This window comes from Glycine soja, chromosome 6 (assembly GCF_004193775.1).
Source record: "Glycine soja cultivar W05 chromosome 6, ASM419377v2, whole genome shotgun sequence".
Taxonomy (NCBI): domain Eukaryota; kingdom Viridiplantae; phylum Streptophyta; class Magnoliopsida; order Fabales; family Fabaceae; genus Glycine; species Glycine soja.
Genome location: NC_041007.1, coordinates 39,631,878 through 39,776,056, shown reverse-complemented (window position 1 = coordinate 39,776,056; position 144,179 = coordinate 39,631,878). Strand labels below are relative to the sequence as shown.

Below are 144,179 nucleotides of genomic sequence, written 5' to 3'. Positions count from 1 at the left end.
CAAAGCTAGCGTGACTCTCTTTTAACAAATTACCTACATTAATTTACAACATTTTGTAACAACTATAATTGCTAGATTAACAATAACACGCGTTATCAAACTTTTATTAATCTGAATTATACTTTTAAAGTTTTACTTATCATATGCCAAAATAAATAATTTAAAAAAAAATTAAGCAGCTTTTTGCTCTAAAACTATATTGTTTAATACAAAATCATCCTACCACTACACAACCAAACTTGTTTATCCTGTGCATTGCACAGATCAAAAACTAGTATATACTGACAGAACTTATTTGCTCTCTTGGAAATTCACTATTGCAACAACAAGGAGATGAAAAGTTTAACTAAGTCACAACGATATAAATGTCAAGTAATAGGTCAATTGTCATGACATTTACATGTCATCATCTAGTTGCAGGTCGGAAAAATATATTAAATTTTTATTATTGACTAGTGGAGGGAGAAAAATCATACAATTATGATACTAGACGACCTAATTCACACAATTAGAACCTGTGGTACCAAAATTGCATAGGTAAAATTAAGTGAAAACTATTATAACTTACCCTGTATTGGTATCAAAGTTTATCAATTTTCCTAATAATAAAGATAATAAAATTTAGACATAGTTCCTTAAGTGTTTTTGTATTGTTCTAGAATCAAAATTAAAGTTTTATCCCGATAATAATCTATGAAATAGTTTTTTTAATAAAAATTAATTAGAGTTTCATCTTGATAAAGATCATCATAAATTGTAATGATGTTAATAATTTGTTATTATGAGTGGTTTAGATATGCATAGTTCTAAAATACAGGTTGCATCTTAGAGGAGTCCAATCCTAAAAAATTACAATATATATATATATATATATATATATCAACATAGATTAACTTTCTCCTTCATCTCCTTTTTCGAACCCATTTCTTTCATATCTTTGTCTTGCCGCCTTATTATGGGAGAGACCGCACAACAAGCTCCAAAGACTATTTCAAGGAAAAAGGAGTATGGATGAGTATTACAAAGAGATAGAAATTTCCTTGATTAGGGATCAAATTGAGAAGTCTCAAGAGGCCACCATGGAAAGGTTTTTGCATGGTCTAAATAGATAGATCCAAGACATTGTAGAGTTGCACCACTATGCCTCTTTGGAGGATGTCATTCATCAAGCTATCAAGGTGGAACAACAAGTAAAGAGGAAACAAACATACAAGGAGAGAGGATCTCCATTTAAATCTCATGAAAAGGTGCTTCCCTTGGTAAAAATAATTATAACCCTACTCCCACTTCTTCAAAAGCGAGTTCCATTAAATGTTTTAAGTGTTTGTGAAAGGGTCATATTGTCTCCCAATGTCCTAACAAAAGGACAATGGCTGTGTTGGGTAATGGGGTTATTACTAGTGCAACTTTTTCTTGCTCTTCTAGTTCTTCTACTGAAAGTGAAAGTCAATGTGATGTACAACCCTTGAAAGGTGATCTTTTGATCGTTAGAAGGTTAATGGGGAGTGTGTGTAAGGATTGAGATGAAACACAAAGGGAGAACATTTTTCATACAAGGTGCATGGTCATGGGGAAAATATGGTCTTTCATTATTGATGGGGAAAATTGTAGCTAGCCAAAGATTGATAGAAAAGCTTGCTTTGAAAACTTCCCCTCACCCTAGGCCTTACAAACTACAATGGTTGAGTGAGAATGGGGAGCTAGTTGTAGATATACAAGTTTTGATATGCTTTTCCATTGGAAAATATGTTGATGAGATACTATTTGATGTAGTCCCTATGGAGGCTAGCAATCTCTTACGTGGAAGGCCTTGGCAGTATGATAAGGATGTTGTCCATAATGGTGTCACAAACAAATTTTCATTTGTTCATAAAAGGAAAAAGGTTACCCTCACACCTATGTCTCCAAGTGAGGTTTGTGAGGATCAAATAAAAAATGAGAGTGAAAAGAGAACAAGAGACTAAAGTGAAACTTTTTAAACATAAGAAACCAAACTAAAACATAGATAAAGTCTCTTATTACACAATTTTACTATTTGGATCCTATGCATTATATGTTGGCTACCTTATACCATTATATTAGATCAAGACCAAATCATTAATTTCTCTAAGTAACAAGGGAGAACACTGAAGTGGATGGAAACATTTTAATTTGTAATAATCGATGAATGTGACTCTTGAAGCATTTGAGAAGCTTGATTTCAAAGAAGGGGGTGGAAGCACTACTAGAAATATAAGTTTCTATGACACCTATTCTACGATGGTTCTAAGTGGACCGCCTTAGAAAATGAACCTGTGGCATTGTTATAATTATTGTAATGAAAAATGCCTTTTACAACACACATTCACTACTAGAAAAAGTGCTTATTACGACATCTCAACTACGACGGTTGGCAAAAAACTGTTTTTGAAAAGGATTCGGTGGCAATATTGTAATAAATTATGAGTTTAAGGAAGGTTATTTAGAAAGCCGTCGTAATTGATTGATGTACAAAGACGGGTTCCGAAGACCGTCTTTGTATTTTTACATTTTTTTCATTTTTCTCTCTCTTATCATAAACCTGTTACTTTCTTTTTCTTGATATTCTCGCTTTCTCTCCCTTATGGGTAGCGCACTCGACAAGCTTCTTCACCACAACTTAGCGCATGAGTCCTTCTATGGTCCTTGCCTCTGTTTAGTTTCATTCACTCCTCACTGTAAAACCTAGAAAGCCAAAATCACAACCATTCCAAGTGCATTTTAAATCTCAGGTAAAGTGAAACCACGCTACTCTCACTCTTTTCTTTCTTTTTAACACTCTTAATTCTTCCCTATTCTCCATTCACCCCCAAAACACCTTCCCTCCAACACCCACACTAAAAAAATCATATTTCACGTTTCAAAAATGCAGGTTAACTTCCATGAGCAAAAATCATTATCGTTCTCCTCAATATTTCTGGCCGTGTTTTTTTTAATGTTTCTCGCAGGTTTAAGGTTTCCGTTTCTCCTTAAATATTTTTTCGTTATTATAAATAGTTCCTACCATAATTTCTATATTTAAAACCCTAAAATATTTATTTAAAAAAATATTTGGTCCTTAAATTTTTTTTCGTTTGGACCTGAGAGAGAGAAGAGCGAGTGATGACGGTCTTTCATTTCTTCAACTGCGCCATTCTCACCTTCGGCCCCCATGCTGTCTTCTATTTTGCTACGCCCTTGTAAGTCTCTCTCTCTTTCCCTTTTTATTCACAACTCGCACATCAGATCTATATCTCTTTCTTACATTAATTTCAGCTTCAATTGCTTTAACAATTAGCCCTTCACTTATCGATTTTATGCTCTCGCAACTTCGCATGCTTCAATTGTTCTATAACAAATTACAGTTCTATACTTATAGCCGATAAATTGCTTGCTAAATGTATTTTGGAATCTTGTGGTTGTCATGAATTTTGGAATCCCCCCTTTTCTGCGTCCTTGAAAAGCTAGGTCTCATACGTGGTTTCGTGTGTTAGTAAAGTAATAGGTTTCAATATGCAGATCTGAGTATGATACACTCAGAACCTCTATCAAAGCCGCTGTTGTTTATCTTGCAACGACATTAGTGAAGGTTGGTGAATATACTGAATTCTAAACTATTGTTGTGTAGTTGTACAAAGATAGATAACAATGAAGAATGAACAATCTGATTCATTTTTTTTTGGTCTGATTCTCTGGCAGCTTATTTGTCTAGCTACTTTTCTCAAGGTTTCGGAGAATGATAGCTTTGATCCGTATCAGGTATGTCTCTGAATTGCTTATATGCATATACCATTCATGGAGGGATACTAGATAACAATTTAAGTTTTAAGTCTTGAAGGAAGACCCCCATATTTATAGCAATTTTTTTTTTAATTAGATTGTTGTAAGCTAATGAGCTGCGTTTTTACTAGTTGTACTATTCCACTACTTGACTTAGAATAGTTGTATATACTCATCTTATAACATCATATCCTCTCATATCTATAATTAACGGTGAATTACCTAAATAAACTTAATAGGAGAATGCTTGATTAGGTTGAGGAAGGATGAATAACCAAAACCCATAACAATGCTTTGTCAAAGATTGTGATAAAAAAATAGAAAATTCACTTTTTATTTTAATTTATATGTCAAGTTTTTATTTGTTGAACATAATGTGAGGCAAAATTGATGATTTAAATCTCATTTACTAATGATTTGACATATTATTTATTATTATTATTGCTGAATGCTTTTCTACTATATTTTAATTACTGCAAGATAAGAAACCTCTAGTGCATCAAAACTAGAAGCACATTAAAGTCTAAATAACAATGACAATAATAACAAAGATAAGAAAAAAATAAAATAAAAATTAAAAAGAAAAAGACTTTTCAAAAAGGAAATAAATTATACTTAAATATTTTATTCAAATAGAGAGGATCCAATTATCTACTATAAAAATAGTAATAAAGTATTTATTTTTTAAAAATTCAATAGTTTTACAAAAAATATTATAAATTCGATAGTCTTATGTAGTTGTTTTATAAGTTTAAATAAAGGTTGAGGTTTTGAATTTTTTTTTTTTTGAATTGTGATTCTGTGAATAAGTTGGTTAAGTAGCACTCTTTTTACCTTGAGTACGTGGTTTCAACTAGTTATTTTCTCTTGCAAGCAGGCAAATGAAGATGAAGTTGTTAAAGCAAATAACTTGTATTATTTAAATTTGTAACATGTTTTATAATATCAATTAGTATCTATCAATATAATTTTTTGATTTTTTTTCAAATTTACAATATTTATGCACACACACATATATAATTACTTTAAATTATTTTATCTTATATTTTAATAATTATTTTAGATTAAACCCACCTCTCTCACTGTAGTTTCTTCTCTTTTCTCTGTTACAAAATATCATACTTTTTTAGGTTTAATATATATTACTTTTAGGCATTTAGCAGATTCTACTTTGAAATTTTTATAGTTTTTCCTTTTTCAACTTTATATATGTTACTAAGAACAAGCTGTATGATATCATATTATTGTTGATTGTTTATTAATTTAGGAGATTCATTCAGGGGGGGGGGGGGGAATCCAGTTATTTATGGATCTGGTACAGAATGACCTTTAAGGTCATGTTCGCTGGCATGTTTATGGTCTCCTTTATCGGTGAGACAGAGAATACAGGGAGGCAATCAAGTGCTATCGAAATGCACTGAGAATTGATACCGACAACATTGAAATTCTTCTTCACCTATCACTCCTACAGGTAACATCTTTAATGCATTTGCCTTTAGTTGCTTCTCTATAATCAAAAAATTTAACTTGGATGTTAGTCTTTGATTATGCTGGCATGTACTTAAGTTTGAAAATCATAATGTTAGTCTGTTAAACAAGTGGAGGTGTTTTTTTTTCTGTCTTCTATTTTCTGTTTTACTGAAAATAATAACAGGATGTGCTTAAATTAGAATTATTTATCACATTAGAACTTGGGCTGGATTAAGGGGAAAGGTGAATGAAAATCTCCTTCTGGTCTCCTTCCGTTCTTAATTTTGAAGTGCACAAAGAAAGGCCATATCATGGGAGGAATTTCACCCTAGGACCTTAGAGGAAAACTCATTATCATCCTTATAAGTAAGAGTGGATAACATAATCTCGTAAAAAAAGTGCAGATAACATAATGTGAAAGGTTGAGTGCATAATGGAAATTAAATTAATTTTTTACACTCACAATTTATGTTCCGTAACATTAGCAAGTATAACTATTTTGATGTTATTTGTACAAGTTGAGTATCTACTGTATTATTTAATTAACTACTTTGATGAATGATAATTGGTACTATTGAGTTTTAACGCTTTTTAAATGTATAGGTAAAACAAACACTGCAGAAACTTGACATATTTAAGTTGTAACTTTACACAAGCAGCCTTAAACAGTGCATGCTAAACCCTGTCATGGCAGTAGAGATTATTTTTACGAGTTAAATTTATACATATATGGTCATATGTGAGTATATAGAGTTAATTGAAGGGACTCTTATTATGAGAAAGTGAGATAATCATGATTAATTAAGTATCAGATGAAATCATGCAATATTTAAGATTAAAGATAATGTGACATAACTTTTTAAGAGATTATATAAGCATAATTATCCACGTACATGATTATATAATCTAAATTTACTTCTCTTATCCTCTTATTACAAATAATATTCTCACTTTATATATCCCGTTGTGTGTAAAATATTTTTACACAAATATATATAAGAAATTTCAAATATATATATATATGGATGAATTTGTTTAAACTTTAAAAAAATAATTTTAAAATAAGTGTCTCTTATATGAGCGTTTTCATACAAAATAGATATAATTTATTTTTTAAAATATAAAGAGTTTAGACAAATATACTAAAAAATAAAAAAAATTACTTATTTTATTAAACTGAGTGTTTATTTCAAAAAATAATTTTAAAGAAACTACTCATATATTATATTTATAAATAAATAGATTTGTTACAAGAAAACGACAAAATCTTATTATTGGAGATTTATGCGGAAAAATATTTTACACCAACTATGTACATTTTATAAAGTAGAATGCTTTTTAAGTTACTATAAACATGTTTTAATATATACCACAATATTTATTTTCCATTCAATAAATAATTAATAATTTTCAGTATTTTTTAATGAAATGTTCATCATGGGTTCTCCTATACCGTATATTAAAATTATGTTATGCTTATTTTAAGGTTATATAATGGTTCTAAGGTCCTAAGATGGTTTCAGGGGGGACTCAGGGTGTGTGTGTGTGGTTCTCTGTCAAACCCAGTGGTTTGGATTTATGAATTTATATGTCCAACAGATATGGTATTCCCTGTCTAGTACAAGTCTTGGTATTGGTGACTTCTGTGAGGCATAATGGGACTGGAAAATGGCTTATTTGTGCACCGGTTATTTTATTCACATAACCTAAGAAGCAGGTGGAGTAAATGATAATACTCATTCTTAATTCTTAGGTTGACCTTTGAGTGGTATTCATGGTACTTTGAAGCTTCTACCAATTAGATGAGATAAGACCCTTAGTAGGGTTGGTGTAACTAAAATGTGTATTGGCTTTTTGTGATGCTCTTTAATAATTTATATGCTAATGATAGCTGGTATCCACTATGGCTTTATAAATCACTTTTATAGTTTGATATATGGTCAAATTACATTTGTTGAAGACAATTCTCTTTGCTGTCAATGCTACTCTTGTATGTTCAAGAATATGAAATGTTAATATGGTTTGACTGTAGTTACTATTTTTCCTTGTGGTGTTTCTCTTCACTTAATATTATTTCCCAGATCTCATTGTTAGAGGAATGTGAGTTTCTTTTGAGAGCACTGAAGGAGTTACACAAAAAAGAATCTAAAATTTGATAAATGTAACTAATACATGATATATAACTTGATTCCGAATATGCCTTCCTAGTTTGATAAACTTGTATACAAAGAACAAGAGGTTTCACTTTCAGTAAAGCAATATCACCTAGAAGAAGGTGAAGCTTTGTACCGGGCATTACTTTCCATGAATCTTGATAATTATAGGTGATCTATGTTGCCACTTATATTTTAGGTTTAAGTATCTGGATTGATTAGTCATTTTCAGGTGTTTTTTTTTCTCTAATGTTGTTATTTTTTTTTGGCACCTTTCTTGGTTCTCAATAAAATTGTTCTATTCATAAAAGTTCCATTTTAATTATTCATTGTGTTTCAAATGGTGAGATTGAGATGAAAGCATGTATTCTATGGTATATTATGATAACAAAATTACGGGATAGTTTTTGTTGATGTTTTAAAAATTGTACCTGTCATTAAACTTCCTATTCTGCTCTTTATATAAACTTATTAACCTTATATGACTGCCATGTTTTTGATATGTTATGCCTTCAAGGCAGCATGCATGTTCATGTATAAGTTGTCTTGAATGTTCAGTTGAAGACTTTCATTCTTTTCTTTACATATATTTAGGCTTATGGTTGTATAGACTATTTTTTACTTTTGATTTCGATTGTCTCACAGCAGATGATGATACCAGTAGTACACAATCATGGAAAACATCTCTCACATAACTTAATGCCTCTTTGAAGGTATAAGTAAAAAACTTATGGCAGTTTTGAACCTCACTTTTGTGTCAAAGTTTGAATGTCCATATGAATCACATGTCAGTTCTGCTTAAAGCCATATTCTAATATTTTTTCTATTAACTATTTCCTAGTGTTACTTATTATACATAATATCCTTATCTCCTCTTCATACAATTTACAAGTAGTCTTTTGTTAAGGATTTTGATGGTAATAACATTATATATATTCATAAAGAGGAGTTCTCTCAAGAAACACCAATTTCCAAGTAGTGTCTATTTTTACTTTCTCCTTTTAAAAGTATCTAATTTTTTAAGTTGAGAAATAGCAGAATGCTTTTTGTCTCTGTGTGTGTAAACCTTACACTGGGTTGGATTGAATGAATACTTTCAATATCTGCTAAGTAACTTTGGTTTGTGTCTTGTTCTTAAAATACAGGATATGATGTACCATGGAAGGCTTTTTTCCAAAATCCTGCTTACGTGTGGACATATATGCTGAATTCTTTGGTAGTTGGGGTCACTATAACTGTCTATCATATGGCTTCACACATTTTTTAGGTACTGTGTTAGCATTTAATGCTTTATTTTAATTACCACATGATAGTTAATTATGTCATCATCATACAGCTTGACTACTTGATTTTTATTTTATTTTAAATATCTTCAATGTCTAATATTTGGTTAATTTGTGAAAGAAAGTAATTACATATAAATAATTACTAATTTTGTTAATTTGTGTCAAATTTGTTAAAAAATAAACATGTTTAGTGTACTTTATTTGCTTTAAATTAGAAAATATTTGAAAATTTCATATTTATTGCATAAAATTTAATTAATTTCATATTGTCATGTGTTTACTATTTGAACCTTATATCAACTATGTAAATACAAAAAATAAAAAAATTAGCATTTCTACATCGGTTTGGTCATGACCGATGTATATTGCTAACCATTCTAAGACGGTCACATGTGAAAGACCGTCTTAGAATGCTCAACATTCTACGTCGATTCTTCAGTGACCGTCGTAGAATTATTATCATTCTACATTGGTTCTTTAGCTATGTTCATCATAGAATGCTCAACATTCTACTTCGGTCACAACTGAAGGACCGATGTAGAATACTCAGCATTCTAAGACGGTTAGCATTTTAAAATGGTCCTAGCCAACTGACGTAGAATAGGCAACCCCCTTTGACGACGTTCCCTATGACGATGGTCGTCAATCAATGTAGTTGGTCCCAAATAACCAATGTAGAATGTTGTTTCTCTAGTAGTGAAGGTGGAACAGAAACATCAAGGTTCATTGTGAAGATGAAGACAAAGGTCCACACTAGAAGACACCTCTGATAAAATATTACACACACCAGGCCAAATGAAAGACTTTGTAACGAGGAAACAAAATTTTCCCAAGGTTGAGTTCCTACATTGCATGAGTTGGAGGAAGGAGCACAAGCTACATCTTAAGAGCAAACCAAACACTAAGAACTACCATGATGCTTTGACCAACAAATCCTGGACATGTTATCCTTGGCCTTATCAAAAGTAAGGTGCACCCAAATCACAACTCAAGCTATATGATATTCAAGTTCATGGATGATTGATATTATCTTGTGAACTTTCAAGTTTAGTTTTCAGTTTTATATTTTTCCATGTAGTTAACAACATCGACGTACCTCGAACTCAAACTCAAGACCATTTGTAATTAACAAGTTTACACGAGAGGATCATCCACGCCCTCAGAGATATAGAGATAAATGACTGAATTGATTAATGGTATGATATGATAGAATGATAAAGAGAAATCAAGGGTGCTTGTACTATTTGAGTGTCTAAATAATGCGACTCTTGTATGTTAGCTTAGGGCCAACCCAAATTGTATATAGATTGATAAGGTGACTCACATTAGCTTATATGGCATATAGTAAACTTGAATAGTGTAAGAAGCCATATTCTAGTTGTGAGGTCACTCGAATATCAATTATAATTAATAATGGGAGAATATCCATTTTTTAGGATAACCTACAATAATGATAATGCGAGGCCAAACACTACTAAAAAAAATATGTTTTTACCATCGTCAATTTAACATTGGTTTTATGAAAATCGATGCTAACAAATGGACTTTGCTAACATCGGTTTTTTAAAAGCCGATCTTGTGTGTATCCCTTAACTTCATTTTTGACCAAAACTGATGTTGGTTGACGTGCGTTAACAATGGTTAGTAAAAAATCTAATGTTATCAAATTTTCTAAAACACATAGTCTCTTGCCCTCTAGCTGCCTCATTCTTCTCTCAATGTCATGAACCATAAAAGCTAGTTTGATAGTTGAAAATTGCCCCCTTATACCTCTAGTCTTGGTGTTATTTCCTACACAATGCTATAATTATTTTGCAGTGTTACATAAATTAATCATCCTAGACGACTAGAAACAGTTGTAGGCATAAGCGTCAATCCACCTCCAAAACACAGTTGTATAAAAAGATAATATAAAAAAGAAAACTTTAAGTTGAGTACCATGTCAAGCTCAATATTATTCAAAGAGAACTAGTTCTGATTTGATCAAATGAAAGACCAAGATGGTACCATCTAGAAGTTCCCCAAAGGAAACGGAAAAAAGTCACAGCTTTCTTAAACAGTAATAAAGAGGTCCAAAGTTTCTCTGCAACATGATATAGTTTTCATGTCTTCATGTAGGTGCCAAATGATTCAATTCAGAAATGGCCCTTTGCAGAGCCTAGTTAAGGTTTAGCATATAGCATAAGGTCTCTGCATTCTTGGCAATTGCAATCCTCAAAGCGGCACTTGATGCACCCTTCACAGTAAAAAGTTGAGCAGTCTTGGCAAGTTGAAGAATGAGAACAGCCCCTGCTTGCTTTCAAACTTGATCCCTCTTCATCATCATCGCATGTTATTCTGAAAAATGAAAATTTTCACATCATTAATTAGAATTGATATTTGAGCAGATCTCTCAACTAGAATATAGCTTCTTATAGTATTCAAGTTTACTGTATGCAATATAAGGTAGCGTGAGTCACTTTTCAATCTATATACGGTTTGGCTTGGCCCTAAGCTAACATACAAGAGTCCCAATATTTGGACGCTTAAATTGTACATACTCCTTGATTTCTCTTTATCATACATTCATATCATACCATTAATCACATCAGTCAGTTATCTCTGCATAGTTCTTCATAACAAGTGGTCTTGACTTTAAGTTATAGGTATGTTGATGTTGTTAATTACTTGGAAAAAGAACGTTGTTGCAATAATGAATTATCCTACCTTACTAAAGCTGGATTGCCTCTAGTTGAAGGTATTTGTGATTTTTAGTAAAATATCAATTATCACTCATCCTTTTTGTCTCTCTAGCTCTTATTGACACATCGTGAGTCCCCAGTATCTTTTTCCAACATATAATGTGTTTTGCAAGACTAAGTACCAACTACGTTCACAAGAAAATACTAATCATGCATGAACTTGAATATCATACAGCTTGAGTTGGGATTGAGCAACTTACTTTTGATAAGGCCAAAGAGAACAAGTCCAGCATTTGTTGTTTAAAGCATCATGGTAGTTCTTAATGTCTGGTGTGCTCTTGAGATGGAACCTGCGCTCCTTCCCGCATCTCTTGCAACGCAGGAACTCATCCCTGTGAATGTTTTGTTTCCTCATTGCAGAGTCTTTCCGGTTAGCCACATTTCCTTTTCCTTAAAGCATGTTTCTCTAATGCTTCTAGAGTGACATTCACTTATTTTTACAAACAAACATGTTTCTTCCAACTTCAGTGTTCTCCCTCATTTCCACCAACAAATAATGCATAGGATCCAAATTATATTTATAATAATAATAATTTATACTGCTAATAAAGTAAAATGAAAAGAAATAGTGATTATGTCTCATAGATATTCTTTTTAATAAACTTAAATCTATATATCTGCTATTTATTTGTTTTTTCCAAATTACAAAATAAAACTATTATTTAACCTATTTTAAATAACATAAATAAGGCTCTAAAAAAGATCAACAAACTCTACAGTTCCTGTCCCATTATTTTTTTTATTGTACAATTATAACAATACAAAATAAAAATACTTGCTTGAAACATTAGAGATCAATTATACTATTGCAAACAAAAAAAAACTTGAGAAATTGAAGTGGAAAACTTACCCAAGGGACACTTAGGGCAACACTCACAAGTGATGATATATTGACATTCGTTATTAATTTTTAGCCTCCCAACATAATCTCCATATTTTTTTGTTTGGAGCGCCACAAACAACCTCAATATAGTCCTCACATCTCTTAAAATCTAGGATCATTTTGAGCTCTTCTTCATCAAATAATATTTTACCGTCATCTCCAATCCTAAATTGCTTTCTTTGTTTTGATAGCCCTGTTTATTTGATCAGGAACATATTTCCAAGCCAAGAATTATGGACAAAAATGAAACTAGCTAAAATATGTTCACTCCCATAATGTTGTAAAATTGTGAACTAGTTATGTGACAATATTATTACACAACAAAGAATAGAAAATCGTCAAGTAGGCATAAAACCATGCATGCTGATATACACATTATAGTAGGGGTAGAATGGCTTAAATGTGAAATTAATTTAATCATTGTGGAGAAAAACTTTTGAAAACTACAAATTATGACATAAAAATCTTTGAATAAATAATGTAGTCACTAAATATTTTCAGAAAGTAACATGTGATAAAACATGTAACCTTAAGTGACTAAATTGAGGATTTTCTTTTTAAAATGTTTCTTTATTTATTTATACCAGATATGTAAGTTGGATTTATCTCCATTGTTCTCTTTGAGTTACCATATGAAAATATAAAACACTTAAGGAAAATAATTGATTTTGGAAAAATCACACTAACCTTGAGTAATATTGTCGTCTTCTGTCTTTTTCTCATTTCCTTGACTTATCTTCTATTGGGGTGGATCACCTATAGTCATATGGGGAAAGAAAATCCTTAATTTTATTTTTCAATCCTTCCAAAACTACTAAATATATAAAAAAAATTGGGGCCCTAAGTGCATGACTGCACAATGAGATGCATGCAAATTGACTATAGGTAGTCCAAATTCTTCTTCGGCGATTTGATTTAGGGATTTTGGTATAGACTGTTTACTTCTCAAATTAACCATGCTTTCTTTTAAGATCATCACAGCACATTTATTTTATTATATTTTAAACTATGAATAAATTAAGAGTGTATTTAATTATTACTTCTTTGGCTTTTTTGGGATTCAGATTTGAGAAGAAAACAGCCCATACAAAATGCCTAAATCAAATGGCGGAAGAAGAATCTGGACTACCTATAGTCAATTTGCATGCATCTCATTGTGTAGTCATGAACTTAGGGCCCTAATTTTACTTTTTTTTTTTATATTTAGTAGTTTCGGAAGGATTGAAAAATAAAATTAAGGATTTTCTTTCCCCATGTGACTACACGTGATCCACCCCCAATAGAAGACAAGTCAAGGAAATGACAAAAAGAAAGAAGATGAGAATATTACTCAAGGTTAGTGTGATTTTTCTGATATCAATTAATTTGCTTAAGTGTTTTATGTTTACATATGGTTTCAAAAGGTAGCAGAATTCTATGCATTCAAGCAATATCTCTCTCTTTTACAAACATAGTTATAATTTTATGTGTATTTAATTTTAGTGGATTTTAATGATTATCGAAGTAATTTTGAATGAAGTGAAAAATAAAATTAAGGGTTTCCTTTTTCTCGATCTTGTTACAGGCGATCCACCTCAGCAGAAGAGAAGTCTAATAATTGAGATAGAGGAAGAACTCAAGAATATTACAAAAGGTTAGTGTGATTTTGTTTGAAATCAATTCTTTTTGCTTAAGGGTCTCATGTTTTGATATGGTTTCAAAAGGCAATTTAATTCCATGTATTCAAGAGATATTTTGTTCTTTTAGAAACACATGTATAATTTGAGGTGTATTTAATTTTACTTTACTTTATTGATTATGTAAGCAATTTTGGAAGAGTTGAAATTTAAAATTAAGGGTTTCCTTTCCCTCTTTGACTACAGCGATCCACCTCAACAGGAGAGAAGTCAAAAAATCGGCATAAAGAAAAAATTCAAGATTATAGCATAAGGTTAGTGTGTTTTCTTTGAAATCAATTATTTTCCTTAAATGTTTTATGTTTTCATATGATTTCAAAAGGAAATTGAATTCTATGCATTCAAGTTATTTATATAAATTTTTTACAGACACAAATTGAAGAGTATTCATTTTTAGTTGACTTTATTGATTATCTAAGTAATTCTAGAAGGGATGGAAAATAAAATTAAAGGTTTTCTTTTTCTATCTGATTGTAGATGATGCACCTCAACGGGAGAGAAGTCAAAAAATACAGAAAAACAAAGAACTCGAGAATATTACGCAAGGTTAGTATGATTTTCTTGGAAATCAATTATTTTCCACAAGTGTTTTATGTGTTCGCGTGGTTACCAAAGGCAATTTAATTTTATGGATTTAAGTGATATTTTTTTTACCAACATTTATAATTTGAAGTGTATTTCTTTTGGTTAACTTTATTGATTATCTAAGATTATATTGATAGATTATTTTCTTGTGAAAGCTCTCTTTATATACTTTCTTTTAAAATCATCACATCACTTTTCTTTTATTACATTCTCAACTATGAAGAAATTAAGAGTGTTTTTAAATATTATTTCTTTGGCTATTTTGGAATTCAGATTTGATTTCTTTTAATGTGTCCCCTTTTATGTAAAAAAAATTGTTATAAATTATATTTTTGCAACATAGTTTATTAGGCACATTAGACAACATTGAATGTTTTTCTCATTGTGAAAACCCTGTTGGAGAAGAAAACAGTCCTTATCAAAATCCCTAAATCAAATGGCGGAAGAAGAATCTGGACTACCTACAGTCAATTTTCATACATCTCATTGTGCAATCATGAACTTAGGGCACCAATTTTTTTACATTTACTTAATTTAGGAAGGATTGAAAAATAAAATTAAGGGCTTTCTTTCCTCATATGATTATAGGTGATCCATCTAAACAAAAGAGAAGTCAAGGAAATAAGAAAAAGACAAAAGACGACAATATTACTCAAGGTTAGTGTGATTTTTCCAAAATCAATTATTGTCCTTAAGTGTTTTATGTTTTCATAGGGGTAACTCAAAGAGAACAATGGAGATAAATCCAACTTACGTATCTGGTATAAATAAATAAAGAAACATTTTGAAAAGAAAATCCTCAATTTAGTCTTGTAAGGTTACATGTTTTATCATATGTTACTTTCTGAAAATATTTAGTGACTAAATTATTTCTTAAAAGATTTTTTTGTCATAATTTGTAGTTTTCAAAAGTTTTTCTCCACAATGATTAAATTAATTTCACATTTAAGCCATTCTACCCCTACTATCATGTGTATATCAGCATGCATGGTTTTATGCCTACTTGAGGATTTTCTATTCTTTGTTGTGTAATAATATTGTCACATAACTAGTTCACAATTTTACACCATTATGGGAGTGAACATTTTTTAGCTAGTTTCATTTTTGTCCATAATTCTTGGCTTGGAAATATGTTCATGATCAAATAAACAGAGCCATCAAAACGAAGAAAGCAATTTAGGGTTGGAGATGTTGGTAAAATATTATTTGATGAAGAAGAGCTCAAAATGATCCTAGATTTTAAGATAGGTGAGGACTATATTGAGGTTCTTTGTGGCGCTACAAACAAAAAATATGGAGATTATGTTGGGAGGCTAAAAATTAATAACTTGTGAGTGTTGCCTTGAGTAAGTTTTCCACCTCAATTTCTCAAGGTTTTTTTTTGCTATAATATAATTGATCTCTAATGTTTCAAGAAAGTATTTTTATTTTATATTGTTATAATTGTACAATAAAAAAATAATGGGACAGGAATGGCAGAGTCAGTTGATATTTTTTAGAGCCTTATTTTTGTTATTTAAAACAGGTTAAATAATAGTTTTGTTTTGTAATTTGAGAAAGAATCACTATTTCTTTTCATTTTATTTTATTAGCAATATAAATTATTATTATTATAAATATAATTTGGATCCTATGCATTATTTGTTGGTGGAAACGAGGGAGAACACTAAAGTTGCTGGAAACATGTTTGTTGGTAATAATCCGTGAATGTCACTCCAGAAGCATTTGAGAAACATGCTTTAAGGGAAGGGAGTGGAAGGTGGAAGAGAAACATCTGGGTTCATTGCGAAGATCAAGACAAAGTTTCACTCTAGAAGACACCCCTGATAAAATATTACACACACCAGGAAAATGTGTCTAACCGGAAAGACTCTGCAATGAGGAAACAAAACTTTCACAGGGATGAGTTCCTGCGTTGCAGGAGATGCAGGAAGGAGCGCAGGTTCCATCTCAAGAGCACACCAGACATTAAGAACTACCATGATTCTTTAAACAACAAATGTTGGACTTGTTCTCTTTGGCCTTATCAAAAGTAAGTTGCTCAATCCCAACTCAAGCTATATGATATTCAAGTTCATGCATGATTAGTATTTTCTTGTGAATGTTGTTGGTACTTATTCTTGCAAAATACATTATATGTTCGAAAAAGATACTGGGGACTCACGATGTGTCAATAAGAGCTAGAGAGACAAAAAGGATGAGTGATAATTGATATTTTACTAAAAATCACAAATACCTTCAACTAGAGACAATCCAACGTTAGTAAGGTAGGATAATTAATTATTGCAACAATGTTCTTTTTCCAAGTAATTAACAACATCAACATACCTATAACTTAGAGTCAAGACCACATGTTATGAACAACTTTATGTTGGATGGTCATCCATGCACTCAGAGATGGAGAGATAAATGACTGATATGATTAATGGTATGATATGAAAGAATGATAAAGAGAAATCAAGGTGTATGTACAATTTGAGCATCCAAATATTGGGACTCTTGTATGTTAGCTTAGGGCCAAGCCAAACCGTATATAGATTGAAAAGTGACTCACGCTAACTTATATTGCATACAGTAAACTTGAATACTCTTAGAAGATATATTCCAGTTGAGAGATCTGCTCAAATATCAATTCTAATTAATGATGTGAAAATTTTCATTTGCATTTTTCAATTTTCATTCTAAGATGGTCTTTCACACATAACCGTCTTAGAATGGTTAGCATTCTACATGGGTCTTGTCCAAACCAATGTAGAAATGCTATCTTTTTTTATTTTTTGGATTTGAAGCTACTTTTTTTTTGTATTTGCAGAGTTGATATAAGGTTCAAATAGTAAACATGTGACAATATGAAATTAATTAAATTTTATGCAATGAATATGAAATTTTCAAATATTTTCTAGTTTAAAGCATATTAAGTACACTAAACATGTTTATTTTTTAACAAATTTGACACAAATTAACCAAATATTAGACATTGAAGATATTTTTAAAAAATCAAGTAGTCAAGCGGTACGATGATGACAGAATTAACTATCATGTGGTAATTAAAATAAAGCATTAAATGCTGACACAGTACCTAAAAAATGTGTAAAGCCATATGATAGACAGTGATAGTGACCCCAACTACCAAAGAATTCAGCATATATGCCCACAGGTAAGCAGGATTTTGGAAAAAGGCCTTCCATGGTACATTATATCCTGTATTTTAAGAACAAGACACAAAGCAAAGTTACTTGGCAGATATTGAAAGTATTCATTCAATCCAACCCAGTGTAAGGTTTACACACAGAGGCAAAAAGCATTCTGCTATTTCTCAAGTTAAAAACTTAGATACTTTTAAAAGGAGAAAGTAAAAATAGACACTACTAGGAAATTGGAGTTTCTTGAGAGAACTCCTCTTTATGAATATATATATTGTTATTACCATCAAAATCCTTAACAAAAGACTACTTGTAAATTGTTTGAAGACGAGATAAGGATATTATGTATAATAAGTAACAATAGGAAATAGTTATCAATAGAAAAAATATTAGAATATTGCTTTAAGCAGAACTGGCATGTGATTCCTAAGCACATTCAAACTTTGACACAAAAGTGAGGTTCAAAACTGACATAAGTTTTTTACTTATACCTTCAAAGAGGCATTAAGTTATGTGAGAGAAGTTTTCCATGATTGTGTACAACTGGTATCATCATCTACTGTGAGACAATCAAAATCAAAAGTAAAAAACAATCCATATAACCATAAGCCTCAAAATACGTAAGATAAAGAATGGAAGTCTTCAACCGGACATCCAAGACAACTTATACATGAACATGCATGCTGCCTTGAAGGCATAACATATCAAAAACATGGCAGTCATATAAGGTTAATAAGTTTGTATAAACAGCGGAATAGGAAGTTTAATGATAGGTCCGATTTTTAAAACATCAACAAAAACTATCCCGTAATTTTTTTTATGAAAATATACAATAGAATACATGCGTTCATCTCAATCTCACCATTTGAAACACAATGAATAATTAAAATGGAACTTTTATGAATAGAGCAATTTTATTGAGAACCCAGAAAGGTGCCAAAAAAATAACAACATCAAAGAAAAAAAACACCTGAAAATGACTAATCAATCGAGATACTTAAACCTAAAATATAAGTGGCAACAAAGTATTTTTCCGCATACATCCCTAATAATGAGATTTTGTCGTTTTCTCCTAACAAATCTATTTATTTATAAATATAATATATGAGTAGTTTCTTTAAAATTATTTGTTGAAATAAATGCTCATTTTAATAAAATAAGTAATTTTTTTATTTTTTAGTATATTTGTCTAAACTCTTTATATTTTAAAAAATAAATTCTATCTATTTTGTATGAAAATGCTCATATAAGAGACGCTTATTTTAAAATTATTTTTTAAAAGTTTAAACAAATTCATCCATATATATATATATATATATATATATATATATTTGTGTAAAAATATATCACACAAGGGGATACATAAAGTGAGAATAGTATTTGTAATAAGAAATAAGAGAAGTAAATTTAGATTATATAATCATGTACGTGGATAATTATGCTTATATAATCTCTTAAAAAGTTATGTCACATTATCTTTAACCTTAATATTGCATGATTTCATCCGATACTTAATTAATCATGATTATCTCACTTTCTCATAATAAAAGTCCCTTCAATTCACTCTATATACTCACATATGACCATATATGTATATATTTAACTCGTAAAAATAATCTCTACTACCATGACAGGGTTTAGCATGCATTGTTTAAGGCTGCTTGCGACAAGTCACAACTAAAATATGTCAAGTTTCTGCAGTGTTTGTTTTACCTATACATTTAAAAAGCGTTAAAACTCAATAGTACCAATTATCATTCATCAAAGTAGTTAATTAAATAATACAGTAGATACTCAACTTGTACAAATAATATCAAAATAGTTATACTTGCTAATGTTACGGAACATAAATTGTGAGTGTAAAAAATTAATTTAATTTCCATTATGCACTCAACCTTTCACATTATGTTATCTGCACTTTTTTTACGAGATTATGTTATCCCTCAAACTCCATGTAGACCAATTTGATCTTTATCTCTTCATTGTAGTTTTAGCAAGCAAAGACTTGCTCAACCTTCATCTCCCACTCAAGATACACTTTCGGATCACGAGTCCCTTCAATAGTAGGAATCTTCACCTTTACTGCCTCAATCCCTTCCTCTCTTTGCGTACCTCCATATCTTCTATGACTTCTTCTCTCCCTATACCTCACATTCCTCCATCCTCCCTCATCCTCTTCATACTCGTCATCTACTCCATGAGAATAATTAGATGATCTAACCTCTCTTCTTTGCTCTATATTTTCAATCTCAAAGTGTTCAAGTGTAATTTAATTTACCCCAAGTGATATGTAAAAAGCAAGACAAACATATGAAAAAAATGGGTTCGAAAAAGGAGATGAAGGTGAAAGTTAATCTATGTTGATATGTAATATTATATTACTATCAAATGCTCTTTAGAATTTTTTATTACTATTCAATTATCAATGAATTTATTTTCTTTAAAGAATATAGAGAAAAATAATTTATGATTGTTTAGTTACAAATAGAGTATAAATAAGTTAATTTCTCCTTATTTTCTTTTTATTAGTTAATATTATAAATAATTTAGCGTTAATAATTAATTTTGTAATTTAAATTTATATTTTGACATAATATCAACTCTAACGGAGGATTTAGTAATATTTTTTTAATTAATTATGTTTTAATCATAGAAAATATATTTTATATGACTTTTATAGTTTCAGTTTGGAAGGTCACATTTAAATGGCTAATAAAAATGCTAATGTTGAACATATTCCTTAAGCAATAAAAAATAATTTGACTTTAGAAACGACAATAAATATACCATAATATGATTAAAGAAATAAAAAATATATAATTAAATTCGTGATATACAATATACCTACAGATTCAAAAGATGCATAAAAGTAAAATTTTGTGTAATTTTTTCCTTCAAAAGATTATGCTACACTTACCATTGTATTTCAACGGGTGCAAAATGAATTGGGTGAAAAGAGTATAATCATGATTGGTTACATTAATTGCTTTTGTATTTATAATCACGATCGGTTTTTTCGGTCAATCAATTCTATTAATACAACCATATTGACTTTTTTCCATTCAATTCCTCATCAAAAGCTACAAAATATATTTCTGCAACTACCCACATATTCTTTCTTTTGTATATCTAAAGATAATGATAAAGATAAAGTAATTTCATATTCCATTTCATACTGAAAACTATAAATTTATAGGATTAAAGAAATGTGGTCTTATTAAATATAATTTTCTTTTTTAGTTCTATTTAATTTTGCACATTCAACTTTTCTATTAAATACAAAAACCCTCATGCAGTGTTGGTCAATCACACGACGCCTCCCTAATTTATTTTGTAAATTAATCAATGTGTGTTATAGATAGATGATTAAGGGATGCTTGGTCACTATAGAGATTTCAGGTAATATAACAATTGATTGACATACATTTTTAATATCAATTAATTTGATTATTAAAAAGAACTAAATTTATGCATGAAAATAAAAGTATTAACTAATGATGTAATTAAGAGATGCTTGAATATTACAAGAGTTATGTGACTCTTTGTGTTTTTTTTTTTGTTGAATTTAAGCATTTATATGATTAATGAGTATTATTAAATAATAAAAAAATTATTTTAATTATCTCTGAAAAGAAGACAGTTAGTCATGAAGAGACAAATCCTTTATCATAATGAACACATAACTTCTTGTTTTTTATTTTCAGCATCTAGTTTTAAGAGAAGTATTTGATCGTCACCTAATTATCTTTTACCAAAATACATTCTCAATTATTTTAATATTTATTATGATCAACATCTCATTGTATGTAGCTAGGATGACGTTCAAATAGTGTCTGATACACTTGGTCAATTGTGTTTTAAACATTTATTATTTTTTATAACACTTTAATATAAATTTATTATGAAAACATATTAATGTGATTTGTATTTTATGGAAAAATATTTATCACTTACTTCCAAATTTCATTTAATAAGTGACAATTAATATACTTTCTTTTATGATCATCACAACACATTTATTTTATTATTTTTTAAACTATGAAGAAACTAAGAGTGTATTTACTTATTATTTCTTTGGCTTTTTTGGGATTCAGATTTGAGAAGAAAACAATCCATACGAAAATCCCTAAATCAAATGGCCGAAGAAGAATCTGGACTACCTATAGTCAATTTGCATGCATCTCATTGTGCAGTCATGAACTTAGGGCTCCAATTTAATTTTTTTGTTTTATATTTAGTAGTTTTGGAAGGATTGAAAAATAAAATTAAGGATTTTCTTTCCCCATATGACAACAGGTGATTCAACCCAACAGAAGTCAAGTCAAGGAAATGAGAAAAAGAAAGAAGATGAAAATATAACTCACGGTTAGTGTGATTTTTCTAAAATCGATTAATTTGCTTAAGTGTTTTATGTTTACATATGGTTTCAAGTGGTAGCTGAATTCTATGCATTCAAGCGATATTTATCTCTTTTACAAACATAGTTATAATTTGATGTGTATTTAATTTTAGTGGATTTTATTGATTATCGAAGTAATTTTGTAAGAAGTGAAAAATAAAATTAAGGGTTTCCTTTCTCTCGATCTCGTTAGAGGCGTTCCACCTCAACAGGAGAGAAGTCTAAGAATCGAGATAGAGGAAGAACTCAAGAATATTACGAAAGGTTAGTGTGATTTTCTTTGAAATCAATTCTTTTGCTTAAGTGTCTCATGTTTTGATATGATTTCAAAAGGCAATTTAATTCCATGTATTCAAGAGATATTTTGTTCTTTTAGAAACACATGTATAATTTGAGGTGTATTTAATTTTACTAGACTTTATTGATTATGTAAGAAATTTTGGAAGAGTAGAAAATTAAAATTAAGGGTTTCCTTTCCCTCTTTGACTACAGGCGAAAAGAAGAAATTCAAGAATATAGCACAAGGTTAGTGTGTTTTTCTTTTTTTTAATCATCACATCACTTTTCTTTTATTAAATTCTGCAGTGTTTGTTTTACCTATACATTTAAAAAGCGTTAAAACTCAATAGTACCAATTATCATTCATCAAAGTAGTTAATTAAAGAATATAGTAGATACTCAACTTGTACAAATAATATCAAAATAGTTATAGTTGCTAATGTTACGGAAGATAAATTGTGAGTGTAAAAAATTAATTTAATTTACATTATGCACTCAACCTTTCACATTATGTTATCCACACTTTTTTATGACACTATGTTATCCACTCTTACTTATAAGGATTATAATTAGTTTTCCTCTAAGGTCCAAGGGTGAAATTCCTCCCATGATATAATTTGGATCCTGTGCATTATTTGTTGGTGGAAACAAGGGAGAACACTGAAGTTAGTGGAAACATGTTTGTTTGTAATAGTTATTGAATGTCACTCTAGAAGCATTTGAGAAACATGCTTAAAGGGAAGGGAGAGGAAGGTGGAAGAGAAACATCTAGGTTCATTGCAAAGACGAAGACAAAGTTCCACTCTGGAAGACACCTCATACAAAATATTACACACACCAGACAAATGTGGCTAACCGGAAAGACTCTGCAATGTGGAAACAAAACTTTCACAGGGATGAGTTCCTACGTTGCACGAGATGTGGGAAGGAGCGCAGGTTCCATCTCAAGAGCACACCAGACATTAAGAACTACCATGATGCTTTAAACAACAAATGTTGCACTTGTTCTCATTGGCCTTATCAAAAGTAAGTTGCTCAATCCCAACTCAAGCTACATGATATTCAAGTTCATGCATGATTAGTATTTTCTTGTGAATGTAGTTGGTACTTAGTCTTGCAAAACACATTATATGTTGGAAAAAGATACTGGGGACTCAGGATGTGTCAATAAGAGCAAGAGAGACAAAAAGGATGAGTGATAATTGATATTTTACTAAAAATCACTAATACCTTCAACTAGAGACAATCCAGCTTTAGTAAGGTAGGATAATTAATTATTGCAACAACATTCTTTTTCCAAGTAATTAACAACATCAGCTTATCTATAACTTAGAGTCAAGACCACTTGTTATGAACAACTTTATGTCGGATGGTCATCCATGCACTCAGAGATGGAGAGATAAATGACTGATGTGATTAATGGTATGACATGAAAGAATGATAAAGAGAAATCAAGGTGTATGTACAATTTGAACGTCCAAATATTGGGACTCTTGTATGTTAGCTTTGGGCCAAGCCAAACCGTATGTAGATTGAAAAGTGACTCACGCTAGCTTATATTGCATACAGTAAACTTGAATACTATAAGAAGCTATATTCTGGTTGAGAGATCTGCTCAAATATCAATTCTAATTAATGATCTATTCACGCAAGCAGGGGCTGTTCTCGTTCTTCAACATGCCTAGGCTGCTCAACTTGTTACTGTGAAGGGTGCATCAAGTGCCGCTTTGAGGATTGCATGCAGAGACTTTATGCTATATGCTAAACCTTAACTAGGCTCTGCGAAGTGCCATTTCTGAATTGACTCATTTGGCACCTACATGAAGACTTGAAATCTATATGATGTTGCGGAGAAAGTTTGGACCTCTTTATTACTGTTTAAGAAAGGGGAAATGAAGCACGTGTAGATGGAGGCGTTGGCTTTGTATGCGAGTTGCTGGTACAAGATGTTGTGGGTCAGGGTGAGGAAGGGACGGTGAGGCGTTAGGGTGGGAGGACCTATGGCGGTGACTATGAGGCTTTGGGTTCTGTGGCAGGATTATCGAAGGGAGCCTGATCATGAAATGTGTAGAGATTCTTACCTAATTAGGGTTCATGACATTGAGAGAAGAATGAGGCAGCTAGAGGGCAAGACACTATGTGTTTTAGAAAATTTGACAACATTAGATTTTTTATTAACCATTGTTAACGCACGTCAACCAACATCAATTTTGGTCAAAAATGAAGTTAAGAGATACACACAAGATCGGTTTTTAAAAAACCGATGTTAACAAAGTCCTTTTGTTAACATCAGTTTTCATAAAACCAACGTTAAAGTCCTTTTGTTAACAAAGTCCTTTTGTAAACAACCGCCTTAGAATATTGAAAAAAATTAAGTCAACAGTGGTTTTGACCTACGACCGTCGTAGATATGGTTATATAAATGCTGCTTGGTTCCTCAGGCATTCACTGTGTTTTGCTGAACCCTCGCGCCTCCTGAACCTCTTCCCCTAAACCTTTTTCGCTGAACCCTCGCACCTCCTGCACCGTCAAACGCACCCTGAACCTCTTTCCCTAAAGCTCGCGCACCCTGAACTCTCTTTCCCTAAAGCTCGCGCACGCTGAACCTCGAGGTCGCACACATTTTGTCTGTCAAAGTCAGGCACTACCGCAAACCCTAACACAGGTCGTCAAACAGGTAATGTCGAAAACCCTAACTCTATTTACAAAATTTTTATATATAGGAACATTCGCGCACCCTTGGTCGCACACATTGAGTTGCATTTAGAGACCATGCTAAGTTAGTTGAAGTTTAGAAGCCATCAAGGATCAGACCAAGTTTTGTGTTTTGTGTAATTTGTTATGACTTGTTCATTTTCAATCTCTGCATGAGTGAGAGTTAGGGATCTCTGTAGCTTCCTAGGAGAGAATGTGTGAACTTCTATGTGGCAGTCACAGGTCTATGATCGGACCTCTGCTCTTTTATGATCATCAATGTCTTGTGTCGCCCTCCTCCCTTCGTTTTCTTCATAAAAAAATCATAATCTGAAACTGTTGAAAGTCAAAACCCTAGAATCGTTCCCCAAGCTCTGCGGAAACTACATAACTAAATCACCTCAAATTGAGGAATTACTATTAATTACCGTGAGGTATTAAATCTGTATTCCTCTTTAATTCGCCGTTGATGTTGTTCATGTTATGTTTTTCAATTCAATCATTTGTGTGCCTTTTCCATCTCAATGTTATTTATTTCTTTTGCTGAATGAAGTTGGAGTCATTAACTGGGATATATTGTTTTCTCCGCCTCAGCTCTACACTTAGTAGGTTATTTATGTTGAGCGATACATTTTGACTTTCAGAGTAAGTATGGAAGATACCTGGCTTTCAGTTTCCATATAATTTCCTGAAAGACAAACTATATTTTGTGTGAACTCAAATTCCCTGTTTCTATTTTATCTGTTTTGTTTATGCATGCGTTGTTTGTTTTATTCATGAAAGAGTACTTTATATTTTGGTTTGATGTTTTTCTGTTGTCCATCTAATATGTAAGGAAGTTGAGATATTCTGAACTTGGAAGCACCATCCCTACCATTCTATTTTCCTCATTATGAACTTCCTAAGAACTTGGCAATAGTTGAAGATTCAAATAATTTCTTAAAAGATGGGAAAATGTCAAAATATTACTTAATTTCCCTTGGCTGCTTTGAGACCTCAGGATGTCTGCAGTAGGCATTGATATCTAATGGGAGGAGTGTAGAATAGTACATGCTCTGCTCTTTATAATTATTAGTAAATTTTAATTATTATATACTTTTAGGAAACCAATTAGACTAGATTGATAATGTAAAATAATGCTCTGCTCTTTGATTATAAATTATATTTGTGATAAATGCTTTAAAAGTAGTATTTAAGGTTGTCGTTAACAAATTCATTAGCCAAAATAATTCGATCTTCTCCTTCATCTAGTGTTATATGATCTCCGATTTCCTTTTTTAAAACACAGTGAAAGTACCTATCAAAAAACTTTAAATCAAATCAATTAAGTTAGAGATGTTTATGTGTATGAGAATGAATAAGATGTAAATTTTCTTTTCTTTATGTGAGTATATGAGTTAAGGGAGGAGGTTACAACTGAGTAACTGCTCCTCATCAGTTTGTGCTATACTCCTTTAGTGGGGATCATGCGTTTGGTCTTGCTCGAGTATATGACAAGTGTGTTGAGTACCTACTGAGTTTATGACCTGTAGGTACATAGGTGTTTCTTTTTAATTAGATAGTATTTGATTCAATTTTTTTAAAAAAGAAATGTTGAATCAAACAATTTTTATATAACAATTCTTAACTAAAAATAAATAGCTTATGTTTAGAAGAAATTATGAGAGTAATGAAGTTTTAGAAAAGTTAATTGGATAAACTATCTAAACTTTTGGAGAAAATAAGTATGAAAATATGTTGCTTTAATTTCTTTCCTTGCAATGAACACTTCGAATGTGAATCTACTTGTAGGCTCTTTGGCTTCAAAATAGTTGTTTGTGACCAAATGGTCTTCGAAAGTAGTATGAGTTGCCTGTTTCATACAATTGTGTATTGACTTTTTTCTTTTTTTGTCTTTTATCACTTCTGAAATCACCTTTGGTCCTTTTTCAAAATCCTTATCTATAAATTGTATTTGACTTTGAATTTTGACAAGCAGTTTTGACTTAGGTTTCCCAAGGCACATTCTTTGACAATTTTTGGAATTGATCAAGAATTTTTCTTCTAAAGCTTCATATTCATGATTCTCAAACTGCTTCTGAATAGCTGTAGTAGTGCTTCTACATCAGTCTTTTTGTCTTTTTTGTTTCGCTTTGTTTCAATCAGTACTTGAAATTCTAGGATAGATTCTTATTTCTGGAAGACATTTCACTTCAGTTTTAAGCATGCTGCTTCTGATATAGCAATTTATTGCTTCAAAACAATGTAGATACGTTCATATTAGTTCTTATTCAATTTACATATTCTGATGGAGCTTTTAATCATATGCAGATTCTAGGCTTGCTACCTTTTAGGTGAAATTCATCCCGATCATATTTATGATCATACACAGTTTTTGGTCTGATTGCATTTTGATCTTTTGAGGGTATGCTCAATTTGGTATGCTTCTAACAATTGTCCTTCTAACAGGCCTTGCTTGTAATGAGAAATCATCGTACCTTTTAAGCTTTTGGACACTTGCATACTTTAGTTTCATTGACCTCCAGCTTGATGTTCCATGGTATAAAATAAATTCATGTTCTTATAATCACATTCTCAAAACAAATCATTAGTAACTTAAGTTCGACAGACTTGAAATTGTCTTATCATTAAAAATTCATCTTATCAGGGGTTTAACCTCAACATACTGTTCTAGTGACATTAATTGTCTATCTTTAGTTTGTTGCATGAGTCTTTCTTAATAGGAATGTTTTAGTAGTTGATAGGGTACCAACAACCTTAGGTCATAAAAGTGGGATTTAATGGAAATTATCGAAATATAAACTCTAACAAATTTGAATTGAGCAAAGATTCTCTCTTTAAAAGTACATGTAATCTCTATAAGAAAAAAAACTAAACTAAACCACTCTTAATAATTTATTAATGCTGGTATCTATAATGCTATTGTACCTATTCCTTTTTTTTTCATTTGGGTTAATTTAATATTGCAACTCAAATTATTACAACCAATTAACTGTGCCATACATTAAGATGTAGTAGAAATTATTTCAATCAAAGTCTTCAAATCCCGTGCTGCTTGTCCTTCAGGCCTAGTTGCATCTTGCACAGTCTGCTTCACCTTAAGAGCATTGTCTCTAATCTTCTTTCCCTCTTCCTGCGCCAGAATCAGATTCAAGCTTTTAAGCAATCCATTTTCTGTGAACACCTTTCCTTCCATTACCACCCCAATCTCCCAAACATCTTCTATCAATCTTCCAGCCACCCCTTCATCACCAAAGAATGGCCTGCAGATCATAGGAACCCCACCACAAACACTCTCAGTCACTGAGTTAGCTCCACAGTTAGAAACAAAAACTCCTGACGAATCATGTGCCAAAACTTGGGATTGTGGAGCCCAAGACACAACTTTCCCTCGCATCTTGGTCCTCTCAAGAAACCCATTTGGCAAAAGATCCATCAGACCTTCCATGAGAGACCACAGAAATGGAAACCCACTTTCTTCCAATGCCTCCGCCACCGTCACAAGCTCGTGTGGAGGCGGTGCCACCAAAGTCCCAAAGCAAACATAAGCCACCGATTTAGAACTGTTGGTGTTTTACCATGAAAGGCATCCACTAGAATCTGTGTCAGATGGTGGCAACAAAGGAGAGGGAAGTGGAACAACATAAAGCAAAGACTGCAATTTGGATCTCATGTCTTGAACAAACAAAGGTGGGTCCAATTCCTCAAACAAATTCATAACTACAGCCTTGGCTTGAGGCAGCACCTTAGCCAAGGAAACCAGTGTCCTTGAAAACATTGTCTCTCTTTCTCCAACAATGAGCAGATCCTGCGGCATGTCTTTGACACCAAAGTTAGACAACCCAGGAAGGAAATCCAATCGCGTATTAAGTCAATGTAAAAGTATAGAGAGAGTGAGCATGACATGGGAGGCCAAAATGCAATCCAAGGAACATTGAGGCTCTGAGCCACAAGGAGAGAAGAGTCTACAAAAGCATCAGCAATGATGCAAGTGACTCTTTGTATCTGCCTCCGCCAATAGTATACCTTTTTGCAAGTTCTGAGGACCAGTTTTGAGAAAAAGGTTTACTTTTTCAATTGGGTGATTGGCTAGTTGTGCGTGACTCATTGGGATTCCATCACTTATGCTATAGGCCTTGATGTTTTTGGGGATGTGGGGTCTGTTGAAATGTGTTGCATTTGATTTCTGTGTGCAAATGAATGAGAATGAACAGTTTGGAGCGGTTTGAGCTAGTTTGAGGACAAGGTTTAAGAGAGCCATAAAGTGGGTGCCGAAGGGGAAAGCAAAGACAGCTACATGTTTGTTTTCCATTGAGTTTGGCATATAATTGGCAAGATGAAGGTGAGAGTGGAGAATGATCAATGGAGGCAAATATGGATTTGGATTGTGAGGTTTTAGAAATTTGTGGCATGGTTCATGATGCAGTGTAACCGTTATTCGGACGACTCGGATCTGGAATACTTGTTTTAAGTTTCATTTGATAAAAACATGACTCTTCAACAGTTCCCAAAAAACACCGAAACTTATGAATCTTTGGATTCGTTTAATGATGAAATAAAAGACAAAATGTAACTATGATAATGTTTTATATATGTGGTACTGGTAAAAAAATAAAAATAAAATACTCTTTAATAGATAAATGAGAAAGATGTGAGAAGTAAAATAATTTGTTTTCGGTAGTTAAAGGGGAAATATAAAAACATGTGAGAAATCAATTTTATATACAGTGTGTAGTTATCTTTCTTTCAGTCATAAGTAGACCAGTTGATAGGCACCATGTGTTGGGAATGGGTTGTTGACCTCACAATTATCCTAAGGAAAAGGAAAAACATTGACAAAAAATGAAGCCATCTAATAGAACTTCATTTCGGTAGTTGTAACTTGTAACAGTAGCCAGATGGTGAACTTTTCAATCTTGTTTTTAAATTAAATATTTTGCTTTTCATTTATTTTCTCCACTTCTACTTACTTTCTTTCTTAAGATCAAAGTAGTGATTCCTCATTTGCTTGATACCTCTTTTTGATTCAATGTCATTCCACTTCTTTAAATGTGTAGAAACCAAAGTTTCCTGAAACTAGATTAAAGTTTAGTGGTTATGTGCTAAAAATACACAAGGAGAGGAGCTATTCTCCACTGTACAATTAGTTCAATATATATTATGATATTTAATTATGACATTAAGATGAGTCTTCAATTTTGCATAGTAACTTTAGTTTGTATAAGATGACATAAAATCATATTATATATATATATATATATATATATATATATATATATATATATATATTCCATGACTATATTGATCACTTTTAGCTTCACTAAGTCATGAATGATGATAATGGTGGTCCAGAATTGAGTGGGCTTCTGATCAGCTTTGACTCAGATGCTCGTTCCTCACGTTTGTACATTGCAAAAAATTGCCTTCAAGTCAGAGAGACAGGCATGAGGTTGAATTCGGTGTTCCTGTTTTGCTACACAACTCATATTTAGAAAAGAAATGCTAGTGTAATTCATTAAATTTTATGAGCCTCATTAAATAACATATGCCTCTTTCTTAGTAGGAATTAGGGAAAAAAATCAATTACTAATGAGAATTTGATAAAACTCATCAAATTTATTTGACAATAAAAATATACTACCCAAGTAATACATTGTAATGCTTAATTTAATTGCTACATATATAACTCATATATATAGAAGACAAATGTTATAGCTTATAAGTTAAGTACATACATTGTTTTTAACATTTACTTTTTGTAATTGAGAAAAGTTTGTTAGCCACATTAAGCAGGCCTGTTTTTTCTATAGTAAAATAATATAAACTTTTTCCATAATAAACATTGTATTAGTAACATTGTATGTTAAGAAATATGCATTGTAGTAGGAATTGGCAGAATGACTTGCACCCTACTACCATATTTAAGGACCTTTGTTCTAGTACCATTCAAAACTTATGTTCTTCATTTAGGCTGCCATCCCCCCATTCTGCATGAATTGGCAGTTTTGCTTTGGTTTCTTTGAATGACACATTTGAACATTGAATGCAATGGTAACCAATACATTTTTGTCAATTTCTTCGAAAACATTCAGTTCAGGTCCCTTCCTTAATCCATCCATGGCTGTCATAATAGCTACTTCATCATCTAATTTAGGCAACTAACCTGCTAAACATAAACTACCAGCTGCAGTGGCTATATAGTTGAAGTACGCTATAGCCGATACATATACATATATGAAATTTTGTGTTACAAATCATACCATTGACAGAGAATAGAGGTGACACATGCCTGTAAACATGTTGTATACTAAACCCCACCACAATCAGCACTCCCTAATGTGGAATTACTATTAGACATTGCAAACAAAAACACAGTTTCTTTTATACACAATTGCTTCCTTAATGTGTTAATTTGAAAAGGCATATGCAGATGTTTTTGTGTCATATATTGAATTACCTTACAGCCATATGTTGTATGTGTGTTTCAAATTTTTTTATTATTTAATAAATATAATGTACATCTCGGTGTGTGACAAATTTTGTTGTTTTGGTCCCTTAAAATGATCATTATAAAGTTCCGTATGAAAGTTTCAAGTTGCTAACAATTTGATCCTTTGTACTTGTGAACTTCTAATAACTTCATCATTCAAGTTTGAAAGGTGTAATTCTAAAGTTATGGTTGCTTTGGTTAGTACATATCAGGGGTTTACCTTATAAATTAATTTTTTTACAAACTGTTGAGATCTCTTCTCTTAACTTACTGATTTGTAAGAAGCAATTGTTAATTGTCAGATAGAAGGAGCAGCAACTACAAACGGCAGAGGACCAAGTATATCGGACACCTACACTAAACAACAACCAGGTTAACACTCTGACTAAACAAAATAATTGGTTTGTTTTTTTTTTTCAAAATTGTTGATAAATATATATATGCTTAAATATATTTTTGTTATGTGTACTATATTTAATTTTGTTTTTACTATCTAAGAATCGCTTTGCTAATGAATGCAAATCTGACAAACCCTATCAGAAGTTGAACCCTATACAAAAATTTAATCGTAAAGCTTAATGTTGTATGTCATACCCCTAATATTTTTCTTTTTACAGTCAATTTCATGAATTGAAAATTTATTTTGTGGAATGCACCAAATTGATAAAATCTCCACCAAAATGCATAGAGTGTATTTAGAATATTTTTTATTTCTATTTATTACATTTAGGAAAGAAAATACAATATGCTCCTCATCAAGGAGTTACTTACAACCTACATTATTTTAAGATCAATCTGATTTGACTTAACCTATTCAGTAAAGAATTCATATTTTATTAATAAAAAATATTTATAGTAAAGTAGGCTAAACTATGGGCTTTTAGAAAAGTCCAAAGGGGTTAATAGACTAGCTTATTTAGAAATAATATAATTTATAATTGAAATATTAATAATAAATATATAATAAGGTTAATTATACTAAGTCTCTGGTAAATTAATAAATTTTATTGAGTCACTATTTTTTTTTTGCGTCCTTAATAAAAAAAATTTGTTTTTAGTTGTTTTTATTTTGTCTTAATTCTTTAAATATATTTATTTTTATAATTTTTGTTCATTTCTATGAGCTCCTTTGATAAATATTTGATATGGATTAATAAGAAATCATCGTCAAATTTTAGGGACAAAATTGCAAATATAAGAAGGATTAAAACAAAAAACAAAAATGAAAAATAATTTTTTATTTTATTAGAAACTTAACATAAAATAAAAAATATATTAGGAAACTAAAATAAAATTTATTAATTCATTAGAGAAGGTACTTCAGGTATTACTTTTGGTTCATCCTACATTTTCCAGCAAAGTAAAACAATAATGATATAGAGAAAAGGATCAGAACTAAAATGAAATTACACAGTAAACAATTGTGAGAGAATGTCCACATTTGAAACCTTTGATTAGATTTTATGCATGTGGTTGCACACATGGTTAGCATAGCTTAAGTTTACCTCTTCACTCAGTTGATCACACTATAACAAGTGACATTTATGATGACTGCATGATTTTCATCCCTGATGCATAAATTAGGTTATAGATTGATACACTTTCTCACTGGGCATTTGTACTTTGTAAAGGTCTGTTTGAAAATGGCCAACTGTATATACCAAATATAATCTTTTTACTGGAGGGGATTGTGATCTTCCTTTCCCTGATCTCAGTGTCTTTTCTTCAGTTAGTAGAGACATTTTTGGCATGGAGTCCTTATCTATAAATGCTGAGGGAAACCTTGACCTTCTTTGCTTACCAGAAAAGCAACTTCTAGAATGGAAGTAGAATTTCAAATGAAATTATAAAAAATATATATGAATTATGCATGACTATGGCACAATTTAGAAATCTATATTTACACATATTTCTTATAAGTAGGTATATCCTTTCTTAAAAACCTCAAAGTTTGTATCATTCATGAGTTGTTGGACATTTTAGTGTAATTGATCTCTTTATTATGTTAAAATAAGAGTGCACCACTACTACAAAAACGGATTCAACATTGGTGTGTTAACATCGGTTGTTAAAAAAACCGATGTTAACATATGCGCGGTGACATAATTGTAAATACCGTGTATACGTTAACATCGGTTTTGTGAAAACCGATGTTAACGAAGTTCATTAACATCGGTTATTGGAGAACCGATGTTAACATTTATTAGCAACATCGATTTTTAAATAACCGATGTTAACAGGAGTCAATTACAGAAAAAGTGACTCGAAAGATGATGGAATCCTTCAGCCAGATGCAGTCCCAGTTTCAGTCTCAGATGCAATCACAGGGACTTGCACTACCTCCAGAGCCAGAGGTTGGTCCCTCAGGTCCTCGTGTCAGCACAAAAGAGAGTTGTGTTGCTCCCTCAGGGAACAATCTAGGGACAGGTGATTTAAAAAAATGCGGGCTATATATTGAAGAAAATCCTTCCCGCCTGGTTGCCCTAAGAAGACTTTATGAGGGATTCACAACAGTTCACAACATCCCTTTGTTGCATGGTCAAGTCAAGGTTGATGTTGAGGAGGTTAAAGATGCAGAGGCTCTCGTTCCTGTACCCACTGACGAGGTTACCTTAGTGGGGTAGACACTTAACACCTTCCTTGCTTGACCAACACATCTTGTGAAGTGTTTATCAGAACAGGTATTTTACTCTGATTATATGTTTATTTTTTTTCAATTATTTTGTTCACTGTAATCAAAACTTGCTAATTAACTATGTTTTATCAACAGGCAGCTGTGTCTCCAGCAAAATCTCTAGAAAGCCCGGATGAAGAGGTCGACAATCCCCTGTACCTGATGACATTGACCATCCCACAACTGTTTTTGAAGCCGCTCCAGGTTATGTGGGATGCTACCATATTCAGGGTGTTTAATCAAAACTTCCCGTTGTATATAAAGCATGAAGATCTCTCTGAAATTGCACACGGTGGTCAATGTCTCAGCATATCTGTTATACAATTGTGAATTCTGTAAGTCATTTTAGATTACTATTAATTACCAAAGTAATTGTTTTAAATTCATACATAATTAACTTTGACTTAACAACACAGCCATCTGACCGAGACAAGTGTGCGAGCGGGGAATTCTGATGTGTATGGATTCCTCGAGCCACAGTCCATTCAGAGATCTGGGCAATCACAATTTGAATCTGAAAGTTACATCAAGAGTTGGATACAGAGTTCAAAACGAGATGTTTACCTTGGAGCCTATCTGAATGGGTAAGTCAAACACAATAATTGAATTTAAATAATCTATACTACTACAATAACCCATATTCGTCTCTACTGCAGCGGACACTGGCAAATGGTCGTCATTCTGCCTAAGGAAAACCTAGTTGTCTGGTTTTGTTCTTTACATAACAGGCCAGACAACTACCTTAAGGGAATAATTAACAGGTCAGTATTGTTTTCAATACATTTTCATTGGCATAACTCAACAACATCAATATTTTAATGTTCCTCATATTCAACACTAGTGCTTTGAAAGGACTTGATGATACTCCACAACCGAAATCCAAGGCTGCTGCTAGGTGGAATGTTGTTAAGGTACGTGATTTAAATAAAAGTTCTACTTATATATATTTTATGTGTGTGTACACTAATTGTAGTTAACGTTTAATTAATATCCAAATTTCATTATGTATTTAGTGTAATAGACAAAAAGGAATCACTGAATGTGGCTACTACGAGATGCACTGGATGTCCACGATAATCTTAGGATCTTTCAGGAATAATTGGGAGACGGTAATTGTTTATTACAAACAAATTTGGTTTTTTTATAATTGTTATTACATCATTAATTTATTTTTTTATTTGATCATGCAGTATTTTAATGAAGTTAGACCATTGGAAGCAAAGAGATTCAAGGCACTTCACATACAGTGAGCACAGTATTATCTAAAAGTTAGAAATCAAACATAGGATGTTAGACAACTATGTAACTTTAGCTTAATTGATTAGTTTACGTACTTTACATTACATTTTTTACAATTGTTGTTTCATCTTAACATTGAACAACCTTTGTTGATAGCTAATTTTTTGCTAAAATCTATTTGAAAACTGAATGCAAATGATATATGTTGTGTGCTGTGTGGTCTGATTTTAAATTTACAGGTTAAATTTTGGTTTTTTTTGTAAAAACATAGACATTATTTAAAAAAAATTCCTGAAAACAACATCGGTTTTTATAAAAACCGATGTTAACGTGGGTTAACATCGGTTTTTTTATAAAAATAACCGATGTTAACTGTCAATAACAATACATTCGTTAACATCGGTTTTATGTAAAAAACTGATGTTAACGTGGGTTAACATCAGTTTTTTTATCAAAAACGATGTTAACTGTCAATAGTAACACATTCGTTAACATCGGTTTTTTATAAAAACCGATGTTAACTATCAATAATAACACATCCGTTAACATCGGTTTTTTGAAAAACCTGATGTTAACTTTGTTAACATCGGTTTTTTATAACAACCGATGTTAACTGTCAATAGTAACACATTCGTTAACATCGGTTTTTTATAAAAACTGATGTTAACTGTCAATAATAACACATTCGTTAACATCGATTTTTTTATAAAAACCGATGTTAACTGTCAATAGTAACACATTCGTTAACATCAATTTTTTTATAAAAACCGTTGTCAACTATCAATAGTAACACATCCGTTAACATTGGTTTTTTGAAAAACTCGATCTTAACTTTGTTAACATCGATTTTTTTATAAAAACTGATGTTAACTGTCAATAATAACACATTCGTTAACATCGGTTTTTTTGAAAAAATCGATGTTAACTGTCAATAGTAACACATTCATTAACATCGGTTTTTTATGTCAATAATAATACATCTGTTAACATCGGTTTTTTGAAAAAACCGATGTTAACTTGGTTAACATCGGTTTTTTATAACAACCGATGTTAACTGTCAATAGTAACACATTCGTTAACATCGGTTTTTTGTAAAAACCGATGTTAACTTTCAACATTAATATACATTTTCTGGGTGTAATTCATATTAGCAACATCGGTTATATATCGGTTATTTATATAACCGATGTTGGTAATTTTACGTTAACAACGGTTTTTCAAAAACCGATGTTAACGATAATACTATCAACGTCGGTACTTTCAACATCGGTTCAAAAACCGATGTTGAAAGTCATAAATAACGATGTAGAAAGCATATTTTATAATAGTGTCTGTACACTAGTTGTTTAATTAATATCCAAATTTCATTATGTATTTAGTGTAATAGACAAAAAGGAACTACTGAGTGCGGCTACTATGTCATGCACTGGATGTCCACCATCATTTTAGGAAGTTTTAGAAATAATTGGGAAGCGGTAAGTTTATTTCAAAGAAAATCGGTTTATTTATAATTTGTATTACATTATTAACTTAATATGATTTATTTAATCATGCAGTATTTTAACGACCCTAGACCATTGGAGCCTGAGAGATTAAAAGCATTGCGGATTCAGTGGTCACAGTTTTATCTCCGAGTTAGAGATCAGGCCTAGGATTTAGGGACATTTTTAACATTTTTTACATTTTTTACATTTTCTATGTAACACGAACATTGAATTCATTTGTTGATTGTTCTTTATAATATATAAATCAATTATTTGATGTTTATTATCATTAAAACTGCTTGAAATCAGAATAAAATGTTTATTTGCTATGAATTGGGCCTCCTGAAATTGCATTTGACAGGTACAATTTTGGGTTTACTGTAAAAACAGAAAATATATATAAAAAAAAATTGAAAACAACATCGATTATTAACAAAAACCGATGTTAATTTCATAACCAACATCGGTTATAATAGAAAACCGATGTTAACGTTTGTATATTAACATCGGTGTTTTGTGTATAATCGATGTCAGCGTTTGTATTTTAACATCGGTTATCTGTGGATAACCGATGTCAACTATTGTACATTAACATCGGTTAAATTATAAATAACCGATGTGAATATTTGAATAGTGACATCGGTTATTTATAATTAACCGATGTTATACACAAAGAACTACACCAAATAAGTGTAAGCATCATCAACGTTGACATCGGTTTTCAAGTAAAACGGATGTTAAGGGCATACATTAACATCGGTTATTCTAAAAAACCGATGTTAAACTAACATATTAACATCGGTTTTACCGGAAAACCGATGTCAACATTCATCATGAGTACACTTTTTTTGCTGTTGTTCATTGTTTTTAACATCGGTTATTTAGGGAACCGATGTTGTCATATGTATGTTAACATCGGTTCTCCAAAACCGATGTTAACATTCATACATTCAACATCGTCACTTTTAACATCGGTTTTAGAACCGATGTAGAATGTTCTAAATAACCGATGTTGAAAGTGTATTTTCTAATAGTGCACGCTTGTTTTAATGTAATAACGAGATGTTCAGTTTAGGCAAATTTTGGAAGTTACATGTAAGTTAATAAAACTTCCATCAACGGTTGGAAGTTACATGGAAGTTACTAAAACTTCCATTAACGGCAGTTTTTAAAAAAGAAAAAACTTCCATCAACTGTCAAAAATCACTTGTTCTTTGATCATAAATAATCATTTTGGTTCAGAAAGCATAACGGGTGACAAAACATACAAGACCAAAACAAAACTCTTGAATTATAATTTTCCAATTTTATTCGATTGAACAATTTTGGTTGAACCCCGAAATTTGATTAAATCTGAAAGTGTTATACACGACTTCAGATTTATCCAGTATTATCTCGATTTTCAACTTTAACCAACAAAAGATTGAATCAAATTTTTTTTGAGATGACGAACGATAGTTCGAAGATGACAAGCAAGTTTGCGAAGTTGGACAAGTTTGAAGGGCAGGATTTCAGAAGATGGCAGAAGAAGATGCACTTTCTCTTGACAACATTGAATGTGGTGTATGTGCTGAGTACACCGATGTCGGTGTATATGGAAGACGAAACTCTGGATCAAACAAGGAAGTGTTCGAAATGGGAGAACGACGATTACATTTGTCGTGGACACATTCTGAACGGTATGTCTGACTCTCTCTTTGATATTTATCAAAATGTTGAATCTGCTAAGGAATTATGGGACTCTCTTGAATCCAAGTATATGGCAGAAGATGCTTCAAGTAACAAATTCTTAGTTAGTAATTTCTTTAATTACAAAATGATTGATTCGAGGCCTGTTATGGAACAATATAATGAACTGCTGCGGATTTTGGGTCAGTTTACTCAACATGATTTGAAAATGGATGAATCCATTGCAGTTTCATCTATAATTGATAAACTGCCTTCTTCTTGGAAAGACTTCAAGCATACCTTGAAACATAAGATGTAAAATGTTGTTTCTCTATTAGTGAAGGTGGAACAGAAGTATCAAGGTTCATTGCGAAGATGAAGACAAAGGTCCACTCTAGAAGACACCTCGAATAAAATATTACACACACTAGGCCAATGATAGACTTTGTAACGAGAAAACAAAATTTTCCCAGGGTTGAGTTCCTACATTGCATGAGTTGCAGGAAGGAGCACAAGTTACATCTTAAGAGCAAACCAAACACTAAGAACTACCATGATGCTTTGACCAACAAATCCTGGACATGTTATCCTTGGCCTTATCAAAAGTAAGGTATTATCTTGTGAACTTTCTAGTTTAGGTTTCAGTTTTATATTTTTCAAGGTAGTTAACAACATCTACATACCTGGAACTCAAACTCAAGACCATTTGTAATTAACAACTTTACGCGAGAGGATAATCTACGCACTCAAAGATGTAGAGATAAATGACTGAATTGATTAATGGTATGATATGATGGAATGATAAAGAGAAATCAAGGGTGTCTGTACTATTTGAGTGTCTAAACATTGCGACTCTTGTATGTTAGCTTAGGGCCAACCCAAATTGTATATAGATTGATAAGATGACTCACATTAGCTTATATGGCATATAGTAAACTTGGATAGTGTAAGAAGCCATGTTCTAGTTGTGAGGTCACTCGAATATCAATTCTAATTAATAGTGGGAGAATTTTCATTTTTCAAAATAACCTGCAATAATGATGATACGAGACCAAACACTACTAAAAAAATATGATTTTAACATCGTCAATTTAACATTGGTTTTTTGAAAACCGATGTTAGTAAAAGGACTTTATTAACATTGATTTTTTAAAAACCGATCTTGTGTGTATCCCTTAACATCATTTTTGACCAAAACTGATGTTGGTTGACATGCGTTAACAATGGTTAATAAAAAATCTAATGTTGTCAAATTTTCTAAAACACATAGTCTCTTGCCCTCTTGCTACCTCATTCTCCCCTCAATGTCATGAACCCTAATTAGGTATGAGTCTCTCCACATTTCATGATCAAGCTCCCTTCGATACTCCTCCCACCGAACCCAAAGCCTCATAGTCACCGCCACAGGTCCTCCCACCCCAAAGCCTCACTGTCCCTTCCTTACCCTAACCCACAATATCTTGTACCAGCAACTCGCATACAAAGCCAACGCCTCCATCTACACGTGCTTCATTGCTCTTTGCAGCGGCAAAAAATGACATCGTTCTTGAAATACTTGTCATCATAACTCCCCAACATCTTCAATAGATTGCAGTTTGGGGAAGAAGGCCAATTGCCTTTGCGATTTGGCCAGGAAGTACTAGAATAGGATACTCTTCTATTCTGTCATTTTGAACATGGATCGCAAGTCGCTCTTCACCATGCTTACATGCCTAATGTGCCCACTCTAGGGAGACTTCTTATTCTTCTTAAGTTCTTTCCACATGAAAAGAAGTTAAAAAAAAAATATGTACTCAAAGCAAACAACACAGTCATGACAAATACAGTTTGCGATCTTTCCACATTATTTCTTATTCATATCATGCTGTTTTTTTTATGATGTAATTCTGAGTTTGAACTCAATGGGAATGAAGAAAATCTCAAGATTCAACAACCTCGACGAAGATGCAGTCACAATCTATGGAATTTTGGTTTGGACTTAATTGTAAAAACTAACTCAAGGTAAGGATTGTCGTCACTTATATTTTCACCATACTACCTGTTAGTTGATGTCACCCCTGCAAGTCGGGTGATGAACGTCTCAGTTATGAACTTTTCAGGATTAGGCATCTTTGGGAGGTTTGATAACAGCCTGATAACATGTGACCCAATAGGCCAACAACAACCATTATTTTGAAGCCATATTATAATTCAGGTTTAGGTCTTACTCAACTCCTAAAAGTTAGTTTGAGAGGTGAAAATTGCCCCCCTATACCACTAGTCTATGTGTGATTTCCAACACAATGCTATAATTATTTTGCAGAGTTACATAAATTAATCATCCTAGACGATCAGAAACAGCTGTAGGCATAAGCGTCAATCCATCTCCAAAACACAGTAGTATAAAAAGATAATATAAAAAAGAAAACTTTAAGTTGAGTACCATGTCAAGCTCAATATTATTCAAAGAGAACTAGTTCTGATTTGATCAAATGAAAGACCAAGATGGTACCATCTAGAAGTTCCCCAAAGGAAAAGAAAAAAGTCACAGCTTTCTTAAATAGTAATAAAGAGGTCCAAAGTTTCTCCGCAACATCATATAGTTTTCATGTCTTCATGTAGGTGCCAAATGAGTCTATTCCGAAATGGCACTTTGCAGAGCCTAGTTAAGGTTCAGCATATAGCATAAAGTCTCTGCATTCTTGGCAATTGCAATCCTCAAAGCGGCATTTGATGCACCCTTCACAGTAACAAGTTGAGCAGCCTTGGTAAGTTGAAGAACTAGAACAGCCCCTGCTTGCTTTCCGACTTGATCTCTCTTCATCATCATCGCATGTAATTCTGAAAAATTAAAATTTTCACATCATTAATTAGAATTGAGATTTGAGCAGATCTCTCAACTAGAATATAGCTTCTTATAGTATTCAAGTGTACTGTATGCAATATAAGCTAGTGTGAGTCACTTTTCAATCTATATACGGTTTGGCTTGGCCCTAAGCTAACATACAAGAATCCCAATATTTGGACGCTCAAATTGTACATACACCTTGATTTCTCTTGATCATTCTTTCATATCATACCATTTATCTCTCCATCTCTGAGTGCATGGATGACCATCCGACATAAAGTTTTCATAACAAGTGGTCTTGAATCTAAGTTATAGGTATGTTGATGTTGTTAATTACTTGGACAAAGAACATTGTTGCAATAATTAATTACCCTACCTTACTAAAGCTGGATTGTCTCTAGTTGAAGGTATTTGTGATTTTTAGTAAAATATCACTTATCACTCATCCTTTTTGTCTCTCTAGCTCTTATTGACACATCGTGAGTCCCCAGTATCTTTTTCCGACATATAATGTGTTTTTCAAGACTAAGTACCAACTACGTTCACAAGAAAATACTAATCATGCATCAACTTGAATATCATATAGCTTGAGTTGGAATTGAGCAACTTACTTTTGATAAGGCCAAAGAGAACAAGTCCAAAATTTGTTGTTTAAAGCATCATGGTAGTTCTTAATGTCTGGTCTGCTCTTGAGATGGAACTTGCGCTCCTTCCCGCATCTCGTCCAATGCAGGAACTCATCCCGTGAAATTTTTGTTTCTTCATTGCAGAGTCTTTCCGGTTAGCCACATTTGCCTGGTGTGTGTAATATTTTATCAGAGGTGTCTTCCAGAGTGGAACTTTGTCTTCGTCTTCGCAATGAACCCATATGTTTCTCTTCCACCTTCCACTCCATTCCCTTAAAGCATATTTCTCAAATGCTTCTAGAGTGACATTCACTGATTATTACAAACAAACATGTTTCCACCAACTTCAGTGTTCTCCCTCGTTTCCACCAACAAATAATGCATAGGATCCAAATTATATTTATAATAATAATTTATATTGCTAATAAAATAAAATGAAAAGATATAGTGATTGTGTCTCAGATATTTTTATTAATAAAAATGAAACTAGCTAAAATATGTTCACTCCCATAATGGTGTAAAATTGTGAACTAGTTATGTGACAATATTATTACACAACAAAGAATAGAAAATCATCAAGTAGGCATAAAACCATGCATGCTGATATACACATGATAGTAGGGGTAGAATGGCTTAAATGTGAAATTAATTTAATCATTCTGGAGAAAAACTTTTGAAAACTACAAATTATGACAAAAAATCTTTGAAGAAATAATGTAGTCACTAACTATTTTCAGAAAGTAACATGTGATAAAACGTGTACCCTTAAAAGACTAAATTGAGGATTTTCATTTCAAGATGTTTCTTTATTTATTTATGCCAGATATGTAAGTTGGATTTTTCTCCATTGTTCTCTTTGAGTTAACATATGAAAACATAAAACACTTAAGGAAAATAATTAATCTAGTAAAAATCACACTAACCTTGAGTAATATTGTCGTCTTCTGTCTTTTTCTCATTTCCTTGACTTCTCTTCTGTTTAGGTGGATCACCTGTAATCATATGAGGAAAGAAAGCCCTTAATTTTATTTTTTCAATCCTTCCTAAATTTTAAGTAAATATAAAAAAATTGGTGCCCTAAGTTCATGACTGCACAATGAGATGCATGCAAATTGACTGTAGGTAGTCCAGATTCTTCTTCCGCCATTTAATTTAGGGATTTTGGTATAGACTGTTTTCTTCTCAAATAGGGTTTTCTAAATGAGAAAAACTTTCAATGTTGTCTAATGTGCCTAATAAACTATGTTGCAAAAATATAATTTATAACCATTTTTTTAAAATAAAAGCAGACACATTAAAAGAAATCAAATCGGAATCCCAAAATAGCCAAAGAAATAATAATTAAACACACTCTTAATTTCTTCATAGCTGAAAATATAATAAAAGAAAAGTGATGTGATGATTTTAAAAGAAAGTATATAAAGAGAGCTTTCACAAGAAAATAGTCTATCAATATAATCTTAGATAATCAATAAAGTTAACCAAAAGAAATACACTTCAAATTACAAATATTGGTAAAAAAGAAAAGAAATATCACTTGAATCCTTAAAATTATATTGCCTTGGGAAACCACGCAAAAACATAAAACACTTGTGGAAAATAATTGATTTCAAAGAAAATCATACTAACCTTTTGTAATATTCTTGAGTTCTTTGTTTTTCTGAATTTTTTGACTTCTCTCCCGTTGAGGTGTATCATCTACAATCAGATAGAAAAAGAAAATCTTTAATTTTATTTTCCAACCCTTCTAGAATTACTTAGATAATCAATAAAGTCAACTAAAAATGAATACTCTTCAATTTGTGTCTGAAAAAAATTTATATAAATAACTTGAATGCATAGAATTCAATTTCCTTTTGAAATCATATGAAAACATAAAACATTTAAGGAAAATAATTGATTTCAAAGAAAAACACACTAACCTTGTGCTATATTCTTGAATTTTTTCTTTATGCCGATTTTTCGACTTCTCTTCTGTTGAGTTGGATCGTCTGTAGTCAAAGAGGGAAAGGAAACCCTTAATTTTAATTTTCAACTCTTCCAAAATTTCTTACATAAATAATAAAGTCAAGTAAAATTAAATACACCTCAAATTATACATGTGTTTCTAAAAGAACAAAATATCTCTTGAATACATGGAATTAAATTGCCTTTTGAAACCATATCAAAACATGAGACACTTAAGCAAAAGAATTGATTTCAAAGAAAATCACACTAACCTTGAGTAATATTCTCATCTTCTTTCTTTTTCTCATTTCCTTGACTTGTCTTCTGTTGGGGTGGATCACCTGTAGTCATATGGGGAAAGAAAATCCTTAATTTTATTTTTCAGTCCTTCCAAAACTACTAAATATATATATAAAAAAATTGGAGCCCTAAGTTCATGACTGCACAATGAGATGCATGTAAATTTACTATAGGTAGTCCAGATTCTTCTTCCGTCATTTGATTTAGGGATTTTGGTATGGACTCTTTTCTTCTCAAATCTGAATCCCAAAAAGCCAAAGAAATAATAAGTAAATACACTCTTAATTTCCTCATAGTTTAAAATATAATAAAAGAAATGTGTTGTGATGATCATAAAAGAATGTATATTAATTGTCACTTATTAAATAAAATTTGGAAGTAAGTGATAAATATTTTTCCATAAAATAGAAATCACATTAATATTTATGTTTTCATAATAACTTTATATTAAAGTGTAATAAAAAATAATAAATTTTTAAAACACAATTGACCAAGTGTCACATAACTCTTGTAATATTCAAGCATGTCTTAATTGCATCATTAGTTAATACTTTTATTTTTATGCATAAATTTAGTTCCTTTTAATAATCAAATTAATTGATATTATAAATGTATGTCAATCAATTGATATATTACCTGAAATCTCTATAGTAACCAAGCATCCCTTACTTATCTATCTACAACGCACATTGATTGATTTACAAAATAAATTAGGGAGGGGTCGTGTGATTGACCAACACTGCATGAGGGTTTTTGTATTTAATAGGAAAAGTTGAATGCGCAAAATTAAATAGAACTAAAATAGAAAATTGTATTTAATAAGACCACATTTCTTTAATCCATAAAATGTAATTTGAAATTACTTTATCTTTATCATTATCTGTAGATATACAAAAGAAAGTATATGTGCGTAGTTGCGGAAATATATTTTGTAGCTTTTGATGAGGAATTGAATGGAAAAAAGTCAATATGGTTGTATTAATAGAAATTGATTGACCGAAAAAACCGATCGTGATTATAAATACAAAAGCAATTCATGTAACCAATCATGATTATACTTTTTTCACCCAATTCATTTTGCACCCGTTGAAATACAATGGTAAGTGTAGCATAATCTTTTGCAAGAAAAAATTACACAAGATTTTACTTTTATGCGTCTCTTGAATCTGTAGGTATATTGCATATCACGAATTTCATTATATATTTTTTATTTCTTTAATCATATTATGATATATTTATGTCTTTTCTAATGTCAAATTATTTTTTATTGCTAAAGGAATATGTTCAACATTATCATTTTTATTAGCCATTTAAACGTGACCTTCCAACCTACCAAACTGAAGCTATAAAAGTCATAAAATATGTTTTATATGATGAAAACATAATTAATTAAAAAATATTACTAAATCCTCCGTTAGATTTGATATTATGTCAAAATATGAATTTAAAGTACAGAATTAATTATTAATGTTCAATTGCTTATAATATTAACTAATAAAAAGAAAATAAGGAAAAATAAACTTATTTATACTCTATTAATAACTAAACAATCATAAATTATTTTTCTCTATATTCTTTTAAGAAAATAAATTCATTGATAATTGAATAGTAAGAAATAATTCTAAAGAGCATTTGATAGTAATATAATATTATATATTAATATTAACTAAAAATATAAAATAATTATAGTAATATTATATGTATAATATTTTAAAAAAAAATTGTAAGAGGGGGGAGGGGGTGGCCAACCCCCTTGGTTAATGTTGGTCCGTCTCTGATACTATATAATGTACAATTGTTGCATTTAAGATTGATCTTCCCAATATGCTATTCAGAAATATAGACTAATTTTCTGGATTGTGTAATAACACTAAACTAAATGCCACCCAATTGAGAAATTATGTTTTGGAATCAAATGTCTATCAAGTATAATATTTCAATATTTATTACCATTGTATTTCTATATTTCTTAAGTTATGTAACATTCAACATTAAGTTATAGTTTCAAATTGATAGAGAAATGCAACATGATATTGAAATTTAAACATCTTTGTTACCAAAAAACATATTGTAACAAAAGTTTTCATTTTGTTACAATTCAAAATATAGTTTATCAAATATTCTTGCATATAAAATCATATATTGTTGAATTATTTTTATCTTTATTTCATTTTATCAAGTGAGTGAGATGTATAAAGAATCATTGAAAAATGATATATTTCTTTTAACAAATTACGTACATTAATTTACAACATTTTGTAACAACAATAATTGCTATATTAACAATAACACGCGTTATCAAACTTTTATTAATTTGAATTATTCTTTTAAAGTTTTACTTATCATATGCCAAAATAAATAGTTCTACAAAAAAAAAAAAAAATTGAGCAGCTTTTTGCTCTAAAACTATATTATTTAATACAAAATCATCTTATCACTACACAACCAAACTTGTTTATTCTGTGCATTGCACGGATCAAAAACTAGTATATACTGACACAACTTATTTGCTCTTTTGGAAATTCACTATTGCAACAACAAAGAGATCAAAAGTTTAATTAAGTCACAACAATATAAATACCAAGTAATAGGTCAATTGTCATGACATTTAAATGTCATCATCTAGTAGTAGGTTGGAAAAATATATTAAATTTTTATTATTGACTGGTGGAGGGAGAAAAATCATACAATTATGATACTAGACGACCTAATTCACACAATTAGAACCTATGGTACCAAAATCGCATAGGTAAACTTAAGTTATAACTATTATAACTTACCCTGCATTCATATCAAACTTTATCAATTTGCCTAATAATAAAGATAATAAAATTTAGACATAGTTCCTTAAGTGTTTTTGTATTGTTCTTGAATTAAAATTAAAGTTTTATCCTGATAATAATCTATGAAATAGTTTTTTTTTATCAAAATTAATTAGAGTTTCATCTTGATAAAGATCATCATAAATTATCAACATAAGACTTTAGATTTCAAGAAATTAAAGAACAACGCCAAAAGAATTCACATAATTATCATTAATTTATAGTTTTGATATCATAATTTTCTCTTAAGAACAAAATATACTATTATCTCCACCAATATTATCACTCCAATAATTGTTGTTGTCATCAACATTACCATCATCATCACCACCGATGACAATGATGGTGATGATGTTGGTGATAAGATGACAAATTTTTATTTATAAAAAATATGATATGAAATTTTTTAATTAATTGTAATGATCTTAATAATGTGTTATTATGAGTAGTTTAGATATGTGTAGTTCTAAAGTACAAGTTGCACCTTAGAGGAGTCCAATCCTAAAATTACAATATATATATATATATATATATATATATATATATATATATATCAACAGAGATTAACTTTCTCCTTCATCTCCTTTTTCGAACCCATTTTTTTCATATGTTTGTCTTGCTTTTTACATATCACTTGGGGTAAATTAAATTACACTTGGACACTTTGAGATTGAAAATATAGAGCAAAGATGAGAGGGTAAGATCATCTAATTATTCTCATGGAGAAGATGACAAGTATGAAGAGGATGGGGGAGGATGGAGGAATGAGAGGTATAGGGAGAGAAGAAGTCATAGAAGATATGGAGGTAGGCAAAGAGAGGAAGGGAGTGATGGAGTAAAGGTGAAGATCCCTACTTTTAAAGGGACTCGTGATCCGAAAGTGTATCTTGAGTGGGAGATCAAGGTTGAGCAAGTCTTTGCTTGCTAGAACTACAATGAAGAGATAAAGATCAAATTGGTCTCCATGGAGTTTGAGGGATATGCCTCAGTATGGTGGAATCAAGTGAGGAGTGATGTTTAGAGGATAAGAAGGCATTTGATTAATACTTGGCAAGACATGAAGAGAGTTTTGAGAGAGAGATTTGTGCCGCCTTATTATGGGAGAGACTGCACAACAAGCTCCAAAGACTATTTCAAGGAAATAGGAGTGTGGATTAGTATTACAAAGAGATGGAAATTTCCTTGATTAGGGATCAAATTGAGAAGTCTCAAGAGGCCACCATGGCAAGGTATTTGCATGGTCTCAATAGGGAGATCAAGGACATTGTAGAGTTGCACCACTATGCCTCTTTGAAGGATCTCATTCATCAAGCTATCAAGGTGGAACAACAAGTAAAGAGGAAACAAACATACAAGAAGGAGAGAGGATCTTCATTGAAATCTCATGAAAATGTGCTTCCCTTGGTAAAAATAATTCTAACCCTACTCCCACTTCTTCAAAAGCGAGTTCCATTAAACGCTTTAAGTGTTTGGGAAAAGCTCATACTGTCTCCCGATGTCCGAACAAAAGGACAATGGCTGTGTTGGGTAATGGGGTTATTACTAGTGCATCTTTTTCTAGCTCTTCTAGTTCTTCTACTCAGAGTGAAAGTCAATGTGATGTACAACCCTTGAAAGGTTTTCTTTTGATGGTTAGGAGGTTAATGGGGAGTGTGTGTAAGGATTGAGATGAAACACAAACGGAGAACATTTTTTATACTAGGTACATGGTCATGGGGAAAATATGCTCTTAGATTATTGATGGTGGAAATTGCACTTATGTAGCTAGCCAAAGACTGATAGAAAAGCTTGCTTTGAAAACTTTCCCTCGGCCTAGGCCTTACAAACTACAATGGTTGAGTGAGAATAGGGAGCTAGTTGTAGATATACAAGTTTTTATATGCTTTTCCATTGGAAAATATGTTGATGAGATATTGTTTGATGTACTCCCTATGGAGGCTAGCAATCTCTTTCGTGGAAGGCCTTGGCAGTATGATAAGGATGTTGCCCATAATGTTGTCACAAACAAATTTTCATTTGCACATAAAGGGAAAAAGGTTACCCTCACACCTATGTCTCCAAGTGAGGTTTGTGAGGATCAAATAAAAAATGAGTGTGAAGAGAGAACAAGAGACTAAAGTGAAACTTTTTAATAATAAGAAACCAAACTAAAACATAGATAAAGTATCTTATTACACAATTTAACTATTATTACTATTTGGATCCTATGCATTATATGTTTGGTACCTTATACCATCATCTTAGATAAAGACCAAATCATTAATTTCTCTAAGTAACGAGGGAGAACACTGAAGTTGATGGAAGCATTTTAATTTGTAATAATCGATGAATGTGACTCTAGAAGCATTTGAGAAGCTTGATTTCAAAGAAGGGAGTGGAAGCACTACTAGAAATATAAGTTTGTATGACACCTATTCTACGATGGTTCTAAGTGGACCACCTTAAAAACGAGCCTATGGCATTGTTGTAATTATTGTAATGAAAAATGCCTTTTACAACACACATTCTAAGACGGTTATTGAAAACCGCCTTAGAATGTTATGTCTAATATAATTTAAGACGGTTTTAGTAAAAAACCATCTTAATTCTGCTGAAAAAAATTAAAACCCTAGCTAGCTTGCTGGAACTCTGTCATGTGCCTGCATACTCTACCTCAACATCAAGAGAGAGGAAGAAAGCTGAGAAGAAGAAGAAGAAAAGAAAACTCACTCACACACACTCTCTGCACTTGCACATGCACCATTCTCACTAATCACTAGGGTGTATTCATCCATCCATGGAGCTAACTATTTTCTCTCTCTCTCTTCTTCTTCTTCTTCTTGACATTCCACCTTCCCTCCTGCTTCTTAGGTACCTTGTTGAATTCATTCTTCAATTCACAATTTCTTCACAATTTTAACTGTTATTTTTATTTTATGTTTACTGCGGTCTAACTCTATTGTCTTTCCTTACATTTCATGGAGAGTGAAGGGTTGTTGGTTGAGTTAAGATGGATGAAGAATGAAATTGATAAGTGAAGTTTAGAGATGGAAGAAGAAAAAGCAGCGGCGTACTACGACGAGCTGACCTGTAAGGGCGAGAGAGCTGCGAGGTTCAAGCAATGTCTTGGCTTTTCCTCTTCAGCACCAAACGACGATGTTCCAAAACCCTCCTCCTCGTTCCTCTCCAAATTCTTCAAAGCCTCCTCCGAGTCAAAGAAGCAAGCACAGCTTCAATCCATCCACGACAAGCTCAACAAAAAGGACTTCTTTTGAGTCTAGGCTTTCGAGCAGGGATAGGGACAGCGATAGAAGTAGAAGACAAAGTAGGAGCAAAGAAAAACGTAGGAAAAGGAGCAGAAGTGCATATAGATACAGGGAAACATGAAGACGAAGCAGGAATAAAGAGAGACATAGGGATAGTGAAAGAGGGAGGCGGAAAATTTGTAATTTTCCTTAATTGTTATTTTCCTTCACTGTGCTCTTTGTTTTCTCATAGGAGCTACTTTCATTTAGTGCCGCAAATCTAGGACCAAAGGAAATTTAGGATATTCAGATATTTTCCTTAATTGTTATTTGTAAGTTCTTACATGGAGTATCGGGTTTTTAGGGAGGGGCATTTCAGAGTTTAAGTTTATTGGCTTTGGCTTCTCTCCTGCGGCCATAGGAAGCAAGGAGTTCGAACTGATATTAGAATGACAATGGATGTGGTTGTTTTTATCAAGGGGGGGGGGGGGATCCACTTATTTATGCAAGTGGAATAATCTTGTTTTTGGAGGTGGTGGGTAAATTTGATGTGGAGATTATGTGTCATTGTTGTTGTTTCTGCAGAAATCATATGAAACTAAACAATATAAAAAGGGTCTCAAAGCAGCTGATGTAATTTTGAAAAAATTTCCAGACCATAGAGGTATACTTTATTATTTTGGTGATTATTTTCTAAGTTTTTCCTTATGGCCAGGGGTCATCTTATTTCCCTGCTTAATTGTTTAAGTAAGTCATCCAAGAAATGCAATGTTAGCCCCTCCCCCCTTCCCCATTTTTTATCTATTATTTCTAATTTGCAGCATATTTTATTTCCTTGGTCATAATTTTTATTTATGTGTCTGTTCCTGTTTCTCGACGATAGAAACTTTATCGATGAAGGGTTTGACATTAAATTACATGGACCATAAGTCTAAAGCAAACGATCAAGTTTATCAATCTTACAATAGTTGTCCGTCAGATGATCCAGCTTTGATTTTTGTTCTGGTACAGAATGACCTTAAAAGTCATCTTTGCTGGCATGTTTGTGGTCTCCTTTATCGGTCAGACAAAGAATACAGGGAGGCGATCAAGTGCTATCGAAATGCACTGAGAATTGATCCCGACAATACTGAAATTCTTTGTGACCTATCACTCCTACAGGTAGCATCTTAAATGCATTTGCCTTAGTTTGAAAATCATAATGTTAGTCTGTTTAACCACTGGAGGTGTTTTTTTTTTTTTGTCTTCTATTTTCTATTTTACTGAAAATGATAACAGGATGTGCTTAAAATAGAATTATTTATCACATTAGAACTTGGGCTGGATTAAGGGGAAAGTTGAATGAAAATCTCCTTCGGGTCTCCTTCCATTCCGAATTTTGAAGTGCACAAAGAAAGGCCATATCATGGAAGGAATTTCACCTTAGGACCTTAGAGGAAAACTCATTATAATCCTTATAAGTAAGAGTGGATAACATAATCTCTCCAAAAAAGTGCGGATAACAAAATGTGAAAGGTTGGTGTATAATGGAAATTAAATTAAATTTTTACACTCACAATTTATGTTCCGTAACATTAGCAAGTATAACTATTTTGATATTATTTGTACAAGTTGAGTATCTATTGTATTATTTAATTAACTACTTTGATGAATGATAATTGGTACTATTGAGTTTTAAGGCTTTTTAAATGTATAGGTAATAAAAACACTGCAGAAACTTGACATATTTAAGTTGTGACTTGTCGCAAGCAGCCTTAAACAGTGCACGCTAAACCCTGTCATGGTAGTAGAGATTATTTTTACTGGTTAAATTTATACATATATGGTCATATGTGAGTATATAGAGTGAATTGAAGGGACTTTTATTATGAGAAAGTTAGATAATCATGATTAATTAAGTATCGGACAAAATCATGCAATATTAAGATTAAAGATAATGTGACATAACTTTTTAGGAGATTATATAAGCATAATTATCCACATACATGATTATATAATCTAAATTTACTTCTCTTATCTTCTTATTACAAATACTATTCTCACTTTATCTATCCCCTTGTGTGTAAACTATTTTTACACAAATATATATAAGAAATTTCAAAAATATATATACATATATATATATATGGATGAATTGGTTTAAACTTTAAAAAAATAATTTTAAAATAAGTGTCTCTTATATGAGTGCTTTCATACAAAATTGATAGAATTTATTTTTTAAAATATAAAGAGTTTAGAAAAATATAATAAAAAATAAAAAATTACTTATTTTATTAAAATGAGTGTTTATTTCAACAAATAATTTTAAAGAAACTACTCATATATTATATTTATAAATGAATAGATTTGTTATGAGAAAACGACAAAATCTTATTATTAGAGATGTATACGGAAAAATATTTTACACCAACTATGTACATTTTATACAGTATCCTATTCAATAAATAATTAATAATTTTCAGTATTTTTAAATGACATGTTCATCATGGGTTCTTCTAAGCGGTATATTAAAATTATGTTATTCTTATTTTAAGGTTATATAATGGCTCTAAGGTCCTAAGATGGTTTGGATTTATGAATTTATATGTCCAAAAGATTTGGTATTCCCTGTCTAGTACAAGTCTTTGTATTGGTGACTTCTGTGAGGCATAATGGGACTGGAAAATGGCTTATTTGTGCACCAGTTATTATATTCACATAACCTAAGCAGCAGGTGGAGTAAATGATAATACTCATTATTAATTCTCAGGTTGACCTCTAGGTGGTATTCATGGTACTTTGAAGCTCCTATCAATTAGATAAGATAAGACCCTTAGTAGGGTTGGTGTAACTGAAATATGTATTGGCTTTTTGTGATGCTCTTTAATATATGCTAATGATATAGCTGGTATCCACTATGGCTTTATAAATCAATTAGATTTTTTTTGTCACTTTTATAGTTTGATATATGGTCAAATTACATTTGTTGAATACCATTCTCTTTGCTGTCAATGCTACTGTTGAATGTTCAAGAATATGAAATCTTAATATGGTTTGACTGCTGTTATTATTTTTCCCTGCCCAGATCTCATTGTTAGAGGAATGTGAGTTTCTTGAGAGAGCTCTGGAGGAGTTGCACAAAAAAGAATCTAAAATTGTAAGTATGTTTTAGTTGTATTAACCTGGGGAATTTGATAAATGTAACTAATACATGATATATAACTTGATTCCGAATATGCCTTCCTAGGTTGATAAACTTGTATACAAAGAACAACAGGTTTCACATTTAGTAAAGCTCGGTCACCTAGAAGAAGGCAAAGCTTTGTACCGGACATTACTTTCAATGAATCCTAATAATTATAGGTGATCTCTGTTGCCACTTATATTTTAGGTTTAAGTATCTCGATTGATTAGTCATTTTCAGGTGTTTTTTTTTTCTCTGATGTTCTATTCATAAAAGTTCCATTTTAATTATTCATTGTGTTTCAAATGGTGAGATTGAGATGAACGCATGTATTCTATGGTATATTTTCATAAAAAAATTACGGGATAGTCTTTGTTGATGTTTTAAAAATCGGACTTGTCATTAAACTTCCTATTCTGCTGTTTATATAAACTTATTAACCTTATATGACTGCCATGTTTTTTATATGTGATGTTCGGTTGAAGACTTCCTTTCTTTTGTTTACATTTTTTGAGGCTTATGGTTAAATGGACTGTTTTTTACTTTTGATTTCGATTGTCTCACAGCAGATGATGATACCAGTAGTACACAATCATGGAAAACTTCTCTCACATAACTTAATGCCTGTTTAAAGGTATAAGTAAAAAACTTATGGCAGTTTTGAACCTCACTTTTGTGTCAAAGTGTGAATGTCCATAGGAATCACATGCCAGTTCTGCTTAAAGCCATATTCTAATATTTTTTCTATTGATAACTATTTCCTAGTGTTACTTATTATACGTAATATCCTTATCTCATCTTCATACAATTTACAAGTAGTCTTTTGTTAAGGATTTTGATGGTAATAACATTATATATATTCATAAAGAGGAGTTCTCTCAAGAAACTCCAATTTCCCAGTCATGTCTATTTTTACTTTCTCCTTTTAAAAGTATTTAATTTTTTAACTTGAGAAATAGCAGAATGCTGTTTTCTGTGTGTGTAAACCTTACACTGGGTTGGATTGAATGAATACTTGCAATATCTGCTAAGTAACTTTGCTTTGTGTCTTGTTCTTAAAATACAGGATATGATGTACCATGGAAAGCCTTTTTCCAAAATCCTGCTTACATGTGGGCATATATGCTGAATTCTTTGGTAGTTGGGGTCACTATAACTGTCTATCATTTGGCTTCATACATTTTTTAGGTACTGTATCAGCATTTAATGCTTTATTTTAATTACCACATGATAGTTAATTATGTCATCATCATACAGCTTGACTACTTGATTTTTTTTTAAATATCTTCAATGTCTAATATTTGGTTAATTTGGAAAAGAAAGTAATTACATATAAATAATTACTAACTTGGCTAATTTGTGTCAAATTTGTTAAAAAATAAACATGTTTTGTGTACTTAATTTGCTTTAAACTATAAAATATTTGAAAATTTCATATTCATTGCATAAAATTTAATTAATTTCATATTGTCACATGTTTACTATTTGAGCCTTATTTCAACTCTGTAAATACAAAAAAAAGGTAGCCCCAAATACAAAAAATAAAAAAAAATAGCATTTCTACATCGGTTCGAACAAGACCCATGTTGAATGCTAAGTATTTTAAAACGGTCACGTGTGAAAGACAGTCTTAGAATGTTCAGCATTCTATATCGGTCACAACTGAAGGACCAATATAGAATACTGAGCATTCTAAGATGGTCCTTGGCAACCGATGTATGCAGTCTATATACGGTTTGGCTTGGCCCAAAGCTAACATACAAGAGTCCCAATATTTGGACGCTCAAATTGTACATACACCTTGCTTTCTCTTTATCATTCTTTCATATGATACCATTACTCACATCAGTCATTTATCTCTCCATCTTTGAGTGCATGGATTACCATCCAACATAAAGTTGTTCATAACAAATGGTCTTGACTCTAAGTTATAGGTTGTACATCACATTGACTTTCACTCTCAGTAGAAGAACTAGAAGAGCCGAAAAAAGATACACTAGTAATAACCCCATACCCAACATAGCCATTGTCCTTTTGTTAGGACATTGGGAAACAATATGACCCTTTCCCAAACACTTAAAACATTTACTGGAACTCGCTTTTGAAGAAGTGGGAGTAGGGTTAGAATTATTTTTACCAAGGGAAGCACCTTTTCATGAGATTTAAATGAAGATCCTCTCTCCTTCTTGTATGTTTGTTTCCTCTTTCCTTGTTGTTCCACCTTGATAGCTTGATGAATGAGATCCTCCAAAGAGGCATAGTGGTTCAACTCTACAATGTCTTAGATCTCCCTATTGAGACCATGCAAAAACCTTGCCATGGTGGCCTCTTGAGACTTCTCAATTTGATCCCTAATCAAGAAAATTTCCATCTCTTTGTAATATTCATCCGAACTCCTATTTTAAAATAAGCGTCTCTTATATGTGAGCGTTTTCATACAAAATAGATAGAACTTATTTTTATAAATGAATAAATTTGTTACAAGAAAAAACAAAATCTTATTATTAGAGATATATGCGGAAAAATATTTTAAACCAGCTATGTACATTTTATACAGTAGAATGTTTTTTAAGATATTATAAACATGTTTTAATACATAACACAAAATATTTATATCCCATTCAATAAATAATTAATAATTTTTAGTATTTTTTAATGACATGTTCATCATGGGTTCTTCTATACGGTATATTAAAATTATGTTATGCTTATTTTAAGGTTATATAATAGGGGGGGGGGGATTCGGGGTGTGTGTGTGGTTCTCTGTCAAACCCAGTGGTTTGGATTTATGAATTTATATGTCTAACAGATATGGTATTCCCTGTCTTGTACAGGTCTTGGTATTGGTGACTTCTGTGAGGCATAATGGGACTGGAAAATGGCTTATTTGTGCACCAATTATTTTATTCACATAACCTAACATCAGGTGGAGTAAATGATAATACTCATTATTAATTCTCAGGTTGACCTCTAGGTTGTATTCATGGTACTTTGAAGCTTCTATCAATTAGATAGGATAAGACCCTTAGTAGGGTTGGTGTAACTGAAATGTGTGTTGGCTTTTTGCGATGCTTTTTAATAATTTATATGCTAATGATATAGCTGGTATCCACTATGGCTTTATAAATCAATTGGATTTCTTTTGTCACTTTTGTAGTTTGATATATGGTCAAATTACATTTGTTGAATACAATTCTCTTTGCTGTCAATGCTACTGTTGAATGTTCAAGAATATGAAATCTTAATATGGTTCAAGATTATCAAATTGTACATACACCTTGATTTGTCTGTATCATTCTTTCATATGATACCAATAATCACATCAGTCATTTATCTCTCCATCTCTGAGTGCATGGATAACCATCCTACATAAAGTTGTTCATAACAAATGGTCTTGACTCTAAGTTATAGGTATGTTGATGTTGTTAATTACTTGGAAAAAGAACGTTGTAGCAATAATTAATGATCCTACCTTACTAAAGCTGGATTGTCTCTAGGTGAAGGTATTTGTGATTTTTAGTAAGATATCACTTATTACTCATCCTAGCTCTTATTGACACATCATGACTCCCCAATATCTTTTTCCAATATATAATGTGTTTTGCAAGACTAAGTACCAACTACGTTCACAAGAAAATACTAATCATGCATCAACTTGAATATCATATAGCTTGAATTGGGATTGATCAACTTACTTTTGATAAGGCCGAAGAGAACAAGTCTAGAATTTGTTGTTTAAAGCATCATGGTAGTTCTTAATGTCTGGTCTGCTCTTGAGATGGAACCTGCGCTCCTTCCCGCATCTTGTGCAACGCAAGAACTCATCCCTGTGAAAGTTTTGTTTCCTCATTGCAGAGTCTTTCCAGTTAGCCACATTTGCCTGGTTTGTGTAATATTTTATCATAGGTGTCTCTAGAGTGGAACTTTGTCTTCATCTGTGCAATAAAGCCAGATGTTTCTCTTCCACCTTCCACTCCCTTCCCTTAAAGCATGTTTCTCAAATGCTTCTATAGTGACATTCACTGATTATTAAAAACAAACATGTTTCTACCAACTTCAGTGTTCTCCATCCTTTCCACCAACAAATAATGCATAGGATCCAAATTATATTTATAATAATAATTTATATTGCTAATAAAATAAAATGAAAAGAAATAGTGATTCTGTCTCATACATATTTTTTTTAATAAAATTAAATCTATATCTCTGCTATTTATTTTTTTTCCAAATAAAAAAATAAAACTATTATTTAACGTATTTTAAATAACAAAAATAAGGCTCTAGAAAAGATCAAAAGACTCTGCAGTTCTTGTCCCATTATTTTTTTATTGTACAATTATAACAATACAAAACAAAAATACTTGGTCGAAACATTAGACATCAATTATACTATCGCAAAAAACAAAAACTTGAGAAATTGAAGTGGAAAACTTACCCAAGGCACAATCAAGGCAACACTCACAAGTGATGAAATATTGACCTTCGTTATTAATTTTTAGCCTCCCAACATAATCTCCATATTTTTTGTTTGTAGCGCCACAAACAAACTCAATATAGTCTTCACCAATCTTAAAATCTAGGATCATTTTGAGCTCTTCTTCATCAAATAATATTTTACCATCATCTCCAACCCTAAATTGCTTTCTTCGTTTTGATGGCCCTGTTTATTTGATCATGAACATATTTCCAAGCCAAGAATTATGGACAAAAATGAAACTAGCTAAAATATGTTCACTCCCATAATGGTGTAAAATTGTGAGCTAGTTATGTGACAATATTATTACACAACAAAGAATAGAAAATCATCAAGTAGGCATAAAACCATGCATGCTGATATACACATGATAGTAGGGGTAGAATGGCTTAAATGTGAAATTAATTTAATCATTGTGGAAAAAAACTTTTGAAAACTACAAATTATGACAGAAAAATCTTTGAAGAAATAAAGTAGTCACTAGATATTTTCAGAAAGTAACATGTGATAAAGCATGTAACCTTAAAAGACTAAATTGAGGATTTTCTTTTCAAAATGTTTCTTTATTTATTTATACCAGATACGTAAGTTGGATTTATCTCCATTGTTCTCTTTGAGTTACCATATGAAAACATAAAACACTGAAAGAAAATAATTGATTTTGGAAAAATACACTAACCTTGAGTAATATTGTCGCCTTCTGTCTTTTTCTCATTTCCTTGACTTCTCTTCTATTTAGGTGGATCACCTGTAATCATATGAGGAAAAAAAGCCCTTCATTTTATTTTTCAATCCTTCCAAAGTTAAGTAAATGTAAAAAAATGGGTGCCCTAAGTTGGTGACTGCAAAATGAGATGCATGCAAATTGATTGTAGGTAGTCCAGATTCTTCTTCCACCATTTGATTTAGGAATTTTGGTATAGACTGTTTTCTTCAGAAACAGGGTTTTCACAATGAGAAAAACTTTCAATGTTGTCTAATGTGCCTAATAAACTGTGTTGCAAAAATATAATTTATAACCATTTTTTTAAATAAAAGCGGACACATTAAAAGAAATCGAATCTGAATCCCAAAATAGCCAAAGTAATAATATTTAGAAACACTCTAAATTTCTTCATAGTTGAAAATATAATAAAAGAAAAGTGATGTGATGATTTTAAAAGAAAGTATATAAAGAGAGCTTTCACAAGAAAATAATCTATCATATAATCGTAGATAATCAATAAAGTTAACCAAAAGAAATACACTTCAAATTATAAATATGTTTGTAAAAAAAAGAAATATCACTTGAATCCATAAATTAAACTGCCTTCGGAAACCACGCGAAAACATAAAACACTTGTGGAAAATAATTGATTTCAAAGAAAATCATACTAACCTTGCGTAATATTCTTGAGTTCTTTGTTTTTCTGAATTTTTCGACTTCTCTCCCGTTGAGGTGCATCATCTACAATCAGATAGAAAAAGAAAACCTTTAATTTTATTTTCCAACCCTTCTAGAATTACTTAGATAATCAATAAAGTCAACTAAAAATGAATACTCTTCAATTTGTGTCTCTAAAAAATTTATATAAATAACTTGAATGCATAGAATTCAATTTCCTTTTGAAATCATATGAAAACATAAAACATTTAAGGAAAATAATTGATTTCAAAGAAAACACACTAACCTTGTGCTATATTCTTGAATTTTTTCTTTATGCCAATTTTTCGACTTCTCTCCTGTTGAGGTGGATCGCCTGTAGTCAAAGAGGGAAAGGAAACCCTTAATTTTAATTTTCAACACTTCCAAAATTGCTTACATAATCAATAAAGTCAAGTAAAATTAAATACACCTCAAATTATACATGTGTTTCTAAAAGAACAAAATATCTCTTGAATACATGGAATTAAATTGCCTTTTGAAACCATATCAAAACATGAGACACTTAAGCAAAAGAATTGATTTCAAAGAAAATCACACTAACCTTTTGTAATATTCTTGAGTTATTCCTCTATCTCAATTCTTAGACTTCTCTCCTCTTGAGGTGGATCGCCTGTAACGAGATCGAGAGCAAGGAAACCCTTAATTTTATTTTTTACTTCTTTCAAAATTAGTTCGATAATCAATAAAATCCACTAAAATTAAATACACATCAAATTATAACTATGTTTGTAAAAGGGAGAGATATCGCTTGAATGCATAGAATTCTGCTACCTTTTGAAACCATACGTAAACGTAAAACACTTAAGCAAATTAATTGATATTAGAAAATCACACTAACCTTGAGTAATATACTCATCTTCTTTCTTTTTCTCATTTCCTTGACTTGTCTTCTGTTGGGGGTGGATCACCTGTAGTCACATGGGGAAAGAAAATACTTAATTTTATTTTTCAATCCTTCCAAAACTACTAAACATAAGATAAAAATAAAAATTGGTGCCCTAAGTTCATGACTGCACAATGAGATGCATGCAAATTGACTATAGGTAGTCCAGATTCTTCTTTCGCCATTTGATTTAGGGATTTTGGTATGGACTGTTTTCTTCTCAAATCTGAATCCCAAAAAAGCCAAAGAAGTAATAATTAAATACACTCTTAATTTATTCATAGTTTAAAATATAACAAAATAAATGTGATGTGATGATCTTAAAAGAAAGTATATTAATTGTCACTTATTAAATGAAATTTGGAAGTAAGTGATAAATATTTTTCCATAAAATACAAACCAAATTAATACGTTTTCATAATAAATTTATATTAAAGTGTTATAAAAAATAATAAATGTTTAAAACACAATTGACCAAGTGTATTGCACACTATTTGAACGCTATCCTAGCTACATACAATGAGATGTTGATCATAATAAAAATTAAAATAATTGAGAATGGATTTTGGAAAAAGATAATTAGGTGACGATCAAATACTTCTCTCAAAACTAGATGCTGAAAATAAAAAACTACTAGTTATGTGCTCATTATGATAAAGGATTTGTCTCTTCATGACTATCTGTCTTCTTTTAAGAGATAATTTAAATAATTTTTTTATTATTTAATAATACTCATTAATCATATAAATGCTTAACTTCAACAACAACAAAAAAAACAAAAAGTCACATAACGCTTGTAATATTCAAGCATCTCTTAATTACATCATTAATTAATACTTTTATTTTTATGCATAAATTTAGTTCCTTTTAATAACCAAATTAATTGATATTAAAAATGTATGTCAATCAATTGATATATTACCTGAAATCTCTATAGTGATCAAGCATCCCTTAATTATCTATCTATAATGCATGTTGATTGATTTACAAAATAAATTAGGGAGGGGTCATGTGATTGACGAACATTGCATGAGGGTTTTTGTACTTAAAAGGAAAAGTTGAATGCGCAAAATTAAATAGAACTAAAATAGAAAATTGTATTTAATAAGACCACATTTCTTTAATCCTATATATTTATAGTTTTCAGTATGAAATGTAATATGAAATTACTTTATCTTTATCATTATCTTTAGATATACAAAAGAAAGTATATGTGGGTAGTTGAGGAAATATATTTTGTAGCTTTAATTTTGATGAGGAATTGAATGGAAAAAAGTCAATATGGTTGTATTAATAGAAATTGATTGACCGAAAAAACCGAATAAAAAATACCAAAATGTGTGAATTATTGGGCATTAACTGAGTTAAATAAAAATTAAAATTCATAATATATTTTTTATATTGATATCATATTTTAAAATTGATGCCCAAATATAAAATTTATTTTCAAATGTTACATTTTATATTTAAATAATAGATGGTTAATGCTAATGGTATTGATTTTGTTTTCGTATACCTTACTCTCATTATAAATACAAAAGCAGTTCATGTAACCAATCATGATTATACTTTTTTCACCCAATTCATTTTGCACCCATTGAAATACAATTGTAAGTGTAGCATCATCTTTTGAAGGAAAAAATTGCACAAAATTTTACTTTTATGCGTCTTTTGAATCTGTAAGTATATTATATATCATGAATTTAATTATATATTTTTTTTATTTCTTTGATCATATTATGATATATTTCCTGTCTTTTCTAATGACAAATTATTTTTTATTGCTAAAGGAATATGTTCAACATTAGCATTTTTATTAGTCATTTAAATGTGACCTTCCAACCTACCAAACTGAAGCTATAAAAGTCATATAAAATACATTTTATATGATGAAAACATAATTAGTTAAAAAAATTGATAAGAATCTTACGGGGCGGATCGCTTGATACAGGCTACGGATATTTGGATGACGCCACTTCCAGTGAAGGAAGATAAGTCATGGTAGACGCCACTTCCAGTGAAGGAAGATAAGTCTGGGTAGACGCCACTTCCGGTTAAGGAAGATAAGTCTGGGTAGACGCCACTTCCAATGAAGGAAGATAAGTCTGGATAGACGCCACAAGGATTACCTTGATAAGTCTGATAATTGGTTCAACAAGGAACCCAGAGAGAAACTCTCACCAAATTTTATCAAAATGCCACAAAAGTTTTTTTTATTCAAAACAAAAACCAATACTTATAGTGTATCTGAACTAAAAGATAAAAATAGACATGGGCCTTCTAAATAGGTTGGGCCAAAACTACAATAAATAAAAATTATAACTAAAAACATATTTAACTTGGGCCTTCAAATTAGTTTGGGCCTTCAGCAACAATTAATTGTCTTGATAGTGTCTCTGCCTCTGGGCCTTCATCCTTCTCCACTTGAGCCTTCATCCTTCTCCACTTGGGGGCTTTGTCCTTCTCCACTTGGGCCTTCGTCCTTCTCCACTTGGGCCTTTAGCCTGTATTTGGCCAGTTTCATGATTCTCATAAAAAATATTACTAAATCCTCTGTTAGAGTTGATATTATTTCAAAAATATAAATTTAAAAGTACAAAATTAATTATTAACGCTAAATTGTTTATAATATTTACTAATAAAATGAAAATAAGGAAAAATTAACTTATTTACACTCTATTAGTAACTAAAGAATCATAAATTATTTTTCTCTATATTCTTTAAAGAAAATAAATTCATTGATAATTGAATAGTAAGAAATAATTCAAAAGAGCATTTGATAGTAATATAATATTATATATTAATATTAACTAAAAATATAAATAATTATAGTAATATTATATGTATAATACTTTAAAAAAAGTTTGTAAGAGGGGGCAGGGGTGACCAACCCCCTTGGTTTAAATGTTGGTTCGTCTCTGATACTATAGAATGTACAATTGTTGCATTTAAGATTGATCTTCCCAATATGCTATTAAGAAATATTGACTAATTTTCTGGATTGTGTAATAACATTAGACTAAATGCCACCCAATTGAAAAATTATGTTTTGGAATCAAATGTCTATCAAGTATAATATTTCATTATTTATTACCATTGTATTTCTATATTTCTTAAGTTGTGTAACATTCAACATTAAGTTATAGTTTCAAATTGATAGGGAAATGCAACATGAGATTGAAATTTAAACATCTTTGCTACCAATAAATATATTGTAACAAAAGTTTTCATTTTGTTACAATTCAAAAAATATAGTTTATCAAATATTCTTGCATATAAAATCATATATTGTTGAATTTTTTTTATCTTTATTTCCTTTGATCAAGTATTTGAGATGTATAAAGAATCATTGAAAAATGATATATTTCTTTTAACAAATTACATACATCAATTTAAAACATTTTGTAACAACAATAATTGCTAGATTAACACTAACATGTGTTATCAAACTTTTATTAATTAGAATTGTTCTTTTAAAGTTTTACTTATCATATTCCAAAACAAATAATTCTAAAAAAAAATTGAGCAGCTTTTTGCTGAAAACTATATTGTTTAATTCAAAATCATCCTATCACTGCACAACCAAACTGTTTATCCTCTGCATTGCACGGATAAAAAACTAGTATATACTGACACAACTTATTTGCTCTTTTGGAAATTCACTATTGCAACAACAAAGAGATCAAAAGTTTAATTAAGTCACAACAATATAAATGTCAAGTAATAGGTCAATTGTCATGATATTTACAAGTCATCATCTAGTACTAGGTCGGAAAAATATATGAAATTTTATTATTGACTGGTGGAGGGAGAAAAATCATACAATTATGATACTAGATGACCTAATTCACACAATTAGAACCTGTGGTATCAAAATCGCATAGGTAAATTAAATTACACTTGGACACTTTGAGATTGAAAATATAGCGCGAAGAAGAGAGGTAAGATCATCTAATTATTCTCATGGAGATGAAAGTTGAACAAGTCTTTGCTTGCTTGAACTACAATGAAGAGATAAAGATCAAATTGGTCTTCATGGAGTTTGAGGGATATGCCTCAGTATGGTGGCATCAAGTGAGGAGTGATGTTCAGAGGATGAGAAGGCCATTGATTAATATTAGGCAAGACATGAAGAGAATTTTGAGAGAGAGATTTGTGCTGCCCTATTATGGGAGAGATCGCATAACAAGTTCCAAAGACTAATTCAAGGAAATAGGAGTGTGGATGAGTATTACAAAGAGATAGAAATTTCCTTGATTAGAGATCAAATTGAGAAGTCTCAAGAGGCCACCATGGCAAGATTTTTGCATGGTCTCAATAGGGATATCCAAGACATTGTAGTGTTGCACCACTATGTCTCTTTGGAGGATCTCATTCATCAAGCTATCAAGGTGGAACAACAATTAAAGAGGAAGCAAATATACAAGAAAGAGAAAGGATCTTCATTTAAATCTCATGAAAAAGGTGCTTCCCTTGGTAAAAATAATTCTAACTCTACCCTCACTTCTTCAAAAGCTTGTTCCATTAAATGTTAAGTGTTTGGGAAAGGGTCATATTGTCTCCCAATGTCCTAACAAAAGGACAATGGCTGTGTTGGGTAATGGGATTATTACTAGTGCATCTTTTTTGGGCTCTTCTAGTTCTTCTACTAAGAGTGAAAGTCAATGTGATGTACAACCCTTGAAAGGTGATATTTTCATGGTTAGGAGGTTAATGGGGAGTGTGTGTAAGGATTGAGATGAAACACAAAGGGAGAACATTTTTCATACTAGGTGCATGGTCATGGGGAATATATGATATTTGATTATTGATGGGGGGAATTGCACTTATGCAGCTAGCCAAAGATTGATAGAAAAGCTTGCTTTGAAAACTTCCCCTCACCCTAGGCCTTCGAAACTACAATGATTGAGTGAGAATGGGGAGCTAGTTGTAGATATACAAGTTTTGATATGCTTTTCCATTGGAAAATATGTTGATGAGATACTGTTTGATGTAGTCCCTATGGAGGCTAGCAATCTCTTACGTGGAAGGTCTTGGCAGTATGATAAGGATGTTGTCCGTATTGGTGTCACTAACAAATTTTCATTTGTACATAAAAGGAAAAAGGTTACCCTCACACCTATGTCTCCAAGTGAGGTTTGTGAGGATCAAATAAAAAATGAGAGTGACAAGAGAACAAGAGACTAAAGTGAAACTTTTTAACATAAGAAACCAAACTAAAACATAGATAAAGTATCTTATTACAAAATTTTACTATTATTACTGTTTGGATCCTATGCATTATATGTCGACTACATTATGCCATTATATTAGATCAAGACCAAATCGTTAATATCTCTAAGTATCGAGGGAGAACACTGAAGTTGATGGAAACATTTTAATTTGTAATAATCAGTGGGCCGCCTTAGAAAATGAGCAGGTGGCATTTTTGTAATTATTGTAATGAAAAATGTCTTTTACAACACACATTCTAAGATGGTTATTGAAAACCGCCTTAGAATGTTATGTCTAATAAAATTTAATACGAGTTTTAGTAAAAAACCATCTTAATTCTGCTGAAAAAAATTAAAACCCTTGCTAGCTTGCTGGAACTCTGTCACGCGCCTTCGTACTCTACCTCGACACCAAGAGAGAGGAAGAAAGCTGAGAAGAAGAAGAAGAAAAGAAAACCCACTCACACATACTCTCTGCACTTGCACATGCACCATTCTCACTAATCACTAGGGTTTATCCATCCATCCATGGAGCTAACTATTTTCTCTCTCTCTCTCCTTCTTCTTCTTCACGTTCCACCTTCCCTCCTGCTTCTTAGGTACCTTGTTGATTTCATTCTTTGATTCGCGATTTCTTCACAATTTTAACTATTATTTTTATTTTATGTTTTCTGAGGTCTAACTCTATTGTCTTTCCTTACATTTCATGGAGAGTGAAGGGTTGTTAGTTGAGTTGAGATGGATGAAGAATGAAAAAGAAAAGTGAAGTTTAGAGATGGAAGAAGAAAAAGCAGCGGCGTACTACAACGAGCTGACCCGTAAGGGCGAGAGAGCTGCAAGGTTCAAGCAAGGTCTCGACTTTTCCTCTTTAGCACCAAATGACGATGTTGCAAAACCCTCCTCATCCTTCCTCTCCAAATTTGTCAAAGCCTCCTCCGAGTCGAAGAAGCAAGCGCAACTCCAATCCATCCACAACAAGCGCTCAAGGAAAAGCCTTCTTTCGAGTCTAGGGTTTCGAGCAGGGAAAGGGACAGCAATAGAAGTAGAAGACGAAGTAGGAGCAGAGAAAAACGTAGGAAAAGGAGCGGAAGCGGTGATAGATACAGGGAAACATGAAGATGAAGCAGGAGTAGAGAGAGACATAGGGATAGTGAAAGAGGGAGACGAAAAATTGGGTTATTTTCCTTAATTGTTATTCTCCTTCACTGTGCTCTTTGTTTTCCTGTAGGAGTTGTTGGTAAATATTTGTGTTTTAATTTAAAATTTATAAATATATATTAATTCTATTTTATAAAATAAAATATTTATTTTAAATTTTCTTAAGATTTTGTTTTAATGAGTCAACTAGTCTGTTATATTTGTTTTAGACAACTGTAGGTTAGTTTCCAACGGTCATATTTTGCCTGTTACTTCGGTGACCTGTGCCTATATATTCTCTTTCCTCCTTACTAAAAAGACAGAGCGGCGTCTGGTTTCCTTCTCCCAAAAAATTATCTCTTTCTTTTTCCTATAAAAAACTTATTTTTGTGAGAGCAAGAGCATTGGCGTTCAGAAGGTTCAGGGATCCTTTCGCTGCACACGATCAAAACCAACGGGTTGTCGTATCTTGGGAGATGAGCGCAATCTAATTTTCCTACCAGTGCAGCGGGGCGTTTTCTCTCTAAGGATAACATTTACGCACTTCAACCCAGGCTATGTTTTCCTTCCCCTAATTTATTTTTTCCTTGTGCTTATTGTATGTTATAATGCATTATTCATGTGCTGTCAATTAAATTTATTTTGCTACTGTTATTTTGTTATTTAATTCAAGACTGTGCATCTTCTTCGTATTTATTTTCTTTCATTTTTTATTTTATTTTCCAACAAGAGCTACTTTCTTTTGGTGCCGCAAATCTAGGACCAAAGGAAAATTGGGATATTCAATTTATTGGCTTTGGCTTTTCTCTTGCGGCCATAGGAAGCAGGGGGGGGGGGGGGCGGGATCCACTTATTTATGCAAGTGCAATAATCTTGTTTTTGGAGGTGGTGGGTAAATTTGATGTGGAGATTATGTGTCATTGTTTATGTTTCTGCTGAAATCATATGAAACCAAACAATATAAAAAGGGTCTCAAAGCAGCTGATGTAATTTTGAAAAAATTTCCAGACCATGGAGGTATACTTTATTATTTTGGTGATTATTTTCTAAGCTTTTCCTTATGGCCAGGGTCATCTTATTTCCCTTCTTAATTGTTTAAGTAAGTCGTGCAACAAATGCAATGTTAGCCCCTCCCCCCTTTCCCATTTTCTATCTATTATTTCTTATTTGCAGCATATTTTATTTCTTTGGTCATAATTTTTATTTATGTGTCCGTTCCTGTTTCTCGATGATAGAAACTTTATCGATGAAGAGTTTGACATTAAATTCCATGGACTGTAAGTCTAAAGCATACGAACTAGTTTATCAATCTTACAATAGTTGTCTGTCAGATGATCCAACTTTGATTTTTGTTCTGGTACAGAACGACCTTAAAAGTCGTATTTGCTGGCATGCTTATGGTCACCTTTATCGGTCAGACAGAGAATACCAGGAGGCGATCAAATGCTATCGAAATGCACTGAGAATTGATCCCGACAATATTGAAATTCTTTGTGACCTATCACTCCTACAGGTAGCATCTTAAAAGCATTTTCCTTTAGTTGCTTCTCTATAATCAATAAATTTAACTTGGATGTTAGTTTTGATTATGCTGGCATGTACTTAAGTTTGAAAATCATAATGTTAGTCTGTTAAACAAGTGGAGGTGTTTTTTTTTCTGTCTTTTATTTTCTGTTTTACTGAAAATGATAACAGGATGTGCCTAAACTAAAATTATTCATCACATTAGAACTCTGGCTGGATTAAGGGGAAAGGTGAATGAAAATCTCCTTCTGGTCTCCTTCGGTTCTGAATTTTGATGTGCACAAAGAAAGGCCATATCCTGGGAGGAATTTCACCTTAGGAGCTTAGAGGAGAACTCATTATAATCCTTATAAGAGTGGATAACATAATCTTGTAAGAAAAGTGTGGATAACATAATGTGAAAGGTTGAGTGCATAACGTAAATTAAATTAATTTTTTACACTCACAATTTATGTTCCATAACATTAGCAAGTATAACTATTTTGATATTATTTGTACAAGTTGAGTATCTACTGTATTATTTAATTAACTACTTTGATGAATGATAATTGGTACTATTGAGTTTTAACGCTTTTTAAATATATAGGTAAAACAAACACTTCAGAAACTTAACATATTTAAGTTGTGACTTGTCGCAAGCAGCCTTAAACAGTGCACGCTAAACCCTGTCATGGTAGTAGAGATTATTTTTACGAGTTAAATTTATACATATATGGTCATATGTGAGTATATAGAGTGAATTGTAGGGACTTTTATATGAGAAAGTGAGATAATCATGATTAATTAAGTATCGGATCAAATCATGCAATATTAAGATTAAAGATAATGTGACATAACTTTTTAAGAGATTATATAAGCATAATTATCCACGTACATGATTATATAATTTAAATTTACTTCTCTTATCTTCTTATTACAAATACTAATCTCACTTTATGTATCCCCTTGTGTCAAAACCATTTTTACACAAATATATATAAGAAATTTCAAATATATATATTTATATATGTATGTATATAAGGATAAATTTGTTTAAACTTTAAAAAATAATTTTAAAATAAGTGTCTCTTATATGAGCGTTTTCATACAAAATAGATAGAATTCATTTTGTAAAATATAGAGTTTACACAAATATACTAAAAAGTAAATAAAAAATACTTATTTTATCAGAATGATCGTTTATTTCAACAAATAATTTTAAAGAAACTACTCATATATTATATTTATAAATGAATAGATTTGTTATGAGAAAACGACAAAATCTTATTATTAGAGATATATGCGGAAAAATATTTTACACCAACTATGCACATTTTATAGAGTAGAATGTTTTTTAATATATTATAAACATGTTTTAATACATAGCAAATAATAATTATATCCCATTCAATAAACAATTAATAATTTTCAGTATTTTTTAATGACATGTTCGACATGGGTTCTTCCATACGGTATATTAAAATTATGTTTTGCTTATTTTCAGGATTTATGAATATTGGGTTGTCAGACTGTCAATATAGTAAACTGGCCAGCTGACTAGGTCAACCCTTGGTCCAAAAACTGGCCTATTTAAAAATATGTCCAACAGATATGGTATTCACTATCTAGTACAAGTCATGGTATTGATGACTTCTGTGAGGCATAATGGGACTGGAAAATGGCTTATTTGTGCACCTGTTACTTTATTCACATAACCTAAGCAACAGGTGGAGTAAATGATAATACTCATTATTATTTCTCAGGTTGACCTCTGGGTGGTATTCATGGTACTTTGAAGCTTCTATCAATTAGATAAGATAAGACCCTTAGTAGGGTTGGTGTAACTGAAATGTGTATTGGCTTTTTGTGACGCTCTTTAATAATTTATATGCTAATGATAGCTGGTATCCACTATGGCTTTATGAATCAATTGGATTTTTTAGTCACTTTTATAGTTTGATATATGGTCAAATTACATTTGTTGAATACAATTGTCTTTGCTGTCAATGCTACTGTTGAATGGGCAAGAATATGAAATCTTAACATGGTTTGACTGCTGTTATTATTTTTCCCCGTGGTGTTTCTCTGTAGTAAATATTATTGCCTAGATCTCATTGTTAGAGAAATGTGAGTTTCTTGAGAGAGCTCTAGAGGAGTTGCACAAAAAAGAATCTAAAATTGTAAGTATGTTTTAGTTTTAAAAGCCTGGGGAATTTGATAAATGTAATTAATACATGATTTATACCTTGATTCCGAATATGTTTTCATATGTTGATAAACATGTATACAAAGAACAAGAGGTTTCACTTTTAGAAAAGCTTGGTCACCTAGAAGAAGGCGAAGCTTTGTACCAGGCATTACTTTCCATGAATCTTGATAATTATAGGTGATCTCTGTTGCCACTTATATTTTAGGTTTAAGTATCTCGATTGATTAGTCATTTTCAAGTGTTTTTTTTCTCTGACGTTATTTTTTATTTGTTACCTTTCTTGGTTCTCAATAAATTGTTCTATTCATAAAAGTTCCATTTTAATTATTCATTGTGTTTCAAATGGTGAGATTGAGATGAATGCATGTATTCTATGGTATATTTTCATAAAAAAAATTACACGATAGTTTTTGTTGATGTTTTAAAAATCGGATCTGTCATTAAACTTGCTATTCTGCTACTTATATAAACTTATTAACCTTATATAACTCCAATGTTTTTTATATGTTACGCCTTCAAGGTCGCATGCATGTTCATGTATAAGTTTTCTTGGATGTTCGGTTGAAGACTTCCATTCTTTTGTTTACATATTTTGAGGCTTACGGTTAAATGGACTGTTTTTTACTTTTGATTTTGATTGTCTCACAGCAGATGATGATACCAGTAGTACACAATCATGGAAAACTTCTCTCACATAACTTAATGCCTCTTTGAAGGTATAAGTAAAAAACTTATGGCAGTTTTGAACCTCACTTTTGTGTCAAAGTTTGAATGTGCTTAGGAATCACATGCCAGTTTTGCTTAAAGCCACATTCTAATATTTTTTCTATTGATAACTATTTCCTAGTGTTACTTATTATACATAATATCCTTATCTCCTCTTCATACAATTTACAAGTAGTCTTTTTTAAGGATTTTGATGGTAATAACATTATATATATTCATAAAGAGGAGTTCTCTCAAGAAACTCCAATTTCCAAGTAGTGTCTATTTTTACTTTCTCCTTTTTAAAGTATCTAATTTTTTAACTTGAGAAATAGCAGATTGTTGTTTGCATCTGTGTGTGTAAACCTTACACTGGGTTGGATTGAATGAATACTTACAATATCTGCTAAGTAACTTTGCTTTGTATCTTGTTCTTAAAATACAGGATATGATGTTCCATCGAAGGCCTTTTTCCAAAATCTTGCTTACATGTGGGCATATATGCTGAATTCTTTAGTAGTTGGGGTCACTATAACTGTCTATCATATGGCTTCACAAATTTTTTAGGTACCGCGTCAGCATTTAATGCTTTATTTTAATTACCACATGATAGTTAATTATGTCATCGTCATTCTAACTACTTGATTTTTTTTAAATATCTTCAATGTCTAATATTTGGTTAATTTGGGAAAGAAAGTAATTACATATAAATAATTACTTATTTGGTTAATTTGTGTCAAATTTGTTAAAAAAATAAACATGTTTAGTGTACTGAATTTGCTTTAAACTAGAAAATATTTGAAAATTTCATAGTCATTGCATAAAATTTAATTAATTTCATATTGTCACGTGTATACTATTTGAACCTTATTTCAACTCTGTAAATACAAAAAAAAGTATTTCACAATCCAAAAAATAAAAAAATTACCATTTCTACATCAGTTCGGACAAGATCGATGTAGAATGCTAATCATTCTAAGACGGTCACATCTGAAAGACCGTATTCGAATGCTCAGCATTCTGCATCAGTTCTTCAGTGACCGTCATGGAATTCTACATCGGTTCTTCAGCTGTGACTGTCGTAGAATGCTCAATAGTCTACACCGGTCATTCAGTTGTGACCGATATAGAGTAGGCGACCCCTTTTGATGATGTCCCCTATGATGATGGTCCTCAATCGATGTAGTTGGTCCCAAATAACCAATGTAGAATGTTGTTTCTCTAGTAATGAAGGTGGAAGAGAAATATCAAGGTTCATTGCGAAGATTAAGACAAAGGTCCACTCTAGAAGACACCTCTGATAAAATATTACACACACCAGACAAATGTGGCTAACCGGAAAGAAAGTATATTAATTGTCACTTATTAAATGAAATTTGGATGTAAGTGATAAATATTTTTCCATAAAATACAAATCACATTAATTTTTGTGTTATCATAATAACTTTATATTAAAGTGTAATAAAAAATAATAAATGTTTAAAACACAATTGACCAAGTGTATTGCACACTATTTGAATGCTATCCTAGCTACGTATAATGAGATGTTGATCATAATAAATATTAAAATTTTGGTAAAAGATAATTAGACGACAATCAAATACTTCTCTTAAAGCTAGATGCTGAAAATAAAAAACTAGAAGTTATGTTCTCATTATGATAAAGGATTTGTCTCTTCATGACTAACTGTCTTCTTTTAAGAGATAACTCATTAATCCTATATATGCTTAAATTCAACAAAAAAAAAAAAAAACAGAGTCACATAACTCTTGTAATATTCAAGCATATTTTAATTACATCATTAGTTAATACTTTTATTTTTATGCATAAATTTAGTTCCTTTTTAGTAATCAAATTAATTGATATTAAAAATGTATGCCAATCAATTGATATATTACTTGAAATCTCTATAGTAATCAAGCATCCCTTAATTATCTATCTATAACGCACGTTAATTGATTTACAAAATAAATTAGGGAGGGGTCGTGTGATTGACCAACACTGCAGGGGGTTTTTGTATTTAATAGGAAAAGTTGGATACACAAAATTAAATAGAACTAAAATAGAAAATTGTATTTAATAAGACCACATTTCTGTGGGTAATATGAAACTAAAATAGAAAATTGTATTTAATAATCCCATAAATTTATAGTTTTCGGTATGAAATGTAATGTGAAATTACTTTATCTTTATCATTATCTTTAGATACAAAAGAAAGAATATGTGGGTAGTTGCGGAAATATATTTTGTAATTTTTGATGTGGAATTGAATGAAAAAAATTCAATATGGTTGTAATAATAGAAATTGATTGACCGAAAAAAGGGATCGTGATTATAAATACAAAAGCAATTCATGTAACCAATGGGTAGTTGCGGAAATATATTTTGCACCCCTTGAAATACAATGGTAAGTGTAGCATCATCTTTTGAAGGAAAAAATTAGACAAAATTTTACTTTTATGCATCTTTTGAATCTGTAGGTATATTGTATATCACAAATTTAATTATATATTTTTTATTTCTTTAATCATATTAAGATATATTTCCTGTCTTTTCTAATGTCAAATTATTTTTTATTGCTAAAGGAATATGTTCAACATTAGCATTTTTATTAGCAATTTAAACGTGACCTTCCAACCTACCAAACTAAAGCTATAAAAGTCATATAAAATATATTTTCTATGATTAAAAGATAATTAATTAAAAAAATATTACTAAATCCTTCGTTAGAGTTGATATTATGTCAAAATATAAATTTAATGTACAAAATTAATTATTAACGCTAAATTGTTTATAATATTAACAAATAAAAAGAAAATAAGGTAAAATTAACTTATTTATACTCTATTAGTAACTAAAAAATCATAAATTATTTTTCTCTATATTGTTTAAAACACACACACACACACACACACACACATTTCCTTGATTAGGGATCAAATTGAGAAGTCTCAAGAGGCCACCATGGCAAGGTTTTCGCATGGTCTCAATCGATAGATCCAAGACATTATACACACACACACACACACACACATTTCACACACACACACACACACATTTCCTTGATTAGGGATCAAATTGAGAAGTCTCAAGAGGCCACCATGGCAAGGTTTTTGCATGGTCTCAATGGATAGATCCAAGACATTGTACACACACACACACACACATTTCCTTGATTAGGGATCAAATTGAGAAGTCTCAAGAGGCCACCATGGCAAGGTTTTTGCATGGTCTCAATGGATAGATCCAAGACATTGTAGAGTTGGACCACTATGCCTCTTTGGACGATCTCATTCATCAAGCTATCAAGGTGGAACAACAAGTAAAGAGCAAACAAACATACAAGAAGGAGAGAGGATCTCCATTTAAATCTCATGAAAAGGTGCTTCCCTTGGTAAAAATAATTCTAACCCTACTTCCACTTCATCAAAAGCGAGTTCCATTAAATGTTTTAAGTGTTTGGGAAAGGGTCATATTGTCTCCCAATGTCCTAACAAATGGACAATGGCTGTGTTGGGTAATGGGGTTATTACTAGTGCATCTTTTTCTAGCTCTTCTAGTTCTTCTACTGAGAGTGAAAGTCAATGTGATGTACATCCCTTGAAAGGTGGTCTTTTGATGGTTAGGAGGTTAATGGGGAGTGTGTGTAAGGATTGAGATGAAACACAAAGGGAGAACATTTTTCATACTAGGTGCATGGTCATGGGGAAAATATGGTCTTTGATTATTGATGGGGGAAATTGCACTTATGTAGCTAGCCAAAGATTGATAGAAAAGCTTGCTTTGAAAACTTCCCCTCACCCTAGGCCTTACAAACTACAATGGTTGAGTGAAAATGGGGAGCTAGTTGTAGATATACAAGTTTTGATATGCTTTTCCATTGGAAAATATGTTGATGAGATACTGTTTGATGTAGTCCCTATGGAGGCTAACAATCTCTTACGTGGAAGGTCTTGGCAGTATGTTAAGGATGTTGTCCATAATGGTGTCACAAACAAATTTTCATTTGTACATAAAAGGAAAAAGGTTACCCTCACACCTATGTCTCCAAGTGAGGTTTGTGAGGATCAAATAAAAAATGAGAGTGAAAAGAGAACAAGAGACTAAAGTGAAACTTTTTAAACATAAGAAACCAAACTAAAACATACATAAAGTCTCTTATTACACAATTTTACTATTTGGATCCTATGCATTATATGTTGGCTACCTTATACCATTATATTAGATCAAGACCAAATCATTAATTTCTCTAAGTAACGAGGGAGAACACAGAAGTGGATGGAAACATTTTAATTTGTAATAATCGATGAATGTGACTCTAGAAGCGTTTGTGAAGCTTGATTTTAAAGAAGGGAGTGGAAGCACTACTAGAAATATAAGTTTCTATGACACCTATTCTACGATGGTTCTAAGTGGACCACCTTAAAAAATGAGCCTGTGGCATTGTTGTAAATATTGTAATGAAAAATGCCTTTTACAACACACATTCACTACTAGAAAAAGTGCTTATTACGACACCTCAACTACGGTGGTTGGCAAAAAACCATTTTTGAAAAGGATTCGGTGGCAATATTGTAATAAATTATGAGTTTAAGGAAGGTTATTTAGAAAGCCGTCGTAATTGATTGATGTACAAAGACGGGATTCGAAGACTGTCTTTGTATTTTTACATTTTTTTTCATTTTCTCTCTCTTATCATAAAGCTGTTACTTTCTTTTTCTTGATATTCTCACTTTCTCTCTCTTATGGGGTAGCGCACTCATCATGCTTCTTCACCTCAACTTAGCGCACGAGTCCTTCTACGGTCCTTGCCTCTGTTCAGTTTCATTCACTCCTCACTGTAAAACCTAGCAAGCCAAAATCACAACCATTAGTGCATGTGAAATCCCAGGTAAAGTGGAACCACGCTACTCTCACTCTTTTCTTTCTTTTTAACACTCTTAATTCTGTCCTATTCTACATTCACCCCCAAAGCACCTTCCCTCCCACACCCACACTAAAATAAATCAAATTTCACTGTTCAAAAATGCAGGTTAACTTCCATGAGCAAAAATCATTATCGTTCTCCTCAATATTTCTGACCGTATTTTTTTAATGTTTCTTGCAGGTTTAAGGTTTTCGTTTCTCCTTAAATATTTTTTCGTTATTATAAATAGTTCCTACCATAATTTCTATATTTAAAACCCTAAAATATTTTTTAAAAAAATATTTGGTCCTTAATTTTTTTTTTCGTTTGGACCTGAGAGAGAGAAGAGCGAGTGATGACAGTCTTTCATTTCTTCAACTGCGCCATTCTCACCTTCACCCCCCATGCTGTCTTCTATTCTGCCACGCCCTTGTAAGTCACTCTCTCTTTCCCTTTTTATTCACAACTCGCACATCAGATCTATATCTCTTTCTTACATTAATTTCAGCTTCAGTTGCTTTAACAATTAGCCCTTCACTTATCGATTTTATGCTCTCGCAACTTCGCATGCTTCAATTGTTCTATAACAAATTACAGTTCTATACTTATAGCTGATAAATTGCTTGCTCAATGTATTTTGGAATCTTGTGGTTGTGATGAATTTTGGAATCCCCCCTTTTCTGCGTGCTTGAAAAGCTAGGTCTCGTACGTGGTTTCGTGTGTTAGTAAAGTAATAAGTTTCAATATGCAGATCTGAGTATGATACACTCAGAACCTCTATCATAGCCGCTGTTGTTTATCTTGCAACGGCATTAGTGAAGGTTGGTGAATATACTGAATTCTAAACTATTGTTGTATAGTTGTACAAAGATAGATAACAATGAAGAATGAACAATCTGATTCATTTTATTTTTGTCTGATTCTCTGGCAGCTTATTTGTCTAGCTACTTTTCTCAAGGTTTCGGAGAGTGATAGCTTTGATCCGTATCAGGTATGTCTCTGAATTGCTTATATGCATATACCATTCATGGAGGGATGCTAGATAACAATTTAAGTTTTAAGTCTTAAAGGAAGACCCCCATATTAATAGCAATTTTTTAATTATATTGTTGTAAGCTAATGAGCTGGGTTTTACTAGTTGTACTATTACACTACTTGACTTAGAATAGTTGTATATACTCATCTTATAACATCATAACCTCTCATATCTATAATTAACGGTTAATTACCTAAATAAACTTAATAGGAGAATGCTTGATTAGGTTGAGAAGGATGAATAACCAAAACCCGTAACAATGCTTTGTCAAAGATTGTGATCAAAAAAATAGAAAATTCACTTTTTTATTTTAATTTATATGTCAAGTTTTTATTTGTGGAACATAATGTGAGGCGAAATTGATGATTTAAATCTTATTTACTAATGATTTGACATATTATTTATTATTATTATTGCTGAATGCTTTTCTACTATATTTTAATTACTGCAAGATAAGAAACCTCTAGTGCAGTCAAAACTAGAAGCACATTAAAGTCTAAATATCAATGACAATAATAACAAAGATACGAAAAAAATAAAATAAAAATTAAAAAGAAAAAGACTTTTCAAAAAGGAAATAAATTATACTTAATTATTTTATTCAAATAGAGAGGATCCAATTATCTACTATAAAAATGGAAATAAAGTATTTATTTTTTAAAAATTCAATAGTTTTACAAAAAATATTATAAATTCAATAGTCTTATGTAGTTGTTTTATAAGTTGAAATAAAGGTTAGGTTTTGAATTTAATTTTTTTTTTAATTGTGATTCTGTGAATAAGTTGGTTAAGTAGCACTTTCTTTTACCTTGAGTACGTGGTTTCAACTAGTTATTTTCTCTTGCAAGCAGGCAAATGCAAATGAAGTTGTGAAAGCAAATAACTTGTATTATTTAAATTTGTAACATGTTTTATAATATCAATTAGTATCTATCAATATAATTTTTTGATTTTTTTCAAATTTACAATATTTATGCATACACACATATATAATTACTTTAAATTATTTTTTCTTATATTTTAATAATTATTTTAGATTAAACCGACCTCTCTCTCCGTAGTTTCTTCTCTTTTCTCTGTAACAAAATATCATATTTTCTTAGGTTTAATATATATTACTTTTAGGCATTTAGCAGATTCTACTTTGAAATTTTTATAGTTTTTCCTTTTTCAACTTTATATTTGTTACTAAGAACAAGATGTATGATATCATATTGTTGGTGATTGTTCACTAATTTAGGAGATTCATTCAGATTTCCAATTCCAGTATTAAACAAAATCCTCCATTTGATTATGATTTGTACAGCTAGGAGAATATTCTTTTCATTAATTTAGGGAAGGGCATTTCAGAGTTCAAGTTTATTGGCTTTGGCTTTTCTCCTGCGGCCATAGGAAGCAGGGAGTTCAAACTGATATTAGAATGACCATGGATGTGGTTGTTTTTATCAAGGGGGGGGGGGGGGAATCCACTTATTTATGCAAGTGGAATAATCTTGTTTTTGGAGGAGGTGGTGGGTAAATTTGAGATGTGGAGATTATTTGTCATTGTTTTTGTTTCTGCAGAAATCATATGAAACCAAACAATATAAAAAGGGTCTCAAAGCAGATGATGCAATTTTGAAAAAATTTCCAGACCATGGAGGCATACTTTATTATTTTGGTGATTAATTTGTAAGTTTTCCTTATGGCCAGGGGTCATCTTCTTTCCCTTCTTAATTGTTTAAGTAAGTCATGCAAGAAATGCAATGTTAGCCCGTCCCCCCTTCCCCATTTTCTATCTATTATTTCTTATTTGCAGCATATTTTATTTCTTTGGTCATAATTTTTATTTATGTGTCTGTTCCTGTTTCTCGATGATAGAAACTTTATGGATGAAGGGTTTGACATTAAATTGCATGGACCATAAGTCTGAAGCATTCGAACTAGTTTATCAATCTTACAATAGTTGTCTATCAGGCGATCCAGCTTCGATTTTTGTTATGGTACAGAATGACCTTAAAAGTCATGTTTGCTGGCATGTTTATGGTCTCCTTTATCGGTGAGACAGAGAATACAGGGAGGCGATCAAGTGCTATCGAAATGCACTGAGAATTGATACCGACAATATTGAAATTCTTCGTGACCTATCACTCCTAACAGGATGTGCTTAAACTAAAATTATTTATCACATTAGAACTTGGGCTGGATTAAGGGGAAAGGTGAATGAAAATCTCCTTCTGATCTCCTTCCTTTCTGAATTTTGAAGTGCAGAAAGAAAGGCCATATGATGAGAGGAATTTCACCTTAGGACCTTAGAGGAAAACTCATTATAATCCTTTTAAGTAAGAGTGGATAACATAATCTCCTAAAAAAAGTGTGGATAACATAATGTGAAAGGTTAAGTGCATAATGGAAATTAAATTAATTTTTTACACTTACAATTTATGTTTCGTAACATTAGCAAGTATAACTATTTTGATATTATTTGTACAAGTTGGTATCTACTGTATTATTTAATTAACTACTTTGATGAATGATAATTGGTACTATTGAGTGTTAACGCTTTTTAAATGTATAGGTAAAACAAACACTGCAGAAACATAACATATTTAAGTTGTGACTTGTCGCAAGCAGCCTTAAACAGTGCACGCTAAATCCTGTCATGGTAGTAGAGATTATTTTTATGAGTTAAATTTATACATATATGGTCATATGTGAGTATATAGAGTGAATTGAAGGGACTTTTATATGAGAAAGTGAGATAATCATGATTAATTAAGTATCGGATCAAATCAAGCAATATTAAGATTAAAGATAATGTGACATAACTTTTTAAGAGATTATATAAGCATAATTATTCACATACATGATTATATAATCTAAATTTACTTCTCTTATCTTCTTATTACAAATACTATCCTCACTTTATGTATTCCCTTTTGTGTGTGTGTGTGTGTGTGTACATAACACAAAATAATTATATACCATTGAATAAATAATTAATAATTTTCAGTATTTTTTAATGACATGTTCATCATGGGTTCTTCTATAAGGTATATTTAAATTATTTTATGCTTATTTTCAGGATTTATGAATTTTGGGTTGTCAGACTGTCAATATAGTAAACTGGCCACCTGACTGGGTCAACCCTTGGTCCAAAAAATGGCCTATTTAAAAATATGTCAAACAGATATGGTATTCACTATCTAGTACAAGTCTTGGTATTGGTGACTTCTGTGAGGCATAAGGGGACTGGAAAATGGCTTATTTGTGCACCAGTTATTTTATTCACATAACCTAAGCAGCAGGTGGAGTAAATGATAATACTCATTATTATTTCTCAGGTTGACCTCTGGGTGGTATTCATGGTACTTTGAAGCTTCTATCAATTAGATAAGATAAGACCCTTAGTAGGGTTGGTGTAACTGAAATGTGTATTGGCTTTTTGTGATGATCTTTAATAATTTATATGCTAATGATAGTTGGTATCCACTATGGCTTTATAAATCAATTGGATTTTTTTGTCGCTTTTATAGTTTCATATATGGTCAAATTACATTTGTTGAATACAATTGTCTTTGCTGTCAATGCTACTGTTGAATGGGCAAGAATATGAAATCTTAACATGGTTTGACTGCTGTTATTATTTTTCCCCGTGGTGTTTCTCTGCAGTAAATATTATTTCCCAGATCTAATTGTTAGAGAAATGTGAGTTTCTTGAGAGAGCTCTGGAGGAGTTGCACAAAAAAGAATCTAAAATTTAACTATGTTTTAGTTTTAAAAACCTGGGGAATTTGATAAATGTTATTAATACATGATATATACCTTGATTTCGAATATGTTTTCCTAGGTTGATAAACTTGTATACAAAGAACAAGAGGTTTCACATTTAGTAAAGCTTGGTCACCTAGAAGAAGGCGAAGCTTTGTACCGGGAATTACTTTCCATGAATCTTGATAATTATAGGTGATCTTTGTTGCCACTTAAATTTTAGGTTTAAGTATCTCGATTGATTAGTCCTTTTCAAGTGTTTTTTTTTTCTTTGATGTTATTTTTTATTTGGTACCTTTCTTGGTTCTTAATAAATTGTTCTGTTCATAAAAGTTCCATTTTAATTATTCATTGTGTTTCAAATGGTGAGATTGAGATGAACGCATGTATTCTATGGTATATTTTCATAAAAAAATTACACGATAGTTTTTGTTGATGTTTTAAAAATTGGATCTGTCGTTGAACTTCCTATTCTGCTGTTTATATAAACTTATTAACCTTATATAAATGCAATGTTTTTTATATGTTATGCCTTCAAGGTAGCATGCATGTTCATGTATAAGTTTTCTTGGATGTTCGGTTGAAGACTTCCATTCTTTTGTTTACATATTTTGAGGCTTACGATTAAATGGACTGTTTTTTACTTTTGATTTTGATTGTCTCACAGCAGATGATGATACCAGTAGTACACAATCATGGAAAACTTCTCTCACATAACTTAATGCCTCTTTGAAGGTATAAGTAAAAAACTTATGGCAGTTTTGAACCTCACTTTTGTGTCAAAGTTTGAATGTGCTTAGGAATCACATGCCAGTTTTGCTAAAAGCCACATTCTAATATTTTTTCTATTGATAACTATTTCCTAGTGTTACTTATTATACATAATATCCTTATCTCCTCTTCATACAATTTACAAGTAGTCTTTTTTAAGGATTTTGATGGTAATAACATTATATATATTCATAAAGAGGAGTTCTCTCAAGAAACTCCAATTTCCAAGTAGTGTCTATTTTTACTTTCTCCTTTTAAAAGTATCTAATTTTTTAACTTAAGAAATAGCAAAATGATGTTTGCCTGTGTGTGTAAACCTTACACTAGGTTGGATTGAATGAATACTTACAATATTTGCTAAGTAACTTTGCTTTGTATCTTGTTCTTAAAATACAGGATATGATGTACCATGGAAGGCTTTTTTCCAAAATCTTGCTTACATGAGGGCATATATGCTGAATTCTTTAGTAGTTGGGGTCACTATAACTGTCTATCATATGGCTTCAAAAATTTTTTAGGTATCGTGTCAGCATTTAATGCTTTATTTTAATTACCACATGATAGTTAATTATGTCATCATCATTCAGCTTGACTACTTGATTTTTTTAAAATATCTTCAATGTCTAATATTTGGTTAATTTGGGAAAGAAAGTAATTACATATAAATAATTACTTATTTGGTTAATTTGTGTCAAATTTGTTAAAAAATAAACATGTTTAGTGTACTTAATTTGCTTTAAACTAGAAAATATTTAAAAATTTCATATTCATTGCATAAAATTTAATTAATTTCATATTGTCACGTGTTTACTATTTGAACCTTATCTCAACTCGGTTCGGACAAGACCGATGTAGAATGCTAATCATTCTAAGACGGTCATGTGTGTAAGACCGTCTTCGAATGCTCAACATTCTACATCAGTTCTTCAGTGACCATCATAGAATTTTCAGCATTCTACATTGGTTCTTCAGTTGTGACCATCGTAGAATGCTCAACATTCTACATCGGTCACAACTGAATGACCGATGTATACTACTGAGCACTCTAAGACGGTCAACATTCTAAGATGATCCTTGGCAACCGATGTAGAATAGGCGACCCCTTTTGACGACGTCCCCTATGACGATGGTCGTCAATCGATGTAGTTGGTCCCAAATAACCAATGTAGAATGTTGTTTCTCTAGTAATGAAGGTGGAAGAGAAACATCAAGGTTCATTGCGAAGATGAAGACAAAGGTCCACTCTAGAAGACACTTCTGATAAAATATTACACACACCAGGCCAAATGAAAGACTTTGTAACGAGGAAACAAAATTTTCCCAGGGTTGAGTTCCTACATTGCATGAGTTGTAGGAAGGAGCACAAGCTACGTCTTAAGAGCAAACCAAACACTAAGAACTACCATGATGCTTTGACAAACAAATCCTGGACATGGATATATGATATTCAAGTTCATGGATGATTGATATTATCTTGTGAACTTTCTAGTTTAGGTTTCTGTTTTATATTTTCAAGGTAGTTAACAACATCGACATACCTGGAACTCAAACTCAAGACCATTTGTAATTAACAACTTTACGTGAGAGGATCATCCACGCCCTCAGAGATGTAGAGATAAATGACTGAATTGATTAATGGTATGATATGATAGAATGATAAAGAGAAATCAAGGGTCCATGTACTATTTGAGTGTCTAAATATTGCGACTCTTGTATGTTAGCTTAGGGCCAACCCAAATTCTATATAGATTGATAAGGTGACTCACATTAGCTTATATGGCATATAGTAAACTTGAATAGTGTAAGAAGCCATATTCTGGTTGTGAGGTCACTTGAATATCAATTCTAATTAATAATGGGAGAATTTTCATTTTTCAGAATAACCTACAATAATGATGATGCGAGACCAAACACTATTAAAAAAATATGATTTGAACATCGTCAATTTAACATTGGTTTTTATGAAAGGCTATGTTAACAAAAGGACTTTGTTAACATCGGTTCTTTAAAAACCGATCTTGTGTGTATCCCTTAACTTCATTTTTGACCAAAACTGATGTTGCTTGACATGCGTTAACAATGGTTAATCAAAAATCTAATGTTGTCAAATTTTCTAAAACACATAGTCTCTTGCCCTCTAGCTGCCTCATTCTTCTCTCAATGTCTTGAACCCTAATTAGGTGTGAATCTCTTCACATTTCATGATTAGGCTCCCTTTGATACTCCTGCCACCGAACCCGAAGCCTCATAGTCACAGCCACAGGTCCTCCCACCCCAAAGCCTCACCGTCCCTTCCTCACCCTAACCCACATCATCTTGTACCAGCAACACACATACAAAGCCAATGCCTCCATCGACACGTGCTTTGTTTCCCTTTTTTATGATGTAATACTGAGTTTGAACTCATTGGGAATGAAGAAATCTCAAGCTTGAACAAACTCGATGGAGATCCAGTCACAATCTATAGAATTTAGGTTCAGACTTAATTGTAAAAACTAACTCAAGGTAAGGATTGATGTCACCCCTGCAAGTTGGGAGATGGACGTCTCAGTTATGAACTTTGCAGGATTAGGCATATTTGGGAGGTTTGATAACAGCCTGATAACATGTGACCCAATAGGCCAACAACAACCCTTATTTTGAAGGCATATTAGAATTCAGGTTTAGGTCTTACTCAACTCTTAAAAGCTAGTTTGATAGGTGAAAATTGCCCCCTTATACCACTAGTCTAGGTGTGATTTCCTACACAATGCTATAATTATTTTGCAGTGTTACATAAATTAATCATCCTAGACGTTCAAAAACAGCTGTAGGCATAAGCGTCAATCCACCTCCAAAACACGGTAGTATAAAAAGACAATATAAAAAAGAAAACTTTAAGTTGAGTACCATGTCAAACTCAATATTATTCAAAGAGAACTAGTTCTGATTTGATCAAATGAAAGACCAGGATGGTACCATCTAGAAGTTCCCCAAAGGAAAAGAAAAAAAGTCACAGCTTCCTTAAACAGTAATAAAGAGGTCCAAAGTTTCTCCGCAACATCACATAATTTTCATGTCTTCATGTAGGTGCCAAATGAGTCAATTCAGAAATGGCACTTTGCAGAGCCTAGTTAAGGTTCAGCATATAGCATAAAGTCTCTGCATTCTTGGCAATTGCAATCCTCAAAGCGGCACTTGATGCACCCTTCACAGTAACAAGTTGAGCAGTCTTGGCAAGTTGAAGAACAAGAACAGCCCCTGCTTGCTTTCAGACTTGATCTCTCTTCATAATCATCGCATGTTATTCTGAAAAATGAAAATTTTCACATCATTAATTAGATTTGATATTTGAGCAGATCTCTCAACTAGAATATAGCTTCTTATAGTATTCAAGTTTACTGTATGCAATATAAGCTAGCGTGAGTCACTTTTCAATCTATATACGGTTTGGCTTGGCCCTAAGCTAACATACAAGAGTCCCAATATTTGGACGCTCAAATTGTACATACACCTAGATTTCTCTTTATCATTTTTTCATATCATACCATTAATCACATCAGTCATTTATCTCTCCATCTCTGAGTGCATGGATGACCATCCGACATAAAGTTGTTCATAACAAGTGGTCTTGACTCTAAGTTATATGTATGCTAGCTGATGTTGTTAATTACTTGGAAAAAGATTGTGTAGCAATAATTAATGATCCTACCTTACTAAAGTTGGATTGTCTCGAGTTGAAGGTATTTGTGATTTTTAGTAAAATATCAATTATCACTCATCCTTTTTGTGTCTCTAGCTCTTATTGTCACATCGTGAGTCCCCTATATCTTTTTCCAACATATAATTTGTTTTGCAAGACTAAGTACCAACTTCGTTCACAAGAAAATACTAATCGTGCATGAACTTGAATATCATAGAGCTTGAGTTGGGATTGAGTAACTTACTTTTGATAAGGCCAAAGAGAACAAGTCCAGCATTTGTTGTTTAAAGCATCATGGTAGTTCTTAATGTCTGGTCTACTCTTGAGATGGAACCTGCGCTCCTTCCCGCATTTCGTGCAACGTAGGAACTCATCCCTGTGAATGTTTTGTTTCCTCATTGCAGAGTCTTTCCGGTTAACCACATTTGACTGGTGTGTGTAATATTTTATCAGAGGTGTCTTCCAGAGTGGAACTTTGTCTTCGTCTTCGAAATGAACCCAGATGTTTCTCTTCCACCTTCCGCTCCTTTCCCTTAAAGCATGTTTCTCAAATGCTTCTAGAGTGACATTCACTGATTATTACAAAAAAAACATGTTTCCACCAACTTCAGTGTTCTCCCTCGTTTCCACCAACAAATAATGCATAGGATCCAAATTATATTTATAATAAAAATTTATATTGCTAATAAAAATAAAATGAAAAGAAATAGTGATTCTGTCTCACAAATATTTTTTTAATAAAATTAATTCTATATATCTGCTATTTATTTGTTTTTTCCAAATTATAAAATAAAACTATTATTTACCTACTTTAAATAACAAAAATATGGCTCTAAAAAAGATCAACAGACTCTGCAGTTCTTGTCCCATTATTTTTTTATTGTACAATTATAACAATAGAAAACAAAAATACTTGCTTGAAACATTGGAGATCAATTATACTATCTCCAAAAAAAAAAACTTCAGAAATTGAAGTGGAATACTTACCCAAGGACACTCAGGGCAACACTCACAAGTGATGAAATATTGACCTTCGTTATTAATTTTTAGCCTCCCAACATAATCTCCATATTTTTTGTTTATAGCGCCACAAACAACCTCAATATAGTCCTCACCTCTCTTAAAATCTAGGATGATTTTGAGCTCTTCTTCATCAAATAATATTTTACAATCATCTCCAACCCTAAATTGCTTTCTTCGTTTTGATGGCCCTGTTTATTTGATGATGAACATATTTCCAAGCCAAGAATTACGGGCAAAAATGAAACTAGCAAAAATATGTTCACTCCCATAATGGTGTCAAATTGTGAGCTAGTTATGTGACAATATTATTACACAACAAAGAATAGAAAATCATCAAGTAGGCATAAAACCATGCATGCTGATATACACATGATAGTAGGGGTAGAATGGCTTAAATGTGAAATTAATTTAATCATTATGGAGAAAAACTTTTGAAAACTACAAATTATGACAAAAAAATCTTTGAAGAAATAATGTAGTCACTAAATATTTTCAGAAAGTAACATGTGATAAAACATGTAACCTTAAAAGACTAAATTGAGGATTTTCTTTTCAAAATGTTTCTTTATTTATTTATACCAGATACGTAAGTTGGATTTATCTCCATTGTTCTCTATGAGTTACCAAATGAAAACATAAAACACTTAAGGAAAATAATTGATTTAGGAAAAATCACACTAACCTTGAGTAATATTGTCGTCTTCTGTCTTTTTCTCATTTCCTTGACTTCTCTTTTGTTTAGGTGGATCACCTGTAATCATATGAAGAAAGAAAGCCCTTAATTTTATTTTTCAATCCTTCTTAAATTAAGTAAATATAAAAAAATTGGTGCCCTGAGTTCATGACTGCACAATTAGATACATGCAAATTGACTGTAGGTAGTCCAGATTCTTCTTCCGCCATTCGATTTAGGGATTTTGGTATGGACTGTTTTCTTCTCAAACAGGGATTTCACAGTGAGAAAAACTTTCAATGTTGTCTAATGTGCCTAATAAACTATGTTGCAAAAATATAATTTATAACCATTTTTTTTAAAATAAAAGCGGACACATTAAAAAAATCAAATCTGAATCCCAAAATAGCCAAAGAAATAATAATTAAACACACTCTTAATTTCTTCATAGTTGAAAATATAATAAAAGAAAAGTGATGTGATGATTTCAAAGAAAAACACACTAACCTTGTGCTATATTCTTGAATTTTTTCTTTATGCTGATTTTTCGACTTCTCTCCCATTGAGGTGGATCACCTGTAGTCAAAGAGGGAAAGGAAACCCTTAATTTTAATTTTCAACTCTTCCAAAATTTCTTACATAATCAATAAAGTCTAGTAAAATTAAATAGACCTCAAATTATACATGTTTATCAAACAGAACAAAATATCTCTTGAATACATGGAATTAAATTGCCTTTTGAAACCATATCAAAACATGAGACACTTAAGCAAAAGAATTGATTTCAAAGAAAATCACACTAACCTTTTGTAATATTCTTGAGTTCTTCCTCTAAAAGAGAGAAATATCGCTTGAATGCATAGAATTCAGCTACCTTTTGAAACCATATGTAAACATAAAACACTTAAGCAAATTAATTGATTTTAGAAAAATCACACTAACCTTGAGTAATATTCTCATCTTCATTCTTTTTCTCATTTCCTTGACTTGTCTTTTGTTGGGGTGGATCACCTGTAGTCATATGGGGAAAGAAAATCCTTAATTTTATTTTTCAATCCTTCCAAAACTACTGAATATAAAACAAAAATTGGAGCCCTAAGTTCATGACTGCACAATGAGATGCATGCAAATTGACTATAGGTTGTCCAGATTCTTCTTCGGCCATTTGATTTAGGGATTTTGGTATGGACTATTTTCTTCTCAAATCTGAATCCCAAAAAAGCCAAATAAATAATAAGTGAATACACTTTTAATTTCTTCATAGTTTAAAATATAATAAAATAAATGTGTTGTGATGATCATAAAAGAAAGTATATTAATTGTCACTTAGAAATTTGGAAGTAAGTGATAAATATTTTTCCATAAAACACAAATCACATTAATTTTTATGTTTTCATAATAACTTTGTATTAAAGTGTAATAAAAAATAAGAAATGTTTAAAACACAATTGAGCAAGTGTATTGCACACTATTTGAACGCCATCCTAACTACGTATAATGAGATGTTGATCATAATAAATATTAAAATAATTGAGAATGTATTTTGGTAAAAGATAATTAGACGACAATCAAATACTTCTCTTAAAACTAGATGCTGAAAATAAAAAACTAGAAGTTATGTTCTCATTATGATAAAGGATTTGTCTCTTCATGACTAACTTGTCTTCTTTGAAGAGATAACTCATTAATCATATATATGCTTAAATTCAACAAAAAAAAACAAAGAGTCACATAACTCTTGTAATATTCAAGCATCTTTTAATTACATCATTAGTTTATAATTTTATTTTTATGCATAAATTTAGTTCCTTTTAATAATCAAATTAATTGATATTAAAAATGTATGTCAATCAATTGATATATTACTTGAAATCTCTATAGTAACCAAGCATCCCTTAATTATCTATCTATAACGCACGTTGATTGATTTACAAAATAAATTAGGGAGGGGTCGTGTGATTGACCAACACTGCATGAGGGTTTTCGTATTTAATAGGAAAAGTTGAATGCACAAAATTAAATAGAACTAAAATAGAAAATTTTATTTAATAAGACCACATTTCTTTAATTCCATAAATTTATAGTTTTCCGTATGAAATGTAATATGAAATTACTTTATCTTTATCATTATCTTTAGATATACAAAAGAAAGAATATGTGGGTAGTTGCGGAAATATATTTTGTAGTTTTTGATGAGGAATTGAATGGAAAAAATTCAATATGGTTGTATTAATAGAAATTGATTGACCGAAAAATTGGATCGTGATTATAAATACAAAAGCAATTCATGTAAGCAATGGGTAGTTGCGGAAATATATTTTGCACCCGTTGAAATACAATGGTAAGTGTAGCATCATCTTTTGAAGGAAAAATTACACAAAATTTTACTTTTATGCGTCTTTTGAATATGTAGGTATATTGTATATCACGAATTTAATTATATATTTTTTATTTCTTTAATCATATTAAGATATATTTCCTGTCTTTTCTAATGTCTAATTATTTTTTATTGCTAAAGGAATATGTTCAACATTAACATTTTTATTAGCCATTTAGACGCGACCTTCCAACCTACCAAACTAAAACTATAAAAGTCATATAAAATATATTTTCTATGATTAAAAGATAATTACTTAAAAAATATTACTAAATCCTTCGTTAGAGTTGATATTATGTAAAAATATAAATTTAATGTAATAAATTAATTATTAACGTTAAATTGTTTATAATATTAACTAATAAAAAGAAAATAAGGTAAAATTAATTTATTTATACTCTATAAGTAACCAAACAATCATAAATTATTTTTGTCTATATTCTTTAAAGAAAATAAATTCATTGATAATTGAATAGTAATAAATAATTCTAAAGAGCATTTGATAGTAATAAAATATTATATATTAATATTAACTAAAAATATAAATAATTATAGTAATTAATATTATATGTATAATATTTTAAAAAAGTTTGTAAGAGGGGGGAGGGGGTGGCCAACCCCCTTGGTTTAAATGTTGGTTCGTCTCTGATACTATATAATGTACAATTGTTGCATTTAAGATTGATCTTCCCAATATGCTATTCAGAAATATAGACAAATTTTCTGGATTGTGTAATAACACTAGACTAAATGCCACCCAATTGAGAAATCATGTTTTGGAATCAATTGTCTATCAAGTATAATATTTCAATATTTATTATGATTGTATTTCTATATTTCTCAAGTTGTGTAACATTCAACATTACGTTGTAGTTTCAAATTGATAGGGAAATGCAACACGATATTGAAATTTAAGCATCTTTGCTACCAAAAAACATTTTGTTACAATTCAAAATATAGTTTATCAAATATTATTGCATATAAAATCATATATTGTTGAATTATTTTTATCTTTATTTCCTTTGATCAAGTGTTTGAGACGTATAAAGAATCATTGAAAAATGATATATTTCTTTTAACAAATTACCTACATTAATTTACAACATTTTGTAACAACAATAATTGCTAGATTAACAATAACACGCGTTATCAAACTTTTATTAATTTGAATTATTCTTTTAAAGTTTTACTTATCATATGTCAAAATAAATAATTGTTTTAAAAAAAATTGAGCAGCTTTTTGCTCTAAAACTATATTGTTTAATACAAAATCATCCTATCACTACACAACCAAACTTGTTTATCCTGTGCATTGCACAGATAAAAAACTAGTATATACTGACAGAACTTATTTGCTCTCTTGGAAATTCACTATTGCAACAACAAAGAGATCAAAAGTTTAATTAAGTCACAACGATATAAATGTCAAGTAATAGGTCAATTGTCATGACATTTACATGTCATCATCTAGTTGCAGGTCGGAAAAATATATTAAATTTTTATTATTGACTGGTGGAGGGAGAAAAATCATACAATTATGATACTAGACGACCTAATTCACACAATTAGAACCTGTGGTACCAAAATTGCAAATGTAAAATTAAGTGAAAACTATTATAACTTACCCTGTATTCATATCAAAGTTTATCAATTTTCCTAATAATAAAGATAATAAAATTTAGACATAGTTCCTTAAGTGTTTTTGTATTGTTCTAGAATCAAAATTAAAGTTTTATCCTGATAATAATCTATGAAATAGTTTTTTTAATAAAAATTAATTAGAGTTTCATCTTGATAAAGATCATAAATTGTAATGATGTTAATAATTTGTTATTATGAGAAGTTTAGATATGCATAGTTCTAAAATACAGGTTGCATCTTAGAGGAGTCCAATCCTAAAAAATTACAATATATATATATATATATATATATATATATATATATATATATATATCAACATAGATTAACTTTCTCCTTCATCTCCTTTTTTGAACCCATTTCTTTCATATCTTTCTCTTGCCGCCTTATTATGGGAGAGACCGCACAACAAGCTCCAAAGACTATTTCAAGGAAATAGGAGTGTGGATGAGTATTACAAAGAGATGGAAATTTCCTTGATTAGGGATCAAATTGAGAAGTCTCAAGAGGCAACCATGGCAATGTTTTTGCATGGTCTCAATGGATAGATCCAAGACATTGTAGAGTTGCACCACTATGCCTCTTTGGAGGATCTCATTCATCAAGCTATCATGGTGGAACAACAAGTAAAGAGGAAACAAACATACAAGGAGAGAGGATCTCCATTTAAATCTCACGAAAAGGTGCTTCCCTTGGTAAAAATAATTCTAACCCTACTCCCACTTCTTCAAACGCGAGTTCCATTAAATGTTTTAAGTGTTTGGGAAAGGGTCATATTGTCTCCCAATGTCCTAACAAAAGGACAATGGCTGTGTTGGGTAATGGGGTTATTACTAGTGCAACTTTTTCTTGCTCTTCTAGTTCTTCTACTGAAAGTGAAAGTCAATGTGATGTACAACCCTTGAAAGGTGATCTTTTGATGGTTAGGAGGTTAATGGGGAGTGTGTGTAAGGATTGAGATGAAACATAAAGGGAGAATATTTTTCATACTAGGTGCATGGTCATGGGGAAAATATGGTCTTTGATTATTGATGGGGAAAATTTCACTTTTGTAGCTAGCCAAAGATTGATAGAAAAGCTTGCTTTGAAAACTTCTCCTCACCCTAGGCCTTACAAACTACAATGGTTGAGTGAGAATGGGGAGCTAGTTGTAGATATACAAGTTTTGATATGCTTTTTCATTGGAAAATATGTTGATGAGATACTGTTTGATGTAGTCCCTATGGAGGCTAGCAATCTCTTACGTGGAAGGCCTTGGCAGTATGATAAGGATGTTGTCCATAATGGTGTCACAAACAAATTTTCATTTGTTCATAAAAGGAAAAAGGTTACCCTCACACCTATGTCTCCAAGTGAGGTTTGTGAGGATCAAATAAAAAATGAGAGTGAAAAGAGAACAAGAGACTAAAGTGAAACTTTTTAAACATAAGAAACCAAACTAAAACATACATAAAGTCTCTTATTACACAATTTTACTATTTGGATCCTATGCGTTATATGTTGGCTACCTTATACCATTATATTAGATCAAGACCAAATCATTAATTTCTCTAAGTAACAAGGGAGAACACTGAAGTGGATGGAAACATTTTAATTTGTAATAATCAATGAATGTGACTCTAGAAGCGTTTGAGAAGCTTGATTTCAAAGAAGGGAGTGGAAGCACTACTAGAAATATAAGTTTCTATGACACCTATTCTACGATGGTTCTAAGTGGACCGCCTTAGAAAATGAACCTATGGCATTGTTCTAATTATTGTAATGAAAAATGCCTTTTACAACACACATTCACTACTAGAAAAAGTGCTTATTATGCACCTCAACTACGACGGTGGCAAAAAACCATTTTTGAAAAGGATTCGGTGGCAATATTGTAATAAATTATGAGTTTAAGGTAGGTTATTTAGAAAGCCGTCGTAATTGTTTGATGTACAAAGACGGGTTCTGAAGACCGTCTTTGTATTTTTGCATTTTTTTTTCATTTTCTCTCTCTTATCATAAACCTGTTACTTTCTTTTTCTTGATATTATCGCTTTCTCTCTCTTATGGGGTAGCGCACTCGTCACGCTTCTTCACCTCAACTTAGCGCACGAGTCCTTCTATGGTCCATGCCTCTGTTTAGTTTCATTCACTCCTCACTGTAAAACCTAGAAAACCAAAATTACAACCATACCAAGTGCATTTCAAATCCTAGGTAAAGTGAAACCACGCTACTCTCACTCTTTACTTTCTTTTTAACACTCTTAATTCTTTCCTATTCTCCATTCACCCCCAAAACACCTTCCCTCCCACACCCACCCTAAAAAAAAATCAAATTTCACGGTTAAAAAATGCAGGTTAACTTCCATGAGCAAAAATCATTATCGTTCTCCTCAATATTTCTGGCCGTATTTTTTTTTAATGTTTCTCGCACGTTTAAGGTTTCCGTTTCTCCTTAAATATGTTTTCGTTATTATAAATAGTTCCTACCATAATTTCTATATTTAAAACACTAAAAAAAATTTTAAAAAAATATTTGTTCCTTAAATTTTTTTCGTTTGGACTTGAGAGAGAGAAGAGCGAGTGATGACGGTCTTTCATTTTTTCAACTGCGCCATTCTCACCTTCGGCCCCCATGCTGTCTTCTATTTTGCCACGCCCTTGTAAGTCTCTCTCTCTCTTTCCCTTTTTATTCACAACACGCACATCAGATATATATCTCTTTCTTACATTAATTTCAGCTTCAATTGCCTTAACAATTAGCCCTTCACTTATCAATTTTATGCTCTCGCAACTTCGCATGCTTCAATTGTTCTATAACAAATTACAGTTCTATACTTATAGCCGATAAATTGCTTGCTCAATGTATTTTTGAATCTTGTGGTTGTCATGAATTTTGGAATCCCCCCTTTTCTGCGTGCTTGAAAAGCTAGGTCTCGTACGTGGTTTCGTGTGTTAGTAAAGTAATAGGTTTCAATATGCAGATCTGAGTATGATACACTCAGAACCTCTATCAAAGCTGCTGTTGTTTATCTTGCAACGACATTAGTAAGGTTGGTGAATATACTGATTTCTAAAGTATTGTTGTGTAGTTGTACAAAGATAGATAGCAATGAAGAATGAACAATCTGATTCATTTTTTTTTTGGGTCTGATTCTCTGGCAGCTTATTTGTCTAGCTACTTTTCTCAAGGTTTCGGAGAGTGATAGCTTTGATCCGTATCAGGTATGTCTCTGAATTGCTTATATGCATAAACCATTCATGGAGGGATACTAGATAACAATTTAAGTTTTAAGTCTTAAAGGAAGACCCCCATATTTATAGCAATTTTTTTTAATTATATTGTTGTAAGCTAATGAGCTGCGTTTTTACTAGTTGTACTATTCCGCTACTTGACTTAGAATAGTTGTATATACTCATCTTATAACATAATATCCTCTCATATCTATAATTAACGGTGAATTACCTAAATAAACTTAATAGGAGAATGCTTGATTAGGTTGAGGAAGGATGAATAACCAAAACCCGTAACAATGCTTTGTCAAAGATTGTGATAAAAAAAAAAAAAATAGAAAATTCACTTTTTTAAATCTCATTTGTGGAACATAATGTGAGGCGAAATTGATGATTTAAATCTCATTTACTAATAATTTGACATATTACTTATTATTATTATTGCTGAATGCTTTTCTACTATATTTTAATTACTGCAAGATAAGAAACCTCTAGTGCATCAAAACTAGAAGCACATTAAAGTCTAAATAACAATGACAATAATAACAAAGATAAGAAAAAAATAAAATAAAAATTAAAAAGAAAAAGACTTTTCAAAAAGGAAATAAATTATACTTAAATATTTTATTCAAATAGAGAGGATCCAATTATCTACTATAAAAATGGAAATAAAGTATTTATTTTTTAAAAATTCAATAGTTTTACAAAAAATATTATAAATTCAATAGTCTTATGTAGTTTTTTTATAAGTTTAATTAAAGGTTGAGGTTTTGAATTTATTTTTTTTGAATTGTGATTCTGTGAATAAGTTGGTTAAGTAGCACTTTTTTTTACCTTGAGTACGTGGTTTCACCGAGTTATTTTCTCTTGCAAGCAGGCAAATGAAGATGAAGTTGTTAAACCAAATAACTTGTATTATTTAAATTTGTAACATGTTTTATAATATCAATTAGTATCTATCAATATAATTTTTTGATTTTTTTTCAAATTTACAATATTTATGCACACACACATATATAATTACTTTAAATTATTTTTTCTTATACTTTAATAATTATTTTAGATTAAACCCACCTCTCTCACTGTAGTTTCTTCTCTTTTCTCTTTAACAAAATATCATATTTTTTTAGGATTAATATATATTACTTTTAGGCATTTAGCAGATTCTACTTTGAAATTTTTATAGTTTTTCCTTTTTCAACTTTATATATGTTACTAAGAACAAGCTGTATGATATCATATTGTTGGTGATTGTTTATTAATTTAGGAGATTCATTCAGATTTCCAATTCCAGTATTAAACAAAATCCTCCATTTGATTATGATTTGTACAGCTAGGAGAATATTCTTTTCATTAATTTAGGGAAGGGCATTTCAGAGTTCAAGTTTATTGGCTTTGGCTTTTCTCCTGCGGCCATAGGAAGCAGGGAGTTCAAACTGATATTAGAATGACTATAGATGTGGTTGTTTTTATCAAGGGGGGGGGGGGGGATCCACTTATTTATGGATCTGGTACAGAATGACCTTAAATGTCATGTTTGCTGGCATGTTTATGGTCTCCTTTATCGGTGAGACAGAGAATATATGGAGGCGATCAAGTGCTATCGAAATGCACTGAGAATTGATACCGACAACATTCAAATTCTTCTTGACCTATCACTCCTACAGGTAACATCTTTAATGCATTTTCCTTTAGTTGCTTCTCTATAATCAATAAATTTAACTTGGATGTTAGTCTTTGATTATGCTGGCATGTACTTAAGTTTGAAAATCATAATGTTAGTCTGTTAAACAAGTGGAGGTGTTTTTTTTCTGTCTTCTATTTTCTGTTTTACTGAAAATAATAACAAGATGTGCTTAAATTAGAATTATTTATCACATTAGAACTTGGGCTGGATTAAGGGGAAAGGTGAATGAAAATCTCCTTCTGGTCTCCCTCCGTTCTGAATTTTGAAGTGCACAAAGAAAGGCCATATCATGGGAGGAATTTCACCCTAGGACCTTAGAGGAAAACTCATTATAATCCTTATAAGTAAGAGTGGATAACATAATCTCGTAAAAAAAGTGCAGATAACATAATGTGAAAGGTTGAGTGCATAATGGAAATTAAATTAATTTTTTACGCTCACAATTTATGTTCCGTAACATTAGCAAGTATAACTATTTTGATGTTATTTGTACAAGTTGAGTATGTACTGTATTATTTAATTAACTACTTTGATGAATGATAATTGGTACTATTGAGTTTTAACGCTTTTTAAATGTATAGGTAAAACAAACACTGCAGAAACTTGACATATTTAAGTTGTGACTTGTCGCAAGCAGCCTTAAACAGTGCACGCTAAACCCTGTCATGGTAGTAGAGATTATTTTTACTGGTTAAATTTATACATATATGGTCATATGTGAGTATATAGAGTGAATTGAAGGGACTTTTATTATGAGAAAGTTAGATAATCATGATTAATTAAGTATCGGACCAAATCATGCAATATTTAAGATTAAACATAATGTGACATAACTTTTTAAGAGATTATATAAGCATAATTATCCACGTACATGATTATATAATCTAAATTTACTTCTCTTATCTTCTAATTACAAATAATATTCTCACTTTATGTATCCCATTGTGTGTAAAATATTTTTACACAAATATATATAAGAAATTTCAAATATATATATATATATATATATATATATATATATATATATATATGGATGAATTTGTTTAAACTTTAAAAAAATTATTTTAAAATAAGTGTCTCGTATATGAGCGTTTTCATACAAAATAGATATAATTTATTTTTTAAAATATAAAGAGTTTAGACAAATATACTAAAAAAATAAAAAAAAAATTACGTAATTTATTAAACTGAGTGTTTATTTCAACAAATAATTTGAAAGAAACTACTCATATATTATATTTATAAATAAATAGATTTGTTACAAGAAAACGACAAAATCTTATTATTGGAGATTTATGCGGAAAAATATTTTACACCAACTATGTACATTTTATACAGTAGAATGCTTTTTAAGATACTATAAACATGTTTTAATATATACCACAAAATATTTATTTTCCATTCAATAAATAATTAATAATTTTCAGTATTTTTTAATGAAATGTTCATCATGGGTTCTCCTATACCGTATATTAAAATTATGTTATGCTTATTTTAAGGTTATATAATGGTTCTAAGGTCCTAAGATGGTTTCAGCGGGGACTCGGGGTGTGTGTGTGTGGTTCTCTGTCAAACCCAGTGGTTTGGATTTATGAATTTATATGTCCAACAGATATGGTATTCCCTGTCTAGTACAAGTCTTGGTATTGGTGACTTCTGTGAGGCATAATGGGACTGGAAAATGGCTTATTTGTGCACCAGTTATTTTATTCACATAACCTAAGAAGCAGGTGGAGTAAATGATAATACTCATTATTAATTCTTAGGTTGACCTCTGAGTGGTATTCATGGTACTTTGAAGCTTCTATCAATTAGATAAGACCCTTAGTAGGGTTGGTGTAACTAAAATGTGTAATGGCTTTTTGTGATGCTCTTTAATAATTTATATGCTAATGATAGCTGGTATCCACTATGGCTTTATAAATCACTTTTATAGTTTGATATGCGGTCAAATTACATTTGTTGAATACAATTCTCTTTGCTGTCAATGCTACCGTTGTATGTTCAAGAATATGAAATCTTAATATGGTTTGACTGTAGTTATTATTTTTCCTTGTGGTGTTTCTCTTCACTTAATATTATTTCCCAGATCTCATTGTTAGAGGAATGTGAGTTTCTTGAGAGAGCTCTGGAGGAGTTGAACAAAAAAGAATCTAAAATTTGATAAATGTAACTAATACATGATATATAACTTGATTCCGAATATGCCTTCCTAGTTTGATAAACTTGTATACAAAGAACAAGAGGTTTCACATTTAGTAAAGCAATGTCACCTAGAAGAAGGTGAAGCTTTGTACCGGGCATGACTTTCCATGAATCCTGATAATTATAGGTGATCTCTGTTGCCACTTATATTTTAGGTTTAAGTATCTCGATTGATTAGTCATTTTCAGTTTTTTTTTCTTTGATGTTTTTTTTTTGGCACCTTTCTTGGTTCTCAATAAAATTGTTCTATTCATAAAAGTTCCATTTTAATTATTCATTGTGTTTCAAATGGTGAGATTGAGATGAACGCATGTATTCTATGGTATATTATGATAACAAAATTACGGGATAGTTTTTGTTGATGTTTTAAAAATTGGACCTGTCATTAAACTTCCTATTCTGCTGTTTATATAAACTTATTAACCTTATCTGACTGCCATGTTTTTGATATGTTATGCCTTCAAGGCAGCATACATGTTCATGCATAAGTTGTCTTGGATGTCCGGTTGAAGACTTCCATTCTTTTGCTTACGTATTTTGAGGCTTATGGTTATATGGACTGTTTTTTAATTTTGATTTTGATTGTCTCACAGTAGATGATGATACCAGTAGTACACAATCATGGAAAACATCTCTCACATAACTTAATGCCTCTTTGAAGGTATAAGTAAAAAATTTATGGCAGTTTTGAACCTCACTTTTGTGTCAAAGTTTGAATGTCCTTAGGAATCACATGTCAGTTCTGCTTAAAGCCATATTCTAATGTTTTTTCTATTAACTATTTCCTAGTGTTACTTATTATACATAATATCCTTATCTCCTCTTAATACAATTTACAAGTAGTCTTTTGTTAAGGATTTTGATGGTAATAACATTATATATATATTCATAAAGAGGAGTTCTCTCAAGAAACTCCAATTTCCTAGTAGTGTCTATTTTTACTTTCTCCTTTTAAAAGTATCTAATTTTTTAAGTTGAGAAATAGCAGAATGCTTTTTGCATCTGTGTGTGTAAACCTTACACTAGGTTGGATTGAATGAATATTTACAATATCTGCTAAGTAACTTTGCTTTGTGTCTTGTTCTTAAAATACAGGATATGATGTACCATGGAAGGCTTTTTTCCAAAATCCTGCTTATGTTTGGGCATATATGTTGAATTCTTTGGTAGTTGGGGTCACTATAACTGTCTATCATATGGCTTCACACATTTTTTAGGTGCTGTGTTAGCATTTAATGCTTTATTTTAATTACCACATGATAGGTAATTATGTCATCATCATACAGCTTGACTACTTGATTTTTATTTTACTTTAAATATCTTCAATGTCTAATATTTGGTTAATTTGTGAAATAAAGTAATTACATATAAATAATTACTAATTTGGTTAATTTGTGTCAAATTTGTTAAAAATAAACATGTTTAGTGTACTTTATTTGCTTTAAATTAGAAAATATTTGAAAATTTCATATTCATTGCATAAAATTTAATTAATTTCATATTGTCATGTGTTTACTATTTGAACCTTATATCAACTATGTAAATACAAAAAACAAAAGTAGCTCAAAATACAAAAAATAAAAAAATTAGCATTTCTACATCGGTTTGGACATGACCGATGTAGATTGTTAACCTTTCTAAGACGGTCATATGTGAAAGACCGTCTTAGAATGCTCAGCATTCTACGTCGGTTCTTCAGTGACCGTCATAGAATTATTACCATTCTACATTGGTCCTTCAGCTGTGTCCGTCATAGAATGCTCAACATTCTACTTCGGTCATAACTGAAGGACCGATGTAGAATACTGAGCATTCTAAGACGGTCAACATTCTAAAATGGTCATAGCCAACTGACGTAGAATAGGCGACCCCTTTTGACGACGTTCCTTATGATGATGGTCGTCAATCGATGTAGTTGGTCCCAAATAACCAAGGTAGAATGATGTTTCTCTAGCAGTGAAGGAGGAACAGAAACATCAAGGTTCATTGTGAAGATGAAGACAAAGGTCCACTCTAGAAGACACCTCTGATAAAATATTACACACACCAGGCCAAATGAAAGAATTTGTAACGAGGAAACAAAATTTTCCCAGGGTTGAGTTCCTACATTGCATGAGTTGGAGGAAGGAGCACAAGCTACATCTTAAGAGCAAACCAAACACTAAGAACTACCATGATGCTTTGACCAACAAATTCTGGACATGTTATCCTTGACCTTATCAAAAGTAAGGTGCACCCAAATCACAACTCAAGCTATATGATATTCAAGTTCATGGATGATTGATATTATCTTGTGAAGTCAAGCAACCATGATTGATATTCAAGTTCACAACTCTGCATTCTTGGCAATTGCAATCCTCAAAGCGGCACTTGATGCACCCTTCACAGTAACAAGTTGAGCAGTCTTGGCAAGTTGAAGAACGAGAACAGCCCCTGCTTGCTTTTAGACTTGATCCCTCTTCATCATCATCGCATGTTATTCTGAAAAATGAAATTTTTCACATCATTAATTAGAATTTATATTTGAGCAGATCTCTCAACTAGAATATAGCTTCTTATAGTATTCAAGTTTACTGTATGCAATATAAGCTAGCGTGGGTCACTTTTCAATCTATATACGATTTGGCTTGGCCCTAAGCTAACATACAAGAGTCCCAATATTTGGACGCTTAAATTGTACATACACCTTGATTTCTCTTTATCATACTTTCATATCATACCATTAATCACATCAGTCAGTTATCTCTCCATCTCTGAGTGCATGGATGACCATCCGACATAAAGTTCTTCATAACAAGTGGTCTTGACTTTAAGTTATAGGTATGCTGATGTTGTTAATTACTTGGAAAAAGAACGTTGTTGCAATAATCAATTATCCTACCTTACTAAAGCTGGATTGCCTCTAGTTGATGGTATTTGTGATTTTTAGTAAAATATCAATTATCACTCATCCTTTTTGTCTCTCTAGCTCTTATTGACACATCGTGAGTCCCGAGTATCTTTTTCCAACATATAATGTGTTTTGCAAGACTAAGTACCAACTACGTTCACAAGAAAATACTAATCATGCATGAACTTGAATATCATACAGTTTGAGTTGGGATTGAGCAACTTACTTTTGATAAGGCCAAAGAGAACAAGTCCTGCATTTGTTGTTTAAAGCATCATGGTAGTTCTTAATGTCTGGTGTGCTCTTGAGATGGAACCTGCGCTCCTTCCCGCATCTCTTGCAACGCGGAAACTCATCCCTGTGAATGTTTTGTTTCCTCATTGCAGAGCCTTTCCGGTTAGCCACATTTGCCTGGTGTGTGTAATATTTTATCAGAGGTGTCTTCGTCTTCGCAATGAACCCAGATGTTTCTCTTCCACCTTCCACTCCCTTCCCTTAAAGCATGTTTCTCAAATGCTTCTAGAGGGACATTCACTTATTATTACAAACAAACATGTTTCTTCCAACTTCAGTGTTCTCCCTTGTTTCTACCAGCAAATAATGCATAGGATCCAAATTATATTTATAATAATAATTTATATTGCTAATAAAGTAAAATGAAAAGAAATAGTGATTATGTCTCACAGATATTCTTTTTAATAAACTTAAATCTATATATCTTCTATTTATTTGTTTTTTCCAAATTACAAAATAAAACTATTATTTAATCTATTTTAAATAACAAATATAAGGCTCTAAAAAAGATCAACAGACTCTACAGTTCCTGTCCCATTATTTTTTTTACTATACAATTCTAACAATACGAAATAAAAATACTTGCTTGAAACAATAGAGATCAATTATACTATCGCAAACAAAAAAAAACTTGAGAAATTGAAGTGGAAAACTTACCCAAGGGACACTTAAGGCAACACTCACAAAATATACATGTGTTTCTAAAAGAACAAAATATCTCTTGAAGACATGGAATTAAATTGCCTTTTGAAACCATATCAAAACATGAGACACTTAAGCAAAAGAATTGATTTCAAATAAAATCACACTAACCTTTTGTAATATTCTTGAGTTCTTCCTCTATCTCAATTATTAGACTTCTCTTCTGCTGAGGTGGATCGCCTGTAACAAGATCAAGAGAAAGGAAACCCTTAATTTTATTTTTCACTTCATTCAAAATTACTTCGATAATCATTAAAATCCACTAAAATTAAATACACATAAAATTATAACTATGTTTGTAAACGAGAGAGATATTGCTTGAATGCATAGAATTCTGCTACCTTTTGAAACCATATGTACATAAAACACTTAAGCAAATTAATTGATATTAGAAAAATCACACTAACCTTGAGTAATATTCTCTTCTTCTTTCTTTTTCTCATTTCCTTGACTTGTCTCCTATTGGGGGTGGATCACCTGTAGTCACATGGGGAAAGAAAATCCTTAATTTTATTTTTCAATCCTTCCGAAACTATTAAATATAAAAAAAGTAAAATTGGAGCCCTAAGTTCATGACTGCACAATGAGATGCATGCAAATTGACTATAGGTAGTCCAGATTCTTCTTCCGCCATTTGATTTATGCATTTTGGTAGGGGATGTTTTCTTCTCAAATCTGAATCCCAAAAAAGCCAAAGAAGTAATAATTAAATACACTCTTAATTTATTCATAGTTTAAAATATAATAAATAATTGTGCTGTGATGATCTTAAAAGAAAGTATATTAATTGTCACTTATTAAATAAAATTTGGAAGTAAGTGATAAATATTTTCCCTTAAAATACAAATCACATTAATTTTTACGTTTTCATAATAACTTTATATTAATGTGTTATAAAAAATAATAAATGTTTAAAACTCAATTGACCAAGTGTATTGCACACTATTTGAACGTCATCCTAGCTACATGTGATGAGATGTTGATCATAATAAATATTAAAATAATTGAGAATGTATTTTGGTAAAAGATAATTAGGTGACGATCAAATACTTCACTTAAAACTAGATGCTGAAAATAAAAAACTAGAAGTTATGATGTTTCATTTAATTAGTGACAATTAATATACTTTCTTTTATGATCATCACAACACATTTATTTTATTATTTTTTAAACTATGAAGAAATTAAGAGTGTATTTACTTATTATTTCTTAGGCATTTTTGGGATTCTAATTTGAGAAGAAAATAGTCTATACCAAAATCCCTAAATCAAATGGCCGAAGAAGAATCTGGACTACCTATATTCAATTTGCATGCATCTCATTGTGCAGTCATGAACTTAGGGCTCCAATTTTTTTTTATATATTTAGTAGTTTTGGAAGGATTGAAAAATAAAATTAAGGATTTTCTTTCCCCATATGACTATAGGTGATCCACACCAACAGAAGACAAGTCAGGGAAATGAGAAAAAGACAGAAGGCGACAATATTACTCAAGGTTAGTGTGATTTTTCCAAAATCAATTATTTTCGTTAAGTGTTTTATGTTTTCATATGGTAACTCAAAGAGAACAATGGAGATAAATCCAACTTACGTATCTGGTATAAATAAATAAAGAAACATTTTAAAAAGAAAATCCTCAATTTAGTCTCTTAAGGTTACATGTTTTATCACATGTTACTTTCTGAAAATATTTAGTGACTACATTATTTCTTCAAAGATTTTTATGTCATAATTTGTAGTTTTCAAAAAATTTTCTCCACAATGATTAAATTAATTTCACATTTAAGCCATTCTACCCCTACTATCATGTGTATATCAGCATGCATGGTTTTATGCCTACTTGACGATTTTCTATTCTTTGTTGTGTAATAATATTGTCACATAACTAGTTCACAATTTTACACCATTATGGGAGTGAACATTTTTTAGCTAGTTTCATTTTTGTCCATAATTCTTGGCTTGGAAATATGTTCATGATCAAATAAACAGAGCCATCAAAACGAAGAAAGCAATTTAGGGTTGGAGATGATGGTAAAATATTATTTGATGAAGAAGAGATCAAAATGATCCTAGATTTTAAGATAGGTGAGGACTATATTGAGGTTCTTTGTGGCGCTACAAACAAAAAATATGGAGATTATGTTGGGAGGCTAAAAATTAATAACGAAGGTCAACATTTCATCACTTGTGAGTGTTGCCTTGAGTGTCCCTTGGGTAAGTTTTCCACCTCAATTTCTCAAGGTTTTTTTTTTGCGATAGTATAATTGATCTCTAATGTTTCAAGCAAGTATTTTTGTTTTGTATTATTATAATTGTACAATAAAAAAATAATGGGATAGGAATGGCAGAGTCTGTTGACATTTTTTAGAGCCTTATTTTTGTTATTTAAAACAGGTTAAATAATAGTTTTGTTTTGTAATTTGGAAAAAACAAATAAATAGCAGATATGTAGATTTTTTTTATTAAAAAAATATCTGTGAGAAAGAATCACTATTTCTTTTCATTTTATTTTATTAGCAATATAAATTATTATTATTATAAATATAATTTGGATCCAATGCATTATTTGTTGGTGGAAACGAGGGAGAACACTAAAGTTGGTGGAAACATGTTTGTTTGTAATAGTCCGTGAATGTCACTCTAGAAGCATTTGAGAAACATGCTTTAAGGGAAGGGAGTGGAAGGTGGAAGAGAAACATCTGGGTTCATTGCGAAGATGAAGACAAAGTTCCACTCTGGAAGACACCTGGGATAAAATATTACACACACCAGACAAATGTGCCTAACCGGAAAGGCTGTGCAATGAGGAAACAAAACTTTCACAGGGATGAGTTCCTGCGTTGCACGAGATGCAGGAAGGAGCGCAGGTTCCATCTCAAGAGCAGACCAGACATTAAGAACTACCATGATGCTTTAAACAACAAATGCTGGACTTGTTCTCTTTGGCCTTAACAAAAGAAGTTGCTCAATCCCAACTCAAGCTATATGATATTCAAGTTCATGCATGATTAGTATTTTCTTGTGAATGTTGTTGGTACTTATTCTTGCAAAATACATTATATGTTGGAAAAAGATACTGGGGACTAATGATGTGTCAATAAGAGCTAGAGAGACAGAAAGGATGAGTGATAATTGATATTTTACTAAAAATCACAAATACCTTCAACTAGAGACAATCCAGCGTTAGTAAGGTAGGATAATTAATTATTGCAACAACGTTCTTTTTCCAAGTAATTAACAACAACAACATACCTATAACTTAGAGTCAAGACCACTTGTTATGAACAACTTTATGTCGGATGGTCATCCATGCACTCAGGGATGGAGAGATAAATGACTGATGTGATTAATGGTATGATATGAAAGAATGATAAAGAGAAATCAAGGTGTATGTACAATTTGAGCATCCAAATATTGGGACCCTTGTATGTTAGCTTAGGGCCAAGCCAAACCGTATATAGATTGAAAAATGACTCACGCTAGCTTATATTGTATACAGTAAACTTGAATACTCTAAGAAGATATATTCTAGTTGAGAGATCTGCTAAAATATCAATTCTAATTAATGATGTGAAAATTCTCATTTTTCAGAATAACATGTGATGATGATGAAGAGAGATCAAGTCTGAAAGCAAGCAGGGGCTGTTCTCGTTCTTCAACTTGCCAAGGCTGTTCAACTTGTTACTATGAAGGGTGCATCAAGTGCCGCTTTGAGGATTGCAATTGCCAAGAATGCAGAGACTTTATGCTATATGCTGAACCTTAATTGCGCTCTGCAAAGTGCCATTTCTGAATTGACTAATTTTGCACCTACATGAAGACATGAAATCTATATGATGTTGCGGAGAAACTTTGGACCTCTTTATTACTGTTGAAGAAAGCTTTGACATTTTTTCTTTTCCTTTGGGGAACTTCTAGATGGTACCATCTTGGTCTTTCATTTGAACAAATCAGAACTAGTTCTCTTTGAATAATATTGAGCTTGACATGGTGCTCTACATAAAATTTTCTTTTTTATATTATCTTTTTGTACTATTGTGTTTTGGTGGTGGATCAACGCTTTTGCCTACAGCTGTTTCTCCCATTATTAATTAGAATTGATATTCGAGTGACCTCACAACTAGAATATGGCTTCTTACATTATTCAAGTTTACTATATGCCATATAAGCTAATGTGAGTCACCTTATCAATCTATATACAATTTGGCTTGGCCCTAAGCTAACATACAAGACTCGCAATATTTTGACACTCAAATAGTACATACACCTTTGATTTCTCTTTATCATTCTATCATATCATACCATTAATCAATTCAGTCATTTATCTCTACATCTCTGAGTGCGTGGATGATCCTCTCGTGAAAAGTTGTTAATTACAAATGGTCTTGAGTTTGAGTTCCAGGTATGTAGATGTTGTTAACTACCTTGAAAAATATAAAACTGAAACCTAAACTAGAAAGTTCACAAGATAATACCTTACTTTTGATAAGGCCAAGGATAACAAGTCCAGTATTTGTTGGTCAAAGCATCATGGTAGTTCTTAGTGTTTGGTTTACTCTTAAGACGTAGCTTGTGCTCCTTCCTACAACTCATGCAATGTAGGAACTCAACCCTGGGAAAATTTTGTTTCCTCGTTACAAAGTCTTTCATGTGGCCTGGTGTGTGTAATATTTTATCAGAGATGTCTTCTAGAGTGGAGCTTTGTCTTCATCTTCGCAATGAACCATGATGTTTCTGTTCCACCTTCACTAATAGAGAAACAACATTCTACATCGGTTATTTAGGACCAACAACATCGATTGACGACCATCGTCATAGGGGACGTCGTCAAAAGGGGTCGCCTATTCTACGTTGGTTGCCAAGGACCGTCTTAGAATCGTCAATATTCTACATCGGTCCTTCAGTTGTGACCGATGTAGAATGCTGAGCATTCTAAGACAGACACAGCCGAGGGACCGATGTAGAATGGTGAGCATTCTAAAATGGTCTTTCACACGTAACCGTCTTAGAATGGTTAGCATTCTACATCGGTCTTGTCCAAACCAATGTAGAAATGCTATCTTTTTTTATTTTTTTTATTTGGTGCTACTTTTTTTTTTGTATTTATAGAGTTGATATAAGGTTCAAATAGTAAACATGTGACAATATGAAATTAATTAAATTTTATGCAATGAATATGAAATTTTCAAATATTTTCTAGTTTAAAGCAAACTAAGTACACTAAACATGTTTATTTTTTTAACAAATTTGACACAAATTAACCAAATTAGTAATTATTTATATGTAATTATTTTCTTTCCCAAATTAACCTAATATTAGACATTGAAGATATTTTAAAAAAATCAAGTAGTCAAGCTGTATAATGATGACAGAATTAACTATCATGTGGTAATTAAAATAAAGCATTAAATGCTGACACAATACCTAAAAAATGTGTAAAGCCATATGATAGACAGTGATAGTGACCCCAACTACCAAAGAATTCAGCATATATGCCCACACATAAGCAGGATTTTGGAAAAAGGCCTTGCATGGTACATTATATCCTATATTTTAAGAACAAGACACAAAGCAAAGTTACTTAGCAGATATTGAAAGTATTCATTCAATCCAACCCAGTGTAAGGTTTGCACACACAGAGGCAAAAAGCATTCTGCTATTTCTCAAGTTAAAAAATTAGATACTTTTAAAAGGAGAAAGTAAAAATAGACACTGCTAGGAAATTGGAGTTTTTTCAGAGAACTCCTCTTTATGAATATATATAATGTTATTACCATCAAAATCCTTAACAAAAGACTACTTGTAAATTGTTTGAAGACGAGATAAGGATATTATGTATAATAAGTAACAATAGGAAATAGTTATCAATAGAAAAAATATTAGAATATTGCTTTAAGCAGAACTAAGGACATTCAAACTTTGACACAAAAGTGAGGTTCAAAACTGACATAAGTTTTTTACTTATACCTTCAAAGAGGCATTAAGTTATGTGAGAGATGTTTTCCATGATTGTGTACTACTGGTATCATCATCTACTGTGAGACAATCAAAATCAAAATTAAAAAACAGTCCATATAACCATAAGCCTCAAAATACGTAAGCAAAAGAATGGAAGTCTTCAACCGGACATCCAAGACAACTTATACATGAACATGTATGCTGCCTTGAAGGCATAACATATCAAAAACATGGCAGTCAGATAAGGTTAATAAGTTTATATAAACAGCAGAATAGGAAGTTTAATGATAGGTCCGATTTTTAAAACATCAACAAAAACTATCCCGTAATTTTTTTATGAAAATATACAATAGAATACATGCGTTCATCTCAATCTCACCATTTGAAACACAATGAATAATTAAAATGGAACTTTTATGAAGAGAGCAATTTTATTGAGAACCAAGAAAGGTGCCAAAAAAATAACAACATCAGAGACAAAAAAACACCTGAAAATGACTTATCAATCGAGATACTTAAACCTAAAATATAAGTGGCAACAAAGATCACCAATAATTATCAGGATTCATGGAAAGTAATGCCCAGTACAAAGCTTTGCCTTCTTCTAGGTGACCAAGCTTTACTAAAAGTGAAACCTCTTGTTCTTTGTATACAAGTTTATCAACCTAAGAAGGCATATTTTGAATCAAGTTATATATCATGTATTAGTTACATTTATCAAATTCCCCAGGTTAATAAAACTAAAACATACTTACAATTTTAGATTCTTTTTTGTGCAACTCCTCCAGAGCTCTCTCAAGATACTCACATTCCTCTAACAATGAGATCTGCGCAATAATATTTACTACAGAGAAACACCACAGGGAAAAATAATAACAGCAGTCAAACCATATTAAGATTTCATATTCTTGAACATTCAACAGTAGCATTGACAGAAAAGAGAATTTTATTCAACAAATGTAATTTGACCATATATCAAACTACAAAAGTGACAAAAAATATCTAATTGATTTATATGACATAGTGGATACCAGCTATCATTAGCATATAAATTATTAAAGAGCATCACAAAAAGCCAATACACATTTCAGTTACACCAACCCTACTAAGGGTCTTATCTTATCTAATTGATAGAAGCTTCAAAGTACCATGAATACCACCCAGAGGTCAACCTGAGAACCAATAATGAGTATTATCATTTACTCCACCTGCTGCTTAGGTTATGTGAATAAAATAACTGGTGCACAAATAAGCCATTTTCCAGTCCCATTATGCCTCACAAGAGTCACCAATACCAAGACTTGTACTAAACAAGCAATACCATATCTGTTGGACATATTTTTAAATAGACCATTTTTTGGACCAAGGGTTGTCCCAGTCAGGTGCCTAGTTTACTATATTTCCAGTCTGACAACCCAAAATTCATAAATCTAAACCACTGGGTTTGACAGAAATAAAAATATTGTGTTATGTATTAAAACATGTTTATAATATCTTAAAAAACATTCTACTGTGTAAAATGTACATAGTTGGTGTAAATATATATATATATATATATATATTTGTGTAAAAATATATCACACAAGGGGATACATAAAGTGAGAATAGTATTTGTAATAAGAAGATAAGAGAAGTAAATTTATATTATATAATCACGTACGTGGATAATTATGCTTATATAATCTCTTAAAAAGTTATGTCACATTATCTTTAATCTTAATATTGCATGATTTCATCCGATACTTAATTAATCATGATTATCTCACTTTCTCATAATAAAAGTCCCTTCAATTCACTCTATATACTCACATATGACCATATATGTATATATTTAACTCGTAAAAATAATCTCTACTACCATGACAGGGTTTAGCATGCATTGTTTAAGGCTGCTTGCGACAAATCACAACTTAAATATGTCAAGTTTCTGCAGTGTTTGTTTTACCTATACATTTAAAAAGCGTTAAAACTCAATAGTACCAATTATCATTCATCAAAGTAGTTAATTAAATAATACAGTAGATACTCAACTTGTACAAATAATATCAAAATAGTTATACTTGCTAATGTTACGGAACATAAATTGTGAGTGTAAAAAATTAATTTAATTTCCATTATGCACTCAACCTTTCACATTATGTTATCTGCACTTTTTTTACGAGATTATGTTATCCACCGATAAAGGAGACCATAAACATGCTAGCAAACATGACTTTTAAGGTCATTCTGTACCAGAACAAAAATCAAAGCTTGATCATCTGATAGACAACTATTGTAAGATTGATAAACTAGTTCGTATGCTTCAGACTTACGGTCCATGCAATTTAATGTCAAACCCTTCATCGATAAAGTTTCTATCATCGAGAAACAGGAACAGACACATAAATAAAAATTATGACCAAAGAAATAAAATATGCTGCAAATAAGAAATAATTGATAGAAAATGGGGAAAGGGGGACGGGCTAACATTGCATTTCTTGCATGACTTAAACAATTAAGAAGGGAAATAAGATGACCGCTGACCATAAGGAGAAACTTAGAAAATAATCACCAAAATAATAAAGTATGCCTCCATGGTCTGGAAATTTTTTCAAAATTGCATCAGCTGCTTTGAGACCCATTTTATATTGTTTGGTTTCATATGATTTCGGCAGAAACAAAAACAATGACACATAATCTCCACATCAAATTTATCCACCACCTCCAAAAACAAGATTATTCCACTCGCATAAATAAGTGGATCCCCCCCACCCCCCTTGATAAAAACAACCACATCCATAGTCATTCTAATATCAGTTCGAACTCCCTACTTCCTATGGCCGCAGGAGAAAAGCCAAAACCAATTAACTTAAACTCTGAAATGCCCTTCCTTAAAAATCGGATACTCCGTGTAAGAACTTACAAATAACAATTAAGAAAAATAACTGAATATCCCAAGTTTCCTTTGGTCCTAGATTTGCGGCACCGAAAGAAAGTAGCTCCTACAGGAAAACAAAGAGCACAGTGAAGGAAAATAACAATTAAGGAAACTAACCCAATTTTCTGTCTCCCTCTTTCACTATCCTTATGTCTCTCTCTGCTCCTGCTTCGCCTTCACGTTTCCCTGTATCTATCTCCACTTCTGCTCCTCTTCCTACGTTTTTCTCTGCTCTTGCTTCGTCTTCTACTTCAATCGCTGTCCCTATCCCTGCTCAAAACCCTAGACTCGAAAGAAGGATATTTCGTGAGATTGTCGTGGATGGATTGGAGTTGCGCTTGCTTCTTCGACTCGGAGGAGGCTTCGACGAATTTGGAGAGGAAGGAGGAGGAGGGTTTTGGAATGTCGTCGTTTGGTGCTGAAGAGGAAAAGCCAAGACCTTGCTTGAACATCGCAGCTCTCTCGCCCTTACAAGTCAGCTCGTCGCCGTGCGACGCTGCTTTTTCTTCTTCCATCTCTAAACTTCACTTTTCAATTTCATTCTTCATCCATCTCAACTCAACTAACAACCTTTCACACTCCATGAAATGTAAGGAAAGACAATAGAGTTAGACCACAGAAAACATAAAATAAAAATAACAGTTAAAATTGTGAAGAAATCGCGAAGCGAAGAATGAAATCAACAAGGTACCTAAGAAGCAGGAGGGAATGTGGAATGTCAAGAAGAAGAAGAGAGAGAAAACACTTAGCTCCATGGATGGATGAATAAACCCTAGTGATTAGTGAGAATGGTTCATGTGCAAGTGCAGAGAGTGTGTGTGAGTGGGTTTTCTTTTCTTCTTCTCTTCTCAGCTTTCTTCCTCTCTCTTGATGTCGAGGTAGAGTATGCAGGCGCACGACAGAGTTCCTGCAGGCTAGCTAGGGTTTTAATTTTTTTCAGCGGAATTAAGATGGTATTTTACTAAAACCCGTCTAAAATTTTATTAGCCATAACATTCTAAGGCGATTTTCAATAACCGTCTTAGAATGTGTGTTGTAAAAGACATTTTTCATTACAATAATTACAACAATACCACACGCTCATTTTCTAAGGCGGTCCACTTAGAACCATCGTAGAATAGGTGTTGTAGAAACTTATATTTCTAGTAGTGCTTCCACTCCCTTCTTTGAAATCAAGCTTCTCAAACGCTTCTAGAGTCACATTCAATGATTATTACAAATTAAAATGTTTCCATCCACTTTAGTGTTCTCCCTCGTTACTTAGAGAAACTAATGATTTGGTCTTGATCTAATATAATGGTATAAGGTAGCCAACATATAATGCATAGGATCCAAATAGTAATAATAGTTAAATTGTGTAATAAGATACTTTATCTATGTTTTAGTTTGGTTTCTTATGTTTAAAAAGTTTCACTTTAGTCTCTTGTTCTCTCTTCAGTCTCATTTTTTATTTGATCCTCACAAACCTCACTTGGAGACATAGGTGTGAGGGTAACCTTTTTCCCTTTATACAAATGAAAATTTGTTTGTGAGACCATTATGGACAACATCCTTATCATACTGCCAAGGCCTTCCACATAAGAGATTGCTAGCATCAATTGGGACTACATCAAACAGTATCTCATCAACATATTTTCCAATGGAAAAGCATATCAAAACTTGTATATCTACAACTAGCTCCCTATTCTCACTCAACCATTGTAGTTTGTAAGGCCTAGGGTGAGGGAAAGTTTTCAAAGCAAGCTTTTCTATCAGTCTTTGGCTAGCTACATAAGTGCAATTTCCCCCATCAATAATCAAAGATCATATTTTCCAAATTGGGAGACAATATGACCCTTTCCCAAACACCTAAAACATTTAATGGAACTCGCTTTGGAAGAAGTAGGAGTAGGGTTAAAATTATTTTTACCAAGGGAAGCACCTTTTCATGAGATTTAAATGAAGATCCTGACTCCTTCTTGTATGTTTGTTTCCTCTTTACTTGTTGTTCCACCTTGATAGCTTGATGAATGAGATCCTCCAAAGAGGCATAGTGGTGCAACTCTACAATGTCTTGGATCTATCTAGAGACCATGCAAAAACCTTGCCATGGTGGCCTCTTGAGATTTCTCAATTTGATCCCTAATCAAGGAAATTTCCATCTCTTTGTAATACTCATCCACACTCATATTTCCTTGAAATAGTCTTTGGAGCTTGTTGTGCGGTCTCTCCCATAATAAGGTTGCACAAATCTCTCTCTCAAAACTCTCTTCATGTCTTGCCAAGTATTAATCAAAGGCCTTCTCCTCCTCTGAACATCACTCCTCACTTGATTCCACCATACTGAGGCATATCCCTTAAACTCCATGTTGACCAATTTGATCTTTATCTCTTCATTGTAGTTTTAGCAAGCAAAGACTTGCTCAACCTTCATCTCCCACTCAAGATACACTTTCGGATCACGAGTCCCTTTAATAGTAGGGATCTTCACCTTTACTGCCTCAATCCTTTCCTCTCTTTGCCTACCTCCATATCTTCTATGACTTCTTCTCTCCCTATACCTCTCATTCCTCCATCCTCCCTCATCCTCTTCATACTCGTCATCTTCTCCATGAGAATAATTAGATGATCTTACCTCTCTCCTTTGCTCTATATTTTCAATCTCAAAGTGTTCAAGTGTAATTTAATTTACCCCAAGTGATATGTAAAAAGCAAGACAAACATATGAAAAAAATGGGTTCGAAAAAGGAGATGAAGGAGAAAGATAATCTATGTTGATATATAATATTATATTACTATCAAATGCTCTTTAGAATTTTTTATTACTATTCAATTATCAATGAATTTATTTTCTTTAAAGAATATAGAGAAAAATACTTTATGATTGTTTAGTTAATAATAGAGTATAAATAAGTTAATTTTTTCTTATTTTCTTTTTATTAGTTAATATTATAAATAATTTAGCGTTAATAATTAATTTTGTAATTTAAATTTATATTTTGACATAATATCAACTCTAACGGAGGATTTAGTAATATTTTTTTGATTAATTATGTTTTAATCATAGAAAATATATTTTATATGACTTTTATAGTTTCAGTTTGGAAGGTTGGAAGGTCACGTTTAAATGGCTAATAAAAATGCTAATGTTGAACATATTCCTTAAGCAATAAAAAATAATTTGACTTTAGAAATGACAGTAAAAATACCATAATATGATTAAAGAAATAAAAAATATATAATTAAATTCGTGATATAAAATATACCTACAGATTCAAAAGACGCATAAAAGTAAAATTTTGTGTAATTTTTTCCTTCAAAAGATTATGCTACACTTACCATTGTATTTCAACGGGTGCAAAATGAATTGGGTGAAAAAAGTATAATCCTGATTGGTTACATTAATTGATTTTGTATTTATAATCACGATCGGTTTTTTCGGTCAATCAGTTCTATTAATACAACCATATTGACTTTTTTCCATTCAATTCCTCATCAAAAGCTACAAAATATATTTCTGCAACCACCCACATATTCTTTCTTTTGTATATCTAAAGATAATGATAAAGATAAAGTAACTTCATATTCCATTTCATACTGAAAACTATAAATTTATAGGATTAAAGAAATGTGGTCTTATTAAATATAATTTTCTATTTTAGTTCTATTTAATTTTGCGCATTCAACTTTTTCTATTAAATACAAAAACCCTCATGCAGTGTTGGTCAATCACACGACCCCTCCCTAATTTATTTTGTAAATTAATCAACGTGTGTTATAGATAGATAATTAAGGGATGCTTGGTTACTATAGAGATTTCAAGTAATATATCACTTGATTGACAAACATTTTTAATATCAATTAATTTGATTATTAAAAGGAACTAAATTTATGCATAAAAATAAAAGTATTAACTAATGATGTAATTAAGAGATGCTTGAATATTACAAGAGTTATGTGACTCTTTGTTTTTTTTTTGTTGAATTTAAGCATTTATATGATTAATGAGTATTATTAAATAATAATAAAATTATTTAAATTATCTCTAAAAAGAAGACAGTTAGTCATGAAGAGACAAATCCTTTATAATAATGAACACATAACTTCAAGTTTTTTACTTTCAGCATCAAGTTTTAAGAGAAGTATTTGATCGTCACCCAATTATCTTTTATCAAAATACATTCTCAATTATTTTAATATTTATTATGATCAACATCTCATTGTATGTAGCTAGGATGAGTTCAAATAGTGTGCAATACACTTGGTCAATTGTGTTTTAAACATTTATTATTTTTTATAACACTTTAATATAAATTTATTATGAAAACATATTAATGTGATTTGTATTTTATGGAAAAAGATTTATCACTTACTTCCAAATGTCATTTAATAAGTGACAATTAATATACTTTCTTTTATGATCATCACAGCACATTTATTTTATTATTTTTTAAACTATGAAGAAACTAAGAGTGTATTTACTTATTATTTCTTTGGCTTTTTTGGGATTCAGATTTGAGAAGAAAATAGTCCATACCAAAATCCCTAAATCAAATGGCCGAAGAAGAATCTGGACTACCTATAGTCAATTTGCATGCATCTCATTGTGCAGTCATGAACTTATGGATCCAATTTTTTTTTTTTGTTTTATATTTAATAGTTTTGGAAGGATTGAAGAATAAAATTAAGGATTTTCTTTCCCCATATGACTACAGGTGATTCACCCCAACAGAAGACAAGTCAAGGAAATGAGAAAAAGAAAGAAGATGAGAATATAACTCAAGGTTAGTATGATTTTTCTAAAATGGATTAATTTGCTTAAGTGTTTTATGCTTACATATGGTTTCAAATGGTAGCTGAATTCTATGCATTCAAGGGATATTTCTCTCTTTTACAAACATAGTTATAATTTGATGTGTATTTAATTTTAGTGGATTTTATTGATTATCGAAGTAATTTTGTAAGAAGTGAAAAATAAAATTAAGGGTTTCCTTTCTCTCGATCTCGTTACAGACGTTCCACCTCAACAGGAGAGAAGTCTAAGAATCGATATAGAAGAAGAACTCAAGAATATTACGAAAGGTTAGTGTGATTTTATTTGAAATCAATTCTTTTGCTTAAGTGTCTCATGTTTTGATATGGTTTCAAAAGGCAATTTAATTCCATGTATTCAAGAGATATTTTGTTCTTTTAGAAACACATGTATAATTTGAGGTGTATTTAATTTTACTAGACTTGATTGATTATGTAAGAAATTTTGGAAGAGTTGAAAATTAAAATTAAGGGTTTCCTTTCTCTCTTTGACTACAGGCGATCCACCTCAACGTGAGAGAAGTCAAAAAATCGGCAAAAAGAAGAAATTCAAGAATATAGCACAAGGTTAGTGTGTTTTTTTTTTTTTAATCATCACATCACTTTTCTTTTATTATATTCTGCAGTGTTTGTTTTGCCTATACATTTAAAAAGCGTTAAAACTCAATAGTACCAATTATCATTCATCAAAGTAGTTAATTAAATAATATAGTAGATACTCCACTTGTACAAATAATATCAAAATAGTTATACTTTCTAATGTTACGGAACATAAATTGTGAGTATAAAAAATTAATTTAATTTACATTATGCACTCAACCTTTCACATTATGTTATCCACACTTTTTTTACGAGATTATGTTATCCACTCTTACTTATAAGGATCATAATTAGTTTTCCTCTAAGGTCCTAGGGTGAAATTCCTCCGATGATATAATTTGGATCTTGTGCATTTTTTGTTGGTGGAAACAAGGGAGAACACTGAAGTTGGTGGACACATGTTTGTTTGTAATAGTTAGTGAATGTCACTCTAGAAGCATTTGAGAAACATGCTTTAAGGGAAGGGAGAGGAAGGTGGAAGAGAAACATCTAGGTTCATTGCAAAGACGAAGACAAAGTTCCACTCTGGAAGACACCTCTTACAAAATATTACACACACCAGACAAATGTGGCTAACCGGAAAGACTCTGCAATGTGGAAACAAAACTTTCACAGGGATGAGTTCCTGCGTTGCACGAGATGCGGGAAGGAGCGCAGGTTCCATCTCAAGAGCAGACCAGACATTAAGAACTACCATGATGCTTTAAACAACAAATGCTGCACTTGTTCTCTTTGGCCTTATCAAAAGTAAGTTGCTCAATCCCAACTCAAGCTACATGATATTCAAGTTCATGCATGATAAGTATTTTCTTGTGAATGTAGTTGGTACTTAGTCTTGCAAAACACATTATATGTTGGAAAAAGATACTAGGGACTCAGGATGTGTCAATAAGAGCAAGAGAGACAAAAAGGATGAGTGATAATTGATATTTTACTAAAAATCACTAGTACCTTCAACTAGAGACAATCCAGCTTTAGTAAGGTAGGATAATTAATTATTGCAACAACATTCTTTTTCCAAGTAATTAACAACATCAGCATATCTATAACTTAGAGTCAAGACCACTTGTTATGAACAGCTTTATGTCGGATGGTCATCCATGCACTCAGAGATGGAGAGATAAATGACTGATGTGATTAATGCTATGATATGAAAGAATGATAAAGAGAAATCAATGTTTATGTACAATTTGAACGTCCAAATATTGGGACTCTTGTATGTTAGCTTAGGGCCAAGCCAAATTGTATATAGATTGAAAAGTGACTCACGCTAGCTTATATTGCAAACAGTAAACTTGAATACTATAAGAAGCTATATTCTGGTTGAGAGATCTGCTCAAATATCAATTCTAATTAATGATCTGCTCACGCAATCAGGGGCTGTTCTCGTTCTTCAACTTGCCAAGGCTGCTCAACTTGTTACTGTGAAGGGTGCATCAAGTGCCGCTTTGAGGATTGCAATTGCCAAGAATGCAGAGACTTATGCTATATGCTAAACCTTAACTAGGCTCTGTGAAGTGCCATTTTGGAATTGACTCATTTGGCACCTACATGAAGACATGAAAACTATATGATGTTGCAGAGAAACTTTGGACCTCTTTATTACTGTTTAAGAAAGGGGAAATGAAGCACGTGTAGATGGCGGCGTTGGCTTTGTATGCGAGTTGCTGGTACAAGATGTTGTGGGTTAGGGTGAGGAAGGGACGGTGAGGCGTTAGGGTGGGAGGACCTGTGGCGGTGACTATGAGGCTTTGGGTTCGGTGGCAGGAGTATCGAAGGGAGCCTGATCATGAAATGTGGAGAGATTCTTACCTAATTAGGGTTCATGACATTGAGAGAAGAATGAGGCAGCTAGAGGGCAAGAGACTATGTGTTTTAGAAAATTTGACAACATTAGATTTTTTTATTAACCATTGTTAACGCACGTCAACCAACATCAGTTTTGGTCAAAAATGAAGTTAAGAGATACACACAAGATCGGTTTTTAAAAAATTGATGTTAACAAAGTCCTTTTGTTAACATCAGTTTTCATAAAACCAACGTTAAATTCTGAAAAATGAAAATTTTCCCATTATTAATTATAATTGATATTTGAGTGACCTCACAACTAGAATATGGCTTCTTACACTATTCAAGTTTACTATATGCCATATAAGCTAATGTGAGTCACCTTATCAATCTATATACAATTTGGCTTGGCCCTAAGCTAACATACAAGAGTTGCAATATTTAGACACTCAAATAGTACATACACCCTTGATTTCTCTTTATCATTCAATCATATCATACCATTAATCAGTTCAGTCATTTATCTCTACATCTCCAAGGGTGTGGATGATCCTCTCCCGTAAAGTTGTTAATTACAAATGGTCTTGAGTTTGAGTTCCAGGTATGTAGATGTTGTTAACTTCCTTGAAAAATATAAAACTGAAACCTAAACTAGAAAGTTCACAAGATAATATCAATCATCCATGAACTTGAATATCATATAGCTTGAGTTGTGATTTGGGTGCACCTTACTTTTGATAAGGCCAAGGATAACATGTCCAGGATTTGTTGATCAAAGCATCATGGTAGTTCTTAGTATTTGGTTTGCTCTAAAGACGTAGCTTGTGCTCCTTCTTGCAACTCATGCAATGTAGGAACTCAACCCTGGGAAATTTTTTTTTCCTGGTTACAAAGTCTTTCATTTGGCCTAGTGTGTGTAATATTTTATCAGAGGTGTTTTCTAGAGTGGACCTTTGTCTTCATCTTCACAATGAACCTTGATGTTTCTCTTCCACCTTCATTACTAGAGAAACAACATTCTACATTGGTTATTTGGGACCAACTACATCGATTGACGACCATCGTCACAGAATTGATATAAGGTTCAAATCGTAAACACGTGACAATATGAAATTAATTAAATTTTATGCAATGAATATGAAATTTTCAAATATTTTCTAATTGAAAGCAAATTAAGTACACTAAACATGTTTATTTTTTAACAAATTTGACACAAATTAACCAAATTAGTAATTATTTATATGTAATTACTTTCTTTCCCAAATTAACCAAATATTAGACATTGAAGATATTTAAAATAAAATAAAAATCAAGTAGTCAAGCTGTATGATGATGACATAACTAATTATCATGTGGTAATTGAAATAAAGCATTAAATGCTGACACAGTACCTAAAAAATGTGTGAAGCCATATGATAGACAGTTATTGTGACCCCAACTACTAAAGAATTCAGCATATATGCCCACACGTAAGCAGGATTTTGGAAAAAGGCCTTACATGGTACATCATATCCTGTATTTTAAGAACAAGACACAAAGCAAAGTTACTTAGCAGATATTGTAAGTATTCATTCAATCCAACCCAGTGTAAGGTTTACACACACAGAGGCAAAAAGCATTTTGCTATTTCTCAAGTTAAAAAATTAGATACTTTTAAAAGGAGAAAGTAAAAATAGACACTACTTGGAAATTGGAGTTTCTTGAGAGAACTCCTCTTTATGAATATATATAATGTTATTACCATTAAAATCCTTAACAAAAGACTACTTGTAAATTGTATGAAGAGGAGATAAGGATGTTATGTATAATAAGTAACACTAGGAAATAGTTATCAATAGAAAAAATATTAGAATATGTCTTTAAGCAGAACTGGCATGTGATTCCTAAGGACATTCAAACTTTGACACAAAAGTGAGGTTCAAAACTGCCATAAGTTTTTTACTTATACCTTCAAAGAGGCATTAAGTTGTGAGAGAAGTTTTCCATGATTGTGTACTACTCGTAGCATCATCAGCTGTGAGACAATCGAAATCAAAAGTAAAAAACAGTATATATAACCATAAGCCTAAAAATACGAAAACAAAAAAATGGAAGTCTTCAACCGAACATCCAAGACAACTTACACATGAACATGCATGCTGCCTTGAAGGCATAACATATCAAAAACATGACAGTCATATAAGGTTAATAAGTTTAAATAAACAGCAGAATAGGAAGTTTAATGACAGGTCCGATGTTTAAAACATCAACAAAAACTATTCCGTAGTTTTTTTATGAAAATATACCATAGAATACATGCGTTCATCTCAATCTCACCATTTGAAACACAATGAGTAATTAGAATGGAACTTTTATGAACAGAGCAATTTTGTTGAGAACCAAGAAAGGTGCAAAAAGAAATAACAACATCAGAGAAAAAAACACCTGAAAATGACTAATCAATCGAGATACTTAAGCCTAAAATATATGTGGCAACAGAGATCGCCTATAATTATCAGGATTCATGGAAAGTAATGCCCGGTACAAAGCTTTGCCTTCTTCTAGGTGACCAAGCTTTACTATAAGTGAAACCTCTTGTTCTTTGTATACAAGTTTATCAACCTAGGAAGGCATATTCGGAATCAAGTTATATATCATGTATTAGTTACATTTATCAAATTCCCCAGGTTAATAAACCTTACAATTTTAGATTCTTTTATGTGCAACTCCTCCAGAGCTCTCTCAAGAAACTCACATTCCTCTAACAATGAGATCTGGGAAATAATATTTACTGCAGAGAAACACCACAAGGAAAAATAAAAACAGCAGTCAAACCATATTAAGATTTCATATACTTGAACATTCAACAGTAGCATTGACAGCAAAGAGAATTGTATTCAACAAATGTAATTTGACCATATATCAAACTATGAAAGTGACAAAAAAAATCCCATTGATTTATAAAGCCATAGTGGATACCAGCTATCATTAGCATATAAATTATTAAAGAGCATCACAAAAAGCCAATACACATTTCAGTTACACCAACCCTACTAAGGGTCTTATCTTGTCTAATTGATAGAAGCTTCAAAGTACCATGAATACCACCCAGAGGTCAACCTGAGTATTATCATTTACTCCACCTGCTGCTTAGGTTATGTGAATAAAATAACTGGTGCACAAATAAGCCATTTTCCAGTCCTATTATGCCTCACAGAAGTCACCAATACCAAGACTTGTACTAGACAGGGAATACCTCCACTACTAGAAAAGCTGCTTTCTCCATCGCGAGAACTACATCGGTTCTGGAAAATCGCTTTAATAGAAGACGCGGTGGCAATTTTGTAAATAGGAGAAAAAAAATAAGTTTTTATGTCATATATTCTAAGGCAGTTGTAAACAACCGCCTTAGAATATTGAAAAAAATTAAGTCAACAGTGGTTTTGACTTACGACTGTCGTAGATATGGTTATATAAATGTTGCTTGGTTCCTCAAGCATTCACTGTGTTTTGTTGAACCCTCGCGCCTCCTGAACCTCTTCCCCTAAACCTTTTTCGCTGAACCCTCTCACCTCTTGCGCCGTCAAACGCACCCTGAACCTCTTTCCCTAAATCTCGCGCACCCTGAACTCTCTTTCCCTAAAGCTCGCGCACGCTGAACCTCAAGGTCGCACACATTTTGTCTGTCAAAGTCAGGCACTACCGCAAACCCTAACTCAGGTTGTCAAACAGGTAATGTCGACAACCCTAACTCTATTTACAAAATTTTTATATATAGGAACATTCGCACACCCTTGGTCGCACACATTGAGTAGCATTTAGAGACCAAGCTAAGTTAGTTGAAGTTTAGAAGCCATTAAGGATCAGACCAAGTTTTGTGTTTTGTGTAATTTGTTATGACTTGTTCATTTTAAATCTCTGCATGAGTGAGAGTTAGGGATCTCTGTAGCTTCCTAGGAGAGAATGTGTGAACTTCTATGTGGCAGTCACAGGTCTGTGATCGGACCTCTGCTCTTTTGTGATCGTCAATCTCTTGTGTCGCCCTCCTCCCTTCGTTTTCTTCATAAAAAAATCATAATCTGAAACTGTCGAAAGTCAAAACCGTAGAATCGTTCCCCAAGCTCTGCGGAAACTACATAACTAAATCACCTCAAATTGAGGAATTACTATTAATTACCATGAGGTATTAAATCTGTATTCCTCTTTAATTCGCCGTTGATGTTGTTCATGTTATGTTTTTCAATTCAATCATTTGTGTGCCTTTTCCATCTCAATGTTATTTATTTCATTTGCTGAATGAAGTTGGAGTCGTTAACAAGGATATATTGTTTTCTCCGCCTCAGCTCTACACTTAGTAGGTTATTTATGTTGAGTGATACATTTCAACTTTCAGAGTAAGTATGGAAGATACCTGGCTTTTAGTTTCCATATAATTTCCTGAAAGACAAACTATATTTTGTGTGAACTCAAATTCCCTGTTTCTATTTTATCTATTTTGTTTATGCATGCATTGTTTGTTTTATTCATGAAAGAGTACTTTATATGGTTTGATGTTTTTCTGGTGTCCATCTAATATGTAACGAAGTTGAGATATTCTGAACTTGGAAGCACCATCCCTACCATTCTGTTTTCCTCATTATGAACTTCCTAAGAACTTGGCAATAGTTGAAGATTCAAATAATTTCTTAAAAGATGGGAAAATGTCAAAATATTACTTAATTTCCCTTGGCTGCTTTGAGACCTCAGGATGTCTGCAGTAGGCATTGATATCTAATGGGAGGAGTGTAGAATAGTACATGCTCTGCTCTTTATAATTATTAGTAAATTATAATTATTATATACTTTTAGGAAACCAATTAGACTAGATTGATAATGTAAAATAATGCTCTGCTCTTTAATTATAAATTATATTTGTGATAAATGCTTTAAAAGCAGTATTTAAGGTTGTCGTTAACAAATTCATTAGCCGAAATAATTCGATCTTCTCCTTCATCTAGTGTTATATGATCTCCGATTTCCTTTTTCAGTACACAGTGAAAGTACCTATCAAAAAACTTTAAATCAAATCAATTAAGTTAGAGATGTTTATGTGTATGAGAATGAATAAGATGTTAATTTTCTTTTCTCTATGTGAGTATATGAGTTAAGGGAGGAGGTTACAACTCATTAACTGCTCCTCATCAGTTTGTGCTATACTCCTTTAGTGGGGATCATGCGTTTGGTCTTGCTCGAGTATATGACATGTGTGTTGAGTACCTACTGAGTTTATGACCTGTAGGTACGTAGGTGTTTCTTTTTTAATTAGATAGTATTTGATTCAATTTTTTTAAAAAAGAAATGTTGAATCAAACAATTTTTATATAACAATTCTTAACTAAAAATAAATAGCTTATGTTTAGAAGAAATTATGAGAGTAATAAAGTTTTAGAAAAGTTAATTGGATAAACTATCTAAACTTTTGGAGAAAATAAGTATGAAAATATGTTGCTTTAATTTCTTTCCTTGCAATGAACACTTCAAATGTGGATCTATTTGGAGGCTCTTTGGCTTCAAAATAGTTGTTTGTGACCAAATGGTCTTCGAAAGTAGTATGAGTTGCCTCTTTCATACAATTGTGTATTGACTTTTTTTTTCTTTTTTTGTCTTTTATCACTTCTGAAATCACCTTTGGTCCTTTTTCAAAATGCTTATCTATAAATTGTATTTGACTTTGAATTTTGACAAGTAGTTTTGACTTAGGTTTCCCAAGGCACATTCTTTGACAATTTTTGGAATCGATCAAGAATTTTTCTTATAAAGCTTCATATTCTGCAACATGATTCTCAAACTGCTTCTGAATAGCTGTAGTAGTGCTTGTACATCAGTCTTTTTGTCTTTTTTGTTTCGCTTTGTTTCAATCAGTACTTGAAAATTCTAGGATAGATTCTTACTTCTTAAAGACATTTCACTTCAGTTTTAAGCATGCTGCTTCTGATATAGCAATTTATTGCTTCAAAACAATGTAGATACGTTCATATTAGTTCTTGTTCAATTTACATATTCTGATGGAGCTTTTAATCATATGCAGATTCTTGGCTTGCTACCTTTTAGTCAAATTCATCCCGATCATATTTATGATCATACATAGTTTTTGGTCTGATTGCATTTTGATCTTCTGAAGGTATGCTCAGTTTGGTATGCTTCTAACAATTGTAATGAGAAACCATCGTACCTTTTAAGCTTTTGGACACTTGCATACTTTAGTTTCATTGACCTCCTGCTTGATGTTCCATGGTATAAAATAAATTAATTTTCTTATAATCACATTCTCAAAACAAATCATTAGTAACTTAAGTTCAACAGACTTGAAATTTGCTTCTTGAAATTGTCTTATCATTAAAAATTCATCTTATCAGGGGTTTAACCTCAACATACACTACTAGAAAAAGCTGATTTAACATCGGCGGATTAACATTGGTTTTGTTAAAAACCAATGTTAACATAAACGCGGTGGTATAATTGTAAATAATGTGTATTTCTTAACATCAGTTTTATGAAAACCGATGTTAATGAAGTGACTCTAACATCAATTTTCAAGAAAACCGATGTTAATGAAGTGACTTCTTGAAATTGGTGGTCACCTGAGGTACATTTGACTGGTAGTACGTGGTGTTTGTGGTCTGCTGAGGTACATTTCACCTGAGGTACAATCTTGCCGGCATTGTCGCTGTTGTGTTTGAGGTAAGCTTCATGTCTTCATTGTAAGTTTGTGCTTTCGCGTACGTGGTGTTTGTGGTCTTTCTTCATATAGATTGTTAGTTTCTTAAATAGTTACTACTACTAGCTAGGGTTTCGAATGCAGGTAGTGTTGCTTGGAAAACTGTGTATCCATTAGGTTCTGGTCACTATTTTCCTCAATTGCTTCTCCTTGCATCAAAAGGTATGCACTCCTTGTTGTGTATCCATTAGGTTCTGCTCTCCGTTTCCAGCAATGTACTGAATGTGGATGAATATGAATCTTTGTTGTATGTTCTAAAAATCTGGTAGCTGCCTCAATTTCTTGAATAGCATTTTTTGTTCTTGTATGGTTTTTTTTTTTTGCACAGCAGAAATCAGTAGTATTATATATGATGTGCTCAGATGACTTTTCCCTTTGTCCTATTAGGTATTTCCTTTTTTTTTGGAAGGCATAAAATATATTATATTATTAAGATAATCAAAGCAGTACAAGTGGTACTGAATTAAAAGAAATACAAGCACCTCTGGTGTTGCCCTCCAAAAGAAATCCCAAGCTAACCCAGTAGAAAAGGCAATCCATTCGTTGAAATCATTGATAATACTAGCTTCTGCACCATATACAGTCTGGGTCTTGTTGTTTTATCTGCTTAAGTGCATCCCATAGAATCAATATATTTTTTCCACTTTGTCTTTTTCCCATCTCTGCAACCTCCTGCTTATCTCTGATTTCCATCTCCGTTATCTTGCTGATGACTGCTGGCTGTTGTAACTCAGTATGAACTCTTATGCTTTTTGCTAATTCCCATTTAGACTCTGCCTCTTGGATGTCTATTTCATCTGGTTTCTTCGAATTTCCATTAGCTTCTGGACTTTCATTAGCTGCAGGAGGTACGGTGTCACCCGATAAAGCAATTGATTACTTAAACCACCCGTATATAGCTTCTGGACTTTCCTCTACAACCTCATTTGCAATCAAAACCCCATGAAGCAATTGTCTGCCCTTAACAAAGGCTAGTTGCCTTTCATCTATTAAGTGATTCATGACCTTGCTTAGCCTATTTGATAGGACTTTCGCAATAATTTTGTAAACACAACCAATAAGGGATATAGGTCTGAAATCACTAATAAGTTGGGGATCCTTAATCTTAGGGATAAGGGCAATGAATGATGAGTTGAGACCCTTAGGGAAAACTGCATTCACATAAAATTCCGAGAAAAACCTTAGGAATTCAGGCTTCAATTCATTCCAGAAATGCTTTAAGAACCTGAAATTGAAGCCATCGGGCCCTGGGCTTTTGTCACTCCCACAAGCCCACATAGCACTAGAAATCTCCTCCTCTTTAAAAGGTTCCACCATCATTTCTCTCTGATTATTGGACAGAACATTAAAGGAAACCCCATCTAGGTTGGGTCTGTTCAAGGAAGGTTCAGCAAATCTGGCTTGGAAGTGCTGGAGAATTGCAGCCTTGACCACAGTAGGTTTATCTACCCAATTACCATCAATATGCAGCCCCCTCAAGGCATTCCTTCTTCTGCTAAAGTTAATAATTCTGTGGAAGTAAGAGGTGTTGCCATCACCCTGTTTGATCCACTTACTTCTAGATTTCTGTCTCACTATTGATTCATGAAGAAAAGACTGCTCCCAAAGGTCAGACTGTGTTTTTTTAAGCTGTTGAATTTGTTGTTCAGAGGGGTGAGCTGTGAGAGAATCCTCCAGATCATTCAACTTTTTCTGAGTTTGCTTCACCTTGTTGCCTAGGTCTCCATAATTATCTCTGCTCTAGGTTTTTAGCCTATGTTTGAGGTTCTGAAGTTTGCATTTTTAGCCTATGATTTGCAGACCATCAATCCATAACCACCTTAGTGTAGTCCTTGTTAGACAGCCAAGCATCAAAGACCCTAAAAGGCTTAGGGCCCCAATCAGTGCATTTAGAATTCATTAGGATGGGGCAGTGATCTGAATAGTTCCTTTCAAGATTGAATTGGGAGCTATCAGGCCACTTAGATAGCAGGTCATCAGAAACTAACACTCTATCTAGCTTACTCTTGCAAGAGCCATTAGGCCTAACCCAAGTGAAAGGCTTCCCCACACAGGGGATATCATCTATCTCCATTTCAGCCAACCAATCATTAAATTTAGCTATAAGGTTAGCTTCTGAATTGGAGTGTCTACTTCCCAATCTTTCTGCTAGGTGTCTAATGCAATTAAAGTCTCCCACCAGGCACCAAGACTGAATCTGGGACTGGCTCTTCCTTGAGTACAGCTTCTCCCACAATTGTCTTTTGCTTTCTATCTCACATGGAGCATAAATGTTGGCCACCACGACTCTCTGCATTTCTGCCATCCAAACCCCCTCCAACATAATGAATCCCCTTTCAGCAGTTTTGACCTCAACCTGGAAATTATTATTGTTCCAGATACACAATAAACCCCCAGCAGTATTCACAGCAGGGACCCATTCCCATTCAAAGTCTGATTGACCCCACAAAGTATGGCACAGTGCCTTATCCAAAGAGTCCCTCTTTGTTTCTCACAAACAGAGGAGGTCTATCTTGTGTTTCCCAACCAATCTCCTAATAGAGGCCCACTTTATACCTCTACCAAGCCCTCTAATGTTATAAGACAGAATATTCATTTTAAAAATTTCCTGCTACCCAGCTCCATAGTTTTCTTTCAGCTTGTATAATATCAAGGCTTGTTAGAGAATCAGCTATGATTCGTACTTATACAAATATGTATCATTTTAGTACCTCTGGTACTTATTAATGAATATATTATATTTTTGGCTGATAAAAAAAACACACAACAATCTTATGCTTGTGTTGATAATGATGCAGGTATATTTACAACGACAGGACCCCCTTTGAGAAATTGGCTGATAAATGCTTCTGTCCTGGTAATTGATTACTTTTTTTTACTTCACCTCCAGTGTTACTAATATAGAAATTAAAGGAAATTCAATCCAAAAGAAAACTTGTTGTCATGCTTTGCAAGTGATATAAATTACCAAAATCTAATGACAATGAGTGCACAGAGCTGCAACTTGGCAGTAGTTTCTGACTAATACATCAGCATTAGGATTCCCAAGCATACAATGAGCTAATCAAGATTTTCATGTATCATTTTTGCTGTTTCTGCTGCTATATGGAGAACAGTGTTATCATCATCATCCTGAGACAAAATAAACAGCTTAGAACTTTAAATTAGAAACATAACACACAGAGACACACACACTCATGACACACACACACACACTCATCATACAAACACACACACACACACACACACAGAAGTTTGATAACAAATTTGTTCAATTATACATGCAGAAATTTCTTCAATTGTAACTTATTAGGTGTGACAAGGTAGCTGGCCTCTTCCTAAGGTTCTTATCTAAATTTAACTTAAATTCTACTGCAGTGGTGATGACCTACTAATATTAGTGAAAACAAATTTGCTAAGTCTACATAAGTTAATTTGTTCAGAGTTGTTTATTCCTATTTTAAGTTTTGAAATATGCATGCATGATTGTATTTGTATGAGGATTATATTTTTTTTTATATTAATTATGGCAAGCTGAACAGTAGTGAGTATAATGTTGGTATTTTAGGGGCAATGTACTTATTTTTGTTTTTTTTTTATCAGCAAAGATAATTTTTTTTTGCTCAGCAAAAATAGATATGTATTAGATAGATGAAAGAGTACCAGAGGTACTGTGAGTACAAATATATTTTGAACATAGCTGGTACACAAGATGAATTAAGTACCAGCTACAACCCCTGACTTAAGTACATATGTGCTGCACCTCTTGGAAGAGGTCTCAGCCAGTACATTCCCTTTCTAATTACATAAAGGCATCTGCCAGATTAGAGGACCACTTTATAGAAACCTAAGAAAAGTACAAAACTAGTAGCCAAAATTGTATCCTCTACTAGTACAGAAAAGCTTGTCTAATACTACTGCACCAGTGATTAAAATGTTCTGTGAAGCCTTTCTCAAAGTTCCTAAGCCAGGTCCAAAGAATGAAAATTGCATCATCCTCACTGTCCCTGCAAAATTGGCATGACGTGTCAGCAACCTGCACTTGCCTCCACTGCAAACTCTGTCTTGTCGGAAGTCTATTTCTAATTAGTCTCGGTGCAAAGATTGCTATTTTTCTTGAAACCTTTATGCTCCATAATTTGACAAAACATTCCTCCTGGGTTATTTCTGTTGCTCCTCCCATTATTACCTTATATGCATTGTTTGCTGTATATTGACCTGTAGGGTCAGTAGTCCATTCCCACACATCAGGTCCATGTTGTTGAATGGCCATATCCTGAACCTCATTGAGAAAAACACCAGCCGTATCAATTTCATTGTCAAAACAAAGGCCTTCTCCAAATAAAGCTCCACTCCCACCCATTGTCTTTGTGACTTCCCATCTGTTGGATGTAGTGATGCTCCTGTAATGAGATTTAATGCAGCCTAGGGATGCTGCATTAAACTTAGACAAATTCTTGAATCAAGCTTCCGCACACACACACACACACACAGAAACTGGCTTTTCCATTCAAAAAGGTGTCTTCTCCATTCAAGCTTCCATTCCCAAACATTTGCAGACTGACATCCCATATCCTGAATAAGCTTCTGCTGTTGACATGATATGTTATACAATCTGGGATATTTCTCCCTTAAAGGTTCCTGTTCCATGAGCCAGTAGTCCCATTTAACCCATGCAATTTTCTTCTGATCAAGGCCACCACCCCATAGGAACCTCCTTTGGATTAGCCCCGATTGGTATTCCCAAATAAGAGAAAGACAGAGGCATGATTCTGCAATTCAGATAACTAGCAGCCTGCAATTTCCATTGTTTAGATTGGCCCAACACCCCAAAGCTGCTCTTCCCATAATTTATTTTAAGTCCTTGCTGCAGCTGAGATCTTGTTGCATCTTCAACACACACAGAAACACACACACACACACATACACAGCCACACACCCACACACACGCACAACCACACACACACACACACACATACACAGCCACATACCCACACACACACACAGCCACACACACACACACATACACAGCCACACACCCCCACACACACACACAGCCACACACACACACACACACACACATACACAGCCACACACCCACACACACACACACAGAAACACACACACACACACACACTGAAACACACACACACACACACACACACACACACAGAAACACACACAGACACACACACACACACACAGAAACACACACACACACTGAAACACACCCACATACTGCAGATGCTGCAGAATTTGTGCCTTAAATAAGCTGCAGTGCTTATTTTTGTAAAAGCTACAGTGCTCGTACATAACTTCAATTAATTTGAATCTGCTTTGCAAATGCTGCAGAATTTCAGGCTTAACCAAATTAGGATTTTCCACTCAGAAACCATCAATTTGCAGCATGAAGACACCACTCCTTAGATTGACCAAAAGCTTGTAAAGCATTGATTTGATACTGCTTCCCTCATCATGTGGCTCATGATGTTTACAATTTAATGATCCTTTGCTACCCTGCAATGAGACACACACAGATACAAAAACACACACACATAGAGACAAACACACGCAGACACAAACACAAACACACACACACACACACACAGAGTCACGCACACATAAAGACACAGACAAAGACACAAACACACTGAGCCACAGACACACACAGAGACCCACACACAAAGGCACACACACTGAGTCATAAACACACACATACGCAAACACAAACCTTTCAACTTTTGTTTTGTAAATTACAGTGTAGTTTTCAAAAGCAAAGGTGAAACGAAAGATATTGAGCTGGTAGAGGAGGAATAGGCACGGATTGGTGCTGATCCTTCTAGCGGGACCTCCAATAAATCTGAGAATTATAAGGAGGAAGCATGGAAGAAAACACAGAAGCATAAACCAAAGAGGGTGGAGAGTGTCAACGCTGATGCAGAAGCCTTTGGTGATGACTGGAAAATTCTGATTGCTCTATACATTGTGAAGCTGAAGCAGTAGAACATACGAACAAAAGAGATACAGGCCATCAAAATGTGGCATTGGACAATAAGACAGGAGATTCAACTATGCTGAAGATGGGAGATTTAGCTAAAGTTGTGATCAAACAAGACATGAAGGGAAGAAGGCATAAATATGGGTTTAACAACAATGAACGCGAGAAGGCACAGAAGAAAAGGGTGGTGGATGATGAAACTGCCGACAAACATCAACTGGATGAAGTCCTATGAAGATCCTCCTGATTCTCAAAGAGGGGAACGAGCAACAATTTGAAGGTTGTATATTCAGGAACTAAAGAATTCAAAATAGCTAGTAATAAGAGGGATTTGTTTTTGGGATTTTCTGAGCACCAAGAGCGGCTACGCAAGAAGTTTGCACTTGAGGATGGAAGGATATTTGCAGCTAATGAACAAGTTTCTTAACTATTTGTCCTTAAGATTTTACTATTTCTTTTTGCTAATATGTAAATATAAATGGTATAAGGGTATGGCGTAAAAATATGGTCTATATTTACTTCTAAGATTGTTAGGGGTAAAAATGAGCATGTCCCTATGGCATAACCTTATATTATTTATATTTACATATACGAAAAAAAAACAGTAAAATCTGAAGGACAAATAGTTAAGAAAGTTGTTCATTAGCTGCAAATATCCTTCCCTCCTCAAGTGCAAGCTTCTTGCGTAGCCGCTCTTGGTGCTCAGAAAATCCCAAAAACAAATCCCTCTTATTACTAGCTATTTTGAATTCTTTAGTTCCTGAATGTACAACCTTCAAATTGTTGCTCGTTCCCCTCTTTCTTTTCTGCAAAAAAGAAAATCAAATGCTGTCAAAACATGGATGAAGTCCTAAGAAAATCAATATCAAAGAAAACATGGATGAAATCACAATTAAAAAGCACCACTACCTATCTTTCAGAGTCCTTTGGTTAATTTGTCTTGTCTCCTTATGTGGTGGGGTTTTGTTTAATAATCTTATACTGTTGCCTTCCAAAAAAAAACTTATCACTAATCCTCTTTTCATTAATCCAATTTTGTATGTTATTGTATAAAAGATCATGGGTTTTCCACCTGCCTCCACTACTCCTCCTCTTCCTCCTCCTCCTCCTCCTTCTCCTCCTTCTCCTCCTTCTCCTCCTCCTCCTCCTCCTACTTCGGACGCATCAGCTTCGACGTTTACCGTGAAGAGGACACGCAAAGCCTCACGCCTACGATCGTTGTCCACTAGACCACCTGGTGTTGAGAGACTAGTGGTACATGTTGATCCTGCTACAGGGAAGGCCGACGGTCCCCACAAAAAGAAATTAAGAACATATTTGGGGATTGTGGCACGTGATAAGGTGGACATCACCTACGAGAACTGGAAGGAGGTCCCTACTGCTCAGAAGGACCTGATTTGGGAGGATATTCAGGTATTTCTCTTTTCTTATTTGATTGTATGTAATTAATAGCCAAAAAATTTCATTATTGTAACAAATAAACTTTGTTTCATGTTGTCAGGTGGAATTTGATATCCCAGAGGCTTCTGACAGTACGACGAAAAGGAAGTTACTACAGACCGTGGGGGAGAGATGGAGGCAGTTTAAATCAGACCTCACGAGGAAATGAGCCCTTGCAGCCGATCAGGACGGTGTCAAGGACACTGTCTGTGACAAATACGGCATCAGCAAAGAAAAGTGGGCCCCGTTTTGCCAGACTCACAGAGACCCTTCTTGGGAGGTATGTTCCTTTGCCATTTAAGTTGTTTTTCATATTAAACATGATGTTGTTATACTTCATTCTACCCATTTCAAACATTATTGTTTAATTTTTTCAGGATGTGCGCATGAAGGCACAGGCCATCCAAAAGCAGAATACTGTCCCCCACGTTTTGTCTCGTGGGGGTTATGATTATTTGGAGCAGAAGCTCCTGGCTGAGAAGACCAAGAAGAAGATGCAGGAAGCTGCACAGTCAAGAAGCGTTGATGGCGTCATCGACCTTCTATCCCCGGTCAGACGCCACGTGAAGTGGAAGATGGCCCGCATGAAGAAGACAGGGGAGATGACGACTGAGGCCGCAAAGGAAATCGCTGAGAAGATTGTAAGTCATGTTCAACTAACCATTACAATTATGTTTGAATATTTTGAGAATGCCATGTACCACTGTGTGTTTTCTGTGCAGGATTCATTTGAGGAGCAGGCCACACAGGGATCGTTCGTCCCCCATGGACGTTAGGATGTTCTGGCCGTTGCTATTGGACGTCCAAAGCACCCTGGACGTGTCCGTGGTATTGGAGCCGGTGTCACCATCAAGCAATACTTTGGATCGGCTCCACGGACGCCCCGCAGCGCTTCCTCCCTGCCTCCTGACGAATTACACCAGCTGACTCAGCATATCAGGGACCAGCTAGAGGAGTCCATCACAGAGAAAGTGACGAGGCAGGTCATGGCATCCTTCAGCCACCTTTAGTCGCATATGCAATCTCAGGGACTTGCAATCTCAGCGGCTTGTACATAGAAGCTGATCCTACCCGCCTGGTTGCCATCGGGAGAGTTTATGAGGGATCCACTGTTGTTCATAACACTCCTTTGTTGCTTGGCCAAGTAAAGGTGAGTGTGGAGGAGGTTAGAGATGTAGATGCTCCTGTTCCTGTACCCACTGATGAGGTTTCCTTAGTGGGGCAGGCACTTCACACCTTCCTTGCTTGGCCGACACATCTGGTCAAGTCTTTATCACAGCAGGTACTTATTGTCCTTACTATATGCTTCTTCTTTTCAAATTAGGCTATTTAACTTTGTTTCATGAACAGGTAGCTGTGTCTCCGCCAAAACCACCTCCGAAGCCCAATCCGGAGGTCGATGATCCGCTTTATCTGATGACATTGATCATCCCAAAGCTTTTCTTGAGGCCTTATCAGGTTAGATGGGATGCCACCGTGTTCGGGGTCGTTAATCCAGATTTCCCCCTGTACATAAAGCACGAAGACCTCTCCGAAATCGCACACAGTGGTCAATGTCTCAGCATATCAGTGTTATAGTTGTGGATTCTGTAAGTCTTTATATAAAAGGCTTTTATTTACCTAAGTTATGGCTTTCAATTCATAAATATTTAACTTTGACTTAACATAAACAGGCATCTCACTGAAACATGTATGTGAGCGGGGAATTCTGATATCTATGGATTCCTCGAGCCTCAGTCCATTCAGAGGTCTAGGCAATCGCAGTTTGAATCTGAAAGTTACATAAAGAGTTGGATGCAGAGTTCACAACGCGATGTGTATCTTGGAGCCTACCTAAATGGGTAAGTCACAAAATAACAAAATTTAATTAATGTTTACTAATGTACTAACCCATTTTAGGTTCCACTGCAGCGGACATTGGCAGATGGTGGTCATCCTGCCCAAGGAACACTTAGTTGTCTAGTTTTGTTCATTGCATAACAGGCCAGACAACTACCTTAAGGGGATTATTAATAGGTTAGTGTTCTTTTCAATACATTTGCATTGTAATACCTCAATGTACAACACCAGTTTTTAATTGTTACTCATATGGAACAGTGCTATCAAGGGTCTTGATGATGTTCCACAGCCTAAATCAAAGGCTCCTGCTAGGTGGATTGTCGTCAAGGTACGTCATTTACATAAAACTTCCACTTATATATATTTCTTTATGTGTCTGTACACTAGTTGTTTAATTAATATCCAAATTTCATTATGTATTTAGTCTAATAGACAAAAAGGAACTACTAAGTGCGGCTACTATGTCATGCACTGGATGTCCACTATCATTTTAGGAAGTTTTAGAAATAATTGGGAAGCGGTAAGTTTATTTCAAAGAAAATCGATTTATTTATAATTTGTATTACATTATTAATTTAATATGATTTATTTAATCATGCAGTATTTTAACGACCCTAGACCATTGGAGCCCGAGAGATTAAAAGCATTGCGGATTCAGTGGGCACAGTTTTATCTCCAAGTTAGAGATCAGGCCTAGGATTTAGGGACATTTTTTAACATTTTTTACATTTTCTATGTAACACGAACATTGAATTCATTTGTTGATTGTTCTTTATAATATATAAATCAATTATTTGATGTTTATTATCATTAAAACTGCTTGAAAGCAGAATAAAATGTTTATTTGCTGTGAATTGGGCCTCCTGAAATTGCATTTGATAGGTACAATTTTGGGTTTACTGTAAAAACAGAAAGTATATATAAAAAAAATATTATAAAGAACAATCAACAAATAAACTCTAACAAAATATCAAAATATCAAAATATAATGGAAATTATCAAAATATAAACTCTAACAAATTCGAATTGAGCAAAGATTCTCTCTTTAAAAGTACATGTAATCTCTATAAGAAAAAAACTAAACTAAACCACTCTTAATAATTTATTAATGCTGGTATCTATAACGCTATTGTACCTATTCCTTTTTTTTCATTTGGGATAATTTAATATTGCAACTCAAATTATTACAACCAATTAACTGTGCCATACATTAAGATGTAGTAGAAATTATTTCAATCAAAGTCTTCAAATCCTGTGCTGCTTGTCCTTCAGGCCTAGTTGCATCTTGCACAGTCTGCTTCATCATTGTCTCTAATCTTCTTTCCCTCTTCCTGCGCCAGAATCAGATTCAAGCTTTTAAGCAATCCATTTTCTGTGAACACCTTTCCTTCCATTACCACCCCAATCTCCCAAACATCTATCAATCTTCCAGCCACCCCTTGATCACCAAAGAATGGCCTGCAGATCATCGGAACCTCACCACAAACACTTTCAGTCACTGAGTTAGCTCCACAGTTAGAAACAAAAACTCCTGACGAATCATGTGCCAAAACTTTGGATTGTGGAGCCCAAGACACAACTTTCCCTCGCATCTTGGTCCTCTCAAGAAACCCATTTGGCAAAAGATCCATCAGACCTTCCATGAGAGACCACAAAAATGGAAACCCACTTTCTTCCAATGCCTCTGCCACCGTCACAAGCTCGTGTGGAGGCAATGCCACCACAGTCCCAAAGCAAACATAAGCCACCGATTTAGAACTGTTGGTGTTTTACCATGAAAGGCATCCACTAGAATCTGTGTCAGATGGTGGGAACAAAGAGGAGGGAAGTGGAACAACATAAAGCAAAGACTGCAATTTGGATCTCATGTCTTGAACAAACAAAGGTGGGTCCAATTCCTCAAAGAAATTCATAACTACAGCCTTGGCTTGAGGCAGCACCTTAGCCAAGGAAACCAGTGTCCTTGAAAACACTGTCTCTCTTTCTCCAACAATGAGCAGATCCTGCGGCATGTCTTTGACACCAAAGTTAGACAACCCAGGAAGGAAATCCAATCGCGTATTAAGTCAATGTAAAAGTATAGAGAGAGTGAGCATGACATGGGAGGCCAAAATGCAATCCAAGGAACATTGAGGCTCTGAGCCACAAGGAGAGAAGAGTCTACAAAAGCATCAGCAATGATGCAAGTGACTGTCTGTATCTGCCTCCGCCAATAGTATACCTTTTTGCAAGTTCTGAGGACCAGTTTTGAGAAAAAGGTTTACTTTTTCAATTGGGTGATTGGCTAGTTGTGCGTGACTCATTGGGATTCCATCACTTATGCTATAGGCCTTGATGTTGTTGGGGATGTGGGGTCTGTTGAAATGTGTTGCATTTGATTTCTGTGTGCAAATGAATGAGAATGAACAGTTTGGAGTGGCTTGAGCTAGTTTGAGGACAAGGTTTAAGAGAGCCATAAAGTGGGTGCCGAAGGGGAAAGCAAAGACAGCTACATGTTTGTTTTCCATTGAGTTAGGCATATAATTGGCAAGATGAAGGTGAGAGTGGAGAATGATCAATGGAGGCAAATATGGATTTGGATTGTGAGGTGTTAGAAATTTGTGGCATGGTTCATGATGCAGTGTAACCGTTATTCGGATGACTCGGATCTGGAATACTTGTTTTAAGTTTCATTTGATAAAAACATGACTCTTCAACAGTTCCCAAAAAACACCGAAACTTATGAATCTTTGGATTCGTTTAATGATGAAATAAAAGACAAAATGTAACTATGATAATGTTTTATATATGTGCAAATAAATACACAAGGAGAGGAGCTATTCTCCTACAATTAGTTCAATATATATTATGATATTTAATTATGACATTAAGATGAGTCTTCAATTTTGCATAGTAACTTTAGTTTGTATAAGATGACATAAAATAATATTATATATATATATATATATATATATATATATATATATTCAATGACTATATTGATCACTTTTAGCTTCACTAAGTCATGAATGATGATAATGGTGGTCCAGAATTGAGTTGTCTTCTGATCAGCTTTGACTCAGATGCTCGTTCCTCACGTTTGTACATTGCAAAAAATTGCCTTCAAGTTAGAGAGACAGGCATGAGGTTGAATTCGGCGTTCCTGTTTTGCTACACAACTCATATTTAGAAAAGAAATGCTAGTGTAATTCATTAAATATTATGAGCCCCATTAAATAACTTATGCCTCTTTCTTAGTAGGAATTAGGGAAAAAAATCAATTACTAATGAGAATTTAATAAAACTCGTCAAATTTATTTGACAATAAAAATATACTACCCAAGTAATACATTGTAATGCTTTATTTAATTGCTACATATATAACTCATATATATAGAAGACAAATGTTATAGCTTATAAGTTAAGTACATACATTGTTTTTAACATTTATTTTTTGTAATTGAGAAAAGTTTGTTAGCCACATTAAGCAGGCCTGTTTTTTATATAGTAAAATAATATAAACTTTTTCCATAATAAACATTGTATTAGTAACATTATATGTTAAGAAATATGCATTGTAGTAGGAATTGGCAGAATGACTTGCACCCTACTACCATATTTAAGGACCTTTGTTCTAGTACCATTCAAAACTTATGTTCTTCATTTAGGCTGCCATCCCCCCATTCTGCATGAATTGGCAGTTTTGCTTTGGTTTCTTTGAATGACACATTTGAACATTGAATGCAATGGTAACCAATACATTTTTGACAATTTCTTCGAAAACATTCAGTTCAGGTCCCTTCCTTAATCCATCCATGGCTGTCTTAATAGCTACTTCATCATCTACTTTAGGCAACTAACCTGCTAAACATAAACTACCAGCTGCAGTGGCTATATAGTTGAAGTATGCTATAGCCGATACATATACATATATGAAATTTTGTGTTACAAATCATACCATTGACTGAGAATAGAGGTGACACATGCCTGTAAACGTGTTGTATACTAAACCCCACCACAATCAGCACTCCCTAATGTGGAATTACTATTAGACATAGCAAACAAAAACACAGTTTCTTTTATACACAATTGCTTCCTTAATGTATTAATTTGAAAAGGCATATGCAGATGTTTTTGTGTCATATATTGAATTACCTTACAGCCATATGTTGTATGTGTGTTTCAAATTTTCTGATTATTTAATAAATATAATGTACATTTCGGTGTGTGACAAATTTTGTTGTTTTGGTCCCTTAAAATGATCATTATAAAGTTCTGTATGAAAGTTTCAAGTTGCTAATAATTTGATCCTTTGTACTTGTGAACTTCTAATAACTTCATCATTCAAGTTTGAAAGGTGTAATTCTAAAGTTATGGTTGCTTTGGTTAGTACATATCAGGGGTTTACCTTATAAATTATTTTTTTTACAAACTGTTGAGATCTCTTCTCTTAACTTACTGATCTGTAAGAAGCAATTGTTAATTGTCAAATAGAAGGAGCAGCAACTACAAACGGCAGAGGACCAAGTATATCGGACACCTACTCTAAACAACAACCAGGTTAACACTCTGACTAAACAAAATAATTGGTTTGTTTTTTTTTCAAAATTGTTGATAAATATATATATGCTTAAATATATTTTTGTAATGCGTACTATATTTAATTTTGTTTTTACTATCTAAGAATCGCTCTGCTAATGAATGCAAATCTGACAAACCCTATCAGAAGTTGAACCCTATACAAAAATTTAATTGCAAAGCTTAATGTATACCCCTAATATTTTGCTTTTTACAGTCAATTTCATGAATTGAAAATTTATTTTGTGGAATGCACCAAATTGATAAAATCTCCACCAAAATGCATAGAGTGTATTTAGAATTTTTTTTATTTCTATTTATTACATTTAGGAAAGAAAATACAATATGCTCCTCGTCAAGGAGTTACTTACAACCTACATTATTTTAAGATCAATCTGATTTGACTTAACCTATTCAGTAAAGAATTCATATTTTATTAATAAAAAATATTTATAGTAAAGTAGGCTAGCTTATTTAGAAATAATATAATTTATAATTGAAATATTATTAATAAATATATAATAAGGTTAATTATACTAAGTCTCTGGTAAATTAATAAATTTTATTGAGTCACTAATTTTTTTTTTTTGCGTCCTTAATAAAAAAAATTGTTTTTAGTTGTTGTTATTTTGTCTTAATTCTTTAAATATATCTATTTTATAATGTTTTGTTCATTTCTATAAGCTCCTTTGATAAATATTTAATATGGATTAATAAGAAATCATCGTCAAATTTTAGGGACAAAATTGCAAATATTAGAAGGATTAAAACAAAATAACAAAAATGAAAAAATAATTTTTTATTTTATTAGAAACTTAACATAAAATAAAAAATATATTAGGAAACTAAAATAAAATTTATTAATTCATTAGAGAAGGTACTTCAAGTATTACTTTTGGTTCATCCTACATTTTCCAGCAAAGTAAAACAATAATGATATAGAGAAAAGGATCAGAACTAAAATGAATTACACAGTAAACAATTGTGAGAGAATGTCCACATTTGAAACCTTTGATAAGATTTTATGCATGTGGTTGCACACATGGTTAGCATAACTTAAGTTTACCTCTTCACTCAGTTGATCACATTATAACCAGTGACATTTATGATGACTGCATGATTTTCATCCCTGATGCGTAAATTAGGTTATAGATTGATACACTTTCTCACTGGGCATTTGTACTTTGTAAAGGTCTGTTTGAAAATGGCCAACTGTATATACCAAATATAATCTTTTTACTGGAGGGGATTGTGATCTTCCTTTCCCTGATCTCAGTGTCTTTTCTTCAGTTAGTAGAGACATTTTTGGCATGGAGTCCTTATCTATAAATGCTGAGGGAAACCTTGACCTTCTTTGCTTACCAGAAAAGCAACTTCTAGAATGGAAGTAGAATTTCAAATGAAATTATAAAAAATATATATGAATTATGCATGACTATGGCACAATTTAGAAATCTATATTTACACATATTTCTTATAAGTAGGTATATTCTTTCTTAAAAACCTCAAAGTTTGTATCATCCATGAGTCTTTGACCACTTTGATGCTTCATGTTGCCACTGGTACCATAATGAAGTAATTACCATATTTTGGTAATTCCCAGCCTTACATTGGTCCAATTCAGCCAAATCCACAACATCAACACAACCTTTAACAATGGAGTTGGAAACTAACTCCCTTCCTCTAACATGAACAGTCAAAACACTGCGATAGAAAAGCGAGAAGTAAGTTGTCTATCCATCTGTCGCGACTACGGTGCCATCTATATTTGTGAAGTTGACACTTTACCTATGACAACGAGTGCTTCTCTCATTTAGACCTGTAGCACCTACAACACGGTTCTTCTGACCAATTCTCATCAAGTCTAGAACATCTTGACTACAAGTAACCGGAACTAACAATGCATCAGTCACATTACTGTCTTTCAATTGAAAAGTGTTTCGTATGTCTAATGTATATATTGTTAAGGAACTGAAAAGTCTACAAAATAAATGTCATTGCTAATTTCCATGTGAAATTAACAAGTTGAGTTTTGTTGTTGAATAAAGGACCAACATATATAAATTGCTTAAAGGATATCTTTTGTTAGAGCCATGACTGACTAGTAAATGTCTCACTTGTTCATTGTAGATTTCAATCATCTGAACAAAAACTTCATATTATATGCCTGTTCTTTCAATCTCAGATATGAAGGCATCAATTTTTTGCTTAAACTCTACCTGAATTAGATCCCTGTCTGAGTCTCGCCTATCTTTTACTGCCCTATTTAGTTTATAAATGCCATGTATAGTAGTGAAACATGAAGACAAAGACCACTACTTTATTTACTCATCTGGAAGTGCTAAAACTGCATCCATATTGTCTTTCTTATTGTAGCCATCTCCAATCCATGAGAATGTGCAATAACTGGGTGTAAATCCAGCATCAACCATGCTGAACATTAACTCATTTTCCCTTTCTAGTTCATTCGTCTTGTAGATCCCATGAATTAATGCTTTATATGTAAATGGATCACGTTTTAGACCAGCTTCTAACAGCTTGTTCTTAAATTTCAAAGCTGATTTCAATTCTCCAAACTTGTAGTAAGCATTAATTAGTGTGTTGCCTGTGATATTTTGAGCTTCAATTTTACTTTCAGTCATCTCATTCAAGACTTTGTTTGCATCCCTTATCCTGCCATCTTGGGACAGCCTGCACAAAATTGAATTAAATGTAACAACTCCATGGTACAATTAATCCCTTAGCCTCCATCATTTCTTTCATTTTCAGAGCTTTATCTAGTTGATTTGTACATGACAAATACATATTTGAGCAACATTAGTTCACTAGATGTCATTATGTCCTTCCTTCATCCTGGTAACATAGTCCTTCGGGCTGGTCATGTCATCACCACTCTTAGTGGAGTGATACCTCAGCAATTCAGCTAGCTTTGTCTTGTTCTGAGAATCCTCATCAATACCAAGATTCAGGTTGTTAGAGAAGGCTTCATAAAACTTGTTATAGTCTTACAAGGCTAGTAACCTTGATGGTAACAAGTACATCATTGGCATGACTATAGTTTTCCTACATGGTAGTATACTAGTATGTCTAATGCCTAATGGAATTTCAGTGATATTTGAATTATTCTGAGTCAAGTTCTTAACAAATTATTTTGCTAAATTGTTTGCACGTGTTTCTCCAATAAATGTTTCTCTTGCCAATTTGTAAAGCATCCCGATGCAGGTGGTACCATAACCTTGCATCCAAAATTAATGAAGCAAAAGATAAAAAAGGACATGCTGTAAAAAATTCTCAAGGAAGTTACTCTGTCAGCTTGTCTACATTGACTCAAACTCCCCAACTATTCTATAATGTGTCCCTTCCATCTCTTTATCTTTGTTCTCGACAAGCCTCTATAATGGAGTGTCTATTTTTTTCCTCGAGATATCTCGACCTCTTCTCCATCCCTCTCTCACTCTCATTTTTCTATAATAATAACTTTTCTTTATCTACCAATCAAATTCTCTGAGGATTGTGGTTTTGAGGTTGATGAGGTTGTGAAAATTTACTCGCTGCATATCATGACATACATGATAGATGATTTCCTAGTTCTAATTTATTTTGTCCATAATATTGTCATTTGAACTATTTTTTACTAATATATATATATATATATATATATATTATCTTTTGGTTTTGATCAGTTCAGATGGTGCATGCCAGTGAAAAATTGTTATAAGAGAGGCAATAGTACCGAGGTTATTGACCAAATCTGGAACATCAAACGCACAAGCATTAGAGAAAATAGACTGACTAACAAGCACAGTTGGCGATAATCTCACAAAGACTTACCAAATATTTAACCTTACCAGCCTTAGTCATGCCAATACCATTGTCAATGATAGACAATGTGTTGTTGGTCTTGTCAGAAATAATGTGAATGAACAACTCCGGCTGACCATCAAGCTTGATCTTGTCTGTAAGACTCTCAAATCGAATCTTGTCCAAAGCCTACATTGTTGTAAAGGTAATGACATATGTCAACAATCAGATATAATGCCCAGAGAATAGAATAAGAGAAAACCTAAAAAAAAAAATTTAACTAATGTTTTAAAAACACTTACTAGCAATATCTTATATATAAATACATCTATGTGCTGTCTAAATTATTAGTCGACAGTAAACACATGTACGGTAAACGTATTTATCTGCAAATACACTTTTTCGGGAAGATGAACATGGACAACCTAGTTCGTGGTCAGCCGACCCCAACTATCTAATCAACATAACTCACTCTGTTGTAAATGAAACTTACGGCCATTTTCTTAGAAGACATTTTTTAGGTTACAAGACTAACTCATGTGATTTGTTAATTACCTATTTGGTCAGGAAGTCAGCCCAAAACCTAGGATGATCCAAAATTAAAGAGTTTAGATCCTTTTATACATATATATTATCAATGTGTGGAGGTACTCCAATACTACCATCTGGCCATCTGCGACCAAGTCTAACAATAAATCAAAACTTATGATCAAGTTTCATCCTTTATAACACCCCGCCCCCCCCCCCCCCCCCCCCCCCAACGTAAGTAATAAAATATATAAAAAGTGATTTAATTTAACCAAAAGTAGAAGTAAAAAAGTAATAAGAATTATGTTCGTATTGAGAAGTATATAGAATATTTTAAAATTAAAAAGTAATGTATAAAATGTATCATAATTTACCTAAAAAATGTATTATAAAATCACTTTTTGAAAATTAAACAACATAACATTTTTTTTTAGAAGAACAACATAACCTTAATTCATAGACTTTCACACTAGTCATGGCAGAGAAAACAGTTTTCTTAATGCATGTTCATTATGAACTATAAAGCAAGACACTAAGTCAAGTAGTGGAATAGTACAACTAGTAAAAACCCAGCTCATTAGCTTACAACAATATAATTAAAAAAAATTGCTATAAATATGGGGGTCTTACTTTAAGACTTAAAACTTAAATTGTTATCTAGCATCCCTCCATGAATGGTATATGCATATAAGCAATTCAGAGACATACCTGATACGGATAAAAGCTATCACTCTCCGAAACCTTGAGAAAAGTAGCTAGACAAATAAGCTCCCAGAGAATAAGACAAAAAAAAAAATGAATCAGATTGTTCATTCTTCATTGTTATCTATCTTTGTAAAACTACACAGCAATAGTTTAGAATTCAGTATATTCACCAACCTTCACTAATGTCTTTGCAAGATAAACAACAGCGGCTTTGATAGAGGTTCTGAGTGTATCATACTCAGATCTGCATATTGAAACTTATTACTTTACTAACACACGAAACCATGTACGGGACCTAGCTTTTCAAGCACGCAGAAAAAGGGGGATTCCAAAATTCATCACAACCACAAGATGCCAAAATACATTGAGCAAGCAATTTATCGGCTATAAGTATAGAACTGTAATTTGTTATAGAACAATTGAAGCATTCGAAGTTGCGAGAGCATAAAATCGATAAGTGAAGGGCTAATTGTTAAAGCAATTGAAGCTGAAATTAATGTAAGAAAGAGATACAGATCTGATGTGCGAGTTGTGAATAAAAAGGGAAAGAGAGAGAGACTTACAAGGGCGTGGC

The 144,179-nt window shown here is 32.3% G+C and overlaps 4 long non-coding RNA genes and 2 pseudogenes across 7 annotated transcripts; 3 read left to right on the top strand and 3 right to left on the bottom strand.

Annotated features, from left to right (window-relative positions):
- Positions 1-13,877: 13,877 nt before the first annotated feature.
- LOC114414368 lies at positions 13,878-14,637 on the top strand. The gene is made up of 3 exons (XR_003667198.1): positions 13,878-13,943; positions 14,173-14,240; positions 14,464-14,637. It is a non-coding gene; the product is annotated as an uncharacterized LOC114414368 (long non-coding RNA).
- A 13,395-nt stretch (positions 14,638-28,032) lies between these two features.
- LOC114416923 lies at positions 28,033-29,438 on the bottom strand (annotated as a pseudogene).
- A 5,663-nt stretch (positions 29,439-35,101) lies between these two features.
- LOC114416924 lies at positions 35,102-35,563 on the top strand. The gene is made up of 3 exons (XR_003667655.1): positions 35,102-35,161; positions 35,264-35,359; positions 35,441-35,563. It is a non-coding gene; the product is annotated as an uncharacterized LOC114416924 (long non-coding RNA).
- Positions 35,564-59,330: 23,767 nt separating this feature from the next.
- On the bottom strand, positions 59,331-119,428 carry LOC114416925. Of its 3 annotated transcripts, XR_003667656.1 has the most exons (5): positions 60,467-60,558; positions 60,289-60,358; positions 59,992-60,060; positions 59,695-59,763; positions 59,331-59,471 (listed from the first exon to the last, which is right to left on the bottom strand). It is a non-coding gene; the product is annotated as an uncharacterized LOC114416925 (long non-coding RNA). The 3 variants fall into 3 exon arrangements; XR_003667658.1 differs by lacking the exons at positions 60,289-60,358; positions 60,467-60,558 and adding an exon at positions 119,393-119,428; XR_003667657.1 differs by lacking the exons at positions 60,289-60,358; positions 60,467-60,558 and adding an exon at positions 87,884-88,124.
- On the top strand, positions 95,486-99,347 carry LOC114416926. 2 transcript variants are annotated; one of them, XR_003667659.1, is made up of 3 exons: positions 95,486-95,836; positions 98,658-98,722; positions 99,157-99,347. It is a non-coding gene; the product is annotated as an uncharacterized LOC114416926 (long non-coding RNA). The 2 variants fall into 2 exon arrangements; XR_003667660.1 differs by having other exon boundaries at positions 98,655-98,722.
- A 15,796-nt stretch (positions 119,429-135,224) lies between the features above and the next one.
- Positions 135,225-136,521, bottom strand: LOC114416231 (annotated as a pseudogene).
- Between the last annotated feature and the right edge of the window lie 7,658 nt (positions 136,522-144,179).